At 43.9% G+C, this 144,179-nt stretch overlaps 1 protein-coding gene across 1 annotated transcript; it reads right to left on the reverse strand.

The window, feature by feature from the left end:
• Positions 1 to 56,793: 56,793 nt before the first annotated feature.
• ZCCHC2 (zinc finger CCHC-type containing 2) lies at positions 56,794 to 101,032 on the reverse strand. The gene is made up of 14 exons (XM_080926112.1): positions 100,047 to 101,032; positions 88,250 to 88,361; positions 86,933 to 87,009; positions 85,096 to 85,167; positions 78,795 to 78,907; positions 74,556 to 74,650; positions 72,431 to 72,514; positions 70,885 to 70,942; positions 68,975 to 69,107; positions 67,693 to 67,757; positions 67,212 to 67,306; positions 63,202 to 63,330; positions 59,555 to 61,036; positions 56,794 to 58,647 (listed from the first exon to the last, which is right to left on the reverse strand). The coding sequence occupies exons 1-14, from the start codon at positions 100,968 to 100,970 to the stop codon at positions 58,580 to 58,582; spliced, it is 3,507 nt and encodes a 1,168-aa protein (XP_080782238.1). The 5' UTR covers positions 100,971 to 101,032; the 3' UTR covers positions 56,794 to 58,579.
• Between the last annotated feature and the right edge of the window lie 43,147 nt (positions 101,033 to 144,179).

Here is a 144,179-nt window from a genome sequence, read left to right on the forward strand (position 1 = left end):
AGATGCAACAATAAAATGACTCCTAATGATGCTCTGCTGTCCTCATAGATCAGTGACTTAGTCAACCACCATCAGAGAAGTTTTCCCCTGCAACAGATGGGAACAGATACTGAGACCTATAGACAGACATTCTGTAAAGAGTAAGAGACCTTGGAACACTTAGTCCTAAACCTGATGATCTATGAAGCCCCTCCCCTCAGAGCTCAGGGAACCTCATGTAAGAGGGGGCAGAAAGAGAGTAAAAGCCAGAGGGAACGGCGCCGAGGAAACAAGCCCCTGAAAATCAACATGAGCAAGGCTCCTATAAACTCACAAAGACTGAGGCCGAGTGCCCAGGGCACTAGGTCCTCTGCATACATAGTATGGCTTCCAGTTTCGTGTTCTAATGGAATTGCTGTATGAATGAGTTCTTTCCCTCTGTCTTGTCCAACTTTAATGTGATGGTTTTCGCTTTAAATTATTGTATTGTATTTTTTCTTGTTCTGTTGTGATCCCCCAGAAGCCTGTTCTTTTCTAACAAGAGACAGAAAGGGAGGGGATCTGGATGGGACAGGAGGTGGGGAGGAACTGGGAGGAGTACGAGGAAGGGAAACGGTAATCAGGATATATCATGTCAGGAAAGACTGGGCACTCTGCCTCGGTCTCTGAGTTCATGTGAGCTTTGATCCTGATGATTTGCAGGGCCTTGTTTCCTTGGTGTCTACTCTCTCTTTCTGCTTCCTCTCACAGGGGGTTCCCTGAGCTCTGAGGGGAGGGGCTTCATAGATCATCAGGTTTAGGGGAGAGATTTGAAGGAGACATCCCTTCAGTTGTGGGGGGGGGGGTCTCTGAAGTCACCAAACTCTCAAGATGAATGCCAAACCAAGAAGTTAGTTGTGAAACTTATTAAAAAGAATAAAAGTTCACCAATAAAAGTAAAGCAAAACAGGTCTAATTCTTCCAGAGAGCAAATCCCATGAATCAAGGAAATAAATGGGGCTAGAGACTGTGCTCAGCTGGGGCAGCACTTGGCTAGCATGGACCAGGCCCTGAGCCCCATATCCAGCACCATAGGAACTCAATGTAAGGAGAGAAAGACTGAAGGCAGAGTAGAGAGCTTAGAGACAGAACCACATATACAGCAGAGTTGGCATCACAACCAAGGGTAAAAGTGTATCCAGTCACAGCTCTTAGGAAATTCATCTCACGATACAGAGGAACAAGACCCGAGAAGGACATGGTAAAGAAAGAGCAAAATCCTATCACTCCAGAGATAGAGGCAGGACCATCAAGAGTTCAAGTCTATCCTGGATTATGGGAGACCTTGTTGCAAAAACAAACAGATGTTGGTTTATATAACAACTTGAATCGTTCAGTGTTGTATAAATTTTTAAGCCAAATTTGAGGCTTTTATTCTGCCTTTATCATTTAGTTCCTAGATAAAAGACATATAATTTTTATTATTTATGAGTTTTACTTACTATGTTTCATTTGGGGTGCTCCTAATTCAAATTGGCTATCCCTCACGGCCATGTTCTCTTGACCCCTAGCCCATGGCGACTTTTTCTTCCTCCCCAAGTCTCTCTCTCTCTCTCTCTTTCTCTGTCTCTGTCTCTGTCTCTGTCTCTTTGTTTCTCTGTGTCTCTGTCTCTGTCTCTGTCTGTCTCTGTCTCTTTGTCTCTCTGTCCCTCTTTCTGTATCTGTCTCTGTTTCTTTGTCTCTCTGTGTCTCTGTCTCTGTGTCTGTCTCTTTGTCTCTCTGTGTCTCTGTCTCTGTCTGTGTCTGTATCTCTTTATCTCTCTGTGTCTCTGTCTCTCTGTGTCTCTGTCTCTCTTTCTCTCTGTCTCTCTCTGTCTCTGTCTCTGTCTCTTTCTGTCCTCCCAGGCCCAGGAAACTTTTAACACTGCCTATGCCTCTTCTGCCCAGCTATTGGCTGTTGGCATCTTTATTTGCCAATCAAAAATAACTTGGGAGCAAGGTCACATAGCTCAATCGAGTCTACATGCAGACTCTCTCATCCTGGGGCAGCCAGGTCTTGGGGGCCTGAATTTAGCATTATAATGCAGACCAAAAGACCAAACCTCAACAGTTTAGAGAATGGGAGATGCCATAGCTGGTAAACTGTTTGCCAAGAAAGTAGGGCTTCCTGGTAGCCATATAAAGAAATGGGTAAGGCAGAATGCTGTCACAGGGACACAAAGAGACAGGAGGATCCCTGGGGCTCACTGAGCAGCCAGCCTGGCTAACCAATAAACTCTGGGTTCTGTAAGAGACCCTGCTTCAAAATAATGAAATGTGACTGAGGCAGACACAAATGTATTCACACATGTACCCCATCACATACAAATATGTATACACATACACACACTGAACATTTTAACAATACCTTAAAATATGTGACAATAATAATTCTATAGGAGATATGATATATGTTACTATATTAAATATATTAATGTTAAATAATATACTAAATATTTAAAGTCTTAAATAATTTAAATAACACCACAATGATATAAAGAAAGAAATGCTGCATAAGACCATGAAGTTCCTAACAGGAAATCCTGATTATCTATATGAGCTTTGCATCCCTTAGCTGTCCAGATTTTTGTGTCAAAGCCACAGAAAAAAATTTTGGATGGTGGCTATGAATGTTATTGATAGTATTCAAGAGAAGAGACATCCCACTTTGCTTCATTTGGAAGTCTGGGGTGAAGTGAGGTGCTCAAGAGTAGGAAGTGGGTTGGGACAGGGCCTCCTCATTAGACTCCAGTCTGTCTCTCTTCTTCTTGTGTTCTTCCTAGGTGGGTAGTCCAGGATTTCTTACTGTGGGGAGACCACATGAATGGATGCGGCAATTTTCTTTAGGCAGCATGTAAGATCTACAATAGATACACTGGGGATAGGCACATGGAAGGTCATGCCAGTGACCTTCCAGTTTAGCTCTTAAATAGCATTGTCCACAGATTTGCAGCACCAGTGGGTGCAGAGATGATGTTTTGGATAACCAGACAGGTATTATGCCATAGCTTCCCAGAGGAGCCATCCACAGTATTCTGGGTGACAGTAATGGCATGAATCATGGCCAGGAAACCCTCCCTGATACAAAAATTGTCACTGATGACATGGATTTGGGCTATAAAAAGTGATGCAGGAGGCATTGCTGATAATTATGAATAAGTAGTCATGAATTTATGGTTCATGTTCATCGCAAACATGGGGGCATCAGCAGAAGGGGGTAGAGATGATGACTCTTTGACTCTGCTTTTCAAATGGTCTCTGGTCTTTTCCATGGTGTCCAGTAGATTCCAAAACCTACTTGGCACCAACATTACCCCATTTAATGTTGGCATAATCTTACTCCTGGAAGATGGAGATAGTCTTCCCATTGACAAGTTTTCCATTCTCCACATTAACTGTGTTGTTGGACTTACTGTAAGTATAATCATACTGAAACATTTTGACCTTGCATTTGAAGTCAATGAACAGATCACAGATGGCAACAATATCCACTTTGACAGAGTTGAAGGCAGCCTAGTGCTGAAGGCATTCAATATGATCAAATCCATTCACTCTAAACCTTCACCATTGTGTCTTAGGGACTAGGCTGGCACTGCATGAAAAGATGTTGCTGTATCTGTAATGGAAGGAATACAGAGACAAAAAACACACATATTTTTAGTGAAATCAAAGAAGAAAATTTCTCTAATTTAAAGGAGGTACCTATCAAGGTACAAGAAGCATACAAAATACAAATTAGGATCAGAAAAGAAACTCCTCATGATACACAATAATCAAAACATTGTTATAAAAAATATGGATATTAACACTGCAAAGGAAAGAGACCTCTTAGAATAACACTCAAATACTCAATGGAGGCTCTAAAAGTCAGAAGGGTCTGGACAAATGTTCTACATATTCAATGAAACCACAAATATCATCCCAGCAAACTATGCACAGCACGTCTATCAGTCACAATAGACACAAAAAGGCTAAATATTTTACAGTAAAACTAACTTTCAACAGTGGCCACCTACCAATCCAGCTTTACAGAAGGTACTAGTAAGAAACATTCAGTCTGAAGAGCTTAATTACACTCAAGAGAATGTACTAAATAAATAAATAAATAAATAAATAAACAAATCACAGACCAGCAAATCAAAAGAGTGGAGAAAACAGTAACAGCAAAATATCAGGAATCAATAAACATTGCCCATTAATAACTATTAATATTAATCGCCAGGAGCTTAGCCCCAGCCAGGGTCCTATCTGAAGCAGCTGATGGGAAACAGCAGAGGCAGGAAGCAAAACTTAGTCTTGCAAAAGATTAGGTTGTTTTCTATAATAATATTTACCTGTCTTTATTCTAAGTTACTCTGAAGCCAGAGTTGTAGGCCTGTAGACCTTAATACTTGTAGTAAAATAGCAGGGGACATAGTAAAGGATTAATTGCTAGGGCTTTTTTCTTTCTTGCCCAGAAGACTTGCCTTTCTTTGTCAGGCAAGAAGAAGGTTTGGAGTAATAAACTTTTATTGAACCAGGAAACATCTGACAAAAGGAAAAACTTTTACACAAGCAAATATACATAAACCCACATACATTCATATACACATTTTTGCACATGCACTCATATATCTTCATGCACTTCAGTTGAACACAGCTATGTACTTATAATTACATACTTACACACACACACACACACACACACACACACACACACACACACACACACAGCCATACTTTCATATGCATATGGAGCAAATGCTCAAATGCCAGAGCAGAAAGAACTCACTCATTCTTAGATGGCTCCTGGCAACTAATGGTCTCAGTTACCTAATAAAATAAAATGGGCCAACAGATTGGATTAGAAAACAAGATCCATTTTTCTGCTGAATCCTAAAAACACACTTCACTATCAAGGAGAGACTTCACTCAGGGTAAATTGATAGAAATGGGTAAAACAAACAAGAAGATGTGTCTATTTTAATATCTGGCAAAATAGACATCAAACAAAAACTAATCAGAAGAGATAGGGAAGTGTAGTATATACTCATTTAAAAAATTCACCAAGAGGAATTTGCAATCCTGAACATTTACACAATAAGCACTTGAGCATCCAAGTTCATTAAAAGAAACACTACTACAGATAAAAATCACATATTGGCCCTCACACAGTAATAGTGGGTGTCTTAAATACTCCACTCTTACCAATATACAGGTCATCAAAATAAAAATTAAGAGAAATACTGGAATTAAAATGTTAAGTGGACCTAGAAGACATCTACATTCTATTCCATTCAAACACAAAAGAATATGCATTCTTCTCAGTAGCTCTTGAAACTTTCACCCAAAGCGACCACATATTTGGACAAAAAGCAAGTATTAACAGATACATGAAAACTGAAGTAATACCCTGCATGTTATTAGACCATCATGGATTAAAGCCACTTATCAATACAACGGTAACAGCCAGAAGTTCAAAAACTTATGGAAACTAAACTACTCACTTCTGAATTTTTTTTTAAAAAGGCTCAAGGCAGAAATCAAGAAGGAAATAAAAAAGCTTTTAGGATTGAATGAGAATGAAAACAATGTACTCAGCTCTGAAAGGCAAGTTCATAGTACAAAGTGCCTTTAACAAGAGATTTTTAGGCCCAGAGAGAGCTGGTCTCCCAGGAGTGCTGACACACCTAAGATCACAGTTGAGACCACCACTACTGCTCCAATATCTGGCCCAAGTGGGACTGGTGCAGAGCCCACAGGACACAGAAACCTTGAATCAGCCAGGAACCAAATACTTTCAGTTTCCATCTGTGCCCTGGAGCTGACTCTGTGCCACAGCTTTCCACATCCAAATCCCACCTAGAGAAAGCTTGTCTCTCAGAAGTGCTGACACACATGAGATCACAGGCTTACAGGAGGGACAAGCTACAGTGAGAGACAGAAAGACCAGCTAACACCAGAGATAGATAACCAGATAGTGAGAGGCAAGCACAAGAACATAAGCAATAGAAACCAAGACTACATGGCATCATTATAACCCAGTTCTCCCACCACAGCAAGCCTTAAATACCTCAAAACACTGGCAAAGCAAGATTCTAGTTTAAAATCACATCTCATGATGATGATAAAGGACTTTAAGAAGAACATAAATGACTCCCTTAAAGAAATATAGAAAAACATAACCAAACAGGTGAAGGAATTGAACAAAACTATCCAAAATCTAAAAATAGAAATAAAAACAATAAATAAATCACAAAGGGAGACAACCCTGGTGATAGAAAACCTAGGAAAGAGATCAGGAGTCACAAATGCAAACATCACCAAGAGAATACTAGAGATTCTCAGGTATAGAGAAGAAGAGAGAATCGCAGGTATAGAAGATATCATAGAAGACATTGACCCAACAGTCAAAGAAAATACAAAAAGGCAAAATGCTCCTAACTTAAAACATTCAAGAACTCCAGGACACAATGAAAAGACTGAATCTAATAATAATAGATATAGAAGAGAGTGAAGATTCCCAACTCAAAGGGACAGCAAATATCTTCAACAAAATTATAGAAAAAAAAAATCCCCAACCTAAAGGAAGAGATGCCCATGAATATACAAGAAGTCTACAGAACACCAGATGGGACCAGAAAAGAAATTCTTTCTGTCACATAATAATTAAAACACCAAATGCACAGAACACACAAAGAATAGTGAAAGCAGTAAGGGTCAAGTGACATGTAAAAGAAGACTCATCAGAATTACACCAGACTTCTCAACAGACTCTAAAAGCCAGAAGATTTTGGGCAGATGTCATATAGTCCCTAAGAGAACAAAATGCAAACCTAAACTACTATACACAGCAAAACTCTCAATTACCACAGATGGAGAAACTAAGATATTTCATGACAAAACCAAATTTACACAATATCTTTTCACAAATCCAGTCCTACAGAGGATAATAGATGAAAAATTAGAATATAAGGAGGGAAATGACATCCCCACAAAAGCAAAGAACTAATCTTACAACAGCCCCCAGAGAAGAGCCCACACAAACATAATTCCATCTCTAACAACAAAAACAGCAAAAATTCCCCAATAAAAAGATACAGACTAGCAGACTAGATACCTAAAGATGACTCAGTATTTTGCTGCATACAGGAAACCTCCATGTATACATTACACCTCCATGACAAACACAGACATTACCTCAAAGTAAAAGTCTGAAAAAAATTTCAGGCAAATATCCCAAAGAAATAAGGTGAAGTAGCCATTCTAGTATCCAATAAAATAGACTTTTAATCAAAAGTTATCAAAAAAGATGGGGAAGGATGCTGCATGCATATTACAGGAAAAAATCCAACAAGAGGAACTCTCAGTCTTGAACATCTTATGCCACAAATACAAGGACACCCACATTTGTTTAAGAAATTTTACTAAAGCTTAAAGCACACGTTATACCTCACACAATAATAGTGGGAGACTTCAACACCCCACTCTCATCAATGAATAGATCATGGAAACAAAAACTAAATAGAGACACAGTGAAATTAACAAAAGTTATGAACCAAATGGATTTAACAGACATCTATAGAACATTCCATCCTAAAACAAAAGAATGTACCTTCTTCTCAGTACCTCATGGTACCTTCTCCAAAACTGACCATATAATTGGACAAAAAAAAAAAAAAGCCTCAACCAATACAAGAAGATTGTAATAATCCCATGTATCCTATCAGATAAACACAGACTAAGGTTGTTCTTCTTCAACAACAAAAACAACAGAAAATCAAATACAAATGGAAGCTGAAAAGCTATCTATTCAATGATAACTTGGTCAGTGAAGAAATAATGAAAAACTTTTTAGAATTTGATGAAAATGAAGGCACAATATACCCAAACTTATGGGATACAATGAAAGCAGTGGTAAGAGGAAAACTCATAGCTCTGAGTACCTCCAAAAAGAAACTGGAGAAAGCATACACTAGCAACTTGAGAGAACACCTGAAAGCTCTAGAACAAAATAAAGCGTATACACCCAAGAAGGATAGATGGCAGGAAATAATCAAATTCAGAGCTAAAATCAACCAAGTAGAAACAAAAAGAACTATACAAAGAATCAACAAAACCAGGAGCTGGTTCTTTCAGAAAATCAACAAGATAGATAAATCCTTAGTCAGACTAACCAGAGGGAACAGACACAGTATTCATATTAACAAAATGAGAAATGAAAAGGGAAATATAACAACAGAAACTCAGGAAATTAAAAAAATATATATCAGATCCTACTACAAAAGCCTATACTTAACAAAACTGAAAAATCTGGATGAAATGGACAATTTTCTAGACAAATACCAGGTACCAAAGTTAAATCAGGATCAGATAAACTATCTAAACAGCCCAATAACCTCTAATGAAATAGAAGAGGTCATTAAAAGTCTCCCATCCAAAAAAATCCCCAGGACCAGATGGTTTTAATGCAGAATTCTACCAGATTTTCAAAGAAGACCTAATACCAATACTCTCCAAACTATTCCACAAAAGAGAAAGAAGGGACACTACCCAGTACAGTCTATGAAGCCACAGTTATAGTGATACCTAAACCACACAAAGACCCATCAAAGAAAGAGAACTTCAGACCAATTTCCTTCATGAACATGGATGCAAAAATACTTAATAAAATTCTTACAAGCCAAATCCAAGAGCACATCAAACAATCATTCACCATGATTAAGTAGGCTTTACCCGAGGGATAAGTACTTTTTGCAAAGTAGCAGTATGCAAAATTCATACACAAACTAGTAGCCTTCCTATACACAAATAACAGACAGACCGAACAAAATGAAACCCTCCACAGTATTCTCAAAAAATAAAAGTTTTGAAATAATTCTAACCAGAAAGTGAAAGACTTGTAAAATAAAAACTTTAAGATATTAACAAACGAAGTTGAAAAAGCCATTGGTAGATGGAAAGATTCCCCCATGCTCATGAATTTAACAGTAATAACAGCCATCCTGAAAAAAAGTCAATCTATAGATTCAATGTTATCCCCATCAAAATTCCAACACAATTCTATACAAAAATTTAAACAAATTTTAGCCTCATATGGAAGTAGAAAAACCATGACAGCTAAAACAATCTTGGATAATAAAAGAACTGCTGGAGGCATCAACAGATCCAATTTCAAGTTGTACTACAGTAATAAAAACAGCATGCTGTTGCCATAACAACAGATTCTTAGGTTAAAGAAATTGAATTTAAGTCCCAGATATGCACCTATAGATACCCCCCCCCCTTTTTTTTACAAAGAAGCCAAAAATACAATCTGGAAAAAAGACAATATCTTTGACCATGATGCTGGTCACACCGGATGTCTGCATGTTGAAGAATTTAAATAGATCCATACTTATTACCTTGTACGAAACTCATGGATCAAGGTCTTCAAGAGAAGGCCAGTTACCTGGAATCTGATAGTAGAGAGTGAGGAGCACTGTTGAACTCGCTGGTGCAGGAAAGGACTTTTCTGAACAGACACTGTTAGCACAGGCACTAAGACCAGCAGTTACTAAGTGGGATCTCACGAAACTGAAAAGCTTCTATATGACCAAGAGCGACATCATTTGTGCAAGGTAGCAGCCAGTAGAATGAAAAAAGATATTTACCAATTATATATCAAATAGAGGGGTATTATCTAAAATATATAAAGAACTAAAACAAAACAACAACAATAACAACAACAACAAAAGCCATGAACATCAAGAAAACAAATGATCCAGTAAAAAGTAATCAGAGTTCTCGGATGAGACACTAATAGCTTGAGAGATACTTAGAGAGTCTAGATCCTCAGATATTGTATATCTTCTCTTATAATTGAAGGTTACTACTTAAGCTTTTGATATATGTGCTACAACCTGTACAACCACAGAAGGTGCTTATTAAGAAAGAACCAGGGGCAAAGAGTGAATCTCCCCAAGGAAGAGGAAATAGAAGTAAAGTCATGTTATGTAGAGATAAAGGGGAAATTAGAATGGGGGATTAAATAGGGAAGGGAGGAGAAGAGGGTGAAGTGTGACTGTGGGAGGGACAGCTAATACTAAAGGGCACTTAGAAAACCATACAGAAACCTACTACAGCAGAAGCTTCCTAAAATATATACATATGTGAAAGGAACCTAAATGGAGTCAACAAATGATAGGGGAGAGAATACCCCAACAAACATCTTACACCACCAACTAAAACTTCTAGTTCCAGGAATGAGTTCCATCTTGAATCTTTGACCAAAGGGGACAATGGAACTCTTTAGATGTCGAGAGATAATGCCACTGAAGAGATGGCTCAGTGGTTAAAAGCGCTGACTGCCTTTCTAGAGGTCCTGAGTTCAAACCCCAGCAACCACATGGTGGCTCACAACCATCTCTGATGCCCTCTTCTGGTGTGCCAGAAACAGCACACTCATACACATAATTAAATTAACAAATATTTTAAAAAAAGAAAGGCTATCAGCTGCTCCCCACAACTTGATGGTAAGGCCTTATTGCTGAAGGTCATATTTATGTCATCAAACATGGACAGGTTGAGTTGGTACTTAACTAGAAGCTTCATTGAATATTGAATAACATTTATTGAATATTGAATAAGCTTCTTCTGGAAAAACTCTGTACATTATTGGAGAAGGGTATTCATCAGTACCATCAAACTACAAACCCTGTCACCTGCAACAGTGATCTGATTGCAAGACAGGCTGGTGCAGTGGTGCTGAAGTTACTAAAGTAACTAACCACAACTTTTATAACTTATTTAAAGCCTCACCTGACACAAACTAAGAAGACATACCTGACAGTGCTAAAGTGACCAAGAGCCTGAGACTAGATATGTCATGGGCCTAGAGAAAAACCTACTGCTACTGTTCTGCTTAAGGAACATAACACTGACATAATGACATTTGGCTACACCCATAGATGGGTGAGTGACTCACTCAGCCACTGTCAGAAATTCCTTTTTGTAGATGGGAACTAATGCAGAGAACTAGACAATGTACAAAGAGCGATTGGCTTTTGAGCACTCAGTCTAAATAAAATGCACTCATCAAGCCCCCTCCCCAATAAAAGCTCAGGGATCTTTTTGGAAGAGAATACAGAAAGAGTGTAAGAGCCAGAAAGGATGGATAATTCTAAGCAAACAGCATCTTTCAGACACAACAGGACTGATACAGACATGAACTCACAAGCTCTGCACTAATTTAAGCCAGATAGATTCCAGTACTGAGAGAAGGAAGTAGACTCTGGACTTCTTAACTAAGAAGCTATCTATGATTGATACCTACTGGAAAATGAATATGTGTTTCCTCCAATGAAGTCTCTCTGGGTGTATAAAGCATCTTTCAGGGCAGGCCCCATGCCCAAGAATGGTTGGCTAAAAGACCATGAACTCACTGATGTTCTTGAGGACTTTATGTTTGATTCTGCGTTGTTTTGACTATTTGCTTGCTTGTTTAGATTTTCACATTTCTTTTGGCATCTGGGGGCTTGTGTTTCTTGTTTTCTTTTGTTTTTGGTTCTTGGCTTCTTTTGTTCATTTGGGTTTTTTGAGAAAGAGGAAGACAAAGGGAGAAAAGAAATAAAGGGTACATAGGGAGTTGGGGAAGGTCTGGGGAGAATTGGGGTTAGGGAAACATGACCAAAATATATCACATAAAAATATTTTCAATAAAAATACTTTTAAAAGAGTATTGGATCTAAGAATTTCAGTGAAAAAGTATGAACTTGGAATGGTTCAATGTATTAGAATTAAACACCAACAAAATCTAGACACTGAACCCTCAATGGCAGATTGTCCTATCAGAAAGTGAATGCTTTGAGCTTCCTAGAGTTTGGGCATGGCCTTATGTATACAGGTACACTGAACATCAGCAAATAAGAGGTGAAATTTGTAAAGAGTGTTGTGAATGCAGTGTGCTTTTAGTGCAGGCTCTCCAGAAGCACTATGGGAAGTTCATAGTGAGATGCCCTCTGATCTCAGATAAAGCCCCTAATAAAGAGGTAAGACCATTCAACACTGTCCACACAGACCAATCAGGACCAGTTCAGAAGAAGCTCCTGATAGCACCTGCAAGAAATTGGTGTTTCATAAATGTATCATATAGCAAAAACTATCAGATTCAAATTGGGATACAGAAGAGGTAAATCTCAAAAGGAAAGGTGGCTAGATCTCGGGACATCAAAAGTAAAGCTTTCTATTTAACAAGGTCCTCTAACAGAAGAGCTTACGAGATGCCTTACAGTATTGGGACCAGGGACAAATATAAAATACCCAAGGATCACTTACAAACCAGGGAGAAAAGCAACCAAAAGTATGAATAAAAATTCAGTGTAAAAGTGGAGTGTCTAATAAATACTAGATGAGACTCAAACTCATTTTAATCAGAGTAACACAACTCACATTAAAAATGAGATACCACTTTACAAGTACGTGACTAGTAAGAAATAAATAGTTGCATAGTATAGAGGATAGAATGTTTTGCACCATGAATGGGCAGAAGCCACTCCTGCTGTTGCCCTGAGGGAGAGTTTGGAAGTTGTGGGAGCATGCACAGGTATATCTATGGTCCACCATTTGCTGACTCTCAGCGACACCTAAATAATCTTTATAATACACAGCCTGAGGTGCTGGTGAGCATGTGCATCAACTGAGACCATAAATATGTGCTACCAAGTTGCTTTTTGTTTTTAACGTTTTTGTGGAGAGAGGTCCCATGTAGCCCAGGCTGGCCTCAATTCACTATGTTGTAGAGGAGGATCTTCAACTCCAGATTCTACATCTACCCCAGAAGTGCTATGATTATAGGTGTGTGTGATCTTATCTGGCAAGGTTTGCTCTTTAGTCCCAGCCTAGGCTTATAGTTGGGATGGTACAGCACTTGCCTAGCATGAAGTTGCCCTGGGCTTGATTACAAGTAAGGCATACACTAGGGATAGTGGGGCAACCTATGACCACAGAACTGAGAGACAGCAGGAGGATCAGGAGTTCAAAGCCATTCTCATCTACATAACAGCTTTGGAGCTCAGTTAAGACTGGGGTTGGTGGAGAAGAAAATAAGAAAGAAGGCAGGTGGCAGTTATGCTGACAGGGATGCTGGTGAATGTCATGGCTGATGAAACTCATGGTTTATGGTCTGTCAACACAAGGAAGACTCTCCTGCTGCTCATGGTTTTTTCAACTTAGCTTTTAGAATCACAGTATCATCAGAGAGATTCTTATGGTCATAAGCAGAAGGTGTACTTACAAAACCATCTTCCAAAATTATTGTTCCTTAGCTCCCCATCCAAGTGTATTCTCTTTTTCCATTAGTGCCATGCTGACAGATGTTATCTCATGAAACAAAAGTGCCCAGTGGAACAAGTAACACTGAGGGTGTGCTTCTTCATCACACAAGAAGCTGGTAATGGCTCTCCTGGGCTTGTTGCTTAAACTGCCCATTAAAAAGTCAGCGGCCCTCCTGACTGGCTTCCTTGACACATCCTGTTCTCCGTGTTACTGCTGTATGCTGATTACTCCATTAAATACAAAATACTCAGTTACTCTACAGGGCTGCAGACTTCATAATACTAAAGTAGAATTTCTTTCATCTAATTTATATACAGGTTCCTCACATGTATGCTTATTTATACCTTAAAAAGTTATTCATGCAAGAACCAAATATAAAAGTAAAACTCTTCAAGTGTGTGTGTGTGTGTGTGTGTATAAAAGAGTGCTCATTCTTACCTTTAAAGAGCTATTCATGCAGAAACCATTTGTTCTTTTAGGGTTTCTTCTGGCCCCACTCTCGTCTTGTTCCTCTGAGTTGGTTAGCACACAGAGTTGCCCATGAAGGGATTATCACTGTGAGTATAATGAGTCTGGGTGGGTGGAGCAGTATCAGAGTCAGTGACTGGGCCTACACTAAGTAGGTATGTGGGCAGAATCCAGGGAACATTTACAGAGAGTGAATAAAGGAGATATGCGAGATTATTGCTCTATCAAACAATACTCTGCCTTTGACCTTGGGCTGTATACCCAGTGATAGTGAAAACTCATTACAGTTTCCACCCAACAAAGCTGTTCTCATGAAGAACAAGAAATCTCTAGAACAAGAACCCCCTACCAACACTATCATCAACACCAACACACCACTTTTTTATTTTAATCTTATTTATTTATTTTTACTTATTCACTTTACATACTGATTATGCCCCCCCTTTCTGGTTGCCCCTCCCACAATCCTTCCTTCCTCACCTCCCTGAGTATCCCCCACCCTTGAACATCAAAGCTCTGTGAAACTAGGTACATCTTCTCCCACTGAGGCCAGAAAAGGCACCCTAGCTAGAAGAACATATCCCACGTATGAGATGTGTTTTGGGAATAGCCTCTGCTCCAAATATTTGGGAACCACATAGAGAGCAAGCTGCACATCTGCTACATATGTATGAGGAGGCCTAGGTCCAGCCCATGTAGGTTCTTTGGTTGATGTTTCAATAGGAACTCCAACCCACCCACAAAACTTTTGACCCAACATTTATCCTGTCTACAAGAACTGCAGGGATAGAGGATGGAACAGAGACAAGGAGATGGCCAAACAGTAAGTGGCCTAACTTGAGACCCATCCCATGGGCAAGTACCAATCCCTGATACTGTTAACGATACTCTGTTATGCTTGCAGAGAGGAGTCTAGCATAGCTCTTCTCTGAGAGGCATCTAACTCAAACCGATGCAGACACCCATGCATAGTCAAACAGTGGATGGAGCTTGGTGACTGTTATGGAAGAATAGGAGGAAGGATTGCAGGCCGGAAGGGATGGGAACTCCATAGAAAGACTAAAAGAGTCAACTAACCTGGACCCCTGGGGTTCTCAGAGTCTGAACTATCAACCAAAGAACATACCACTTTTAACCACAGCAATTCGCCAGAGTTCATCTTAGTTTCACAGAATGAGAGACAGAAAACAAACTCAACAAGGTCCAGTTCCTGCAACAAGAATTTTCCCTGGGGAAAACGTCTTGGGTTAAATCATGGAACCCTAAGAAAATCTTAAGAGCAGGGAGAAAAGAGGAGCCCTCACTCTGATGGGTCGGTAATCATCAGAGACAGGACTCCCCCCACCTCTGTCCTAGCCCTGACTTAATATGTCTAACGCCACTGTCATTAAAGGCAGACATACACAAACTTTTCTTAATAAGAACATTCCTTAGAGAAAAGAAAAAAAAAAAAAAAAAAAAAAAAAGAAAACAAGCTTGTCTTTCCTTTCCACCGCACATCATTGGAGCTTGAAATCTCCCAGGAAACCACACTAAAGCCACTTTTGTCCAGGTCATGATAAGGCTTAACTACAGACAAGCAAGGACAAGAAACAAAATCGGATCCACAAAAGATCTGGGTAGGTAGAAACAGAATCCTGTGTTTTGTTCTCAGTCCCCGGTCCTGAGCCACACCCACATTCTTGAAGCCCTTGGGAAATCCTTGTGGTGAAGACCTTTAAGAACAATGTTCAATCTGTCTTAGAGCCTCGCTCTGGTGTCCAAGAATACCCACTGTCAGGAAATTTGGCTTTGTGAGTAAATTCGGACTCCCCCCACACCCATTTCCTTCAACTCTGATCTCTAGGGGGAATGGACCACACCCAGTGAACACTTGAATGTTGTTCCCAAAATAGCCACTGTCCATCCTCGGCCAGCCCCTCTGCTCCAGAATCAGTGGTCCCAACTCCCTTTATCTCTTCTCTTGGGCCTTACTCTCTGGACCACCCATGCCTCATCCTTAACCTGTGTGCTAGTCTGTTGCTATTAAGGTGACCAACTAACTGTTCCAGTTTGACATAGACTTTCTGGTTCAGATGTCAGAGGACTTACAGTGCTAAAGTAAGTGGGCTATGGTGGCCCTGCTGGCTGTTTCTAGAAAAGAAATGCTGTACTGGATGATTGGCCACCAGTGTCAGGAGGGACTTTTTCAGTGAATAGCATGGTACTAGTCTGGAAGCAAGGAGACACTCTTGATAGCATGTTTGTGGCTCTGTTTTCAACTTAGACTTCCATCTACAGGGGATCTCACACAGCCCACACATCCTCTGATGTCATCAGAGAGAGTTAGGAAGAAGGAGCAAGACCAGAAAAGATATGAAATACTCGAGGGGGGTGGAAAAATGGGCCAGCAAGGGGTAAGGGAGTTCCAGAAAACAGAAAAGAGCCTGATGAAAACACAAGAAAGTGAGTAAGGGGATGGCAAGGATGGTGGAGTGCTTGTCTGGCATGCACACATCTCTGGGTTTGATTCTCGGCACCACATAAACCAGGTGCAGTGGCACACACCAGTAATCCCAGCACTCAGGATCCAGAGGTAGGTCATCCTCACCTAGGTAGGAAGTGAGAGACCAGTCTGGGCTATAGAAGTACCCAGAGAGGGACTGGGGAGATAAGCTTAGAAACATATGCAGAGAAAGGGAGGAAATGACAGTTGATTAAGGAACAAATCCTTGCAAGAGTGGACAACACAGATACTGTGAAGAGAAGCAGAGGATCTACCCAAGGGTCGGCAGCTAAAACCAACCCTAAGCACCTCCGCTTGCATGTCTGTTCATCCATAAGAAGAATGGACCCTGGATTTCAAGGACTAAAAATAAAATAATAAAATAAAATAAAGGACAGATTTAAGGGTTCAGAAAGCATGAAATGAAAGGTCCCTTCTGGTTCATCTACCAAGTTCATTCTTTCTAAATGTAAAGCACACTGCATGTCATCAAAGAAAAGACCTGCTTCCTAAGGAACTGGAAGAGAGTGTACCTCTGTACCACGGCATGATTCATTTTCTCCCAGTCTTCCCGGTACGGTGATGGAATATTGTTTGCTTTCTTCAAATTGCATGCTGAAATTCCACTGCCATTGTGGCCGAGTTAGGACTCAGAGCTTGGGTGCTGATGAGGGCACTGAGAATTCATTAATGCATTTCTTACAGGAGTGAGTTTCTTTAAGAGTAGTTTGTTCTAGGGGATGGGTAAATGGTTCATCAGGTAAAACCACATGCTATGCAAATATGAGGACCCGAGTTCAAATCTCTAGCATCATGTAAAGAGCCAGGCATGACCGTACAAGCCTCTAACCTTGGTGCTGTTGGATTTGCTGGCTGGCAGCCTGGCACCAGGTTCAGGGAGGAGCCTGCCCCAAGGGAGTAAGATAGAGCGTGCTAAAACAGGAGACCTTACCGATGCTTCTTCAAGCCTCTGCAGTCATGCAAGGGTACGAGTTCACAACACATGCACGCACACACACAACAGTAACAAGTTCAAGATGAAAGTGAAAAGAACCCTCATATTTTGCCTCTTCTCCTCATTACTTCTACCATGCGAGGAAGCAACATGAGGCCCAACCTTGGACTTCCTAGCCTCAAGAACCACACACCTAAGTAAATTATTTCTTCTTGTGAATTATCCACTCTCGAGTATTTTATCATAGTTTCAGAAAGTGGACTGAGGGGCTGGAGAGATGGCTCAGTGGTTAAGAACACTGACTGCTCTTCCAGACTTCAAGAGGTCCTGAGTTCAATTCCCAGCAACCACATGGTGGCTCACAACCATCTGTAATGGGATCCGATTTCCCCTTTTGGTGTGTCTGAAGACAGCTACAGTGTAATCATATACATAAAATAAATAAGTGTGTTTTTTTAAAAGAAAGAAAGTAGACTGAAACATCATGGAATGAGAAAGATTTTGTCACAAATTATGGCAGGTGTCATCCTAGCATCCAGGAAGTCAAGAGTATTTAAGAGTTCAGCTACACACCTCAGTAAAGAAATAGCAACAAATGAATATTTGTCACATACCAAAAGTGTCAACTAGTGTCTGTAACCATGAAACTTTCTAAACCTACCCCAGTTCCCGAATAATGACACAGAGACTATGTTTATTTATAAGCTTTTGGCTTTATAGCAAGCCACTTTATTTTCCACCATCTTGTAACTCAGTTATCCCATTTATACTAACCTAAGTTCTGCCGCACGGCTGGTTAGTTACCTCTTCTTACTTCCAGGCCTGCCTCATCCTCTAGGTCCCAATTGTCTGAATCTCCTGTATCTGCCTCCTTCCCAGAGTGTCTCTCTCTGTCTCTGTCTCTGTCTCTCTCTCACTCTCCAGAAGTCATACCTTACTAGTCTACTTTTTGCTATAGGTTATAGGTTTTTTATTTTAGCCAACCAGAACTGTTTGCAACATACTAAGTCAAAAGATGCTTAAGAACTTCAACATCCAGCCTGTAATCAGATCTTTGCTGGTTCAGAAATCAGCATTTGAATAATTCACAGATCATCTTTACACAATGCACCAAAATACTTCTCTAACAAGTGTCCTCACTTATCTCAAAGACCCATCTAAGGCTCAGGATGAGCATGCAGCTCCATTGGTAGAGTGCTTGCCTGCCGCGAACAAAATCCTGAGCTCATCACAAACCAGGTGTGCTAGCATATGCCTGCGATCCTAGCACTCTGGAGTTGGAGGCAGGAGGATTGCGACCATCTTTTGCTACTGCATTGAGTTTTAAGGCCAGTTTTGAATACATGAGATCTTTGTCTCAAAAAAAAAAAAAAAATTAAATAAGGCTCAGAGGTATTAAGAAACTGTCCCATGATCGAGGGTAAAGGAGGATTTCAGAGCCAGTCTTTTGGCCTTAGAGCCAGTGTTTTAAACCCCTATCATACTTTCTATGAACTGGCTTCTTGACACATGGAACCCAGATGTTCTAGAGTCTAAAATCTAAACAATTTGGAAAGTATTTCATTAAACACCCCACAAGTTTTGGTTACAGGTCCAGCTGAAAATCTACAAGAATCACCCTAACTCTTTGCTTTGTCATACATGTGTCAGGGATGTAGGTGCCTATACATGTGAAGGCCAGAGGTGGATGCCAGATGTCATTCTTGAATATTCTCCATCTCTACATTCCCTTGAAGCCAGAGCTTGCAGATTAGACTTCTGTAGCTAGCCAGCTTTCTCCAGGATTTCCTTTCCTCCTACGTGCCTGAATTGTAAGCAGGTCACCTGTAAAAGTAACTTTTATTTGCCTAATCTTAATTGTCATATCTGAGGCTGACTGCTAATTCAATTCATTCTTCCTAGTTCTTTTTGAACTATAGCTGGCTGGTTCAATTTAGCTGTTCTGGTTCAGACTGCTCTCCAAGGTGCCTGGTTCAATCTGGCTTCTCCCAGCTTCTCACTGAATTGCTGTGCTTGGCCTGAAACTAACTGTGGCAATGTGATAATCTCCTGGCTACTCCTTATTTTCTGGCTTTTCCTGCCTCCGCTGTCCTGCACAGAGCTGCATGAACTCACCAATGAGCTCAACTCCACTGACTCGCAGCTCTTAGCTGAACTCAGCTGAACTGCACTCATTGGACTGTGCTCCAATTAGATGTCACCTTCAAACACGGTTGCTTCCTTCTACAAAAAAAGCCTTATCTCCATTGTTTGGGATTAAAGGTTTGCACTAAGGGTGTGTCAGTATTCCAGCCAGAGGGATTAAAGCTATGTGATATGCCTGCATTCGAGCTGGATCACACAGACCTAAGAAGATCTTTGGATGTTATCCCTAGCCAGAACAACCATGTTGCTGAATTAAAATTCCTCTAGAGTCACCCAGTATCCATATAACATATATGTAGGTTCTAGGTGTCTGAAGTCTGCTACTCATGCATTCAAGGCAAGTAATTTCAGTTCTGATCCCTCTGGAAAACCCTAGGATGTTCTTTCTTGAAACAAAAATGCTTATGAGCTGGACCCCTTGATTGCTGGCTCCTCTGTAGAGGCTCCATTGGGTCCGCCCTGGGACTTGATGTCTTGTGTCTTCTGACTTGGCTCCCTGTCCGCTCCTCCTTTACACCTAGGGTGGAGGCCTATTCTCTCTGCTACTATTCATATCTGTATTTGTTCAGGGGCTTCCTTCCTGTCTCCCCTTTCACTTCAAGATCATCCCTGTTCAGTGGCTTTGGCTTGGATGTCACACTCCAAGCATAACTCAAAATCCAAACCACAGGAAGATAATGCCAAACAGAAGTTTGTTCCTCATTTTTCTTTATCGGGGACTTGGTCCTCAGAGGACAAAGGCTCAGACAAAAGCCAGTGCTTCTCAAGTTGTCCACAGGGGATTAAATGACAGATAAAAAAGAAATTGGCCTTTCCGTTTCTTGGAAGCAAGTAAACAGCGTGTTACTATTTTATCTGTTTTCCTCTTCGTTGGTTGTGTTTTAAGGACGACAGAGTGATGAAGGAAGGTACAGTTTGAACTGCTGTTTTCATTGGTGCTTTCAGCTGAGCCAGAGAACCTCTGGTTGTTACTTCTTAGTAAACATAAGGATTAAGTATTAAATATGCCCTGAAAAGGCAGAGTGGGTTAGGATAAGGGTTCATCATTGGATCAGCTTCGCTGGGCATATTGGCTCATGCACTCAGGGGCATAAGCAGGCATATCTGTGAGTTCAAAGACAGCCTGGTCTACATAGTGAGTTCTAGAACACCCAGAGCTACATAGTGGGACTTTGCTTCAAAGTCTCGACACACCCCTAGTAGGGTGCCCTTACTCGACAGTCCCCCCACACAAGTATTACACTTTGAACAAAAAAGAAAAACACTGACAGAAACAAATCAGTGTGGGGAAAGTTGAGATACTGCTAGGCCTACATATTTTAGGACTGGTTAAGCTACAAGGGTTATAATTACTAGATGTAAGGGGGAGGGGTAGAGCTGATCACCCACCTACTGTGTTCACTCTTACACTTAATTCTTTAAGGGGATTCAGATAGGCCAGAGGTCCCCAAAGTCAGCGACCACCTGACCAGCAACAGCAGCATTACATGAGGCACTGTTCAAAATGCCATTCCTGTTTTAACACACCCTCCAAAGGACTCTGTCAAGTGCCAAAGTTTGGGCACCCCTGGCAGAGGCTCGCTCAGAAAGGCACCAACTGTTCCTCTCTGTCTGCCTCCTTCTCACCTTGCTATGTTTTGTTCTTCTCCTGGAGAACATCTTTGTTTATTCTCTGTATTTTCTAAACTCCGAGGCCTTAACATACCAGGTGAAGAAGAGTCTAGAGAAACCTTTCTTTTCTCCAGATCTCTGTCTGTCTGTCTGACTGTCTCTGTCGCTCCTCCCCGCCTGCCCCAAGCTTATATATAGGTAATTGTGAGCCACCTGGTGTTTGTGCTGGGAACAGAACTCAGGACCTACTATGAGAGCAGTACCCATTCTTATCTACCCAACTATTTCCCCCACCCCCATTCCTGATTCCGCTTTCTAAAGAATTTACTTGATGAGTTATGTTTTAAAGTGTTTTTTAAAAGAATACTTACCACTTTAACATTTTTAACAGATCTTTGATATTGAGTATTTTGCATGGCTATACCGGTCACCTTCACAGGCCTCCCATACTAAAACTTTGCATGAAACAATTGCGCCCCCTTCAGTTCATGTTGATCAGTGCATCTATTGTCATGCCCCTGTTGTAGGACAGGAGTCTTCAGAAAATCAGTATTAGTTGCTTCTCTTACGTTCATATGACATTTGCTATTTTAGGTACATCATGCCTGCGAGATCTATAGGTCTTTTGTGTCTCTGCTGTCCCTGGCCCCAAGCTTACAGGTACCTGATATATGTGCTAGGAACCAAACTCAGAACCTACTGTACTGTAGAATGTTTTCTAGTCTAAGTACCTGTCTGGCCCTGGTCCTGATACCTTGCTTTTTTTCCCATGCTGCAGGCTCAGATATATATCTCTCACCTCCAGTTTCACCACCAGTGGGCCTTTAGCTGGGAACAATGGCTTGAGTCAACCCTGAGCACGCTCCTGGGCTGCACCATCCTGCTATGTGTTGGGCCAGGCTTGGAGCCGGTGTCCTGTTCATCTGCAGCTTTGGGTTCTTTGCAAGGCAGCAGCAGTGGCAGCAAGCTTCAGAATGTCAGCTCTCTGAGGCTTACACAGCTCTGGCTTGGGGCCCAGTGTGACAGTGACAGGGGACACAGAGGATGGTGCTTCCAGGATTCACTCTAGCCGTTCTGGGATTCCACATAAGGGATACTTGCTTTCTAAAGGATATTTCCTCATGGATGCTGAATTTGACTTTCAAATTATTTAGTGGTAGTAAGAGGACCCATGGGGACAGTGAGGCAGCTTAGGGGGTTAAGTCCTTTGTTTCCTAGCCTGATGACCCCAGTTCCATCCCTGGGACACAAAGGGAAAAGGAAATAAACCAACTCCCCACAAGTTGTCTTCGGATCGCTACGAGTGACCACCAGCACTTGGATAAACAGCTAAACGTGGTTTTTAAATATTCCTAATAGGTGAATGAAAATGCCTCTTACCAAATGAAACCTGCTGTCCTGTAAAGAAGAGACCCCTTCATTTGGCACTGTCACCCATCAAGAGGGTTTGGTTTAGCTTTGAGCTGTGGCTGGAGGCTGGCTCCGGTCCCTTAGCTCATGAACAGTTGTGCCGTTTCCTTCAGCAGCACCAGCTTCTGCAGAGGCAGGAGGAAGTGAAAAACTAGGCGGGGAGAGTGCTTGGGTCTTTGATGAAGTCAGTGGAATGTGAAGGATTTAGACTGAAAAATCTCGGCTGCAATTCCTTCTCTGATACCTGTAGGGTTTGCTGTGTGGATCTGCAGGGCTGGTTCTCAGTTCTTAAAACGTGTCTCATTCTTGCCTTCACTTGGCTGACCGCTGTGCTTCACACCACACGGGAGGACGGGAGGCTCCTTGTATGACTGACGCTTGTAACTGACATCTGCTGTCGTCATGCCAACTTCCATTTGCATCTGAGTGAAAGGGGAAACAGGCGACCTTTAAGCCCCACCCTGCTGCTGCTGGCAGGGAGAGGAAATGTTTGGAAGAGTTGATTTGGCAAGCATCATTCGCTGGGCATATTACATCACATAAGACAGGTTTTTTTTTTTTTTTTAAGTTGTATTTTTGGAACCCATTTCTCCACACGAAGCTTGGAAGAGCAAAAAGTGGTGAGAACTATTTAGGGTCTGTGTTTTGCAGACCAGCAGCTCTCAGCGGCAACGAGCAAGCAGAACTGATCTGGTAGTTACAGAACGGTGTAGGCAGCCGGAAGGTGGTGTGCTACGGTGAAGGGAGGGTCTTTTCTCCTAATGATCTTATATCTGTTATTCGTGAGGCTTATATATATAACAATAGTGACCACACTTTGAGGACACACAGCTCCCAAAGAATGGGTGCTCTTTACAGGAACAACTGGATCACTTTTTTTTTTTTTTTTTTGCAAGCTTAGCAGATGTGTCAGAAATGGACATATCACACTTGGCACGGGGAACAGAGTAAGGCAGGCTCCTTGAGGAGGTGTGTCTGGTTGATATGTGGCATCCCAGGAGGAAGGCTTATGAGGTCACACCTCAACACACCCAAGATAGGTGACATTCAGCACTATTTGCCCTTTGAAATGGCTAATTTTGTGTCAACTTGATACAGGCTAGAAGTCATCTGAGAGGAGGGAACTCCAATTGAGAAAATGCCTCCCTAAGACTGGGCTGCAGGGGAGCCGGTAGAGCATTTTTTAATGAGTGATTGATATTTGAGGGCCCAGCCCGTTGTGTCTGGGACCACCTCTGAGATGCTGGTCCTGTAAGAAAGTGGCTGAGCAAACCACAGGGAGCAAGCTAGGGAGCAGCAACCTCCATGGCCTCTACATCAGCTCCTGCCTCCAGAATCCTGTCCTGCTTGAGTTTCTGCTCTGATTTCCTTTTAGCAGTGGACTAAGGATGTTAAAGAATAAGTTAAATAAATCCTTTTCTTTTGATGAGGCAAACGAGCCCTTCAGTTCATGGTGTTTCTTCTCAGCAACAGTAGCCCTAAGACGGCAGGGAGGATGTGTAGATCATGATGCACAGATTGTGGTCAGAAGACAACTGACAGGAGCTAGTTTTCTCCTTCCATTACGCAGGACCAAACTCAGGTTGCCCTTACCCCGAAGCCATGGGTGCTAGCCCAAAAGCACAAATTTAAATACAATGTAAAACAGTTTGTTAGGGTCTGGGGATAGTTTAGTGGTAAATTACATACTTAGCATGCACAGACTCAAACTCCAGTGTGCACACACACACATACACCACACACACACACACACACACACACACACACATACACACACACATACACACACACACACACACACACACACACACACACACACCACATCACATACACTCTTCTTTACAGTAATTACCTATGGAGAGAAAAGAGAGTATGTGTCAGGCTGAAAGGAAGTGGTCTCTTAGAAAAGAAATCTGGAAACATGGAGCATCAAGTCCCTTATGCCCTTCCAGCAAGCAGTTTTACTTTGGGAGACTATACCTCAAAACAGAAATGCCTGTATTTAAAATAACAATGGCAGCGATATTTATAAGATGAACAACTTTTCGAGCAAGAACATCCTACCCAAGAAGCATTCCTCTGCACCTCATGTGCACACTTATGTGCATTCTCATGTGCATCCTCAAGTGCACACTCAAGTGCATGCTCATGTGCATCCAAATGCTCTTTAAGAAATGCTTCCCAGGCTTCTGTCTCTAAGAGTGTCTTCTGTTGGAGCCACGGGGCGCTTGTCTTCCTAGAAAAGCTTGTACAAAAGCCAGCTGCAAACGAAAAGGGGATCCCGTGTGCAGCCACCTCCATTCCATAAGAGGGTGGAGCCTGGAAGGACCCGGGGAGGGAAAGGCAGACAACCCCAAGCAGGGTACCTTGCCCCAGAGCTGTGGTTCTTCCCTAAGATCAGAAGCTCGAATTTCTCTGGTTCATTGTGACCTGAATAGACAAATCCCCCCCCCCCCAAGCTGCTAGCAGGGCCTGTCACAAGAATGACAGTGGCAGAGAGGCAGACAGCCTTGTTCCCCAGGGCTGTGTCTGTTTCCAGGTGTCCCAAGGGCTTCTCTCAGTGTCAGCGAGGACGCAGAAGAGAAGTTTGGGTTCCAGGGTTGAAGGAAAGGTGGGGTCTGATCTCCCACAGAGCCCTGGTGCTTGCAAGGTCAGAACCCCAGTTCTGGCTGGGTGTGGTGGCAAATGCTGTGAGCCCAGCGTTTAGGGAACTGAGGGAAGAAGACAGATGAGAATCCACACCAGTTTATGCTGCATAGAGTCTGAGGCTCTTCTGGCCTGTATAGCTAGACCTTGCCTCAAAAACAATAAACAAACAAAATAAACAAACAAAACAATTCATTTAGTTTAGGATGTGCCGGTGATGCTGTTGACAAGGAGCACCCTGAACAGAAAAGAAGGCGGAAGAGGGGTAAGAAAGCCAGAGTCACAGCCTATAGCTGGGGTAGGAGCATGGAACCCCGGGCAGAAGTAGCTTGGGTCAGCTGGTACTGAGGGGAACAGCACCTGTGTCTGGAAACCCCAAAGAAAACCGAGAGTATAAACATGGCTAGGCTACTACAAAGCAGGTCAACTGGAGAGCAGCTGCCATTTCTTACCTTGGTGATGAAATGAAAACCTAACTTAGCCTGGGAGACGAAAGGGACCACAAGGGCTGCTGTCTGCAGTATGCTAGGACAAGGGTCCTTGCTTACGCAGTGGTCATTTTCAAAGTTGCAGAAAGGGCAAATTGGCCTTTTTCCAAACACCTCATTTTTCTGTTTTCTGGATGCTCGTGTGTGTGTGTGTGTGTGTGTGTGTGTGTTTATATGTATATGTGTGAGCCTGTGTGTGCATGTGCTAATGTGTATATGTTTTTGTGTGTGTGCATGTGTATGTATGCACATGTTCATATGTGCATGTGCTTATGTGTGTGCATGTGTGTATGTACCTGTTTATGTTGTATACATGTGAAGGACAGCAGTTAGTATAGTATAGTATAGGGTGTCTTCTATCACTGTTTGCTGTAGTTTTTGAGGCACAGTCTCTCATTGAATCTGGAGCTCAGTAATTGAGCTAGACTGGCAAGCCCCAGGCACCCGCCTGCCCCTGTCTTCCCAACAAACCACTACGTGCTGCTTTTTATGTGGCTAGGGATCCGAATTCAAGCACTTCACCTACTGAGCGTCTCCTAGCCCATCCATCTTTCTCTTTCTGGTTTCCTTTCCCATGTTCATGGCTTCACTTCTCCATTAGCTCACATTTGAGTACCTCTCCTGTCTTTCTTCTTCCTCCTCACATCTCTGCTCTGTCTCCTGGCTGTCAGTGCAGAGAACCCCTAGTCATAAATATACAGTTATGGTGCTCAGAGCCTAAGGATGTCCTGGCAAAACACAAACCAGAGAGAGAGAGAAACCCACCACGCCCCAATCCTCACCCCGGCTCTCAGACCCCACAGCTGCACTCTCAGGCTGCTACTGCCCAACAGCTGCTTCTGATCTCTCTCCACTCTCTACTCCAGACAATATCTTCCAATATCAAAGACACAGCCACACTGCCAGCTGTCAAAACAAGCTCTCATCTTTTCATATACGGGACGATTACTGCTGAAAACAGATTATGCAAGCATACACACGCCAAGGGAAGGAAGGGAGATTGCTGGGCTGCCCCCTCTAAAATCCATCCTCTCCACTGAAGCAGTGATTGAAATGACCTCTTTAGAGTCGTTCGAGCAGCCACTGGAAAAGCACATCCTCCCGGACAAGCTCCCATCAAAGGCAAACAGAAAAGGGGATAAAGGAGTTTGATCTCTGGGTGAAGTGTTTGAGACAAAAGATTGGCAGAGCCTAAAGTTAATTATTCACTTCCCTCCCTCCTTCCTTCCCCCTCCTCCTCTTCCTCCCTTCTTCTTTCCAACATAACAATACACAATAAACACAGAACAAAGCAAAGTGAAATGTCTAACAAGATGGGGATGAAGCATCTAGGGGCCTGAGGATTAAGTAGGGTGACCTTAGGCATTTACAAGTTCTTCTCTCCTGGAAAAAAAATAACACACACACACACACACACACACACAGATACACACACATACATACACACACAGATACACACACATACACATACACATACACACAGATACACACAGATACACACACATACATACACACACAGATACACACACATACACATACACATACACACAGATACACACACACACACACACACACACACACACATTAAAATTGAGCTGGACATCAAACTAGAGGTTCTGTGAGTCATGCCCCCACAACCCTAAGTAAACCAGCTAAATTATTTTCTGCCTCTGTTTGCCTAGTTATTGGGTAAGGATCCTAAAATTGTTTGGAGGTTTGTTTTGAGGACAGATGGGGCCACAGTTAGAGGGCAGGGTGAGACCCGAGAGAGCTCTCATGGAAGGTGTGTCACCGTGTGTAAGAGTCAGTCCTTTTCAACTTGCTGAAGTACCCAGGTTTATTTTTAAATGTCATCGGATTTCCTACAACACAATGACAGTCTGTAGTGTGTGAAGATTCAGCCCCACTCACAATGGCTATGATTAAAGCCCCTGGCCCCCAGTTTAGCAACAGCAGCAGTATCAAGGTGGAAAGCCCACAGCCCTGCCAACAGGGTTGGCAGTTAAGACCTGGGACTTGGATCTTTGAAGCCTAGTTGATAACCATAACAGCCGATATTCTGAACGAGTTTGTTAACCCAGATGCACAGGGAGGCAAAAGCATTCATCCAGGAGACAGGAAGGTGGGAACTGGTGGGCAGTCCCCAGAGACCTTGCCCAGGCTGTATCATCATTAAAGTCTAACAAAAAGGCCCTGTCACACTACTCAGAGGTTGCAGAGACAGGTGGTCCTTCAGTGAAAAAAACCTCCTAGAACTGCTCATCATCCCTGTGGGCAACCCCACTATGCAGGAAGCCCAGGACCAAAGTGCTGCAGAGAAAGGACATAGCATTTACAGCAGATGTAGTCTGGAAAGGAGGCCTCCAGGGGCCTCAGGTCTCCATTTTTAAGTCGTTGGGAAGGGTAGGTATAAAGAGACCTGAGTTTCCCAGGAGCTCAAGTTGTACAGTCTGGTGTTTTGACACAAAACCAAGGTGCTAAATGATACCTATTCTTAATGGCGAGGTGCTCCAGAATCTACAGAGGGGGTCATAGACATTAACAATGAGGAAGAACAAGAGGAAAGCAAGATGGAGTCACTGACACCAACTGCCTGTTGCCATAGTAATGGATAATTGTCATTGGAGCTCTGGTTCACTTAGATACTTCCTTTCTTCTCCGTTAACAGGCCTACAAAAGCACTTGTATTTGGGGATGTTGGTTCCTGTAGAGAGTAGAAAAGAGCTAAGGCATCCCTGCTAAGGCCATTCTATATGAGTTGGGGCAAGGCAGTAATACCATATCCATCTTGGACCAGGCTTTGGACATATATTAGATGTCTACAGAAGAGGACCCATGAGAGCTTCCCAGACAGGGCTTGCTCATTAGCAGGCAAGGTGACCTATTTATGTGCAGGAAGCAATATGCACCTAAGGTGGGATGGTCCAGCACACAGTCAGGCCATATCCTGACATCAGATTAGCTTGGTACTCTTTCCCTACCCACCCCGAGTGGGAACTCACTGCTGTGTATGAACTGGGACCTCTGTTGTCACCTACTAGAATCTGTGGCCCTTAAGCAGTGGTGAAAGTTCACAGTGGGAGGCAGGTGTTGACATCAAAGACGTAAAAGATACAAACTTTTTTTATGAGGTAGCAAATCCTTGGTAACATTGTTTTCTGTGATTACCCCTGGGGTAGGCCAAAGACCTGCTGAGCTGTGGAGTCAGGATGGTGAACAGGACAGAAGAAAATCAATGTGTTTTGGTTGTCATAGCAATATTTGATGAGCTAGTCCAAGAGCAAGCCAGGTGGGATGAACCCATTTATAAGCAGAAATAGAAAGAAAAGGCCAAAGAGAAGTCAGAGCTGTGGCTTTTAACGAGCTTGGGAAAGTCTCCTGCTTCTGTATTTAAAATGCTAAGAAAGGAGATCAAAATGAGTTCTGATTGGGCCCAGGCTCATCAATGGCTGGGGCACTTACCCACCCCATGCAGAGCCCTGATGCCACCCTAACTCTGAATATGAAAAGAAGGAAAGGTGTGCATAAAAAATAATGTTGAAGGGCAAAGGCTCAGAAGGTTTAGCAAGGCATATTAAGTGGGCACTGATAATTAAGCCTTTGCAGCAAGATCAGATGAAAAAAAGGCTTTCTGGGCTGGCTTAGCTGGTAGAGTTCTTGCGCAGCATGCTTGGAATCCTAGATTGTATCTCCAGCACCACAACTACTTGGTGTGGTAGCATAAGCCTGTAGCCACAGCACCAGTTAGGAGGGTCAGGAGTTCAAGGTCATATTCAGTCACATTAGGGAGTTTGAGGCCAGTGTGGTATAAGGATCTTTAAAAATAAACAACTTGGCTGGGTGTTGGAGGAGCACACCTTTAATTCCAGCACTTGGAAGCAAAGACAGGTGGATCTATGAGTTCAAGACCATTCTGGTCTACAGAGCAAGTTCTAGGATAGCCAGGGCTACACAGAGAAACCCTGTCTCTAAAACCAATCAACAAGAGCGAGAGAACAGAAAATAAACAACCACCCTCCAGCAGCTGTTCCCTATAGCCCAGGGTATCTCACTACAGTGAGAGAAGATGATATTCAAGACAGAAAGAGTAGAATCTACATGAAGAAAAGTTTGCTTTTTTAAAAATTCATATTTATGTGTTTGAGAATGTGTCTAGGTGCCTATAGAGGCCAGAAGAGGTCCTCTGATCCCTTGGAGCTTGAGTTACCGGAGATTGTGAACTACCTAATGTAGACACTGGGAATCAAACTCTGTTCCTCTAGAACAGCAAGCACTCTGAACTACTGAGCCATCTTTCCAGCTTCTAGGATTCCTGACCAGAAGCAAACACATAAGAAACTTACTAAATTTCTGCAAAAGTTATTGTTAGAGGAATTATGAAGTTTGACCTCACCCTTCTCAAAGTTTGGACTGAGGCAGACTTAGCATGAAGCTTTGGATACAACATTCAGGAAAAAAGTTCACAAACCTAGAATGTGCTAAAGAGAAACCCGTCCCCAGGAAAGACTTGCAGACTTCCAAGGGCTTGTAGAAAACAAATGGGTGGGGGCTGGGGGTGAGGTGGGGTGGGGCTAAGGCAGACAGGTCACAGAGGACCTTGGCAGGAATATGATTATTCTAGATGCAACTGTGCCCTGGTCCCTTAACTGAAACATTGGAATCCAAGTAACCCGAGTTTCACCAAGTCCACCATGCTGCAGGAAGTGAAAAGCTAATGCCTGCCACCAGCCAGAGAAGGAACTTGCACCCCATCCCCACCCCAGAACCCAGGAAGAGATTCTGCAGAGTTCTGACAACTTATTAGACCACCGTGTAGGGCAGACTATCCCAGAAGATGGTGAGCCAATTAATGGTAGGGCTGCCTGGCTTAGCACTACTTAGCTTTCAGCTGTATTTAAATGCAAGCTCCGTTCTATTACCCCAGACCCATGGTTCGGGATCAACCTTAGTGCTACAACACCAGCTGCAGCTTCATCTCTGTCCTGCCCATGCCTCTTGTGTATCCCAGAGACTACGACTCTTTCCACACGTTCCCTTCCTATCTCATTGCTATGTCCCAGCCCCCAACTCAGGAGGATACCTCTGCTCAACCACAGGCCATGCCATGCCTGCCGGAAGACCAGGCAGGCTGCCCATGGATCTGGTTCTGCTGCAACCTCTTCTTCCCCTTGTCCATGTCTCCTGTGGATCCCTCAGAATCAATGATACAGGAGGGTTGGGTTATTTTATTGATTGATTGATTGATTGATTGATTGAGAAAATTAATGAGCTAGACAAACCCTTCTCCAAACTAACCAAATGGTAAAAAGAGAATATCTAAATAAAGTCAGAAACAAAAAGGGAGACAGAACAACAGACACTGAAGAAATTAAGAGACTCATGAGGACATATCTTTAGAACTTGTAGCTCCACAGAACTGGAAAGTCTAAAAGAAATAGATAATTTTTCTCAATAGGTACCTGTGATGGTTTGTATATACTTGGGCCAGAAAATGGCACTATTAGGAGGTATGACCTTGTTGGAGTAGGTGTGTCACTGTTGATGTGGTCTTTAATGCCCTAGTCCTAGTTGCCTGGAAGTGAGTATTCTGCTAGCAGCCTTCAGATAAAGATGTAGAACCCTCAGCTTTGTCTGACTGTGTTTGCTTAGATGCAACCATGCTCCCACCTTGAAGATAATGGACTGAACCTCTGAACCTGTAAGCCAGCCCCAATTAAATGTTGTCCTTTATAAGATTTGCCTTGGTCACTGTGTCTGATCGCAGCAGTAAAACCCTAAGACAGTACCACTTATCAAAGTTAAATCAAGATCACATAAACAATTAAGAAGACCTGTAACCCCAGGGCCAGATGATTTTACTGCAGAATTCGACCAGACTTTCAAAGAAAAGTTAACACCAATACTCTTCAGAGTATTCCACAAAACAGAAACAAAAGGTGAGAGAGATACCACAGGCTGATTTTATGACAGACTTCAAATTAGTAGTTAAGGAGACTAGGCCTAAGTCCAGGCAAGCAAGTCAATTACTAATAGAAAACAAAACAAAACACCCCACATTCCAGTCTTCACACCTCGATAATGGTTCTGGAATGCCTACAGATAGAGTAAGATAAAACTCATCTACCCCAGAATTCCTCAGCAACATTTTCCAGCCTTCACACCTTTTTAATGGTTTCAGAATGCCTAGAGATAAAATAAAATAATGATACCGCTCATCTACTCCAGAATCTCAATGTGCTTTAAACTGAGCCTTCAAGCTTACTCAGTTGTCTCTACATTTTGAAATGAGAAACCCCGGCATGCTGGACTTCTGCAGAATAAAATGCTTTTTGCCTCTGCATACTATTTGAGTCTGGAATATTATCCTTTGGCAAACAATGGATCCTTATATTTGGGGGCTTGTCTGGAGACCCCCCATATAGTGTAGTAGTTTTGTTTGTTTGCTTGTGTTTGGTTTTGATCTCCCATTAGTAAGTCAGGGTGCCCAGTTATCTTCTGTCTTGCCCATATTTGTGTTTATGTTTCGGGTTTAATCTGGAGGCCTAGAGAGACAGAACAGATGGGATGCATATATAGTGGAAGACACTTCTGATCCCTTACCAGAAGCAGGAAAACTTGCTAGTTCTCATCTGATTTCTGTGGGCCTCCTGTGAAAAGGAAGAAGACTGTCTGAGATAGCCTTTTCGTTTTGTTTTCTTTTTTTCTGGGAATGTCCTTCCATGTCTGCCCGTGTGTGTTGTTTGTGCTTTTTGTCCTCTCTTACAAATTTTTCTTTGATTTCTAGGATGGCACAGATCACACCACTGGGCTTGGTCCTGACCCATTTTAAGAACTTTTGCTAAGTTGCAGAAGAGTCTGGTCTAGTTGTTTGTCCCAGCACACTAACCTTTTTCCAGGAATAAATGGCCCACCTAAAAGTAGGATGGCCAGAGAAGGGATTTTCATCTCTCTACCATTTACAGGGTAAAGGCTGTAATTTATGAGGCCTGGAGCCATCCAGACTCCATACCATATACCATTACATAGCAATACCTGGTTGAGAAGCCCCCTGTTTGGATGAGACCTTTTTTGTTACTGGAACTTCCTGCTCCTCACCTGTCTTCTTCTAAAGGAAGGTTGGCCTCATCTCCCTGCCTTGCTCCCTGTTCTGTTCCTAGGATGACCTCTGTTCCCCTCCCCATGTTACAGATTCTGCCACCATTGCCCCTGCCCAAGCTTCACAGTCAGAGGGAGGAGCAGTCCCTGACTCTACTTGGAGTTCACTTCACACTCGGGCCATACTGCCCAAAGGGCTGACTCTATTATGGCCCTACTTCTCCAGAGTACAGGACCCCAAGATGCTCAGGGTAGACAGTTCATGACATATGTGCCATTTCCAGTAATGATCTTTATAACTGGAAATTGCAGAACCTGCAGTTTCCAGAAAGACCATCAGCTCTCACAGGTTTTCTAGATTCAGTCATCCTGACACACTTGTCCACTTGGGATGACTGTTAGCAGTTGCTCCAAGTCCTCTTCACAACAGAGGAGAGAGAGAAAGGGAGAGAGAGAGAGAAAGAGAGAGAGAGAAAAGATTGTGGGAGCCCCCCAGAAATGGTTCTGGGAGCAACTAGATTGCCCACTCAAGTCCAGGCTGATATCAATACAGCCTTTCCTTCGTCTTGACCTGACTGAGATTTTAACACTGCTGAATTTATCTAAGGTGAGCCAGGTGATGTAGGGAATGAACGAGAGCCCCAGGGAATATCTAAAAATACAATCACTGTGAGTATGGCTTTTGTTAACCAAGCTGTCTCTGACATCTGCCAGAAGCTTCAGTGCCTGCATGGCTTTGCCAGTCAACAACTGAATGAGTTAGTAGCCATAGCTGAGAAGGTTTTCAACAACCAGGAGACCCCAAGGATCAACAGACCAGAAGAATGGTGAAAGTGCTACTTGCTGCCACAAGCCAGGGCTGTCCCAATAAGAGAGAGTTGAAAAACTTAGCTCATAGAAGGGTCAAGGGTAAGCCCACCCATACTAAAGGAAAAACTCATCTTCCATTAGAGAGAGACAAATGTGCCCATTGCAAGGGAAAAGACATTGGAAAAATTAGTGCCCTAAAAATAATCAAAGAGAGGGCCCAAAGGTTCTTGAATTAGAACTAGATGGCTCAAGCCCCTTCCATGAGACTTGGGTTACCCTCAAAGAGGAGGGGAAACCCATAGACTTTCTGGTGGGCATGGAGGCATGGGTGCTAGGGGCAACCACCATTAATAGACCACTATCCATTGACCATTTAAAGAAAGGTGAACTAGGGAGTGTGGTGGGTAACTCACTCATTTATGGTTATTTATGGAAGTCCATACACCCTGCTGGGAAGAGACCTCCTTACCAAAATGGAGGCCCAAATCCATTTTGGCCCAGAGGGAATGGAAGTGCTGAATATGAATACCCCATCCATGTCCTGACCTTGGCCCTGGGAGTACAAACTGTTCCCTCAACCAGCACTATCTCCAACCCTGTCACTCCAGAGGCGCCTAGCAGATGTCCCAAAGGTCCGGGTGGGAAAAAAAAATCCAATGGGACTTGCTTGACATCAGAGCCCGGTTCTAATTCAGTTAAAAGCTGGAGCTACCCAGCCTGAATAAGGCAATATCCAATGCCCAGAGAAGCCAGAACAGGGAACACCCCTCACATTTATTGGCTCTGGGAGGTAGGGATTCTGATTCCTTGCCAATCAGCATGGGACATTTCCCTCCTTCTAATTATGATCGGCCTATGCAAAATTTAAGGGAGGTAAAGTGGGTGGAAGAAATCCAGCTCACAGTTCCAAACCCATATACCCTGCTGGGAAGCCTCCCTCCCAAGCACATAACATACATTGCACTTAGCCTGAGGGATGCCTTCTTCAGCTTGCCCTGGCACCCAATAGCCAGCCTCGATTTGCCTTTGAATGTCAAGACTTGTAGAGAAGTTTCAACTGACAATTAATTGAATAGTCCTGCCTCGAGGATTCAAGAATTCACCCACTATCTTCAACAAGGCACTGCACAACAATTTGGGTAAGTACCAGCAAGTCCATCCCCAAGTAATGGTGCTCCAGTATGTAGATGACATCCTGACTTGGAGACATGCCAGGAGGCCCACAAGACCTGCTACAGGAGCTGAGTCAATTTGCCTACTGAGTGTCTGCTATGAAAAGCCAGCTTTGTCAACATGAGGTCAACTATTTGGGGTATATACTTAAAGGGGGTCAGCACATGCATTGGATGCCTGGAAGCAAACCAACCTTAGCATACTGGTTCTATCAACCTGAAGGCAAGTATGGGGATTTCTGGAATCTGCTGGGTTCTGTAGACTTTGGGTGCCAGGGTTCACTGAGATAGCTAATCTGTTATATGAAGCCACCAGAGGCCAAGAAGACAAAATAGAATGGACCTCTGAGATGGACATGGCTTTTAAAACTCTAAGAAGAACCTTATTGGGGGTGCTGGCCCTGGCCCTCCAAGACATTCATAAACCTTTCTACCTGTGGGACATAAAACTGTACCAGGAAGTTTGATAAGGTAGAGAAACTGGAGACATGAAGACATGCTGGGCACACAGCTGAGGCTTGAGCTCCCTGACAGACTTCTGACTTGGAACATTTGCCATCCTTCTCACATAAAAGAGATGTGACCACAGTTACATAGGCCCAAAACAAAGTTCCCCATGCTAATGAGGTACCTAGCAGCCCGATGGGCTTAGCCAATAATCCTCCCTTCTCAGACATTCCTCCCTGAAATAGGAATTTAATGTCAGGCACACCCTGAGAAATCGGTTTTACTTATCCACTTTCTGCCAAGCCAATAAACTGTTTAGAACCATGGACTGCCTCTTTTCACTGAGATCCACTGTAGAAAGTCATGAAGAAGCCCTTTGCCTACAAAGCCGCAGCCTAATCTCCCATAGAAGGCCTCTTTGTGCTCCCAGCCACAACTGCCACCAAGCCAAATCCCGTCAAGCTGAGGACAATCATCCCCACTGGAACAAGCTGGAGCTCCCCTTTTGCCTCTACCAGGCTAGATGCTGTCCCCAGCCTGTGGGCTCCAGCCCTGTTCTCTGCTCTTCTGAAACTCCCAGCAGTACCTGGATGTCCAGGAGCCTGAGAACCCCATGTCCCTGGCCTCAACTCAGGCACAGGGATCCTCAAGACAGCTCCAGCTTTCCCATACCTTAAACTGTGCTTTCAGACCCCCAGAACAACACGTCAGTGCTTTCCTGAAGCCCAGCACCTGCCCCTGCGATGGTGTGGAATAAGCACAGTCAAAGTCCCTGTGTTCTGCCTCCACAAGCAGCCCTGCCCAGTGGTGGAGCAGATGCTGGCCAAATAACCGTACCCTACCTGTATGTGGATGAGAGAAAGGGAATAGCAAAGGGGGTGCTCACCCAAACTTTGGAACTTTGGAAAAGGCCTGTGGCTTATTTACCTAAGAAGCTGAAACCGGTGGTCCAAGGATAGCCAACCTACCTCCAGATCATAGCTGCCACTACCTTGCTAGTCAAGGATTCTGACAAACAACAAAAACCCATAGAACTTGTTATCACCAACCTCCCATGCTGTTGAGGGGACCCTCAAGAATCCATCCAGTTGGCGTCTGTCCAATGCCAGACTGGTGTACTTTCAGGCTCTAGTTTTGAATCCCCCTCACATAAGATATAATCACCATCGGCCCTAAACCCAGCCACTGTACTACCTGACCCATCCTTATAAGTTCGGCATGATTGCTCTATAGTTCTGGGACGCGTCCAGAAAATCAGGCCAGAATTGACTGACATCTGCTGGCCAGATGTGGACTGTATCTACTTCATGGATGAGAGAAGTTTCATCAAGAATGGAATCAGACACCCCTGAGTATACTGCTGAAGACAAATGAGATCAGGCACGATGCCAAAGAGTTTACAGAAGAGATGAATGGTTGCTGACCCCTGAAGGCTGCACCAACCATTCTACCTAAGGAGTTTGTTAAGCAACTCATCCATCAGATTTATCAAATTTCACACCTGGGTCACTGAAAACTGAAGAAATTGCTACAAGGGGCAAAATACAAAATATCTGATTTAGGACATTTGTTTGATCAGGTAATCACATACTGTCTGACCTTCCAGGCCATGGATTCTTCAGGCCCCAATCCAAGAGCCGCTCCAGGAGCCAGAATCAGCGGTCAATGGCCAGGGGCTAATTGGGAAATAGATTATACAGAAATAAAATCAGGAACATATGGATATAAGTATTATCTAGTTTTTATAGATACCTTTACAGGATGGGTAGAAGCCTATCCTACAAAGAAGGCCACTGGCAAAGAAACTCCTAGAAGACATCATACCCAGGTAGAGTTTGCCTATTCTGCTTAGGTCTGACTAGCATTCATCTCTCAAGTAACTCAATCTCTAGCACAAGTTCTGGGGACCAATTGGAAATGACATTGTTCATACAGACCCCAGAGTTCAGGGCAAGTAGAGAGGAAGAATCAGACATTAAAAGAGGCCTTGACCAAATTAACCCTCGAAACTGGTAGAGACTCGATGTCCCTCCTACCTTATTCCTTATATAGGACTAGGAACACCCCATATATTTTAGGTCTTACCCCCTTTGAGATCCTATATGGAAGGCTGACCAAGTTAGTTCAGTCAGTTCACGGGGTCTCAAGTAGGGGGGAGGGAGAATTAAAATAGAAAAATACAATTAGAAACATTATAACATGTCTTCAGCCAGAGCTGAAGCTGAAGAGGGCTTATTTTTCCCCAGTCTGCTTTTATACCATTCTATGTACATGCAAAGAATAGGGTCAGTCCATAGATCAAAGAACAAAGTAGTCAAAGAAGGTAGTATGCAAAGTCCCATGGAAGCTGTGTCTAGGGGCCTTATCAGGATGACCAAGATAAAAGGAATACCACACATTCCTCTGCTATCTTTACCTTGAGCCTACTTCCTTGTCCTAGCCCAATATCAAATGCCTGCCAAATTCCTAGAAGGAAGCACCAAGAGCTCTCCACAGAAGGCCCCCTCCCCTTCTGCCTAACCTCCAGTCTGATGTCTTAGCTGAGTATGACCAACATTAAATTTTTTAAATCCTTGGAAGCCCTCTGTAGGGTCCAGAAGAAACTGTGGCCTGCTGTCCACCAGGCTTGTGAGTTTGATCCTCCCCCTAACTCCCATTGCTTTGAACCAGGTATTGGAAGTCTGGATTAAGATACATAACTGCAAGATTCTGGAACAGCACTGTTAAAGATCCTACACACACTGTGATGCTGACCACACCAATGGCTGTTAAGGTAGACTCCCACGTCAAGCCTGTCAGGAGAGAGACAGTACAGCAGTTGAGATCCCAGATGAAGAGACTTTCAGAAGAACCACCACAAGAACAGAAGCATGGAAGGTCACCACACATCCTGTCAATCTACCGAAATTGTGACTCCAGTACTCCTGATCCTGCTCGTTTGCTGCTTATAATTTGCTGCACCAACCACTAGCCCCCACTAGCCCCTGGATCTAACCTGGCAGACAATTAATGCTGCAATAGGCCAACTCTACCTCCCACTTGGCTACCCCAGGTAACCTGGTTTCCTGATCTTCATGTAGACCTGAACTTCCCAATCCCACCCCAGGTTCAAGCCTTCACATCCCTATAATGGCTCTGCAATGTCTAGAGATAGAAGAAGATAAAGCTCATCTAAAAAGGAATTCCAATTGCTTAAAATCAAGCTTACTTGGGTGTCTCTCCATTTTGGAATAAGGGACTCCCAACATGCTGGACTTCTACAGAATAAAATGTTCCTTGCCTCTGCATACTATTTGAGTCTGGGGTATCATTCTTTGGCAAACAATGTGCCCTTACAAGGGAATACTGCCAACTCATCCTATGAGGCCACAGTCACCCTGACACCTAAACCACACAGAGACTAAATTAAAAAAGAGAAGTTCAGATCACTTTTCCTTTTGAATATAGATGTAAAACTACCCAGTAAAATACTCATAAAACCAAATCCAAGAGCACATCAAAAATGACTTTTACCATGATCAGGTAGGCTTCAATCCAGAGATGTAGTGATGGTTCATCAAACAAAATTAGAAAATGTAATCCATCATATAAATAAGATGAAAAAAAAAGAAGAATATGATCCACTCATTAGATGCTGAAAAGCATTTGACAAAATGTAGCACCCCTTCAGTATAGAAGTACTGGAGAAATTAGGAATACAAGGCACATACCCAAACATAATAACAGCAATTCTCAGTATATCTATAGCCAACAGTAAATCAAATGGAGAGAAACTCAAAACAATTCTATGAAAATCAGGAACAAGACAAGGCGTATGATTTCTCCCCATCTATTCAGTTTAATTCTTGAAGTCCTAACTAGAGGAAGACAACTGAAGGAGATCAAGGAAATACAAACTGGAAAGGAAGAAGTAATAAACAAAACAAAACAAAACACTATTTACTGATGATATGATAGTGTACATAAGTGGCTCCCAAAATTCCACCAGGATGTCCTACGGCCGATGAACACTTCTGGCAAAGTGGCTGGATACAAGATTAACTAAAAAGAAAAAAAAATCAGCAGCTCTTCTGTATACAGGTGACAAGAGGGCTGAGAAAAAAATCAGAGAAATGGCACCCTTTAAAAGAGCTTCAAATAATATAAAAAGCATTTTGGGTGACTTGAACCAAGCAAGTGAAAGATTTCTATGATTAAAAACTTCAAGAGTTTGAAGAAAAAAATAAACTGAAGATGGAAAGATCTCCCAAGCTCGTGGTTTCATAGGATTAACATACTGAAAATGGAAAATGGTCCTTCTACCAAAAGCAGTCTACAGACTCAATGTAATTCCCATCAAAGTCGCAATACAATTTTTTACAGACCTTGAAGGACAATTCTCAACTTAACATGTAAAAACAAAATCCCCATGATAATCAAAATAATTCTGAAGGATAAAAACCTCTGGAGGTGTCACCATCCCTGATTTCAAGCTGTGCTACAGAGATATAGTGATTAAAAATTCCATGGCACCGGCATAAAAACAGACACATTGATCAAGGAAATCAAATCAAAGACCCAGATATAGATCCACATACTGATGGATGTCTGATTTTTGATAGAGAAGCCAGAAATAGACCATAGAAAAAGAAAGCATTTTCAATGAATGGTATTGGTCTAACTGGACGTCTGCACATAAAACAATACAAGTAGATCTATATTTATCACCCTGCACAAAACTCAAGTTCAAGTGGATCAAAGACCTCGATATAAAACCAGATACACTGAACCTGATAGAAGAGAAAGTAGGGAACAGCACTCAGCATATTTCCATAGGTTCCTGAATAGAACACCAGTAGCTTAGGCCCTAAAATCCACAATTAATTAATGGGACTTCACGAAACTCAAAAGCTTCTGCAAGGCAAAGAACACTGTCAAAAGGACAAAATGGAAGCATACAGAATGAGATTTTTTTTTTTTTTTACCCACTCCACATCTGACAGAGGTCTAATATCCAAACTATATAAAGAAATCAAGAAATTAGATACTGAAAATACCAAATAATCCAACTAAAAATGGGGTATAGATCTAAACAGAATTCTCAACAGAGGAATCAGAAATGGCTGAGAAACACTTAAAGCAATGTTCAACATCCTTAGCCACCATGGAAATGCAAGTCAAAAGTACTTTGAGATTCCATCTTACAACTGTCTGAGTGTCTAAGATCATTAACACAGCAGCAGCTCATGCTGGCACGGATATGGAGCAAGGGGACACTTCTTCATTGATAGTGGAAATACAAATTTGTACAATCACTATGGAGATCAATATGGCAGTTCCTCAGGAAATTGGGACTTGATCTACCACAAAAACCCAGCTATACCACTCCTGGACATATACCCAAAGGATAATATATCTTACCATGGTTATCTTGCTTAATTATGGTTATAGCAGTTTTATTCATAATAGCCAGAAACTGGAAACAACCTAGATGTCCCTCAACTGAAAAAGGGACAGGTACATTACACAATGGATTCTTATTCACCTGTTAAAAAAAAAAAAAAAAAACACCATGAAGCTTGCAGGCAAATGAATGCAACTAGAAAAAGAATTATGCTGGGTGAACTAACCTAGACCCAGAAAGACAAACATGGCATGTACTCAGTTATAAGTAGGTATTAACTGCTAATAAATGAAAACCAAGTTACTGTCCATAGACCCAAAGTGGTAAAGTAAAGGGGAGAGCTCTAGGGAAGGAGCCCGGAGTTCCATAAAAATGAGATAGAACATTTTTTTGTAGGTGGACAGGGGTGGGGTGGAGTGGGTGGGGTGAGCACAGGAAAGGGAAGAATTAGGTAGGGGCAGGGATGGAGGAGAATGTGAGGAAAGATCTGGAATTGGGGAGCACTGGGGAGCTGTAGTGGAAACCTAGATTTGTGGAATATTCCTGGAATCTATGTAGGTGACCGTAGTGAAGACTCGAGTAATTCAGGATATGGGGTCCGAACTGGCCATCTCTTGTAGCCAGGCCAGGCTTCCAGGGGTGGGACTTGGTTACATTCTTTTGAGTTGTTGGATAAGGCAGTCCCAGAGAGACCCCTAAACAACTTAAGTCAATGCTAGGACAGAAAGTCGCTCTCTGAAAACTGACAGCATGGGCCCATTACCAAAGACAACATCTACAGCCCATTGCACGTAGAGAGACCGAGCTGGTGTCTGCATGGAGCCTTTACCCCTAGCTTCTAGTCTCTTTGGCTGAGAAGGTATTACACAAAGAGAAACCTGAAAACTAGCCCAAATCCCAAAACCCTTGACCGACATACAATCTTTCCTACCTGCAAGATTTGCTGGAATAATGGTGCACTAGAACTTGTGGGCATGGCCAACCAATGTTTGGTTTAACTTGAGGTTCAATCTACAAGAGGGAGCCCATACCCTTCACTGCCTAGATAGCCAGGAGACCTAGAATAGAACCAAACATAACAGACAAAAAACCCAACCCAAACCTAAGATCCTTAATAGTATTCTGCTATACTCATAGATTGGTGCCCTGAGCAGTCATCAGAGGGCTTCTCTTTAGAGGCAGAAGGGAATGGGTGCAGAGACCCATAGCCAGACCTTATGTAGAGAGAATCTAAATTGAAGGGTCTCTATCAGGTCTCTTACGTGGAGATCAGGGAACCCCCAGGAAGAGGGGGATGAAGGATGGTAGAAGCCTGGGGGAATAGAGAACACCAGAACACGGCCCACTGAGTCAACTAAGCAGGGTTCACATGAGCTCACACAGGCTCACTGACACTGAAGCTGCAAGAAGGAAGGAGCAAGCATGGGGCTGCACCAGGCCCTCTGCTTAGATGCTGCCTGTTAGCTTGGTTTCTATGGGACTCAATAGTAGGAGCAGATGTTTCTCCGAGTCTTTTCCCTGTTCTGGGGACTCTTCCTTCTGCTGGGTTGCCTTGTCCAGCCTGGATATGAGGACATTTGCCTTGTCTTATTGAATCTTATTTTGTCCTGTTTGGCTGTGGTCTCTTAGAGACCCTCTTCCTTCTGAAGGGGAAATGGAGGGGAAGTGTGTCTGGGGGAGAGGGGAGATGGTGATGGGAGATGGAAGGAATAGAAATAGGGCAAACTGAGGTAGGGGTGTACTGTGTGAGAGCATCTAATTTCAATAAAATAAAACAAATCCCATGTCAGTACTTTGAAGACCCACCTGGAGGATCACTGGCCTTATGCCCATCTTTTCCCAATGTGGCTACACTGGATACATCCCCTTTCTCCACTTCTGGTGTTCTATGGCTCTTCAAAGGGTGAACTGGGGACAGGAGGCCAACTCCAGCTTGTTAGGGATGCCAGAGCTCTGTATCTAACACTAGCAATTTCTACCATGCTACCCAGAGCACAGCCTATCCCAGAGCCCGTCAGATGGGAAGGTGGTGGTCTCTGTCCCCAGATATTGGGTGTATGACTAGAAGATAGGTAACACAGCCTGTGGTGCACTGGTTGTTGAGATAATAGAATCCATTCATGGTCCCCTGGGAGAAAACTACATAATGAAGGACTCACAGATGCAGTGCCTGAGGGGGACTTGGGGGACTCCCCAGGGTAAGAGATGGGTGTGCCTCTGTATGGGAAGAATGACATGGCTTAATGACCTAAGGGGCTGTGGATGCACTTTCTTCAGGACACAAGAAGAGGAGGCTCCGTCTCTTCAGCAGTGCCTGGTGTTGGGTTCACAACATTTACCCTCGTGCACTCCTTCCTTTACCCTCTCCCATGGGATACCCAAGAGGACAGCATGGAGGGTGACAGTGTTTCAGGTCAGGTCCCTGAATGATTACACTACTCAAAGTCCTTTTGTTCCCCTGTAACTCCCACCCTTCCCCCACGCTGGACTCAAGGGAGCAATACCTGGTATTGAATCACTGAGTTCTGGGGGTTCTTAGTTAACAGGGTGCCTAGTCTACGCTGACATACACAGCAACCGCTCAAAAATTCCAATGACTGAACTTTTTAAATTTATAGAGCCAAAAGTGTTTAAAGGTTACAGCCAGGACCCCCTCCATGATTGGCTTTCTCTGCGCTTTGTCTTTTGTGAGTGCACGTGTGTGTGTGTGTGTGTGTGTGTGAGAGAGAGAGAGAGAGTGTGTGAAATAAAATCATTTCCTCTAACATACTCGGAACTGAACAACAAAAAGCGACCTAAGAGGCTAATTCAAAGTTGGATGATGACTTGGGTGGACATTTCTCCAGAGGTCTACAGTAACTGTGAGTGTATGAGAAGCCACCTGACAGTCCTGACCGCCAGGGACATGCAAATCAAAGCACAATGCATAGTCCCGAATACAGTCACTATCCAAAAAACAAGCAATAATAAAGAACAAAAACTGGCAAAGATGCAAAGAAACTGGAGCTCTGGGAACTGCTGGTGCTGAACTTGTAGAGAAGAGCATGGGGGGGGGGCAGTTGCTGTAGGGGCAGCAATCCCACCTCCTCCAAGAAGCCCCTCACATCAAAGGGAAGCTCTTGAAAACATTTACAGCTCAACATTCACAATAGTTTACTGCGAGTTGAAAGGCAGAAACAGCTGGAATATTCTCTGACGGATGCCCACTGTGAGACAGACGTGCAACGGGGTCTAACGCAGTCTCAGAAACGAGACTGTGACATGTGCTACAGCATTAAGTGTGCCCTGAGGATATCTGTTTAGCCTGCTATATGGGACAAGCTAGTTTCCGAACAGCAAATGCCGTATGATTCTACTAGCCCACGCTATCCGAAGTAGTGAAATTCAGACACAGCAAAGAGATGGTAGGGCTGGTAAGATGCCATAGCAGGTAAAGGGGCTTACCACGCTTACCACGCAAGCCTGGCAACCCGATTTAGGTCCTGGGACCTGTGTCTGGTGGAAGGAGAGAACAGACTCATCAAGTTGTTCTCTGGCCCCCAGAGATGTGCCGAGGGTCGTGGGACATGCTCCACTGTAATGATAAATAAAATAAAATTTAAAAATAGAACAAGCACAGTGGTGCACTCCTTGAATCCTTGAACTCAGGAGGCTGAGACAGGGGGATCTCTGTGAGTTTTGAGGGCAACCTAGTCTACGTAGTTAGCATACACCAGCTGAGGCTGTATAGTGAGACCCCGTTTCAAGAAAACAAACCAATAAAAACGTAGCAGACAGTGGTGGCCAGTGGCTGAGGTCAGGAGAGAGAAGTAGGTTGATGGACAGATGCAGAGTTCCAGACTTGCAAGATCAAAGACACCCTGGAGAACCGCAGTGTCAGTGTGCTTCATTATTAAAAAAAAACAACAAAACAAAACAAAACAAAAAACACTCCCAGTGGTTAAGGCCAAGTGGCGATTAGATTTATTTTGCCAGTTAGTGTTTTGACGTAAAAGAAAACATGTGCATCAGGAAAACATGACAAAGTATAGAGGAGGCATCTCCCGTAAATCAAGAGCTTGACAGGGATAACACTTCTTTCACATGGTCAAAGTGGATTTCCTTTACAAAGCATCTCCAGGACCTAGGGGAAGATCTTAGTGCATTGCTTACCTAGCATGCGTGAAGCCCTGGGCTCTCCCATCACAGCATAAAACAGGCACAGTGACGCACCCTGAAATTCTAGCAGTGGGAGGCTAGGGTGCACCATACTGTAGGAACGTTATACCTTAATAAAAGAAAAATACCTTACCCCCCCCCAAAAAAAAAGAAGAAGAAGAAAAGAAAAAAAGCATAGGAAAGGGGCACTTCCTGCCTCCGTGTACAAGGAAAAATATCATCAAGGCCTGTTGGGGAACAGTTCAGAACAGCAGGAGACACTCCCCCCCCACCATAGAGTGCAGGGAATAGTTATCCCTAGGAGAGAAAATTTTAGCATTTTAACATGTAACTGTATTAAAAATACTGATTATGAGAATGCCGTGTTTATGTTACATTTAAAAATGAAGCCATCTGCTTTTCCTTTGAGAAAGTGTCTCCTGCCTTTCTTTTCTATACTCTCTTACAGGGTTTTGCAGGTCCTTTCTTGCCTCAAGAAGGAAAAGGTACCTCACAGATCTACAGAGCCCCATAACTCACCTCTTCAGGGGTGTGATCCTCAAAGCCCAACAGGAAAGGACACCACTTCTTTTCTATATGTTTATCATTTTGAACTATGCATGTGCACATGGAGTCTGTATACCCCAGTGCCGATGTCCACAGAGCCCAGAGGCTTTGCGTCCTCTGGATCAGAGTTACAGGAAGTTGTGAGCCTCCTGATATGGGGGACAAGAGCTGGACTCCAGTTCTCCAGAAGAGCAATGCACACATGCTTTTCCAGACATCCAGCTGTGCTTCCCTAACACTGGGACTAAAGGCACCACCACCACACTAGGCCACGCAGTATGCACACGTAAGCCATCTCTCCTTCCCACTCACTGTTTCTCTTGATAAAAGAAAGAAGAAAAGCTGGGTTTACTCAGTTGGTTAAGTCCTGGTCAGGAAAGCACAAGGTTTTGATTCTCAGCACTCCTATAAAAACAGGGTGTGGCCCCCACACCTGTACGAGTGCTGGAGAGTTGGCTCTCTGAAGCTCCAGGGTCAGTGGGAGACTCTGCCTCCAGTAAAATAAAGTGAGAGGCCTGAGAGGGGGTTCAGCGGTTTAGAGCACTGTCTGCTCTTCCAGATGATAAGGATTTGATTCCTTACAGCCCTCACAACTGTCCATCACATTCTGACCTCCACGGGCATCGCATGAATATGGTGCACAGACTGCACACAGGAAAAATACTTGCACACATAAAACACTGGGTTGCTTTTGTTTTGTCTTTTAAAGGAGCATCGAAGAGACAGCCGAGCGAGTAAAAGTGCTTGCTGCAAAAGTCTGGTAAACTATGCTCAGTCCCTGGTGCCCACCGTTGATGGAAAGATACTGGGAAAGTTGTCATCTGGCCTCCACCTGTGCACTGTGACACAAATATGACCATTCTCATACTCATACATTCTACACGGACACACACACACACTCAACAATAATAAGTTATTTTCTTTGTTCTTTTTTATTTCAAATTGACCTGACTTTTACATACTGTGAACTTGAGAACACACACACACACACACACACACACACACACACACACACACACACACACGAAGCAGGGGTTGAAGGTGTCATGGAAGGAAGGTTTACTCATGAGGTGTCGTGGAAGGAAGGTTTACTACATGCTTACCTCTTTTGCAGACTTTTCCCTGGTCCAAATGTCCCACTTTTTGATGAAACCAAACCAAACCTGCAGCAAATGAAGTCAGGCTCCTGGGCAGCTACAGAAAGTGAAGGCATCCAGAGGGAAAGGAGTTTCCCTGGCTCTGGGAACCTGCCTGATACTCTTGGGCTCAAGACCTTCCAGATGAGGCACCGGGCAACCAGATGAAGGAGGCAGACCCAGGAGCAACGTCATGAGCGTGCTATGTCAGAAACAAACATGGTTGCATCTTTCCAGAGTGTAAGTTTGTAAGTAGTCTAGATTTCCCCTGATGGCCAGCAAACATAGGCTCCTTTACCCAATTTTCATTACTAATATGAACTCTCAGGTCACACAGAACACACACAGCAATTCTGTTTACATCTGTATGTACACATGCTGGTTGCATAACGGCTAACGGAGGATCAACAGAGTGTGGCAAGACACTCCCCCAACATGCCATCTTGCTGGCTGGTGTGTCTTGCCCCATTGTGCTGCTGTCACCTTTGATGCCATTGGAACCCAGCCCATTCAGGCTCCCAGTGTGCACTGAGACTAGCGCGCTATGAACCAAACCTCATTAAGTGCGACAGTTTTTTCCTTAAACTCACTATCATAAACTCATATCATGTGTTCCACCATGCATGCAAGCCTGTTTCTGTGGTTGTAGTGTCTTACACGCCCACATGAAAGGCACAGGTTCTAACTGACCCACAGCCTGGCCAATACTCTGTGCAGCCACGTCTACCCTGGTGTACCTGAGTGTGGCTTTCTCACGCCCCCAGTGGCCAATGCTGTCACCTTTGCACTGACCTGCATGTCGTCCGTACGGCTCTTCCTTGATGGCCAGTACAGATCGTTTGCCCATTTCTACTTTGGCTTATCCTTCCTTCACTTTCTCTGTTTCTTCTCTCTCTGCCTTCCTCTTTGCCCCTCTCCTTTTCTTTTTTTGGACAGCGTTTGCCAAGGTTGGCTTCAAACAGTGAGCTCCCGCCCCTGCCTCCTGGGTGCTGGGCTATATGTGTATACCAACATGCTTAGGAAGTGTCCATTTTTTTTTTTAATCACAAAGTTTTGAGGGCGCTTTGTATACTCTACACTTAGGTTCTTTATGGATGTCTGATATGTCAGCTTTTCTCCCAAGGTGACAACCTAAGGAGTTTTGTGATCAAGCCTAATCTATTTCTTCACTATTCTGTGAATGTGTTTCCAATGTGCTATGAAAGATGTCAACCCTAAGTCACAAAGGATTTCTTCTGTGACGTTTCAAGGTCTTGCTCCTCCTTTCCGATCTTGAAACCACCATGAGCTGATTTTTTTTTTTTTTTTTTTTTTTTTTTTTTGGTTACAGTGCGGTGATTCCACTCCTGTGGAATAATTTTCTATCCACAGATGAGTAGTCTCAGACTATCCCACCAAGGTCTGCCAAGATCTGCCTGTGCCTTCCAGAAAAGAAACATCTCGGTGAGCATATCGGATAAGCCCTACAGCCCTTCATGAAGCCAGTACTGATGGCTTGCACATTTGGTTTTTTAAGACAGAACCCATCTGCAAGTCCAGTCAAGTGTATCGACAATAAGGTGAAGGGAAACTTGAAGGAGAAGTTCTCATGGACTCCCCATTCCTGAACCCTCGGAGTCACTAAAGGTAAGCATTGGCTGCAGCCCTGCCGGACAGTTCCTGGCTGCCCCTATAGGCAGGAAGCCCCGGGCATCTTTCCCCAAGTGAGCTCTGCCAGCTCTGGGCCAAGGACTTGGTAACCTTTGAGGACTCTCACTTTTGGCAAGCTGCTGCATGCATAAGGTAGCCCTGGGGGAAGCAGCTCATATTTCCTTCGATAAGAATTAAAATAAAGAGAGAAAAAAAAAAATCCCTGGCTGCTTTCTGTTCTGTGGTGGTCCCTACATTTCTGTTTCATTAGAGGCAAAAAAACAAAACAAAACAACGACAAAAAAAAAAAAAAAAAAAAAAAAAAAAAACAAAGAAAGAGAGAGAGAGAGAGAGAGAGAGAGAAACTCAATTTAAAAAATCAGCATAAAGATGTTTGGCTTACCAAAGATAGCAAATTAGCATATGAAAAGATGCGTAACTTTGTTTACCAGTGGGGAAGCAAAAAAACAAAACAAAACAAAAAAAACCAAAAAAACAATGAAGACAAGGGCATGCTATTACAAACCTACTAGCATGCTGACATCAACTACTGCTACCAAGGATTCAAAGCAACGGGAACTCTCAGACATTACCTGTGTGCACACCGAAGGGTTCAGCACTTTGGAAGATGGTTTAGTGGCTTTTAGGACTAAACTGATCACCTAAGCCAGCGGTCAAGACCCCGGCCTGCCACGGCTCCACTTTGACTTTCTTCTCAGTGCAAGTGCTACAAATACAGTAGGAGCCACACCGAGTTTCTAACTGGCCAGGTTAAAGTGAAGTACGAAGGTCTCTGGTCATGCTGGGCAGCGGTAGCCACCCGTCCACCAATAAACCGCTGATTCTCCGAAGCGTACACCGCGGTGCTAAGCTGTGACGTTTGGTAGGCTTCCGGTGAGTTTATCATGATGTAAGCTTATGGGAAGTGGAGGAACGTCTCTGCATATGATGCTCTAGAAAGGCAAGACTATTTAGTCAATGAAAAGTGAGCAGGTGAAGGACAACTTTCCTATTAGAAATGATCACGGAGTACTCCATGATTTTATGACAGCAGTACCCACTATAAACCTGCCTGCCAATTCCACAGGGCTTTATGAGTAAACACTAATCATACAGATTTCGATAAGGAAAGTATTAATATTGCTTTATCAGTTTTTAAAAAAAGAGATTTGTTTATTTCATGTGAGTACACTGTGGCTGTCTTCAGACACACCAGAAGAGGGCGTCAGATCCCACTACAGATGGTTGTGAACCACTGTGTGGCTGCTGGGAATTGAACTCAGGACTTCCAGAAGAGTAGACAGTGCTCTAACCACTGAGCCATCTCTCCAGTCTGCCTTATCAGTCTTAAGGAGAGCTTGTCCTGTGGTTTCACATTCCCCAGAATCAGATTGTCAGCTCCCTGTTTAATGACTTGCTTGCAGTTCTCATCCTCTTGGGCAGGAAACCAGTTCCATCTACTCAGCTTTCCTACCTCCATAATCCAGACTGAGTTTGGTGGGCTGCCTGGTGTGAACACATAGACTATCTACACATAGATAACCCACGGCTTGTTTGACTGATATGATTGACAGAGGCAAGTTCTGGGTCTTATGAACAGCCCCCCACCCCCTTAGCAAGGCATTCTGGGGGATAAAGGAAAAAGGAAGGCATTTGTTGAGAGAATAAGACGTTGGGAAGCTGGAAGGCCTGAGAGAGGCTGAAGACTTCATCACAAACTGCATGGAATCCGCAGTTCTCTACCTTAACCTTAGACCTAGTTCCCCACACTGATAAAGAGAAAATAAAAAACATTCTTAAAGTGTGCTGTGTGATTGGTGACACCAGTGGACCCTGGGAGTAAGGATGGGTGGGGTGGGTCTGTATTTGCTGCCTCTGGACAGCTGACGCTGCGTAGTAGTTTCAGGACTGGCACCTCTACTCTGGTGCCACCTCCCTCACTTCACCAGGAACAAAAGAGGTCATCAGGTCATTTTCTTCCACCTGCACTAAGGCCATCAGCTGCCCCCACCCCCTTGTGTGCACAGTGGCTTCCAGGTTTCCTCCAGCTCTGCCTAGTGCCTTTCTCAGTGTTCTTCTCTCTTTGCTCTGGTGACTTCATGGAACACCATACCCCCACGGTGCACAGTGGTGCTATTTCATTCTTGAACCATGTGTGTGTGTGTGTGTGTGTGTGTGTGTGTGTGTGTGTGAATGTACGTACGTACGTATGTATGTATGTATTTATTCAGTGTCTGATTTTCTTATGGTCAATATTCTTTGATGACCCTGCTTTCTGAAAATTTCCTTCCAGTAGGCATAAAAATAATAATAGTAAAATAATAATAACTTCTTAACGTGTGTGTGTGTTGGGGGTGGGAGGAGGTTGTGAGGGTTGTACTGCAGAAGACCCAAGCAACACACTTTGAAAGGGAGACCTGGGCTGGAGAGATGGCTCAGTGGTTAAGAGCACTGACTGCTCTTCCAGAGGTCCTGAGTTCAATTCCCAGCACCCACATGGTGGCTCACAACCATCTGTAATGGGATCTGATGCCCTCTTCTGGTGTGTCTGCCAGTTACAGTGTACTTACATACATTAAATAAATAAATCTTTTTTTTTTTTTTTTTTTTAAAAAGGAGACCTAACAGCTGCTACTCAAGTGTCACAAACTCAGCAGAACAAAGGAACCCATTTCTTTCAAAGCTACAAGGTCTCCTGCCACTCCACCCCAGGGTTGGAGTCAAAGCCTGTCCTCGGACGGGCATCTGGTCCTGTCCCTGAAGCTTCTCATCTTCCTCACCCAGCACTTGTCAGGGCATCTCGAAATCTAGCACTGATTAGTCGATTCTTGGTTAACTTCTGAAACTCTCCAGTAGGGAACCCTCCCTTCCCCATTCAATTAAAACATGGCCCTTGTGACCCTCTCCCGGTTCAGTGCTCAGCCTCTAGTCCCAGAGAACCTGGGCCATCTGCTGTAGCGCTGACTGTGCCCGCCACAGGATGGAGGGTCCCTGTCACTGTCTGCTCCTGCTCCAGAACTCCAGAACACCAAGTGAAGGCTCCTGCCAGGGACTCAACAGCCGGGTTTACAGACAACGGGAAATTCTTCTTGTAGACAGGTTGTCACTGTGTAGCTCAGTCAGGCTGTAAACTCAATCCACCCGCATCAGGATTTCGTTTTCACCTACTGAAAGAGTTTGCAGTGCCCGAGCTTGAAGAATTGCAGCCTTCTGACGTTGGTGCTTGTGTTACAGACCCACGGGTGGCCCCATACCCTTAGCACATGACTCAGGCTGACAGTGCTAAGGTAGCTGTCAAATTCTCTTCCCAAATGAAAACCACACATACAGTCTGTCCTGCCATCTACTGGCTGTCCTTCCTAACAGCAGGTTCCCCCCGCCCCCAGTTCTTCCTTCCTCAACCCCCCCCCCCCCCCCCGCATCCGTCCATTCCCACAGCCATGTGCACTATTCCAAAGCAGTGCAGTCATGGAGCCAAAAATAAGTCCAGGAGTAAGAACTACAAAGGGCCACAAAGAGCTGAAGGGAGGAGTCGGCTTCACACCTCACAGCCCAGGCCTGGCGCTCTTCCCACCAGGCTCTCGGATCAGCCCTACAGCACTCACTGGAGACAGAGGGGGAGTTCGGCAGCAGGCATCGCGCTGGTCTAGCTGCAGGAGGCCGGATCTATTTCCAGCATTAGAGGAAGGGAGGAAAAGCCAAGTGTGGCGGGTCACACTATCGTGAGGCCAAGACGAGACCCAGAAAGGACAAACTGTACCAGACAGTGGTACTTAAGATGGCCTGACCCCTGAGAAGATCTGTCAATGTTTTAGTGATTAGTCTATAACATGGACACAGATGAGCGGAACCGCACGCCTGCCGTCACCCGACTGCTCTTTGCTTATAGGTGTTTAGTGACTCTGTTTCTGTAAAATGGAGGCACAGTTCCTGCCTGGAAGTATGCGGCTGATAGTCTGACCTATACTGAGTATTCAGGTTTTCTGAGCACACATGGAGAGCCTATGGTGTGTGGAGACTTCGTGTTTAAAGTGCTTTGCCAGACCGACTCCTTACAACTAGTCTGCAGAGTGAGCGCTGACCACTCCCATCGGTCACTGGGCTGGGCAGCCTGCCAGGGTCACGTGTAGTATGGGTGGCCACCCAGAACACAGCCATGACTATTGCCACCCCTAGCACAAGCTGATGCTGTATCTGTACTCAGGGCACAGTTAAGTTTCCTACAGTAAATAGAATCTAACTCCAACTAGCCAGAACAAAGATGCTGCTTAACTCTTTCTCAGAAGGGGAAACAAAATAGGTATCAGAGGTGAGTGGAAGGAGGGTCTGGGTGAGTGGGGGGATGGGAAAGAGAGCATGGTGGTGGGGGAGAATCAGGTATAGGGAGAGCAGGGGAGAGAGAATGGAAATCAGCCATGGGCAGCAGGGCATCTCTAGGATGTGCCAGAGACCTGGGACGGGGTCGGGGGCAGGAAGTCTATGGGGTGGCTCTAGCTGACACTCTTAGCAGTGAGAGATACGGAGCTTTAAGTGGCCATCTCCTGCAGCCAGGCAAGACTCCCAGTGGAGAGATAAAGACAGCAACCCACCCACAAAACCTCTGATCCAAAATGTGTCCTACTTTACAAGATGTGTAGGGACAAAGATGGAGCAGAGACAGAGGGAATGGCCAATGAGTGGCCCAACTTGAGACCCATCCGTGGGCAAGAACCAATCCCTGAAACTATTAATGATACTCTGTTACGCTTGCAGACAGGAACCCAGCATAAATGTCCCCTGAGAGGCTCCACCCAGAGTCCCACAGCTGAACATTAGATGGAGCTTGGGAAGTCCTGGGGAAGACTTGGGGAAGGACAGGGACTCCACAGGAAAACCAACAGTCAACTAACCTGGACCCATGGGAACTCCCAGAGACTGAACCACCAACCAAAGAGTGTACGAGCATGGGCTACACCTAGCACCATTCTCCACACACACACACACACACACACACACACATATACACACACATACAAACACACACACACACACACATATACACACATATACACACAAACACACACACACACATATACACACATACACACACACACACACACACACACACACACACACACACATACACAGAGTAGATATGCAGCCTCAGTTTTCATGCAGGTTCCCCAACAACTGGAGAAAGGGCTGTCCCTGAATCTGCTGCCTGCCTGTTGCTCCATTCCCCTAACCGGGCCACCTTGTCAGCCTCAGCGGGAGAGGAGGCATGTAGTCCCGCGGTACGGTGACTTGTGATGTGCCAGGGGAGGAGAGAGGAGCTGTTTGAAGAGGGGCTCTAAAAGGAGAGGGGGTGTAAAGTGAATATAACTGTTGTTTCAACAGTAGGCCACCTGGGGGCACTCTTGCCACTTAGCAGCCTTTGGGGAGGGGAGGAGCCTTTGGGAAGGGGAGGAGCTGCGTCCCCAATTCAGATGGTTGGACTGTGTCCTTCCTGCTTGTGCCCACTGCTCCACTTTTAAATGTTTTGCTTCTTCAAAACAGGGTCTCGCTGTGTATCCGTGGCTGGCCTGGGACCCACATGCAGACCAGAGTGGTCTTGAACCCATTCCTCCAGTCCCTGCCCCCGGGGTGCTGAGATTGCAAATGTGTCACCACCACGGACCCTACTTCGACACGTTCTTAAGTCTTGGGATATTCAGGTAATGCTTAAGACACACAGGATAATCCCAACCTCTGCAAAGTTAACCTGTCTTCTGTTAGAGGAGCTCTGTGCGCACTTCAAACTTGCACTGTGGGTGAGCTTTGCCTTTGTAGCAATTTAAGACGAATGCTTGAAGCTTGGCTGCCCAAGTTCTAAGGCGTATTTGTGGACGTTTCCCCATCCCACGCCTTCCAATTCTTCAGCACACGACCTGTATGGCAGGTCTGCCCACTGCCTGGTCCAGCCCTTTTAAAGGAAGCTTTCTACAGATTGATGCCACCTTGTTTTGGTTCAGTGCCGCGGTGTCGGCTGGAGGTGGTGTACAGAGGTCAGGGGCCTGGCCTTCATCGCTGATGTGTTTGTGGCACTTGCTGTCCCTGGACCACTGTGGCGGGGGCGGGGGGAGCACTGCCAGCAACACCTTGACACAAACACATGACTCAGAGGGGCATCTGCTCGAGTCACTTTATGGCCAGACGCCTCATTTAGGCCTTGGGCACAGGGTAACTTTTCTCCAAATTAGGTCAGTAGGAAATGGCATCCGCTTGCTTGCACTGCTTTCGTGCCCCACCAGGTGGCGCTGCTTTCCAGTGAGTAATTTCTTCCTGGTGAGAGATGCCCAGTAGCTCACAACTGGAGCTCCCAAGAGGAAAAAGGAAAAAAAAAAAAAAAACACTGCCAAAGCACCCCACCCAACCCCACTTCAGCCTCCCCTACACCCCTCAATGCACACTGCAAACACTCAAACGGGATTTGGGTATAAAGAGCTTCTGGAGACTTGGTACACAGGACTTCACAGAAGAGCTCGATCTACATGGTGGCTCCATGCACCACCGCCCGCCACCCTCCAGTTTTTTTTTTGTTTGTTTGTTTGTTTGTTTGTTTGTTTCAATAAGGTGGCATTTGGAAACTATACACAAATTTCTGAAATTTGGGGAAAAATTAATAGGCATAGTAGCTGTGGTTTGCACACAGTAACAAGAAGTACTGATGCTCTGGGAATTCAAGCCATGTAAACGATAGGGGCAGCCCAGAAAGGACAGGCTGACTAGCATGACCTGCTCTCTGCTCAGTCACAGCTACGGCTCCTCTCTGGGACCCCACAGCCCTTCCCATGGCAGTTGTCCTTGCTCCTGAACAGACGAGCTGCAGGCCATTTTATTCTCCTCTCCAGCGTCTCAAAACACTGCTCTGAAAAACCAATGGATGTGTTGTGTGCGCACATGCATTTGCATTACCTTGAGAGGAAGTTGGCACAGGATCATGGGGCTGGATTACTGTCACAGATTGCCTCTATGTGGCTGCACTGTCTTGACCTTGTGCTTTCACCACTACACAGAACTGAACAGACGTCTCTCCAGCGTGACTGAGTGCAGCCCGGAAGTAACATGCTGTTCAAACCTGAAATCTTTTTAAAGTTGGGACCTTTTCAGAAAAGTAAATTTTTAGTACTTACATAAAACATTTAAATGTTGAACTCACCTACACTAAGGGAACTTATTTTATGGGGTAATGATGTAGCAACTAAGATGTACACCCTGGCTATGTATAAACTGCCCATACTTGGGAAGGAGGTTTTCTAGCCTCCTGTGTATAGAAACAGAATTGCTACCAAGCTCCTCTCATTTAGTTCTTCCAAACACTGTTTACAAGGGGGGAAAAACACCTCACTTCACACGTCTCTTCTGTCTCTTCCTTTCAACTGGCTTGACTCAGTCTGTTTTTAGTCTAGACAAATGGACCTTAGCTACAGGCAACAACAGTCCAGGCCCTCTCTACAACCTCAACTTCCAGGCTTTCTTTCCTCACATTTTCTCAGACACCAAAGACAACTTTCCAATCTCCCCTATCCTCACCCCATTTTACTGGTTGCAAATCCACCCTCTTAAAACACACCCTTCATTATTAATCTCCATCTCCTTTCTTCCCAACCACATACAACTCTGTCCAATTTCCTGCCACAGGCTTCCCCTGCCCCATGCAATTACCACGAACCTTCATTGTGAGACTGGTCTCACCTCTCCCACAGGCCTACAAACCCCTCTGGAGTCACATCCTGTTCTTCATTGACAGCATCTTGGGAGAATGTCAGTATAGCATTTCAGGGCCCCTGGCGTACTTCAGGAATGTGTGTGTCTCATTTGGAAAGAGATATGTTAAGTCCTAGAAAGCTCAACCATCTGCATCTTACAAGGATGACACATGCCTAGTCACATTCCCTAACAAGTTCTTACACGAAAACCAAAACAGCAAAACATGTTTCTGGCGTTCTTGATTCTAAGTTGAAAAGGAGAAGCAAGCCACCCAGATGTCCACTGACTGACAATGGATCCATTTATTGATACTCATCCTTAAGAGACACAAACCAGACGAGCGGACACAGCCCCGGAGGACTAGGTGTGAAGAGACTCCCTGTCGCACCACAAAAAAAGCAGAGTGAGAGAGGTGAGCAAAGTGGAGCTGAGGAGGGCGGGCTGCTTTGTGTTTGCTCCCATCGGGGACTCTACCCTCCAGAAACCATGCGTCCAAATAAACGTTTCTTCTATCAGTTGCCTTGGCCGTGGTGTTTATCACAGCAGTAGAAAAGTAACTAACCTGGTGTCCAATACCCACCACACACTCGGACAGTGGTCAGTAGTCGAACAGCCTCGTGTCTGCCTTTCACCACGTCCTGCCTACGTGACTGCCAGGGGTGAAGGCACCGTGGAAGACTCGGACAGCACAACACGGTGGCCTCTGATGCTTTACAAGTGACTGGCAGTGTGAAGACTGACTTGGGACTGGGTGAGTGGCAGGAGGAGCAAACAGTAAGAACATGGTACTGAACCATGGTAACGATGTGCCTCTCAGCCAACAGAAACCGGATAAATTAGGTCCTCCCTGCTGTTGGGAAGGGGGCACTTAAACCAGAAGTCTAGTTTGTAGGGACAGGACTATGCCCTGTTCACAATGGCCTTGCATCTACTGTTTCCCCTTCCTTTGGAGGCTGCATAGACGACCTACACTAGGGAAAAGTGGTAAATCACGGTGGAAGGCACTGCCCATGATAAGAGAGAAACAAACTGATTCTTTAAAAGAAAAATGACCATGAAAACCCACTTTTATAAAATTTGTAATAAGGCACAATTTTTAGGTTGTTTTTCATTTTTTTATTGCTGTTAATTCAAGGAAAAAGATTGCATAAAATCCAATCTGTTCTAGAAATATAAGTAGCCTTCCAGTACATAACATTTCAAATATCAAAGTATATGGTAAACATACGGATAAGGAGAAGGTAACATACCTCCTATGTACAGTACAGTATTTGAAATCATAAAGTACACCTGGCCAGTGAGTCACAACGCACCTGTACAAGGCTTATCAATACTCTTCCCCTGAACAACTCAACTGCAGCTTAGCAATTTAATAATGTGGTCCAAAAATACCCAGATCAAATAAAATATATTTAATCAAAATAATTTCCTTTACTTGAACTTTTCTTTCTAAATTAAAGCTTTCATCTGCCTGCTACACTCCCGTCTCTCCGCAGCTCCTGCCCCTCAAAAGTTTCAGAATGTACACTGGTGCTACAGAGACAACACTACTTTTGAAACGTTGCACTGGCTTCTTTTTGCTTCAAGTTTTTTCTTTGTCTCACAATGTCAGGTTTCAGAACCCGGACCCAACATTTCAGCGCCTCTGCTGCACACCAACTCTATTCCCCACACACAGGCCAGTCACTTCTACTCTGGACCGAGGAATGGAGAGCCCTGCTTCCCCGTAAGCTTGCACTGGATGGTGGGACTTGTTCACTGCCATTTAACATGGCAGGCACTGAAGATACACCAGACCTCCCAGATAACCTCAGTGCACTTCAGGAATCAAAAATTACCTGGAAGCAATTTAGTACATAGATTGGCTTCATAACAAAACAAAACAATGACAAACCTAAAAAAGCCAGCAGCATTAAATGTAGTGCCATGACACTGCCATGATTCTCGACACACGCCACACAGTCTGTCACATTACATCAAGCATAGTGGTAAACAGCTATAAAAGTGACTTGGCTTATGAAACTCTTAGGGAGCAGGTGCCTGACTTCTGTAGAAACCCACAGCTTCTATTCAGATGCAACAAAGCACACACGGTGTAACAGTGTAACAGTGCCAGAGCTGGTGTCTCGACAGGACATCTTCACTCTGCAGTGTCTGGGCAGGCCAAGGTGGTAGACAACAGGAAGCCCTGGATGTTGGCTGGCATCACAGACACAAGCGCACGGAGAACAACATTCACACGGGTGTGTTCCATTTGTGTCTCTCAGAAGTGTAATGGAAGGTAACGCTGTTGTTGCTCAAGGAAAGCCTGCTTGCCCTCTCCCCGTGTGTGGCTTCCCAAGTCTGACCTCCTCTCTCCCACTTGTTCTCATGTTATTTGGACAGGTGCTGCATATATGCATTTATGTGACACTTTTATGACATATATACACAGTTCTTGGAAATCTGACGTCTAAAGTTTACGGTGAAACATGTTGCCCTTGGTTTAGACACAGAGCAGGTTACAGAGGTGTGACAAGGACGCTGCCGAGCACCCTTGCAGGCCAGGGAGAGGGTGGCTGGAAGGAAAGTAGGGCTCAGGGTGAAAGTGAGGAAAGCCAGCAAGAAGAAAACGACATGACTGTTACCAGTGTTGTAGAAACAGAGAAGGTCAGACACACCGTTTAAAGATTCAGTAAACATTGCACACAGCAAGTATTCAGTGTAAAAAAAAAAGCACACATCAATGTTTTCCGTGAAATTGAAGTTACGAGAGTCATACATGTAAGTAAGCCGGCTGTTGGACCAGGAGACCAGAGGCTCGGGAGCATTGTGTTCTTTCTTATTCAGGACACAGGTAAGAGAGAAATGAAAACTCCCAACTGCATAGAAATTGAGGAAATGTACAGACAAAGAAACAAAATACCTTTCCTTTCCTCCCCTCCACACCCCATGACTCCCCACACTTGAGTGCATTAAGTAGACAAGCTTTACTCGTTCAGTCTGCAGAATCCAACGTATCATTAGAAGGGGGGAGGGGAGGTGCGTATCTCAGTCTGTAAGTGCCTAAAACAGGAAAGACAGAACGGCTAAGTCACCGCTTATGACTGCACGCATCACAAACCACTACACAGATTGCAAATGAGCATGCTTTCAAAGGCCTTTCTCTCCTCAGCATTAACTCCAGTCCAAAACGGCAAGAAAGTTAGTTACTCTCTCAAAAGCAAGGGAAAGCCTGGGCTGTAACTATGACCTAAAGCTAATTAACTGCATTTTCCTTTGAGGACGCCTAATTAACAAATTCCTGTTTAAGACATTCCCAGGTAAGATCTGGCAAGACAAAGAGCAAATGCAAAAGAACTGAATCTGGCCCCTCACCCAGTAAGTAAAGTGCATTTTTTTCTTCTGCTGTTAGCGATCTTCAAATTCACTGGATTTCTAACTCCCAAACTGTTCACAAAGCCTTGTTGCTGTAAAGATTAAACTGCCTCTTTGACTTCTGCCTCATGTGTACAGAATCAAAGGGCAGCAGGGGCTCAGAAGTGAAGCAGCTGTGCAGAGACTCGAACAGTCCACACGCTGTGCCGGCCGGGCAACTAGCTCCCATGCCAGTTGTCAGTATTTAAGCAGTCTGCTTCCTCTATGAAAGAGGGCTGGACTCAGCCTACACAGCCCTGCAAGCAAGGACTGACATTACAGAATGTTCACTCCATGCTGTCCGACAAACTAAACTTCCTCAGACCTTACTCTGTGACCTGGTGACCTGGGTCTATGCTGGGCTTCTCTGGCTTCGTTTTGGACCTTCCTTGTGTTCCGTGACCTGGGTCTACACTGAGTTTCTCTGGCTGCATTTTGTCACTGAAAATACAACCTCTGTAAACAAACACACATAGGGATCTTTCTGCTAAGACAGTATCACATAAGAAGAAACTGGGAACTCAAAAACAAGTCCTCTGGGAGTGAGTGGGATTACCTTGCTGATGGGCCTCCATGGATGACTGCTTACAGTCTTGTGCATAGTGTCCGCTTACACCACAATTGTAACATGAGACATTCCCATTCTTCTTGGGCCCAGAACCACTGGTGTTGGCAACTACATTAGGTGCTGGATATACGGGATACAATCTCTCAAATCCTGCCATCTGCTGCATGCCATAGCTGGCTTGGCTCCCCATGACTGGGTCATGCACCAGTCCATTTGCATATGGAGTCTGAGGCAGAAAAAAAGGAAGTTGGTTTCCATTGCTCTGATGTGCTTGGTTGAGGTAGCTGCCATTGCAAATGGATGGCAGAGTGAAGAATGACGGGAGTCGGTACATTGGTCCAGGCATTGGATTGGGATAATAGTAACTATTTAGCTGAAGGTTTCCATTGGTCCCGCAGCTGCACCTTCGCCCACAAGAACCACAGGGACCCATCTGCTGTGGTGGCACTATGGTTCCATTAGCATTCGTGTTCCCCACAGCACTGATGTAAGACGTGCTGTCGCTCTGTGCAGTACTGTGTGTCAAGGCGGGGCTGGGGCTTGGGGCAGGGCCTGGGGTGTGGGTCGGAACAGCAGGAGGAACTGTGGATGGGGCTGGACTGATGCCTGTACTTGCTGGCTGGGCAGACGTGGCTGTGTTGAGCACACTGGAATTCTGGGTGGGTAGCACACTGGCAGCAAGGGGTGAGCCTGGAAAAGTGTAGGAAGCTGGTGGCTGTGCAGCTGAGAGGCCAGCTGCCGGGAGAACTACCTTCACATTAGTCGGCTGAGGGACTGTCCCTGTGTTTCCCTCAATCTGAGGCACTATTTGATTTAGTCCTACCACTTGGGATGTAGATTTTGTAATGGGATCCGTGGTAGCCACAGGAGATCCTGGGAAACTACCCGAGTTACGGACAGGAATAAAGGCAGTGTTTGGTGATCCGATGCTCAGACTTGCGGTTGCTTGTTGTGGAATATTAACTGTGCAATTCTCAGAAGATCCCTGTGGTGGCTGTAATTTTAGACTCTGTAATGTCAGCTGCAAAGCAGGAGCACTGCTGTGTGGGAGGAAGGTTGATGGGATAGGTAAAGGGGAAGCTAACAACTCCAGGTGTTTCTCTGATTCCCCAGAAGCTGCTGGGCCTAGGATTCCAACAGGGGCGGAATTTGTGGATTCCATCACTGTAGAAATAGCCACGGGATTAGGGACAAGCATCCCTATAGTTTTTCCATCTGCAGATTTGGGTGACGGAATGACAACTTCCGACTTCGGGGCACCATTGTGCATGACACAGTGTAGAGTTGGCATGAAGGGGATATGCGGGTACTTGTGTGAGGTCAACGGAGCTTCCAAAAGATTCCCGTTCTCAGTTCCCAGTGAGACTGTGCCAGCAGGCGGCTTGACAGGGGCATTCTGGGCGACAGAGTCATAGCCTGCAAACCTAGCTGATGACGGTTTCCCAGAATCTTCAGAATTGCTGTCTGTATCTACAGAAAACATGGAAACACAGACAAACCCAGGGTGAATTCCTATTTTTCATGTTAGAACTAAAAGCTAGGTATTTTTAAGATTAATTCTCAAGTCTGGAATGCTCCTTCTATCACACTGACTGCCCAAGATGACTTCTGATCTCTGGCTTGCAGTAAGCTTTCTCTCTAAAGCATGGAGCCGCAAGCAAAACAACAATAGCAAAAGGGTACTGGAGTATTAAAAGGTATGCATGCAGCACTGTATTACCGAGATAAGCATTAAATAAACGATTTTAGGCAATCTACTTAACTCTGTAGCATCAACCTGATTTTAAATTTATCTCATAAGAAGTTTGATCAGAAGATCATTGAACTCAAATGTGTGAGTTAGTGTTTGTACAGTATGTACAACAGGGAATGTGTGGAGTTACTTGTGTTCGTCCTGCGGGCTGGGACACAGGCAGAGTAAGAAAGCACTGTAACTTCTCCCCAGCGCACAGCAGACAGGAAACGCAGCACCACACCACGGTGCACACACAAACCTCTCCAGCTTCCATCAGGACAGAGGAGCCAAGGGACAATCTGACGCAGTGTTTAAAATGGCGAGTGCTGCCCTGCAGTCTCCACAGCCCACAGCTGAATGTGGTGCCTACTGTAAAAGTCTTTCTGCTCATGTATTAAGTTGGATTACTTGAGGCATGCCAGAGTGTGTGTATTCATGAAGGCAAGACTGGTTATGCACAGCTGGCAAAGTAAACACTTTTCAAATGAGAGTATTAAAAGTTAACAACCCCAAGGACGGGGTATCTAGTGTACTAACTCAACTGTCTCAGAGGGAGCTTCACTGAAGGAGGAGTGAATGTAGAGCAGACACGGCCCTGAGGGAGAAGCCATCATACCGCTCATACTCAACTGTATAGAAGAGAGGCTCCTACATTAACAGCCTCTGTACCACCCACCAATGCAGAGTTAAGAACAAAAATCAAGTCCAAAAAGAAAAAAGAATGTTTCAGATGGCCAGTTACATTTCCGTATGAATTTAAACTTTTTAAGTCTTAAGTTGCAATAGATAGTCCCACGATTTTGAAGCCTTATTGGGATCAGATAGAGGGATGTTTTTTGTACTTGGCTTTGGAAAGCATAAAGTCTCACAGCATCATTACAACAGATGACAATAAAGCAGCACGATTCCGAAAGCCTTTGTATTGACTCAAAACTTGGAAAATATCCAAAGCTCTCGATCCAAGGATCATCTCTGTCTTTAGGAAAGCCTACATGAATAAAGGACACCATCAGCTACACAGGTCTATCACGTAGAGACCTGAGCACAAGACAGGGATGCTAACGAGCCCCCTGCACACCCGACAGGTGAGAGCCACTCACTCAGGCACATCCATGGCACCAAGTACAAGGTACACCACTGCACACACGGAAGCCTGCCCGTTTAGATACGCTATTACGATGCTCTCAACACCCCAGAGCTCTGAGTTACTTTCACTTCGTTCTCGAGAAGTCCCCGTACAAACTGCAGTGTGGCCTCAGAGTGGCAGCACAGACCACTGCAGGTTATTTGATGGGACTATGAAACAACCACAAGGTAACAACTGACTTCAACTGTTTCCAAGGACAGTGGTAGTGCCCTGAGACATGCCAAAGTGACACAGAAGCTGAGGTCCCAGTGAGCTGGAAACAGTGCAAGAAACCACATTTTGGCCAAAATACTGTGGTATAAGAATTTTAACATAGAAACTTCAATCAGCGAGGTTCATTCACAGCACGGTGTGAGCCATCAGTGGTCACTGGCTCGTATGAAGGACAGCATCCTCATTAGACATGGGCTTTTCAAGGGGCTCTTACTGTCAGACCAGAATGGTGAGGAAATTAATTAAAGGCCTGGAGCAACCAGAGGAATGTTTAAGAGAAACAGAATCTAGTAAGAAAGGAGATCCTTATGACCTTTTTACCCTACTCCACTCAGTAGAGCAACAGTATTCCAGACAAAGAGTCACTAGCAAGAACTTTAAGTCTGGACTTCTTCAAAACCTGTCACCATTACCCGAACGAGCTGAGTAGATACTGTACCCACCCTGCCAGGCTCTCCCTGCTGGCCTCTGATTAGGTCTGTTCAGGAGAAGACAGCTTTGTCCCCCCAACCTCTTTCTACCCCCTCTCCTTTAGCAAACCTCTGTCCTTCTCTTCTTCACTTTCCAAACTCTCTCTTCCATCATGCCGTGGACTAGACGGAGAGCTGTAACTCTCTGAAGATGTTTCTCCACATGTGTCATGTCCAGATCCAATGTCCAAATTCATATCTAGAAATAACAACTCTACAGTTATGTTAAATAGTTATGTTAATTTTCAAATGGAATCATCAGAAATTAGTTGTAGCTATAAATGATTTGTTTTCCTACAACACTTAAAACTGTCTTTGACTTACATTGAAATTCATAAGTAGCTTTAATACACATTTAAAGCAGAGACACAGAAGAACAAGTTATTTTACAAAATCAAAGTTAGTTTCTTACATACAGGGTCAGGTCAGTATTACCATTCTGAACTACCATGTAGGTCTACAGAATTTGTTTCCTTAAGAGCTTGCTAGAGAAATCCCCCAAGAGTAGGTGGTCTTTCATAACACTTGCTCTGTTAAAACCACTAGCCACGCCACAGTATTTAGTACAACACGTTTCTCATCAAGCAGATAAGGTAGCCCTTTAATTTCTACCCAGATGTCACTCCTATGTCAAGACAAGATAGGAATGACGGCGAAACATACAAGGACCAATTAGCTATACCTATTCCCATTGTAGGCACACTAGGTCAGAGTATTCTTGTGTCTAGTATGGGTCACCGTACACCAGTCCAGACAGAGCCAGTCCCATCTTCTTCATTTCTGTAAGCCAATCGCTAGCACAGCTTTTGTTACACAGACAGGGCCCAATACATGCTGACTGTACAGATCCATATATACAACTCTAGCAAACTCCTAAGATGTATGGACAAGCCAACCATTTCCATGACAACACAGTAGAACAATAAAAGGTAACGACTGTTAATTACTCTGGCAAAATACGTACCAGAGAAGACATATTAGTGGAATAAGCAATTTTGTTGACTTAGCAAGTGCTTTATGTCAGGAATACACTTCTGACAGTGTAAGGATTGTTACTAATGATCTGGCTACTAATTAAGTAAAAATCTTAAATATTACTAAACCATCAGAGTGTCTGATTTCCTTTTAAACTTCTTAGTGCGACCATGAGCAGGAAAAAAATAGTGGGAAGAAACATGAGCATCATAAAGTGAATGTTAAGTTCTTTGTAAAGTTTATTTTTTAATTTTGGGGTGTGTATGTGTATATGTGTGCACATGCCTGTGAGCACATATGCAGAGGCCAGAGTGCTGTATGTCTTCTCTCCCTTTCTACCTATGCCTCTGAGAGTCTCTCCCAGAACCCAGGGCACGAATTTCAGCAATCCCTGGGCCTCCATCTCCAGGGTTAAAGCCCCTTTAAGATAATATCCAGCTCCCTTTGTGGGTACTGCTGTAAGAACTCATGTCCTCATGAATGTTCAACCTTAAGTGCCCTTAACCACTAAAGCATCTGTCCAGACCCCAAAGCTTATGCTCTTAATGGGTCCTGTATAGCAACATCCACATCTCTTTAGAATGGAGTTTATAAAGTGAGTTTTTTCTTTAATAAAAGGACAGGATTTTACTGAGTAGTCTAGTCTGACCTTGTGTTGAAATATTAATCTTCCTACTTCAAGTTCCCAAGCCCCTAGCACAGACCGCTTCCTGAAGGCAGGGAAACACAGAGGAACAGTGAGACATTCTTATTTTGTCCCCTTTTGTATTTCTTAGCTATATGAGTATGTTACTAGTCAAAGGAGAAGTTAAAATTTAAAATAAGATTTTAAAAATTAAAAGTGGCTCAGCAGTTAAGAGCACTGACTGGCCTTCCAGAGGACCAGGGTTCAAATCCCAGCACTCCTATAGCAGCTCACAACTGTCTGTAACTCCAAGATCTGACACTTTCATACAGATATACATGAAGGCAAAATATCAATGTACATAAAAGTGAATAAATTAAAAAAGGATCTTCTTTTAAAAAGGTAAATGATACCTTTTTACCTATATAAGATGGAATACCTCATTTACAGAGATGAAGGACACACTAATCAGAATGACCAAACATCTCAGGCTAATATAGCGTCTACATTTTATGGGAGGAGCTGGTTCATAAAGGAAGAAAATAATTATATCCAGTTTATTCAATGCTTAAAGGCTATTCTTTATTGGCATTTTAATGTTTCAGAGAAAAATAAATGAATTTGTTTTCTTGGCTTGGGGTTGCATGTGTCAGAATGGCATAAGGTATCAATGAGACAGAGGTCTAATGTATACATTACTCCTACTCCTGCCCAATAAACATAAAGAGTTGATTAGACCTAGATACACATATACACATTTATCTACATGTGTATATCTAGCTATTGATACATAGACACTAAAACAAAAACCAAAATGTGATAAAAACAACCCATCTTCCCCTTACGCAGGATGAGGTTTGGCTTAACTCAAAAACCCAAATTATCATTAACGTTGAAAATTAAAGAAATAAAGGGGAAAAGGAACTGGAGTTTGTATGTTACAAAGCTTGTAATAGCCCCAAAATGTGCCTGTGTTTCTAACTTAGTGCAACAAGGAACAGGAACTAAGTTATTGAGCATCTCTTCACTTAGCAGCTAAGATGGGCATTATTCCCGGCTTCAGAGAGGACGGGTATCAGACATCTAAGAAACAAGGGACACAGAACCAGAGCATGCACGGCTCTGACCAAGGCCGGCGTGCTGCTTCCTGGGTACTAAGACTGGAGACGATGAGAATAGCTGCAGGCTCCTTCAAGGAGCAGTAGTTCTAGAATTGTGTGATACCGACTGGAGGCCGTGGGCCTCATGGAGGGTGGTGGACAAGGGAAGGACTCAGTGAACTATGCACTTTGAAGACAAATGTGGAAGCAACATGGAAAATGAGATTAGGACCAGAAGCACGAGGCCCGGCAGGAGTGGTTTCCAGTCAGCCTCCAGCAGCCAGGGCTTTGCTGCAGTGGCATCACCATTTGGAACAGGACACGAGAGAGCTGCGACATGCTTTTGGACCACATCCTTATACAGGCAAGATGGGTTTCCCAGGTCCTCTGTCCCCTTCAGAGTGGTCTGATGAGAATGGCCTCCACAGGTTTGAATATTTAGTCCCCGGTTAGTGGAACCATTTGGGAAGGATTAAGAGGTGTGGCCTTATTAGCGTAGGTGTTTTATGTGGTTGGGGTAGAGAAAGAGCTTTGAAGTTTCAAAAAGCCCACACCATTCCAAGTTAGCCCTCTGCCATGTGCCTGTGGATCACAACATAAACTCAGCTCCTGCTCTTGCACATTACTGTTACACATTTGCCCTCTGAAACAGTAAGCCCCAAATTAAATAATTTTCTTTATAAGCTGCCTTGGTCATAGTGTTCCATCGTAGCAATAGAAAAGTCACTCCCAGTTTAGCTAATACAATAAACTAGCATGATCTGTAATTCAGAACAAAATCACTTTCTTTCTCTAGTGTCTATGAACATCTAATTTAAGAAACACACTTTTGTCGTATCACAATTTAATGCACTATCAGGACAGTAAGATTTAAATTTAAAAAATCGTTTCCCACATAAAATAAAGTATGTTGTTTAAAAAAAAATCATTTCTGGCATCAGTGGGTTAGTGTAGGCATATACAGAGAATATTTTCCTAGAGGTCTACATGGCTCTTTACTTTTCCTATATGTACAATTAATACTGCAAACAAATAAACACACAAAAAGCTACTGATGAACTAGAGGTGGTAGGTAAATGGAACCTAGTTTAACAAAGCTCATAAAGAACAGTCCTCAAGTGACAAAAATGTCAGTATCATTCTGAAACTGAGTCTGACTAGATATGTTTAGATTCCGTTGAGGGTGGTCCAGAGCTATAGACAAGACCACTGTGATGTCAAAACCAGACAGCTCTGCACTGAGGCTGCCATTTTACCGTCAGAGCCGTCTGATTGGAAACTGCTGTACACGACAGGGAAGGGGACATAAGAGCTCAGTGTCCACTGAGCAGATGTTACACTGACACACCTAAGGAGCGCTGGAGCCAAGACCCTCCTTACCTTTCACAGTACTGCCGTGAGCGTGTTGGGGAGCAGAGAGTCTAATCCCATTTATTCTACTGTTCAATCTGTTCTCAGTTTTCTTTATTTTCTCCCTAAGCCAAAGAGGTAGAGATTATCAACACTTTTGTAAGGTCCTCTATCAATACATTAAAGACAGCACAGCAGAACTTAAGCCCTCCAGATATTTTTTATAATGAGAATCAATTACAAGCAAGGAAACCTAGTATCACCTTTCAGTGTGCTTCTGAGCTGTGCCCCCACACTCAATACATCCTCCTAACTGCTTGACTTCTGTCGCTTGCATGTGACACTTTCAATTATAAATGTTAATCCCAAAACTAAGAAGTAAAACCATTGGAATATGTGTATATTATATATATATGTACATATACACTAAATACATCCACAGCCCCCAAATAATGCATGTTTATCTTTCCCAAATTTTATTACTTTACTGCAAACATTAAATTGAACCTACTTTTCTACTTGTGGCTTCCCTTTCTTCTTATTTCCTGAAGATGAGTTCCGTGTTTCAGCAGAGTGCTAGTGGAGATAAGAAAACAGACAGACCTCAGCTACAGCACAGATTGCTACAGGTCCCCACCCTATTCTAATACCAAACACTAAAACAGCATCTTCTCCACTATAGACTAACACATTTTGATCTCCAGCCTACTTTTAAAGTTTCCTACAGCAGCACCAAAGCATGTATATTCCATGACAAACAGTTAACATTAATCATGAGAAAATTTTCTGTTTTTCTGACTCTAGTAAGGTCTCATTTGCACTTTCAGTTTCCAGAGTCAATCAGTTTAAACACACTAAGAATAAGTTCACAAGGAAACATGCCCCATGTCTTAAACTTTTGGGCAGTATGGTGCGACCTTGGCTTGTTCCATCTTCCTGGGAGACATCCAGGCCATATTCACTTCTTCCCTGAGAACAGCGTAGCACGTGAACACAATCATATACATTAGGACACTATCTTATTACATCAGTTACTGTGGCTAACCTCATATTGGGCCCAACGTACAAAAGCTATCATAGCTTTGCATGTATGTTCAGGAAAAAATAGAGACAGGATTTGATACCACTTAGGTTTTCAGGTACTCTGCTAAGTTCTGGAAATGTTATCTCTGTGGGCAAGGGAGAGACTGCTGTCCAAAACAGACTTGTGACAGTGACTGCATGTGCTATAGGCCCTCACCTGACAATGACAACTTACAACATCGCAACATAAACCTCTGGTCCATAAAAACACACTTGCATCTGTGTATTGGTTAGAAACAATAAAGTTCACAAATCAATCTTCTAGACAGAACACACTGACAACACGAGTTTTCTGCCCCACTATGCGGTAGCACATCATACCACATGCAGCACAGCATTCTCCACCCAGCTCTGTGGTTCACTTATTACAGGCCTGACTAAGCACTATAAGGAACGGTCGGTTTAAAAAAATCCTATCATATCAAGATAGTGAGACCCCCTCCCTGGCCCATGCCAAAAGAAGGAACAATTTAATAAACCTTTACAACTAGAATAAGAGTGTAGGTATCTTATTGTACTGTTCTTACAAATGACCAAAGCTATGTCGATAGACCTTTGCAGACCTCAGAAGAACTCAGTCCTGTGTAAGAATAAAGCTTTCTGCTGAAATGTCTCCTTACTTCTGACCCAGCGCTGACACATTCATTCTTAGAAAGCACACAAAGCAAAAATGTTTTACCACATGGTACCAAAGCCAACCCGTCACATACTTGGTCGGCAGAGGACACACAGTGTCCTGAGTGTTGGATGGCCGCACAGCCTTGGTTCCTCCAATCCACAGTTCCATTTTGTTCTGCATACTGCACGGCAAGCCCGTCCAATGGAGAACAGCTTGTAGTGACACTGCTCATGAAAGAGAAACTCATGACAACAATGTCAAGTCTGTCCCTGTGACTTAGCCTATTTTATCATCTCTATTACAAAGCCTCTTCATCTCTGGGGTTGTTTATATTTGTTTTGAGTATCTGGTGATAGGTGCATAGAAATATGTATACTCTAAGAAATAAGGAAATGGACAGTTTATCATTAATGCCTGTCCTTAGAGAGCAGTAGCAAGTGTACACTTGCCATCAGTGTCTGGTGACTGAGTGTCCCTAACAGGGGCTGCAGAGACTGGACTAGCAACAACTGCTAGGCGAGGACTGTACAAACAGGCACATGAAGGGTCCGTCTAATGTGACTGGAAACCCCTTATGGCCTAAATGATCCAGAGAACAAAGCTGTAGGGTATAGACTTTGGGTGTTTAACCTGTTAATACAGGAAGACCGAGGATTCTGCAGAGTCACTGAAAGAACCAAGTGTAATGTAAAGTCTTCAACTGAAAAGCCAGTGTAAGAATTCAATGGATGGGAAACTGAGGAAAAGAACTGGTAACAAGTTTGGTCTGAAGAAAATACACTGAAGAAAAAGATGGAACAAAAGAATGTAAGAGACAAGAGAGATGTGTGAGCAGCTCACACATAAGGACCTCGGGGACTCTTACAAGATGGCTCAGAGCACAGAAACTAGAGGAGTGTTTGAAGACATAGGCTAATAAAAATATATAAAGTTAAAAATTTTAGAAGCACAAGTAATGCAAAACAGCTCCAAAGTCCATCAGACAACTGAGAAAAACTCAAAAGCTGTAGGAGGAAAAGCTACCAACACAACAGCACTAAGACTGAATCAGCCACATGATGGCTTCCGCCAAGAGCAGTCTAAAGTGAGAGGGTATCTCAGAGAGGAGGAACCAGGGCTGCCATAAGCAAAGAAGTTCTAAGCTCATCTACAGAGAGGGAAAACAGTTGCCCATAAAATCAGCAAGGGCCCTGAATAAAAAGCAGAAAGCCTGTGGCATTTCAGTGCAGGTACTAGTCAACTAGAAATCCCATAAGCAATTTCATCTTCCAGAGACATCAGGGGTCAGAAATGAAAACTATACAACCAGAAGACAGCCAGTTATAGCTTCAAAGACTTAGCAGAAAATAAATGTCAACCAAGAATCATGAGGGTTAAGCTCAGTGTTAGAGGGCTTTGGTTTGTGAGCACCCATGCACAATCTATAGTAATATGAAGTACATACACGCACCCACACCCACCCTAACTGCATCTAACATATACAGATATATGTGCATTAATTTAACAGGAAAATCATCATAGGTGGACTCGTGAAGAGACTTACATGAGCGCTGGAGAACAGTGCCACAAATTTAAAAACATGAAAAGAATGAAAATAAAGAATAACTGCAACTCGGGGGGGGGGGGGAGCAATAAAGTTACAGTGATTGAAGTTCCTCAGAGTACTGGAGAAATGGCACAAGCACAAATTTATACTACACTTTAAGAGGTGAAAGACACACTGCGATTTTGGAGGTAACTACCGGAAGAACAAAATTCAGTGTATAACTATGAAGGCTGCCACAAGAACTTCCCCAAAAGGCAGCAAGGACGGGGATGAAAGGGGAAAAGCACATATAACAACTGAAAAAACAAACAAACAACAACAACAACAAAAAAGAACCAGAAAAACTCAGAGCAAAATGGCAGAATCTAGACAACACATCTTTAAGAAGCTTGACTAAATGCTAAATGAATTTAAGGTGTACAAAGGCATTTACACTTTACAAGTTAGATACCTACTTCACAGCGGGACTTTTCCCAGCATGCTTCTTGTGGATTATGGTGTGCTGTAACACATCTAGGGTGGAGAAAAGAGAGTGAATTAATTTTGACACTACATGCTCTACGAAGCACTGGAAGGATGCGTGCACTGACTGACTCAGCTGCAGGGGTGCCTGCAGTGCTCTGACCCACTTCCCAGCATACAAGGCTTCTACTTGTTTCTGTGAGACAGGGTCCACTACATATATACACGTGTACACACACACACACACACACACACACACACACACACACACACACACAGTCCAGGCTAGCCTCAAATCCAACTCCTGCCTCAGCTTCCTGGGTGCCAGGATTACAGGTATGCATCACCACAACAAGCTTACAGAAGATACCACAACAAATCTTCAGTTACATAAGACACTACTGAACTGCTTCAAACGTACACACCAATCTTACTCAAAATTATGTAAATTTCATGCGAGCCTGTAACTTCAAGCTGAATTTACTTCAGGTAAGACTATTTCCATTAAAATGTTCAATAATGTTAAGTCTACAAGATAACTCTCAAGTTACTTTAAAAAAAATGATGTATGAAATATGACCAAAGGTCACCCTCAACAGAAGTTAACTATTACCTAACTTGTCTGAACACTCTACTGAAGGCTTCATTTTAGCTACCTGTGTGAAGACATTTATAAACTCATGAAGGGCTGTGGTGGGTTGAATAAGCTGCAAACAGCTTTATTTTAACTGCTGCCCAGCAGACACATCACCACTTAGTTGAAACATTCAGGCAACTCCCTAGTATTTGTCACTACAAACCACGGTACAGCCAGCACAGGGTCCATGATCTCCGGCTTCACTGTACCATGCCATGTTTACACCTCATCTATACCGTCTGAGCTCCGCCAACATCCTGGGCATCAGACTTGAACACGGCTCACTGGTCTGACGAACGTGCAGTGGTGCCTCGGTCCTCTCCTTCAGTTTGCCCACTTCCTGGGAGGCTGTGTGCTTAGCCGCTCGACGGTTGCATCATCCAAACATTTCCTATCCATGCACTTTGCTCACATGCTGGAATAAATTCTCCACTGATGCACACCATCACATAATGATTTCACTGACTGATCCACTGGAGAACAATGTGTCTTCTTCCTGTCATCACCCTGCTAGTATTTCATCTGTAAACTGTCTTCTAAGTATCCAGTCTCTGGTCATGTATTAAGTTCTTGCTTAGTCAAATATATGGTCATGGTCCATCTTATTGAACAAAACCTTCTCTCCTCAGGTTTACCCATAAAACGTTAAACTTTACATTTTACAAATAGTTGCTATTTCCTTAAAAGCTTTGTACATATATAGTGGGGGTTGGTTAATATACACTTCATATAGAAAGCCAATTGTGCCAACACCATCAGTGAGCAAACCTCTTCTCTGCCCGCTGTTCTGTTTGGTAATGCCATCTCTGACATTCCAATACCCGTGTGTACCTGGGCTCTCTTTCCTTTTCTGACCTTGTGCCAGTGTGTGTGCAGACTTAGTCTAGCGACTCTACATTTACCTTCTTCTTGACTTGAAGCTTCTGAGCTGTCTTCTTTTAAGTGTTCTAATATCTTAGAAGTCTTCAGAGAGGACTGTAAGTTATCTGCAGGAAATAATTCAATACTACTAACTCTGGGAAAATTATTATAGTGAGATAAAGAAAATCAGTATAATGGTTATCCCTCTGCCCCAAGGAGAGGGAAGAGTTAGTAGTGAGAGACTTTCTCCAAGGAAGGACCATCAAGAGTGCACAGGACTATCTGACTGGAGTCCTGGAGCCAGCGGTTCCCTCAGGCACCCCATACCAGCGAGCCCCAGCATGGTCAGGAAGGATGAAATGGGGAGTACCTCTACTATCTACTGTTACTTGTAATGCCTGTAACAGCACTGTGGTGATGTCCAACTGCTCTAAACCCCACACTCCTGTTGTTACAGCAGTGACTGTCAGTACACTGACCCACTGAACATGAGAACAGCAGTGAGTTCTAGACAAGGCGTCTGAAGCTACCCCAGAGTACAGCACTGTTTGCTCAATAGTTACTTATCTGTCAGCATATGGGACAGTGCTCTCTGCCCCAGGGGAACACAAGATAAGAGTCATTTTTTAAAGTGTGCAAATGAACCCTGACAACATTGTGTTATTTCAGCAGAACAGCTCACACACGTTGACTGCTGACATGTTTCCCCTCAAGCCAAAATGTAGATATTCAGCAGTATTTTACGTGTTCACTCTTCAGATAAAAGCTGGCCAGGCTCCTTAGCATTGCTTGGGAATTTAAAACCTGGCTAAGTCCTCAGAGTCTCTGCCTTAAGTATATGTCTATGTCCCGTGTGGTAGTATTCCTGAGCATGTTGATAATCTGGGCTAGAAGCTTAACTTTGTTTCAACTCCTTTCTGAAATGAGCCAGGTATTACTGGTAGACTATTAAAAATGCTCACTTTAACCTGGGAAGAAGTCTCCAGAGCTCTAGAATAACCATGACTTTAGTAAGTCCTGCCAGTATTCAGACACGAATGCTGTACTTTTGATCCTACCTGCAACATTTAAGGCACATACACAGACACGTGTGCCACTCCGTGGTTCTACTTTCAACGCTAACACACCTGAATATTCAACTGGGATTTTCATCTCTTTTTCTCATACCTCACTGAGGAGGCATGCATTTTCTTTTTCTTTTAGGTATAGAAAAATGACAACTGAAATCAAAAGGAAATATTTAAAGAAAAACTTCCTCAAAATATTGGCTGTGCTTAAAGTGAGTAGAAATCACCTATGAAATATATCAGTGTTACTGGCCAAATAGAAGCTAGGGTGAAGAGAATGGTGTGATACTGAACATGAGACAGAAGTGACGAACACTGAAAACAGGTACAAACAACACATACAAATAAGACTCGCACAATGTCCTGAGGATGCCATGTTCAGTCTGGCATTAACCAGTGTGATCTGCAGGGGCATGACAGCAACGGACACAGAGACAGTGAGCTACCGGGGCTCCAGGACGAGCTGAGCTTTCAAGCAGCTGCAGCCTAAGGAGCCCAAGGGAAGCTCCAGGGCTTTCTATAAACACCCAGGTTTCTTACCACACTTCTCAAGTTTTTATCAGAAGATTAACAATAAAGCTTACCCACAGAATATCTGGGGTGAGGTAGAGTCTATGTAAACAGCAGACTTTTATAGATGGCAGCCCATGAACAAAACAAAGCCTATCTTAAAATGACAGAAAGGATGGGCGGGACAAGAGGAGAGCATCCTTGCCTGGCATAGGCTGGTCTTTAGATGCTGCTGTGCAGAGGAGACGAACAAGGTCAGCACTGGGGTCCTATAGGAGGAAGGGACACTGCACATCCTGCCCCAGCACGGCAGCCTCTCAGCTCTGCACACCTGCTCTGTCTACCGGGTTCTGTTGCCCTCCCTGTATCACTGTCTTTTAAGGTGCAGTGTAAAGTTCATTAAAGAAGCCAAATATTTAATTACATGTCTCTATTCCTTAACTGTTACATAATTTTTTTACATTTGAACAACAGGATGGCACAGAAAGACACAAAACCAAACAACAAAGAAACCCCATAAAAAACAAAACACAAACCAAAACAAACCAAACAACTGCCAAATCTCCACAGAGGAAAGAGGCCAACTCACTGAAACTGTGTTGAGATTCCGATGATATTGATCGAAAAAAGCTGCGTACTTTGTGGCTCTGAAGGAAAGCCTGGGGTGAGGTTGAAAACAGCTGCCTGTGTAAGAAAGAAAGTCGCGTCACCTGCAGTTCCCACATCTGTAGTCACAGTTCAGATCTAAAAACCAACATGAGTGAGTGCACACTCAAGCAGAAAACTCAAGCCGAGGTGAGGACGAGGGGTGTAAGCCAAACCTTTCCCCAAAGAAAGAATTCTTTTCTAATGTATTTCTGTAGGAGTGGGAAAACTTTAACAAAACCCGTTGGCAAGAATCTACTACAAAGCTTTATTTATTTATTTTTATGGGGAAGTTTAAACTTAAAACAAGTGTCCTTTCAGTTGTTTGCTTAGATGGTTCACAAACTGCCTCTCCTCAGAGAAGACCGGAAAACCTTCCCCATCCTCACTCTTCATCATAGGCTGTTCTGTCATGGGACCTCCTCCCGCTGGGAGAGGCTGAAGTTTGAAACGTTTAAGAGTATGGAAAATGGGGAACACAGTGGTGCTTCCCACCACAACTTAAGGCATGTGAAGTGGGCACCACGCCGTGATCCAAACTTATAAAGATTCTACAGGAAGAGCTGGGCATGGAACTTCCTACCCTACTCAGTTGGGACAGAACTTTACCACCAAGCTGTGTCCCTGACCTCCTCTTTACTTACTTTCCTAATTCTTATATTGAGACAGGGTCAATAATAGTGCAGAAGTGCCCTGAGCTCCCGTGGCCCATGCTTGCCTGGGCAACTGTAGATCTGGGCCGCTAGCCCAGCTTTACTTAGATTTTCTTTTCAATGTCCAACTCCTAGAATTAAACCAGCAAACAAAAGCCCTGTTCTAAGTCCTTTTTTGGAAACAGGGTCTCATGTTGTCCATCTTGTCTTGAACTCCTGAGTTCAAGTCGTCTTCCATCTCAGGGCCCCGGGGCTGAGGACGACAGGTCATACCATCATTCCAGCTTTTATAAACAACTTTGAAATAAGAAATGACATAACATCCCAAGTTTTCTTTTCCTACATAGCTACTGAGCTATCCCTGACGGTTAACCAACAATCTGGAAATTACCTTCCAATCTTAAAAGGGATAGATGAGACACAAAACAACGCCTGAGCTAACATCTGAAATTTTATTTTAACTGTCACAGCTAAGCAACGCAAAAGACAAATTGTTAATGTTAATTCATATTTTATTCAAAGAGTTAAGAAATTCACATATACCTAAACATATATATGAACCCATACATAAGCTAAGCTCTACAGAATGACAGAAAGGAAGCAATCCTAAGCCATGAGACAACCACCCACCTTTTAAAATCAGCCAGTTCTTAAAACTAGGCCTCCAAGCTCACCCAGCTGTGGAAGGTCCTGCTTATGGCAGGCAGTGCTCTGAATATGACAATCTTACTTTTTCAGGCAATGTGCCAATTTCAAATAATCCCTCCTTAGCAATTAACCATAAACCTTAAATGTTTTAGGTACGAAAATGGTGTATGTTTCAACACTAGAGAAGCACTGGTTACCAAGCAGTGGGCAGGTTATGGCGTCCCTCATGACGGTTTACAGATGAACTTGCTGGAGCTGCCTATACTCTCAGTACTTACAAAGTCGAAGCATAAGGAACAGCTGCAAGTCTGAGGCCACTATGGCCTTTACGACAAGCTCCAGACCAGCCAGAACTATATGACTGTTTCACAACACAAAACAGGGAATTAAATGTTTAATTTGGGAGGTAACTGAACTGCGTATCTGTAATTATGGGCAAAGAAAATATTAAAACATCAACAAAAATTATCTGGGCAAGAGGGATCTGTTCTTTCTCTTCTGAATAGTCACACGGCCTTCACTGAACAACTGGCACTGTCACAGAAACCACATACTACCCAAAGAAAGAGTCACTGTCCACCAAGCACTATGGATTACTGAGCTACGCTCACGAAGCTGCATCCCCCTTCACGGTGAAGCACAACAGTGGAGCTTCTGTCTACTACTAGTTTATAGATGGTCTGGCTGGGTTCAGAGCACACTCTGAGGCCAGTGTGGACAGGAACAGTGCTACTGACCTTCTGGTCCATGTAAGGCTCATATTCTGTTGCCATTCACATACCAGAGCTGTCATCTGGGTGCTGCACGCTCACTCCCAGGCAGGCCTGAGGCTCATGCTGCCAGATATGCCCTAGCCCCACTGCCCAGCTGGATGCACTTCTCTGGGTACTGGGTCAGTCATAGAAGCCCTTTGTGAACCACCAGCACTTCCTGGAGCCTGGTGCACTCAGAATCCCCTGTCCATCTCAGTACTGGAGAATAAGAACCCACATTTCTTTCACGAGGTCCCCCAGACGTACAAGCTCTCAAGAATTCAATTGTTCTGCAACTTTGTCTACCTGCTCTTACCCAGAATGCTCTCTGGTCTACTCCCATTCCTTTCTCTTCCTACATTCTTCCACTGTGTCCTCTGAGCCCCCACAGATTAGTAGCTAAGGCTCCAGCTTTCTTCAGAGCTGCTCTGGTGGAAGGTGCTTGTCTCCTAGCACTCACACGCCTGTAAGCCCTTCCCTTCCCTTTAGCCCTCTCCCTCCGTTTTCCTAGTCTGTACCCATCAAGTCGCCTGCCAACTCTGAGATGCACCTTCACATTCAAGTGTGAAGGCAGCCGGTGTCCCTCCCACCGTGTACTGTGTCACTGGGTGATATGGTATCTGCAAGGGCAGCCATTCTGGGCTCCATCGCCTTCCAGTCCCACTTTGGATTTCGATGATACAATGGCAATGCATCATTCCAGATTTCTCCCTATCTCTATTGCAGAGCAACCCTGCCTTCCTCATCCTGGGCCACACTGATCCTAAGAACACAGCTCCTCCTCAGGAAGCCTGGAGAGTTCTGTTCATGTTCTAAAGGCAAACCAGGAGTCTCACTTATGACTGAGCCACACAGTCATACTTTCACTTAGCTCTTTTTAATGACTAAGTTTCCAGTAAAATATCAGTTGCTTCCTTGACAACTTGGAGGGGAAAAGCTGGGATGTCCAGCATGACAAGCAACTGTTCCACCCCAGGATATAAGTCTTAGCAGATTCCCACGGCACCCACAGTCCGATTCGCTTACCCCACCCTTCCCAACTCAGCTTAGATGCTCACTTTTCTAAAACCAAACAACTTTCCCCAAGCCCCTTCCTTGCCTCACCCTACTGTTTTACTGCAGAAGCTTCCATTCAAGGCAAATGCAGCCACTCCACTTCTTTACACTTGGACTGAACTGCCAAAAGGATTTCTTTTTGATGAGCGCAACAGGGGAACTGATGTCATTGTGAACATGCTGACCTGAACTTTAGGTCGGCTTATTCTGGGCAGCTCCTCAGTTCCCTTCACTCAGCTATTCCCTTAGCCTTTGTACGTGCTGGGTTTTGTTTTGTTTTAAAGACATGCCTTACTATGTGGACCACAGTGGCCTCCACTTCAGAGTTCTGTGGGTCCCAGTGCTGGGATTAAGGGCCACCACACTTGGCCTACAGAACGGTAAGCCCTTCCTTGCCAGCACTGGTTCCTTCACCTTCGATCCCTCCTGTCTTGTATCATTGGGGATGACATAGAGACAGCTTTCCAGTTCCCATCACAAAACAGGTTACCTTGTTTATACGAACAGGCCCGAATTTGAGAGGAAGGGGATACTGTACCACCCATTACCTGCACCACCCAATCCCTGCACAGGCAGGGCAAACACAAGGTAGGGTTTAGACACACAGAACACCATATTTAACCATCGAAGCAATACGCACATTCCCAAGGGTACAGCAACTTCACAAGGGTAAAGACCTGATCTTAAACAGCACTGGGCTCCAAGAAAGCAGACGCTACTTCCAAGTAATAAGCGTTGGGGAAGGTCTGTTTGCTGTCTCCCTCCCTCTTCCCCCTCCCTCCCAGCAACCTCCCAGCAACCTCCTCTCACTGTGCTTCTTAGTCTCTCTCAAGCCTAGCTACTGGACAAGGACATCCTTAATAAAATTTCATAGAAAAACAAAACCAAAAAACCCGAGGTTTAAGTCATGATCCTTCCTGGTTAAAAGGAACCAACACTGTGTTGTTAAGAAGCAGGAATGAGTGACAGAGCTTCTGTCTTCTGTGAGCTGAGAGCTACCCAGTACCAGAGCCCCTCTCACAACCTCCTTCAACCGTCTGTGCTAGCACCCGGGCCAGGTTCTGTGGCTGTTACCTTAGGATGGGCTCCAGGTCAGGGTGGCGCCTCTCTTCTCTCCTTAGAGAACCCTGATTCAGGGCTTTTAAGATGGTCTTGTCAAAACTCTCAGAAGAGAATTCCTTTGGAAGCTGCAAGAGAAAAAAACCACAATACCCAATGCTAAGATTTTACCTGCTGAACAAATATAAACCACTGTAAATGCCTTCTCCTCATTAACCATCTCAAAGCCATCTTTCCAAGGCACCAAGCTGAAGTTACACAGGTCTGTCAGTAGGAAGCACACCTCCCAGGACTAGCCAAAGCATACTGGAAACCCAAGTACTCAGCATGCCTACAGTGTGTAGCATACAAACCTCACACGCAATCCCCCTCCCCATTTGAGGTGGCATTTCTACAATGCTTCCAGGAAAACTCAGCGTTCTCCATAGGACTGCTGACATTTAAACCCGGGATTCTATTCTGAAAAGTGTTCTCTATGCCTCTCTCGCCACCAGTTTTGTGCATCCTTCCTGCTCCTCACACTTTAATATTAGGTAGACAAGTAAAGGTCATATGCCAAACAGAGAACCACGCTAAGAAAGCTGGGTCAACTCCTTGCAATTTTATTTACACCAAAAACACACTTCAGAGCTGAGGAGATGGTTCACTGGTAGAAGCATTTGTTGTTCAAGGCTTAAGCAATCCCTCAAGTCCAGGTAAAAGTGGGCATGGAGAAGGAATTCTTCAAAGGTGCCTCTGATTTCTTCTACATGTGTGCAATGCACTGCACACCTTATGCCCATATTAAAAACAAACAAACAAAGCATTCCTCAAGAGTTTTTTTCTCGAAATGATGGATGTGTCCCATAAGCAATGTGCTAGAATTTATAAGAAACTATCATGTGGCCAAGAAAAAAAACCTTAAACAAAACTCTTACTGTACTATTTAACATGTTTAATTAATAAAATTCCTAAAAATGGATTCTAAAACTAACCTTTTCAAGAATTCAGTCTTGACTTTTATGATTAACTTCTGAATTACTGCCACTTTCACTAAAATCCAGAATCAAGAGCAGAATCACATAACCTATTTTTTATAAACACAATCTACATGATTTGATCTGCCCCCAGAGCAAAGGTGTGGCACTCCTGTCAAGCACAGTGAGCACGGCTCAGGGATGTTTGGTCAGTGTCTGCTAACCTGTCTGGGGAGATCAAAGGCCATGGCATCCACACCCTCACTGTGGAATCATGCCCTCCAACCATCAGCTGGAGAAACAATTCTGAATTGACACATTTTCCAAATGGATACTACTCATTTCAACAATGACACTTTGACAATAGCATTTTAATAGATTTTTGACACTGGGTATTTTTACTAGTTTTGAGCATGGTTTTCTTTATTTAGTATGTATAGTACGTGCACATATAATATAGATGTATGAACGTGTGTATGCTAGTACATGGACAAGCACATGGAGGACAGAAGGTGTTTTCCACCTCCCCTCCCTGAATCCAGAGTTCACAGACTGGCTAGAGCTGGCGAGTGATTTCAGGGGACCCACCTGTCTCTCAACACTGCAGTAGGCCTACAGACATGGCTGACCACACTCAGCTTTTACATGGATGTTCTTGCTAATGTGGCAGACATGTTTACAAGTAAACTACCTCCTCAGTACCATAATTTCTATGGAGTATGTATATATGCCGACAAAGAAAACCAGAGATATTTGGCAGAGATATTTATTTCAAGTTTCAAACCACTGATAGTTGCTTTATGTAATGGAACTATACCACGCAAAGTGCCACCAAATCAACGAACAAGGCTACATTACTGGGTTGAGAGCGGACAAGCAGTCATTTGTATGCAGTCTAGATTATTTCCATGTTGTTTTTCTCTTCATTTTCCAGGGCCCACTTAGCTGGAAGGGAAGTTTATTTGTAAAAATAAAGCTCTACAGTAGTCTCTTTAGCCTGTTCAACATGGGATTTTTCTTCTCTTTTCATCTCAGTTGTAACAGATCCAGCCTCCCATGTCCTCTGTACAATCTCAGAGAAATGGAAGGTTTTTGTACCTAGATAGAACTTTCTCTTTAAAAACAATGCTAAGGCCTTATGTGGAACCATTTATATTTATTTAATCTTTCTTATTAATAGAAAGGCTGCAGGGATAAATTGTTGATTTACAACGGGAAATTGCAACCTTTACCTTAAGGAGTCTCCCAAGACTGTCAGCAGCACTGACAGTTGTCAGAGGGGGAGTGTCCTTTTTTGTAACCATCTTTATCTCCTGTTGCATGGCTTTTGATCTTGCCTAGAGGTCTGGACACCATCACTGATTATCATTCATCAAGTGACAGTCTTTCCCAGCCTCATCATCCACCCTCTCCTATGCACTGACAACTTGCAAAGACTCAGAAGCTTTGTTACAACTAGCTCATGACCCTGACACCCAAGGAACTTGAGGAACACAATAATGGTTCACATGAGTAGACCAGGCTTCTCTCCATGTTCATGAGAGCCCATATCCCTTTCTCTAATTCAGGAAGTAGGACACCATGAGGCAGGCCCTCATGGAAGAAGTCCTTCACTCTGAAAAGGGAACAATCAATTTAAATTGTGCTATAAATCCCAAAGCTGTCAGACTTTAATAGACTACAACTATGATGTCAAGGTCCCGAAGAAAGCCAGGTTACCACCTCTCTACATCTGGAGGCACTATTGGCCATGAAGGCCATAAAGAGACCACTGAAATACTGTCACCTGAACCACAGGATTCTGGTTTGGTTTCCTAGCCACAGAGTAAGTCAGATCCAATGTAGCCTTGCCAATCTTACACATTAGCTCTGGGGTCTCTGTAGGGCAGACTCTACATGCATGGAGTAGGTTCCTTTTCTTGATTAGAAGCATCTGGGTCTGGTGATTGGAAAGCCTCAGTCTAGGAAGTGCAGAGCACAGCTCCAGAAGCAGCTCACAGAACGCACACTACAAGTGCATCTACTGTTAAGACAGTGAGCTTTTGGAGCATACGCTTTAGGACTTGCACTATGTTCCAGAGAAGTTAGTATCTGTACTGTCTCCTATATTGTCACTTATAAAACTCCCTACAACATACAGTTCATCCTACTCAAGAAGTCAGCACACATCCAACTCTTACTTGGTTCCCACAGAGCTGCTGTGGTCATATGATAAACAAACTGAAAGGGGCAGAACACGGAGGGTAGAAGCTGTTGTTCTTGCAAAGAGAGAACGCAGCAACCCCAACCTCAAACCTACGCTCATGAAAAGCCTCACTGCAGTTGGACAACCACCCAGCACAGCACCACTAAACAGGAGCTCAGGACAGCTCTGCCTTTCTACAATGTCAAGATGCCGGCAGTCAGCTGAAGAATGGTTGCCAAGACAATCCGTTTTTAGGAAGACAGTGTGGATTACTCCAGGTAACAGTAGAGGTCATGCACTTAAGACAAGTGCTTCAGTCACCCTGACTAAGCTGAGGGTTAATTCCCACGGCCCTGAAGAATGAGAAGGCATCTGGGGCTTTGTTGTTAAGCACTTAGCTTTTATGTCATGTCAGGACAGCACTGCTGAGGCTGAGGGGGACCCCAAGGAGGGAGAGTGCTAGACAGCAGGCAGAGCCTTGCAGTGGGCTCTGTGTTGTGAGGACAGTCATCACACACAAGTTGGCATCAAGTACCTGGCTTTGACAGGTGGCAGCATCTGACTCCACTAAGAACTTCAGCCCTGAAGGAGCTGAAAGGGTCTGCAACCCCATGGGAAGAACAAATGATGACTAACCAAACCCACCACAGCTCCCAGGGACTAAAACGCCAACCAATGGGTTTGCAGGAGAGACCCATGGCCCCAGGTGCATATGCAGCAGAGGACAGCATTTTCTGACATCAATGAGCGCTTTAATCCAGCGAAGGCTCATTTTTCCCAGTGTAGGGGAACGCCAAGGTGCTGAGGTGGGAGATGAGGGCTGGGAGAGGGAGCACTTTCATGGAGGCAATTGGGAGGGCGATGGGGGATGGGACTGGGGGAAGGGGTAACATCTGAAATGTAAATGCAGAGAATATCCGATTAAGAAAAAAAAAAAAGACTTTCAGGACTCAACAGGGATGACTGAGCTTAGCCAAAATGCCCAACAGTGGAGAAAGAGAACTCAAAGTGTCTACCTCCAATAGACAGGGCCTCAAGTGGAAAAATGGGGTTAACAACCCAGAGTCAACATTTATGACCCAGCATTGTTCCTGTCTAAAAGAATTGCAGGAACAATAAAAGACAAAGAACTTCAGCCCTCTCTGTACCTCTGGAGCTCATTCTCCATCACTAGAATTATGTCCCAAAGAAGACGGAACAAAAAAGGAAACAAGTGCATCCTGGTTCACATCCAAATGGTGGGCAATCACACCTGCTTATCTAACTCACATTAAGTGCTGGCAAATGTGTGCGATCAAGACACAGGAAGCTAGTGATGAGCAGAAGAGAATCAAAAATGTGTGCAAAGAAAAGAGGCAGACCCAGTCACTTGCCCAACCAGGAAGGCAGCGAGGGGCTAGCTCCCTGCTGCAGCGTGATCTGGCTCTCAGCCCCAGGCAGGGACACCTTTGACTGTTCCCGTGAGTCATGCGGAAAGAGGTCAGAGCTTATGGTGTCAGCCCTTCTACCGCTGTCTTCTTTCTCATTACACTGTCTAGGACTGATAGGAGGGTCACAGGCCTTGGTGACTAGACATAAAAGAAGCTCACCCCATCTTTACAAGCAGGAGTTAAGTATGTGAGTAGGTTAGGGAGTTCTCAGCCCCTAATGGAGAGACTCCAGAAACCAATAGAAACCCCCCCCCCAAAGAATTTTGCTATACCTAGAGCAGTGCCCTATTCAATCATCATCAAATGAGTGACCAAGACCTTGGAACACACAGCTCTGAAGGGACGTCTCCATCAAACCCTCCCTCAGAACTCAGGGAACCCTGTGGAAGAGGAGGCAGAAAGAGCGTAAGAGCCAGAGGAGATGGAGGACACCAGCAGATCAAGTTCTAAATCAAGTGAGCAAAACTGGTCCGATCTCACAGAGACTGAAGCAGCAAGCAGGGCCTGTGTGCACTGTATGGCTTTCAGTTTATTTACTGGACTCCTGAGCATGAGAACAAGTGGGTCTCTGATTCTTGAGCCTTCTCTTGGGTTGCCTTGTCCAATTTCGATACGGTAGTTTTATCTTATTTTTGTTAATGACTGTTATCTATTAGAAGCCTGTTTTCTAATGAGAGACCCAAAAAAAAAAAAAGTCAATCTGGATGGATATAGGGACAGGAAGTGGTGAGAAACTGGGGAAGCTCTATGATATACGAGAAAAAAAAAATCTATTTTTAATAAAAGGGGAGGGGGGAGAGAGAGAATGAATGAGAATATTCAGTTTAATACAAGCCACAGCAAAAAGAAACTATTCAATTGGCTTAATCTATACCAACTAACAAATCCAGCAAACTAACATTTTGATGACATGTCAGAGAACCAGCCTCCAGAACTCTGTGTGAGGCTGATGGACTGGTAAAAATCAACCCCTTGCAGAGTTAAGAATCAACAGGCACACAAATGATCTGAATAGGCACCTCGGTGAATACCAGCCAAATCTTCAAATCAGATAATGATACTTTCACACAAAGCTTGGTAGCTGAGTTAGGACTACTTCCTGTTTCTGGGTTTATCTCCCCGTCAACAATAAACTGGAAGTATTTGTTTACTGAGTAATAGTAATTCACTGGCCACACAGACGTAGTTTTGCCTTTTACAAGGTCTTTTGTTTTTTTTTTTTTTTCACTTACATCTGATTAGTAGACTTTATTCAAGGGAACAGGTTAGGATGGGCAGAAAACAAACCTGCAGAAGGTAACTCTTCCATCTTTGAAGTCCCAATAGCATTAAGACTCTGTTGGAGGTAGAGTGGGAGAAGGATGAACCCCAAAGAAGAAATGGAGCAAAGGTTCAAGAAGATCCCACAGAGGAGAGATTCACTGTATTAGGTAACACAGGAAAATGAGCCTCATCTCCTCGTGCTGCAGATGCTGTCTAGGGGGAAGAGCCCTTATAAAAATACCTACCAACAAGAAACACCTCTGCAGGGGGCTAAAAACAAAGACCCATTTTTAAGGCGAATTCTTCTGCCAGTTAGGCTGGTAACAAGGTAGAAAGACACACAGTGTAACATTTGCTACACCTCATATTCATTCTGAGTTAACCTATGTGTGTCTTAATTTTACTGGTGATTCTTTTGACATTGAAACTTTAGGAATCTCTATAGCATATACAAATCTTAACAACAAAATCTGTAATTTTACCTTCAGTAGAAATTCCTGTAGCTCTTGGTGGGTTTTTGTTACTGTTGTGACTGAAAGGTCAGACCAATTTACCTGATTTAAGAAAACACACATATTGTATGGTTATTGCTTAAGCAGGAACGGGCTGGGGAAAAAAGCCAGGTGTAAAACAAAAGGCCTTAAATTTAAGATTAGCAATTAGAGATAAAAAGTTTATCTAGCATTCTCATAGTCTCTGACAGTCTACTCAAAAAAGTTCTCCAGTAATTCTTTTTAAATTGGTTTTTTAAAAAGCAGTATTAAAATGTAACTGTTTTGGTAATTTTCAGTAACTAATTTTTCAGAAACATCTTTCTTTTTTGGTTAGGTACAAAAATGACACTATAACAGGGAAGTCCAAAAGACCTGAGCCCTGTCTCTTGATGCTCACTAAGTGTACAGCTTCTCAAAAGACTTCGCTTTGATTTCAGATGTTTTAAGTCCTAGCAAGATGCTTGGGCAAGCATGATTATCTCCATTTTCAGATGAAGAAAATGAGGTAAGTGTGACCCAAAAGGAACAGGATCTAGGACTGCAATCAGCTGTGCTGTTCTGCCTCCTGGACCCTGAGAATTCTGTGGACTTTAATTCTCACTGTACAGCTGGAAAATAGGTGACTGTTCCAGACATGCTAATATCTAAGTCTTATCAATTAGTCATATCACTTTTAATGTGATCTTTAAATACATAAAAAATGCTATGTAGCAACCCTCTTATTGACTGGTACATTTCTTAAGTGAAAAGTATCTACCTGGGCAGGTGGGTACAGGAGGAGACATGACAACTGAAGTCTGAGGTCAGTCACATGTCAGAGTCACATAAAACCAAACGAATATGTAAGAATTTCTACCAGTCTTTACTTCAAAGATGGAGACTGGGGCCCGGAACAAGAGTAGCTGGGTGTTATGAAGGCACTCCAGAGAGGGAGCAACTAAGCCAGATGTTAGCTGTGCTGTGGTCCAGGGTAAGGAGAAAAGTCTCAGAGAAAAGCTGTGAGTTCCAACAACTAAAGGAGAAGCCAGCATGCTGAGTTTCAAGGACAAAGAGCCAAATATCCCAAAAGTGAGACACAGAAATTGGAAACAGAAATCACAATGTCAAGGATTTTTCTCCTTCAAAGTAGAAGTTTTGAAATTCATTCACCAAATATACTGAGCAAGGCAGACACTCCAGGATGACAGGGATGAAGATGCCCATTCCCATAGATGCTCTGTTCAAGGATCTGTGGAAGCTATTGTGGTAGCGATGTGCAAAGGACTGAGAAAGCACTGTCAGAGGGGACCAGTCTTCAGGAAAGTGAGACAGCTGAACACTGTCAACAGTGCCCTGGGAGGAGATGCAGCGGTGCTGTGAGAACCCTGGCCTCACTGCACGAAGCCTCATATGGGATGCAACCGCACAGGGCTCAGCGGTGAAGCTGCAGCAGTGGCAAGCAGGTGCCAAATAAAGAACCAGACCCACAGCCAACAAGAAGACAAAGCCACACAGCAGGGATGAAAAACCTCATGAGCAGCAAGAATAGCAGAGCAGTCAGGAAAGTAATGCCAGGACAGGGAAGGCCGGTGGTCTGCAGACACTTGTGAAAAAGATGCATCTTACACCATACATTCTCAATAGTCTCCCCGAGTTCAAGGCTCTCACTTGTTTTTAAAAACTGCCATCTAGTTACCAATCATCTATCTATCACCTATTATCTATGTATCATCAATCTACCTATCACCCCCCCTCCCGTTCATCTTTAAAGCAGTAAGCCAGGTAGCAGCCCTTGTACAGATCACTTATTGTGGAGGATGCAGCAATTGGGGTGAGAACAGCTTACTTTGAAAGTGTACTCCCAGTACTTGTCAGCCCTTTTTCTCTGGACTCCTTTCAACATTATCTTCTCAATGTGGACGGCTGAAAGAAAAAAAAAAAAAACATGCTGACTTGTATCAGAGGTCACACACATATTTAGTTACCTAAAGTAGTCCTATAACCTGACAGATGCAGTGACCAAGCTACATAATCTTTACGACTGGCCTTACCTCATGAGAACTGACCCACAGAACATGCCACTCAACCACGACTGTCTCCTACACATGCCAAGACGCTGAATGCTCAAGCCAAGCAACCAACACCAAAACAATCAACAGATATTTTAGTGGAGATTGTTTTCTAAGGGATAATAATGAAAATTCTTATTCAAATTAGCAGAATACAGCACTTTGGAATGGACTAAATATGTACAGCCTGTTTAATTATTTGTGTATATAATAGGACTAAGTTAGAAAGTGTCTAGTTTTTTGTTTTTTATCTGTAAATATGTGAGTGTTTTGCCTGCATGTCTAGTGCCCAGAGGCCAGAAGGGGATTTTGTATCTCCTGGAATGGGTAAAATGTTGTATAAACTGATCACCATAAGAAACCATAAAGTCTCACTCTGAAGGAACTGAATGCAGTTTACAATAGGGATGAAACAAATAATTCCTCTTTAAAACTGCATGGCTACTGGGAAACGGATGTGAACAATTTTTTCACCCTGACGGTGGAAACTTTGTTGGTTTTCTCTCTGTAATAGGAAATACTGAATGCTACAGATGGAATGCTACACTAAGTACTTTAGTGACAGGATGAAGTCTTTACCCTCCAGACACACACAGAGGTTTAAGAGACAGCCAAACAGACAACTGTCCATGACACAGGATAGACACACATGAGAGGACAGTACAGGGCTGCAGAGCAAGGGGATCACAGAACACAGAACTTAGAACATTTGGAGCATTGCTTTTGGGCAAAAGCCGGGACCAACAAGATTTCTCTAAAACTAAGAGTTAAGAATTAAACAGTATTGGGGTTATCAATGTAGCTCAGCAAACACAGTGCTTACCTAGCATGTATGAGCCCTAAACTGTCTCCCTAGCATCACACAAACTAGGCCTGGTGGCACAGGTCCGTAATCCTAGCACTTGGGAGATGGAGGCAGAAAGATCAGAAGTTTGATGTCAGATTTAGTTATATAGTGAATCTGGGCTAGCCTGGGCTATATGAGACACTATCTCAACTAACCAATCAACCACGCACCCACCCAACCCCATCACCAGCAGCAACAACTTTAAACCCCTATGTTAATCAATGTGAATACAACAAATTCAGCATACCTTCTCGCTGAGCTCGGTGAGGGGCCACAGTGAGTCCATCTTGAGGTATTTGGGCTTGTTCTACTAAACCAGTCTCATTACTCTGTATATAGTCACCACAAGCAGAGTCGTTCTACAAAAGAAAATGTGTTAGTCTATATTAGAGTAGAAATTTGCACAAGAGCCAAGCCCTACAGTCTGAATAATGACTATGCTAGTTACAAGCAATTAATCATTAAGGGTAAAAAGACACAAGTGTCAGAGTCATAAGTAGCAGTATCAATGTTTACTTTTATTTAAAAGTGATCTTTTCACATATTGACTTTCCCAGCTAACATGACGCACAGAAATTCAATTTTGCTAATCAGAGTTGCCAGTGGTGTTCATTCCACACCATGAACCAGAATCAAATGGACATATACAATAAATAGTATATTTTATGGTAATTTCCCAAGGTACTGTGTATGTTAGTCATTACATAACGTTTATTTACTGATTAGTTTTTTTGACAGTCTAACAGGGTGAGCCATTAGAAAAAAGTATGACCAACAGCACCATCAACACATCACAAATCTTTGTAAGAAACACTATTTATGGATGGCTTACTATCCAAGTCGGACTCTGACTGAAGCTATGCAGCCTGTCACTAGTTACCTATGGGTGTGTGCCTCAAAGACTGGATTTTATAAATAATGAAAGCACACCAAGCTGAGAGCGCTCCAGGATGAAAGCAGCACTATGGGTAGGTTGTTATGATAAGACTGTAACAGAAAACAGCCCTTTCCCTTCTGACCCAGAGCCTCAAACACCACTCGTGTTAGCAGCATTTGTTTCAAGAACCAAACACACACCAACTTTTTAACTGTGTCAAGAGATGACACAAAGAGAGGGCCTGAAACTTGTCAGGGATCTCATGTAAGGTATTTTCTCCTGCTGCTTAATGACCCAAACTGGTCTGACAGTGAGTGTGGGATTCCAGAGGACAGCTCTATTTATGTGAAAAGTACATTAAATACTCGTGAGAACCAAGTCTTACTTCTACCTTCTAGAAAGCCACGGTAATAGGAGTGTTTACAAAGAACCTTGTCTGAGGAGAGCACAGATCTCCTTAGGGCCCAGCAGCTAAAAATCCGGCCTCACAGTCGTTGCCAACTTGCAATGTTATCAATGTCTAAAAGCAAGTTCATGTGTCCCAACTCACATCATCTCTTCCCTTACAGCCCACACCTGTCTGAGAGATTCTGCTAATTAAAAATTCAATACTGTTCTAGATCTTTTTAAAAAATGAACAGTGATGTACTACTGCTGGCGTATGGCTCAGCAGCAGAGTGCCTGCTTAGCATGTTCGAGGTCCCATTTTTCATCCCCAGTGCCATAAGAAACAAAGAAAGTTTTCCTGTCCTCTTAAGCAGCCGTTATTTAAAAGAAGCGTAGTAAACAGTTTCAGTCACCTCTTTCCCTTCTTATTCCTCAGAAATGTATTTTTAATGACAATGTGTATGTGTGGGTACCCGTATGTGGGCATGGGAATGGGGCCTGAAGAGGCCAGAGGTGTAAGATATCCCTGGGGCAGGAGTTCCAGGTGACGCAGGTCCTCTGAAGGAGCAGAATGCACTCTTAACCACTGAACCATCTCACCAGCCCACTTCTTTTCTTTATATCAGATTTTTTTTACATTGCCAAAATATGGCTTAAGTTAAAAACTAATCCCTTTCAAATATAAACAAATGAAAAATATGCAACAATAAATTTCCATAAGGAAACTGAAGTCAAAGCCACAATGAGACTGCTGTACATCCACCGTGATGGATGTGGTATGACCAGTACCACTGTGCTCTAACAGCAGGGGGACAGCAAGTTTCTTAGAGCAGTCAATTAGCCACACTGGCTCCACAGCATTCGAGCCAAACAAGCACGGGAAAGCAGTTTGCTTCACAACTGAAACCACGTCTGTAGCTATTTTTAAGAACCAGATTTTTGGGCATGGCAGCAAGGTCCTGTAATCCTAGCTGCACAGGAAGCTGAAGCACAGTGCTTAGTTCAAGGCCAGTCTGAGCAACTTAGCAAGTCTGCCTCAAGATGAAGTTCAAACAGCTGAAGAGTGTTTAGCTCAGCGCTAGAGGGCTTATGCAGCAAGCTGTTTAATAAAGTAGAACCCAAGCCCATCAACCCATGAAATTCTGCAAATAGTTTCTTATCCCCAAGTTGAGGCAGGAACCAATACTGTGAAAATCTTTCAGATTAAATTTAGAAGCTGTTTCTAAAGTTCACGATGAGCTATGGGGAAACATAATTGTGATGCTTATTAGCACCAAGAGTGAAAGGCTGTTGGTTAGGCTGCCTCTGTCTTCACAAGTCACACATGACATTCAGCCAAGGAAAGACGTCACGGGATCTGAGAAGTACCACTGATGTCACCACACATATAGGAATAACAATCACATCCCCCATGAAGCTCTGCTTCCCACCTTTGTGGAAGAAATAAGCCAAGGAGAAGTTGAGAAATACTGCCTTTCTGTTCAACCCATCAGCTACTGCACAAGACAGGAGGTTAGCCTAATCTTAACTCAACCAAAGGCATCTTCAGAATTACCCCACAGACCTGATACAAGAAAGTTCCAAACTAAGAAAAACATGTCTTGTATATGAATTGAGCTGCAACAAAAAGGTGGACACATCTCAGAACTTCTGCTATGACTATGGACTCTCTTTCTGATGGCTTATTAACTAGAAATTAGGTCTCAGATGACTGAGCAGACAGATGACAGAACTAGCTATGGCATCACTTGGGCACACATAGCAGCTGTTGGAGAGAGTACCGGCCGGGGCTAATTTATGGAGTACATATCCTCTGCCACACTGCTTCTTCCTATGCACATTCTTTTCAACGTGATACTTGGGATAATGATGGCAAACTATGCAGGCCTGAACAGAGGGAATAGGTGGCAGGAGAACTGTCACTATCATTCTCTATAAAGTTTGGGGGAACTCTTTAATTACTAATTAAAAAGTTAAAACTGTTGGTACCACTCCCTTTTGGGGGGACTGAACCATTAAAAAATCTCCAGAACAACCATGCCAACACAGAGGCTTCCTGGAGAGAGGAAGTGGAGGATGCAGGAAGAGGGCAGCAGCTTTTACCCAAGAACTGACCTTCCCCTGCCCTCCTGTAACTCTTCATGCTTCTGCTGAGACAATCTAAACAGTGCCACCTGTTAAGGTGAAAATCTACATCGGACACAAAATGACAAGGATACAGGAAACAAACAGGTAGTAAAGTTCCTTTCTATACAAGGAAGGTGGAAAGGGGACCAGGAACTGCTTCATTCCCATGCTTGTCCATCCCCACGCACGCTGTCTTGGAGGTGACAAGAACAATACAGAAGGACCTAGCTGTGCACACACACCACCCTAGCCCACAGCTAGACTCTAGCGCCTTTCCTTTTACAGCCTTAGAGGGACAGACAAAAGACGTCCGTCCTCTCAGAAGACTTCTAAGGGCCTTGACAGTGACAGCCAGGCAGTTAAGTAGTGCACATTCTGTTAGCATTTGACACTGAGGTGAACCTGTGAGGGCAGCCACTTACCTGTCCAAAGGAAACAAACCATTTCCAAAAGCAACAATTTTCATCTCACCGCTGCATCATGCAGCCTCCTTTTAGAATGGCCTTTTTTCTCAAACAATACTCTAACACCACAGCCTTGAGTCACCCATAACTACTTTCCCCTCCACGACCACTTCAAACAAAAATCAATTTTACTCTAGGAAACTATCCCCATTTACACAGTCTTACTTATAAGAATAAAAAGTTCACCTGACTTTACAGAGTGCTCATTTCAGCGCCCAAAGTTAAATTTTTAACTTCCTAAACAAAAGGAAGGTGTTCTCCATTTCCCATCTCACTCCCTCTATCTCTCATACAAATCACAAGCTGGAGACCAAATCCTGGAGGAGACTCTCCCTATAAGTCAATTATCCAAACAATAAGACAGTGGTCCATAATTCTGACCTCTGTACCCACCTGTGCACATCCATCCATCCTGTGAGGCTTAAGTAAGTAAGACCAGAAAAAAGAAATTACTGCTCAATGCATTCAGTCTTTAAGCAGTACTTACAGAGCTGCATTTGAAAGCCTAGGTTTAAGAAATTATGACTGAGCAAGTATGGTATATGCGATGAGGACAAAAATAAATAAATAAAAATAATGTAAAGACCTAGCAAGGAAGTCAATTATGTATGTTCAAATAGTAGTAAGAATTCTAAAAGTACCCAAACTCCTAAGGAATGTATGTATGAGTGGGAATCTGAGGTGATAGAGTCGTGCAAGACTGATCATCACAGGAGGGGCTGACATGACCTGTGCTGAGGAAAAAAAACAAGCACCTAGGACTTTGTGAGTTATTAAAGTTATTATTATAAAGTTGAGTTATTAAAGCCCAGGGCCCATCAGTCACTGAAAAAAACTATAATACAACTAAGGATTGGTTTAGAAAGATGTGTCTGGTGGCAGTGTCCAAAAAATGAGATGGACAAGCTGAAACAAGAGGCATAGTAGGGCATTACTGTATATCTATAGAATCAATATCCACAAGAACATGCCACCAGACCTTCATGACTCAAGGGCAGAGTCAGGATAAATAGGGAAGACAATTAAGGTAATCAATCACACCATGGTGATTGAAGTTTAATGCTATCATGAAAAGAAATGGGTACCTCTGTAATTAAAAAGGAAATCAGTGTTTTTATACAGATTAAGTTAAAAGTGATAGTTGACATTTAGGAGACACAGCACAGACTCAGTTATTTCATTGGCTCCCATGCAAACTGGTGACAAGCCAGGCCTTTAATCTGACTCTCAAAGTTCTATGTAGCATCTTCATCCAGCACAATCTCGTGCTAACCATCCTTTGAGTAAGCCATGAGCTCATGCATTGTTCTCACTGCGCATGCATCTTCAGGATAGTTGCATAAAACATGAGGAGGGCAGCTCCATCTTATCCTGGGCACTGGGAAGCTAAAGGTGAACTAGAGAGATGGCTCAGTGGTAAGAACACTGGCTGCTCTTGTAAAGGACTGGGGTTTGGTTCCTAGCACCCACATGGAAGCTCAAAACTACATGTAACTCCAGTTCCAGGGGATCTGAAGGCCTCTTCTGGTCTCTAAGGGTATCTGGCACACATGATACACATACATACATGCAGGTGAAACAGAGATATAAAATAAAACTTCAGATAAACTACTCCTTGGATGAGCACAAAACAATGCTAATGAGCCACTTGGCAGAGAACCAAAGGTCAAATATTCCCTGGAGCACAAGAACAAAAGGAACTGACCCAAGGCTGGGCCTCTATTACCTATAACAAACACCCTACAGGCCACTACCTATAACAAACACCCCACAGGCCACTACCTATAACAAACACCCCACAGACCACTACCTATAACAGACACCCCACAGGCCCACTACCTATAACAAACCCGACAGGCCACTACCTATAACAAACACCCAACAGGCCACTACCTGTAACAAACACCCTACAGGCCACTACCTATAACAAACACCCCACAGGCCACTCCCTATAACAAACACCCTACAGGCCACTACCTATAACAAACCCGACAGGCCACTACCTATAACAAACACCCAACAGGGCCACTTCCTATAACAAACACCCAACAGGGCCACTTCCTATAACAAACACCCAACAGGCCACTACCTATAACAAACACCCCACAGGCCACTACCTATAACAAACACCCAACAGGCCACTACCTATAACAAACACCCCACAGGCCACTACCTGTAACAAACACCCTACAGGCCACTACCTTTAACAAACATCCAACAGGCCATTACCTAAAATACAAACAACCCACAGGCCACTACCTATAAGTAACACCCCACAGGCCACTACCTATAACAAACACCCCACAGGCCACTACCTATAACAGACACCCAACAGGCCACTACCTATAACAAACACCCCACAGGCCACTCACTACCTCTAACAAACACCCCATAGGCCACTACCTATAACAAACACCACACAGGCCACTTCCTATAACAAACACCCAAAGGCCCACTTCCTATAACAAACACCCTACAGGCCACTTCCTATAACAAACACCCAAAGGCCCACTTCCTATAACAAACACCCCACAGGCCACTCCCTATAACAAACACCCTACAGGCCACTACCTATAACAAACACCCAACAGGCCACTTCCTATAACACACACCCTACAGGTCACTTCCAATAACAGACACCCCACAGGCCACTACCTATAACAAACATCCCACAGGCCACTACCTATAACAAACACCCAACAGGCCACTACCTAAAACAAACACCCCACAGGCCACTGTGACCTATAACAAACACCCAACAGGCCCACTTCCTATAACAAACACCCCACAGGTCCACTGCCTATAACAAACACCCCACAGGCCACTTCCTATAACAAACACCCCACAGGTCACTTCCTATAACAAACACCCTACAAGCCACTTCCCTTTCACATGGTTCACAGACAAACCAGGATTACCCCATGAGCAGAGAATCCTCTAGATCAGTGTTCCACATGAAACACTAGTGTACTCAGGGAGTACTAGCCTCTTGTTTCTATTTTGTTGTTTGTGATAAAGCTCTGGATAAAGCCCTGGCTGGTCTCAAACTCTCTACGTCAACCTTTCAAATACTAAGATTACAAGCATTACAAACATGAGTTACAATGACTGGCAAAAAAAACCAACCAACCAACAAACAACAACAACAACCCTTAACATTTCTTAAAGAATGGAAAACATTAAACAAGCTAAAACAATATCCAGCAGGTTCAATGCAGAAATGCTAAATACATGGATCCCAACCTGTGCTCTTAACTAAAGAATTATGTAACTTGACCAAACTATAACATTGCTTTTTAGTACAGTCATGTTTGACTGCATATAAATTTAAATTATTTCCTAATTAAATGTGAAAAGTGAATAAATAACTACAGCTGCACTGAAGTTAATGATAAATTAAATTAAAAATATGTATTTTCCTTCATTTATAGTCCCAAATCCAATACTAAAAGAAATTATTTGTAACTGAAGAGGATTTCTTCTTTGAGGGTTTTAAAAGATTTTTTTTACAATGTAAATATTACAAAAATAACTTCTAAATATCTCTCAAATACTATAAAACCAAAAAGCCCCAAACACAGAAAGACCCAGGCCACTTTTCTGAAAAGAAAGTGTCATGACTGAGTGTTAAAGAAAACGGCACTAGCCTGAGAACGTGCCCAAAATAGTCTGACTTCTTTTGCAATTTGCTCTTAGTGCAATCACCACAACCTAGAAGAAGTCATTCACCCTTCTTTTATAGATGACACTAAAGCTCAGATTCAGGTTGGCTGGTTGATATCTCCGGGCTGGAAGTGCAAACCCCTCCCTGATACATGCTGTTACAGATGATGCTCCCTCACTCTAAGCCTCCCCCATCCATCTCAAGTAAAAAAGGCAGTGCAGGACGTGGTGGGAAGAGACCTGTCTTACTTGGCTGGAGGAGCACTTGCTTTCCTTCTACACCTCCTGGACCCCAGGAGAAAACCTCTACACAGGAAATCATGTACTTTAGTTTGGTAATCATCTGCTAACTAAAATAATTACCTGATTGTAAAAAGTCTCTTCCAACAGTGTTTTATATATGCTTCTGTTGCTCACTGCAGCCAAACAAATGGAGCATTTCACCTGGAGGACATGGCTATTGCTGCTCCCACCTCCATCTGGAGATGCTGCGCTACATCTGTTTCCCTTAGACCACCTAGGAGGCAGACCTGACTCAAATGCTAATGAAGACCTCAGGCAAGACCCACCAACACTTCACCATAAGATATGTTCTATCAGTGGCCTAAGAAAACAGATGCAGTATATATTACTAATGAATTTTAGAAATGATTTCTAGCTAACAGAAACAGCTCATACTTAGCACTCCATACTTTGGAGGCAGAGGAAGGATCCCCCAGTTTGAGGCAAGCCTGGGTTACACTGTGAAACTGTCTCAGAAACAAAACACTATTCCTTTCCCTGTCATCTTACATATTTTAGCACCTAATACAACAACAAAATTCTGGTATCCAAACTTCTAGGTAGCTGCTCTCTCTATGGATTCTGATACAGATACATTCAGATTTTCTTGGGGGAGTAAAATTTAAACTAAAACCCATTGTAAAATTTTCTTTCTCAAGCTCCACCACAAATATGAACGCACAGCCAACCTGCATATTTACAGAAAAAGGGACAATTTCACAACCCCCACAAAAGTTACTCTTTTTAGTAGGTAAAAGACTTGTGGCCACTTAATTTTGATAAGTTCAAGTATGGCTTATGAGTTTAAATGACACTAAGACACAGGATCTTTTATTCAAATATTAATACTAGTTGTCAGGTTAAACAACAAAGCTTCAAGCGTTAAGAACAACCAAAAGGGCTACCACACAATACCAGGTACTGTAGAATCCCATGATAACCAGTGTGGTCTGTTTCTTACACCTCTGCATTGCTAGTTAGGGGAAACCCTTCTAAAAGTGGTCAGAGAATGTTTGTGAATAGTGTCCGTGGCCATGGTCATTCAAACACAGGAATGAAGCTAGTACATAAGCCACAGAGGTTTTTTGTTCCTACGTGTTTATGGTTTATCTTATTAATAACAGAAAGAGAACTGTGTTTGACATTTGGTGTCTGCAGTTATTTTTCACAAAAAAACTACACACATTTCCTAGGACACCACTGAGTGTTCCCACTACTGTCCCTTGGGCCTATTTGAGGAACCATACGCAATCATAATGGTGTACTGCAGCTGGGAAGAAAGTGAGATTCCTGTGCAAGTCTCCTAAAAGGAGTGCCCATACTCCAGTTTTAATACAATCTAATAGTTCACAATCACCCAAATCCCATTTTATAAGCTATAAACTGTCACTTCTAAGAGTAAAACCACATTTTTCCCCGTTTTTCTGACGTGGACTAGTAAGCACACTCTCTGGATAGCTGGTAGACTTGTCACCAACTACTAACACTGTCCATGGTTAAGACACTTCGTGCTGGACTACACCCTCAGGGCACACAATAAAGCTGACATTAAAGTACACGTTCTACCCATAAATGTTATTAATTTAAAAAATTAAAGAAATCCACTTATAGTTATTAGGTACAATTCTAAAGCTAAGTACAGTATTCTGAACCAGTATACCTTAGCAAAACAGAGTTCGTCTTTTTATTCATCCGCTGAGGGTTAATATGCTTCCCTTGGTCATAAACACTAATAAAGACAAATATGGTTCCTAAGCAATGAGAGGCTGCATAACTGTGGCCAAAGTTACTTCCGGGCCAACTTCAATGCAGCCCCATGAATTCCCCTTTATCAGGACTAAGCGTCCACCGGCCTTGGGCCCACGTGCTTCTCCACCTCCACTTCAGCCTTCACCCAGGCAGGGGCCGGGCCGGGCAAGGACTGAACGGCGCTGGTCACGTGGGCTGCGCGGCCGCCATCTTGCCAAGAGGGGGAGGGGCAGCCCCGACTGGCTGCTGTGGGCCACGACCACACGCGACCCCAGCGCCCTCGGGTGCACCTCGCGCCTCCACGTGCGTCCGGCAAGCGCCCCCGCCCCTCCCAGGAGAATCCCGCCAGCACCCTGCCTTAAATGCGCTTAGGTCACCCAGGGCCGAGCAACAGCTGGGCAGGACCGCGGGAATCCGCGCTTTAAAAAGCCCACCTGCACCAGCAGCCTCTGGAATGACAGCCTGGGAGCACCAAGAGCCGCTCAAACACCGAGTCCGAAACAGCGTCAGCTGGAGGACTTGGGGACCTACGATAACCCGCATACACACACACACACCTTCAATAGGTGGGACCTAAGTTCATCAGACATAAACGGTTTGTTCATCAACACCAAACAACTGCTGGAGAAATACGCGCAAAGCAATAGCCCCAGTGTCGCGCTGTATTAGCACGTTAATCCCTGTAGCATTTATTCCCTACTCCCACTTCCTGAGAAGTGGTGATGTGCTGAAATTAGTGGCAGGATGCCCAGTCTCCTTTGTCCACTCCTCCCAGCACTCACTGGTGGCCAGAAAAGGCCATGCACTGCAGTCAAGATAAAAATCTCATTACTCTGATTAGCACCTACCTATCCTCTGCTCTACAATACCACATTCAAAGCAACGTGAAGGGAAAGGAGACCCTCACAGTTAAAATTCTGCAGTGAGCGCTGTACTTGTGTCGCTATACTATACTATGAACCGAAGGATGTAAATTGCTCCGTTGTGGGACATTTTCATCAGACCAAATTCAAGGTTATCTTATATTGTCACAAAAAAACATGCTCCCGAACTCATGCTCTTTAAATTTAACAGCTCTGTAGTATACATTTTTAGATTTAGTGAGTAGGCTGAAGGGTGAATTAAGCTTTTACCATCATTTTACACACACACACACACACGTGTGTGTGTGTGTGTGTGTGTGTGTGTGTGTGTGTTGGTAGTAGAGACACTAAGAGATCGTATTATTTTTACTATCATCAAGAAAATGCAAGGTATTAGTTTTACTACATCTGGGTTTCGTTAAGATTTATAAAATAAAATATGAACTTGTGACTTCACAAATGTCTCACACAAAAAATGAAGTACTCAGCCATTATCTCTAAGGCCCTTTGAGAGTGATCCTAAGCGCCCTGGGTTCTTGGGTAATGAGTCTATGCAACCATTAGTGAAACATATGCTCAATTTTAGTTCTGCCATATTGAATGACTGCTGATACATGTTAACTTTCAAGCGAGGAGGGAGGGAAATCCCCCCACTTACAGTGGAAGAATGACATCCAAATTAGATCTGATCCACAAAAATAAGATCCTAATCTACAGTTTTTACTGCAATTGAAACATATCCCCATTAAATCACCGTTCTTCAGTGGTTTATTGGACCTAATTAAATTGCTTTCAACACTGTAAAAATTCTTTGTTTGCGACAAGTGGATTCCTATGTACTAAATGTGGTGTTTTAATAACTCTTTTAGACAACGTTTATGCCTACAGTTAAGACCTAAGAGATCACCAGACCCCAAATCTGAAGTAGATATCAAGCCCCTCAGGAAGCTTTTTGGTAGTCTACTAAAGGTTTAGCCAGGCCATCCCAGGTCTTTTACCCAGATGACCGATTTTAGTACTTAGTTCAGCCAATTCATAGGTCTCCATAGAATATTACCCCCCCCCCCCAGTGAATACAAAGTTCTCCAACTAAAAGCCAAAAGACCTAATTCAAAACCTTAACTAGCACACTAAGTATGAAAAGTCCCTTATGCCACAGGCAGTAACCTGGGAGTGCCAAGGAGAAGGGGGTTTTAAACAAGATGAGACTAGAAAACAGCCCACTTAGGGCTAGACAGACGGTGGTTGACAGACCCCCGCCCCCAATGCGCTTGGCTTTTCCCCTTGCACCTAGCGCCCAAATACCAAAGCCCAAAAAGTCCCACGAGCCTCTTCATCCGAGGTCTAGCTAGGGTCAGTGAGCTCCACGTCTTCCGTAACAACTCGGGCACGTTAGAGGAGAATTCTAGAGCATTCTGTTATGGCGGGTGGCTCTATGTGCATGTGGGTGACTGGAACTGAGCCCCCCCCCCCAAAAAAAAATGATGATTACTACCCCGGCCCGAGAGCTGCAGGGTGATTATTCCAAGGCACCTGCATGAGGCTGGGGTCGGAACTAAATTCCGAGGTCCCCGATGGGGAGGCCGGAGCGGCGACTGCACAGCCACTCCTTCGCACCTCAGAGCACCTTACCTGGGCCCTGGAGCCCGCAAAGTTGCTCGGCTCCACCTCCGCGTCCTCCGGCTCCACCCGGAGTGCGCTGCGGAGCCTCTCCAGGTGCTCCCTCAGGGTGACCCGCTGGTGGAAGGAGAAAGCCGGGTGCAGCGAAGCCATGGTGAAGAGCAGCAGCAGTTCCTCCTGGGCCCTGAAGCCGAGCCCGCCTCCAGTCCCGAGCTTGGCGCGGCCGCCGCCTTCCGGCCCGGGGCCGTCCTTCTCCGCGTCCTGCTCGCCATTGCCACCCGGCTCGTCCTCCGCGCTGCCCCGCGAGCCCTCGGCTCGAGTCGCGCGCAGGCTCCTGAGCACCGCGTCCACCTGGGGCAGGAGGCGGTGCAGGCGCCCGGCGGCCTCCCTGTTCTCCGAGCCCAGCAGCGCTAGGTAAACGATGAGGCGCGAGCGCACGGCGGGCTCTCGGAAGTCGGCCAGCGACCCTGCGTCCGAGAGGCCGTTGGCCTTAGCCTCCGAGTCGCGCAGGTAGTGGTAGTCCTTGCGCGCCAAGTCCTCCAGGCACGAGCCGAGAAAGCGCAGCTCCAGCGGGTTGCACAGGTCCAGCAGCCCGCACATGAACTCCAGGCGCTGCGCCGAGCCCAGCACCAGCCCGAACCACTCGTACACCCGCTCCTGTTCGCTCAGCGCCGCCGCGTGCCCGCCGCCGCCCGGCATGCCCGCGCCTGCCGTCGGCCCGCTAGCAACAGGCGGCTCGAGCCCCCTGGGAGGCGAAGACGGCGGCTGCGGCGGGGGGCCCCGCGGCAGGCCGGTGGGCGGCGGCGGAGGGCGGCAGTCGCGGCGACGGCGCAGCGGCGCCTTTGCGCCCGGCCGCGCGTCCGCCTCGGGCTCCTCCGCGTCGGGCGGCGGCTCGCTGGGGTGCGTCGACTTCGGTGGCAGCTTCATCCTCAGCATCCTCAGCTAAGGCGGTGCGGACATGCGAGCGAGGGAGCGGGGGCGGCGGGAGGAGCCGAGCGCCCGGGCGGCGGCACGGCCGTCAAGAACGTTGCCCCTCCATGCCGCCGGGGCGGGCCGGGGGCGGGTCTCGCCGACCGGGGAGGGGGGGGCGGTGGCCGGCCAGCAGCTTCGTCCCGGCCGGAGGCGGGGCGCGCCCGCGGCGGCTCCTCCCCTGGGCTCCGTGCCCGCTGGGGAGTCCGGTGCGGGAGGAGCAAGTCGACCAGCGTGTCCTCCTTCCGCCTTCTCCGCGTCCGCACGGGGCTGGCGGTGACGGCCTGAGCGGTTCCCTCTCGAGCCGGCGCAGGCAGAGCGGCTTGACTAGGAGGAGGAGGAGCAGCGGGGCTGGGCGGAGACGCTGGCGGGCTCCGCGCACCGCACCCCAGCCAATCAACGTTCAGAGCTGGCGTGACGTGATCTCCTCGTTCGTCCCCCACTCCCCTACCGGGAGCCGCCCTCCCCGAGAAGCCACGCCCACCTCCTGCTTGGCTGCAAGGCTCTGGCAGGTCGCGCGCGGTCCTAATGCTTGATGGGTTCCAGCAGAGTGAGGACGTGGGGTTAGGACTTTGGGACCCCCGCGAGGTGAGCTCCGCCGGGAGCGGCAGAAGTGGGCGAGGTTCATCTGGTAGGAGGGAAATCGAGTTACTTTTTGAGAGATCTGGCCCTGCCGAGGCTGCAGACCGTCTTCGAGTCAGCCACCGCCCTGGATCACGCCGAATGGGTTTCCCAGCCTCCGCCGCCTAGTGGACTCAGTGAAAGTCAGCCACGGGAGATTAATTACCACATTCTAAAACTTCACCTGGACCGTTGGTGTGGACGCTGGGATGCAGATCCATCCGGGAGTTAGGTCGGGACGTGGAGTGGTCTGGGGCGGCGAGTGCCCATGCTCAGGCTGGTTGCAAGGTGCTGCTTTGGACCGGCAATCCAGCCGTGGGGACCCTGTTGCTGGGGCGTGCTTTGCCTGATGGTTGCTTCTGGCTTGCAAGGTTAAGTTTAAGAACACCCTCTTGCCCCAAATCTATGGTTTGTGGAATCACTTATTGGTTACGTTTTAGTTCCTATCCGAGAACATTTGGAACTCTTTTTAAACAATTTAATAAGTTACTCTCTTGGCAGGGTTTTAGGTTTTTAAGTGATATTACATTTTTAAGGTTTGGATATCCCCCCCCCCCACATGACTCTCTTTCAGTGATATGTATAGCCCAACTATAAAAATAATTTTAAAACTCAAACAGAAAACCCAAGGGGTGATGATTCCTCTCCGAGCCTTCAGGACCATTATGTGCTGTCTCACTTGTGCTGGACCTTGACTGCCCTTCAAGAGTTCTTGACCTGCTGTTTGTCAGTCCATGGTTGTAAATAAATCATAGATTTTGTGCCCGGGAGTGGGGCGGGAGAAATCAGGATTTTTTTTTATTTTATTTTAGGGTTAATAAAAGTTTTTTAACACCCTACATTAAGAACTCATACTACATAACCTTAGTAGGAGCGTGAGAAAATTAAATTCCACACTAACGCTGTCTGAGAGTGTTTGGTCATCTACAGAGAGTATGTGGAATCTCCTTGATCTCACGACTCTGCGGCTTGATCATTTAGGATAAGGCTGGTTGGAACCCGAAATCAGCTGCAGTGATAAAACTGAGAGGTGGAGTATTACTCAGTACATTTTAGGTTGACAGAAATAAGTGAAAGCTAGTCTACCGTGTAGTTTCCTGTTTGCTGTGCTTCTTGGGTACGGCTTAAATGAAGTAAGCCTCAGCCGTAACGATCCTGGAGTCCACTGTTCCTGCCGGCTCCCTTGGGCACATTTCTGAAGCTTAGGAAGAAATGCTTTAAGCACCATAGTGCGAGGGAACTTCTCCGTTCCGAACTCTACTTCCGTGCCTTACTGTAATGAGCAAATACTCTACCTCCAAATCGAATTTTTACATGTGACCCTGGCTTTTAATTTTTACATCTTTAATTTTCCATTGCATCAAACAGTTCTTTAATATAGACTCACAACACCCAATCCACATTTTCACCAGAATTAAATTTGCAACTGGTAATAATGACTTTCATCTCTCTAGCTTCGCCAGCATTAGAAAACACAGTTGATAGCAAACACATAAGTAACACGTACTATACTTTAATTCAGGCTCCAGGAGCTTGATGATTTTTGTCCCCACAGGGTGTTTTTCAGGACCCTCTCTCCAGCAAATCGCTCACAGGTCTACGTGGGTTTTTTCCACCCTGTGATTAGTGACAGAACACAGGGAGCCAGGGTGAAGGATGGTTGCAGTGCTAGCTCTCAAGAGAGAGCCCAGGGCAACATGGGAGTGTTTAACTGGGGAAAACCACGCTCACGATTCTGATGACTCTTTAGAAATACGGCCTCCCGCCTGGTTGCAAAAGCCTGCTCTAAATTTTGTGTTCTCTGTGTTAATCAAATCACATGAGTGTGGGGTTTGTATCCAAATTTTTCATGCTGGGATTGTGATGGCTGATGAACCAGTCATGAAAATAATTCTTAGAACTGATGGAGGGGCAGATCCTCCCTTATGTCATGATGGCACGCATCTGCCTGCCAGGGGGCCAGATGAGAAGAGATCTGAGGGAAAGCTGCTGTTCTTGTGCATGCCCCCTTTCTGCCACTGCCTCCTTCCCTGAAGTCTTAACCTGGCTTTACCCTTCTACCTCCTGAAGACCAGCAGCTGAACCGCTGAGACTTTTAGCTCTGTGGACTGAGAAGGTACTAGGTTCTCAGCCTCTCTAGCATGCAGACAACCATAGTTCTACCTATCCCACACTTCATAAGCCAATCTAATAACTTTTCTTGTAATACATTCTATTGGCTCTGTTCCTCTGGAGAACCCTGACTAATAGAGTTAGCTCAAGGTATGAGTGTGTCTCGTCTTTAGATGATCTTGGTAGAGACTTAGTAAACCGTGAAAGATGCTATTATTTTTAACATCCAGACATGTATTTTTCTATGACAAGAAAACTGGTTTCAAGGGAAGGTGGCACTTTGAATTTGATGCTAGTAATGACTGAAAGGACTTTTAAGTCCTACCTTTTACAGTTAGGTTACAGCAAGTCATTTTACCCAAACCCCAAATGCTTAAGTAGTTCAGAATAGACTGATACACTTAACATTATCTTCTCGGTCAAAAGAATGTATTTAGAATCTAGAGAGATAGTTTAACAGTTAAAAATGTATGCTGCTCCTGCAGAAGACCTGAATTTAGGAGTTCAGTTCCCATGACCCCCACATCAGATGGATGTCACTGCCTGTGACTCCAGCTCCAGGGCATCCATGGGCAGTACACTTGGGTGCATGGACAAATGTGTACCCTACATTATGGGCATTTAAAAGGTTCTGTGTTCAAGTCTTGTATTAGCCGAGATGTTATCCGAAACAGCCAGGCTGACCCATCTCTAAAGTTTGTTCTGTAAGTCATTAATATTGACTTTCTAACGTTTTCCTGTTTCTTCCACTGAATACCTTCCTTTTTCTTCCTCCTCCTCCTTTTCCTTCCTTTTTGAGACTAAGTCTCACTATGTCAGCTAGGCTGGCCTGGAGTTCACAAGGAGTAGGACTGTGAGTGTGAACCATGAAGCACACTTGGCGGGATTATGTCAGCTAACGGGCCACGTCTTTCAACTTCATATTTTACCAGCTGCTAATCCACTCATCCCTTAGCACACAGTGGATGTCCACAAACAGTTATGAAATAAGCAAATGACTGGACAGTAAAACAGAAGCTTAAGGGCGTTCAAGTTCATGTGTGGCAGAAGAGACAAAATGTGTCCACCAGCATGTTCAGGCCAGACCTGATGGGCTCCCTTACTCCCCTTGCTGAAGTTCCACATCCACTCTTGATCAGTCTCTGGTCCGAAAGAGTGAAGTCAGCTTCTTCAGAGTTCGGAGGACCCACAGAAAAGACATAAAGGGCCGTTGCCAAGGAGGAAGGGAAGCGTGGCTCCCAAGGGTGCAAATTCATATGTCAACATCATTGTATTTTAGTCTGCCCTTTTAAATCATTAAGTGTCACAAGTACATTTCGAAAACAGTTTTCTGTTCAGTTGGGTCATACAGAGCATTATATATGGATGTTAGTTTTAAAAGTATATATAAAGGTTGAGCAAAAGGTCTTGGAAATAACACAGGCAAGTTATTTGTTGAGGTACAACTTCAGGAAAAATTATATATATTAAACTTTAACAGATAAGTTTTTGCCCGGGTTTCTAAAAATACAAGGCAGTTGAGAAAGAAACAAGCAGAAGTCACAGCTACTGTCCCCGTGACAGTATTTTCATGGATAGCTTGGGACTCTCTGCCCCGAATGTAGTAGGAGACTCTTGCTGGAAACCTAGCCTTGGGCTGCTTTCGAAGTCTCCCTGGAGATTTGACTCTGTCAGAAAGATTCCTGGGGCCTAGCATGACCAGGATGACTATGTTCTCAAATACCATATATTGATTTTCTTTTTTTGAAAATTTGAAATCACGGTCTTTAGAGACTGTTGAAAAATAAATTTTATACTAAAATGGTTTGGTATGGGAAGTCCTTGAACTTGTATTAGACTTGTACTAGAAATTTACTTCTATTACAAAGCTAAAATTCTACTTAATTTGAAATGAAGGACAGATGAACTCCAGTTTTTCAAGTCTGGGAAAATTTCAGTGTACAACAATACAGTCATATTAGTGGATTTAAAAAACTCTTGTCCATGGGGAGAGTGGGTGTGTACTTCTGAGAGAGTGCTGCTAAAGAAGGTGACATTCTGTGACTATCAGGTGTAATCATGGTTCTGGCCTGCTTACTATTGGATACAAAGCTACTAGGAAACAGGATACAGTTTCCCCTCACCTCAGCTGAGAACAGAGACAACAGAAGCTGGAGAGGCAGCTCAGCAGTTAAGAGCATTTCTTACCAAAGACCTAGGTTCAGTTTTTATCACCCGCATGGCAGCTTAGCACCTGCCGTAACTGATCAAAATACCTCTGCAGGTACCAGACACACGGAGCACAGACAAACATACAAGCAAAACATTCGTGTAAGAAAAGTAAATAAATCCAAAAACCATTTTAACATAAAAAAAATGTATTTTATTAGGATAAACCTAATGGATGCTTTCAAAGCCATGATGCCACAGCTAATATTAGGAATAATGGAGCACAATACTTACCTTTGCCGTGCCAAGAATGCTACTAGCAATACACACTTGTATACTTGTCAGACTATGTATAATGAATATAACCATGTGGAAATAGGGTTCACCCAGACACTCTTTTTCCTTCCCTCCCTCCTTCCTTCCTTCTTCCTCCCTTCCTATCTTTTCATCCTTCTTTCTAACAAGATTTTCTACATGTCCTTGGCTGTCCTAGAACTCACTCTCTAGCCCAAGCTGGCCTCCAGCTCTCAGAGAGCCACCTGCTGCCTCCTTCCAAGTGCCAGGATCAAAGGTGTGCCCCGTCACCACCTGGCTAACTCAGACTTTGGGGCATTATTTGTGAATATTTAAAATTATTTAAAATTATTCATATTATCAAAGCAAACACAAGGAGGGCACTGTTCTAGATAAAAGGAGCCTCAAGAGATAAAACAAGTAAATGTAATGCCTGAGTTTATTGATTCTTTGAATTACAAACCTAAAAGACATTTAGGAGATAGTTAGATAGTTTGAACATGGGCTTATTGGACACTTTTTGCCTCGGTGCTGACTTTCCCGGGTGAAATAATGACATTGTGACGTCTAAGTAAAAACCCCACCTTCAGTAGGCATTTGTAGTAACACACGAGTTTGAAATGCTCTGGTACCTATAATTTCTCTTTAGATAGCTTAGGAAAAAATATTGAAAAAGGCAAAGTAAATGTCATAACACACTCAAAATCTAAGAATGGTGAACAATGTACCGTTTTGGTTTTCTGCTGGTATGAATTTTCCTCAAAATAAAATGGAAAAACTAGAGTTCCCAAGTACACACATCCACAGGACTCATGAAGATGGTGGAGCTGTGCACCATGCACATGGTGCTAGTCAGTCACTGTCATCCGTGTGACCGTAATGACGCTGAAGTCTTCCTACCGCTGAGTCATTGCATAGCCACATGACAACGCATTCCTCACTAATTTGTGACAACTCTGCTGTAAGAAGCCCACGGTGCTGCCAGCTCTGTGAAGGTACAGCACATGCAACTGTGTACAGTGTGCTCAGTGCTCCATGATGGAAAATGATTGCTACTGGTACTTGTACACCGTGCATTGTCCTGGCCGGGGAGCACCCTCCTTAGAAACAGAGCGCTGTGGCACACTGGCTTCTAACGCTTTGGCTTAATTCTGCTTCCAAAAGCTGCTTCCAGACCTGGGAGTCCCAACCCCCAGCTGGCTTCAGTTGACAAGAAAGAGTTGCCATACAGCCAGTGGCTGGGCAGAAAGATGGAGGCAGGGCTTTTAGATTGCACAGGCAAGGAACTGGAGTAGGAGGGGGGGAGACCAGCCATGATGGAGAAGCAGAGGGATTACACATAAGAGCAGCAGGAGAGACCCAAACCAGCCATGTAAGAATTGGGAAAGTGATCCCAGGGGTCACTCCCCCGACTGGGTCTGGGGTAGCAGAGATGAAATGTTGATTTAACAAGTTGACTCAGGAAAGTTGGAGAGGAGACTGTGTGCTAGCCATGGGGAGATTTAGAAATGATCAGCCATTGAGCTAGTCAAGACATATCAAAATAAGCTGGCGAGAGCAAAAATCCAGAGAGCTCTTGGGGCAGGTGCATCATGCCTACAACCCGCCAGAGCCAAAGCAGTTTAACTGATTCACCTCCACAGCAGACATGTGTTTATTGTGTGTCTCGGCTGTGCCAAAAAGCCATCTATCTGACTGAGTGTATTCCATGGTATTCAAGCATGAACATCAGCTGGTCTTGCATTAGTCAAAATGTATCTTTGTTGTCGAGTGACAGCCACAGTATGAAATATGCAAGTGCATTTAATACATGTAAAGTCGCTTAATTAACTGTTTTTGTAGATGGGACAAAACATTATTCAAAGTCCCTTCCAAACAAAGATAAAAGATTTTTAAGGGGGCTTAAAAACTTGATGTAGAACTGCTTTTCTAAATGTGTTACCTCAAGTGTATTGACCTTTCAAAACTGTATGGAGTAAAGTTGGCCAGAACCAAATAAATGGTCATGACTTGCAGACCCACAAGGTGTCCCAAGAATCAGTTTGTCAGTGCGTTATGGAGGAAACCTGAGACAGCCAAGTCTGAGCAAGGTCACCCCCAGCAGAAACCTTAAGGGATGCTGCAGAAAATCACATTACACAAAGGCATGGTGGAGTGCCCAGAGGATGCCTTCCTGCCTGGGCTATTAGAATTAAATTGCCTTCATTACTTGATCGTTTTATCTGTCTTCTTCCAAAAGAGATCCAGAAGGCTGCTTGTCATCCGAAGCTGGGGAAATGGACAGCATACACGCATGGCAAGGCTGATGACACGCTCCTCAGTCTGCACAGCTCCCCGTCCCATCCGTGACAGAACTTCCTGCCACAGGATCACCCAGTCTGCGCTGGAGAAGAGTTCCTTCTTTCTGTTTGTCTTTTACTTTCATTAAAAAGTCTCTGTCTAATTTTCATACTGTAATCCTAATTCAGAATCAGCCTCACCTAAGACTCCTTGTGTGTTACTTTGGGGAATGGAAGCAGGCTTGTCACTTACCTTCACAACAAGGCTATCCCTATGTTGGAACTGAATAGCATTCTGTTTTACCAGATCCTTAAAGGTAAGTTGGTTCCCACTCCCCCTTGAGTATTACCAGCTGGGGTAAGTGAAGGAGTCTATAATCATGACTCAGCCTGCTGTTTGTGTTCTTTGAAATTTAAATGTACACATCGTATCAATGTAAGTAATATTGATCCCAAAGAATACCATAATAATACTACCAGCTGGGACTGCAGTTTATTTGTGAGAATACTTCTGTAGCAGGCAGGGAGACCTAGTTTAATTCCCAGGGTTGTATAAAATCTAGCATAGTGATGCTCGCCTGTAACCCTAGTACTTGGGAGGCAGGAGGATGAAATTTTTAAGGTTATCCTCAGCTACATTGCAAGTTTGAGGCCAGCCAAGGATATATGAACCTCTTCCCTTTTCTTGAGACAGGGTGTCTTGGTTAGGGTTTTACTGCTGTGAACAGACACCATGACCAAAACAGCTCTTATGAAGGATAACATGTAACTGGGGCTGGTTTACTGGTTCTGAGGTTCAGTCCATTATCATCAAGGCTGGAAGAATGGCACTGGAGAAGCTGAGAGTTCTACATCTTGTTCCAAAGACAAACAGTAAAAAACTGGCTCCCACATGGATAGAAGTAGGATCTCAAAGCCCACCCCCACAGTGACACACTTCCTCCAACAAGGCCACACCTACTCCAATAAGGTATCACCTCCTAATAGTGCCACTACCTGGGCCAAGCATATTTAAACTACCACACGGGCTCATACTCTGTGGCCCTGGCTAGGCTGGAACTCAGTGTGTAGAACAGGTTGACCTTAAATACACAGAGATCTACTTGCCTCTGCCTCCCAAGTGCTGAGACCACACCAACCCTGAAACCCTATTTTATAAAAATAGTTGGAAGAATTTTTTAAATGTACAGTTTTAAATGTTACTTATCAATTTTTTAGAAATTGTGGCAAATATTTACGCAAAGAAAGTACATAGTAGATTTATTTAAGACCTAAGTAAATCTGATTACTTTTAATTGAGATTATAATTACTTTACTTCCCCCTCTCTTTCCTTCCTCCAAACCCTCTTATATGCCAGACTTGCTCTCTTTCAGATTCATGATCATTTTTCATTAAGTGTTATTACATGCATATATATTAATTATATTTACAAATATATATGGTCTTCTCGCTCTGGCCTATATGTTACTTGTATATATAAGGGCCTATGAGAAGCCTCGCTGGGGAGAAAGCACTTGCTCCACAAACCAGATGACAGGAACTTTGAACCTGTGATAGAAGGAGAAAACTAACTCCTGAGAGTTGCCTTTTGACCTCCATACCTCACAATAATAATAAACAAATAATGTACCCTTAAAATAAAATTGATTTTTAAATTATACTAAAATAATTGAAGTCGGCCAATTTATTTATTAAGTAGAAAGATACATTGTACATTTTCTTTTTTGTAACATTTATTTATTCTTTTTTATGTTATGAGTACACTGTTGCTGTCTTCAGACACACCAGAAGAGGGCATTGGATCCCATTACAGATGATTGTGAGCCACCATGTGGTTGCTGGGAATTGAACTCAGGACCTTTGGAAGAACAGTCAGTGCTCTTAACCCGCTGAGCCATCTCCCTAGCCCCACATTGTACATTTTCAAGTGGTTATAATGAGCTGGAACTAAGCAAACATAAATTAGATTGTACTGTTTATGTATTTGTTTCAGAGTTTAGTGCTACCTGTGATGCTTGTTTTATAGTCTAATTCTACTTAAAACATTAACAGATATTTATTTTGTTAGTAAACCTCAAGTCAAGATTTATTTTTCTATAGGCTATAGTGATATTTTAAATTTTCCATCACTCTTTGCAATGTTGATAGAATTCTCCTTCTAAGTCTCAAAGGTCTTATTATTTTTGGAAAATTTTTTCTGTGTTTTTGTGAGGTAGATGTAAGATGAAGAGATTTTTATTTATACAAGTCTGCTGCTCCTCAAATTTAACTACAAATATAAGATTAGCAAGCTTGTGATGGTGTCCTGGTGTCCTGGTGGCCATTGAGATTTGGGTAGCCTGCAGGACCACTTTGTTCTATGAAAAGACTGGGAAATGATGTCAGAGAATTAGAGGTGACTAAAGGACATTGACCATATAGTCATTCGCTGACCTCTGACCTCTGAGTCTGTGACGATGCTGATGACTCAGGCAAGCCAGTCACATGTAGGAGATGGTCACATGGTGCTAAATTAAGACTCATCGCATGATCAGCTCTTCCAGAGCCCACCCCAGCACACTCTCTGCCTCAGCCAGTCCTTTGGCTGCAAGGTCTCACGAGCATTTAAGGTCAAGGGATGTTGTTAGTTCCCTGTTGGCAACAGCTCTGATAAAAGCTACGCCTCTGGTAGTCTCCCCTGGATGGCTCCTGGCTCCTGGACATCTATGGAGCAGATCTATGCATAGATCAAAGGACTCAGGCTCAGAGCAGCTCTGAGGATGAGAGTTACACTGATAGTCTGTTTTCTTCACCGACCCTCTCTGGCTGCTGTGTTTTCTACTTTGGTGGCTTAAAGAAGTCACAGAAAGGAAGGAAATGACAGCCAAGGCGGAAAATCATTTCCCCATAGGAAAACAGGACTTCCTTAGCAGAGCAACCGCAATGGTGTGAACGAGCCCCTGCTAAGTTGAGCAGTGTCAGTTTACAAGAGCGAGTTTGTATGGCACCCATTCATCTTCGTAGCGCTCTTCTGACACAGCATTGGGACAGATAAGGAAATGGGGGCGTGGGGTGAGGCCATTTCCCCGTCTCTTGCTAGACAGTACCCCAGACATTCAATCTCATGCTAGACAGTACCCCAGACATTCAGTCTCATGCTAGACAGTACCCCAGGCATTCAGTCTCATGCTAGACAGTACCCCAGGCATTTGGACTCTAGCTGGCAACCCCAAAGCCAAGCTTCAGTTACTATGCAGTCGAAGTGTGTGATACTTTGAATGAACCAAAAGAGTTTAATGCTAACCCTGTTTTTCCCAACTATTAAAGCCATATGTATTCATTACTAAACATTTAACTAATACGGCAAAAAAACAAATTAGGCACAATTTCTCTGCATCAAGTTTAACCACGAATTTCATGGTACTGGGGATGGAATTTGGGGACTCCTTCAGGGTAGGAAAGTGCTCCAGCACTGAGTTGTACCCCTCCCACAAGTCCTTGCCAGTGTTTATCTTGACTGAGTTTTGGAGCAGGCTCTGGGCCCTTGTGCTTGTGGTAATATTTTTCATTGAGACACATCACTGCTTTTTTAATGTTTATTTCTTATGTGTGTGCATGCACACGTGCATGCCATTGCCTGCCTACGAAGGTTAGAGGTCAACTTGTGAGAGTTGACTATTTTCCTCTCTCTTTGTGGGTTCACTGAACAAGCCCCTGAGGCCAGCTAACTTCTCAGTGCTCATGAATTCATGGTCATTGGAGGAGACTTTATAACCACTAACTTTTTAAACCAGCATAATTGCTAGCAATAATCTATAACTATTTGTTTTTATACCCTCAGATTAGTCTAGTCCTCACCCCTCATCAATGAAACTCCTCTTTGCAACAGAGATCACAATAAAAATCACAACCAATCAAAATGCAGTTGTGAAGTTTACTCCCCTTGGATACATCTACAAAAGACTTCTGTACCTCAAGTTCAGGGAACATTGCAGATGATGGGACAGAAAGATTGTAGGTGTCAGAAGATTAGAGAGCTTACCGGGAGGTTCTGTTTCCCAGTAACATTAGAAACTACACCCATAAAGTCTCACCAGCATGTCTGCCTAAATGTGAGCGGAACCAGGATGACTCCAATGACCATGGCTGAAGTGGACAGGAGAAAGCCCGTGGAGTCTCCAGGCAGCTGAGAATGCTGGGAGTGGCCGTGGTCTTCTGTAGAATATGGGTTTGTAGGAGAGTGAGAGGGCTTGGAGGGAGAAAAGGCAAGGGGAAACTTTTTAATCTCAAAGATCTTTTAAAAATAAAAACAAGGGGCTGGAGCAATGGCTTAGTGGTTAAGAGCACTCACTGCTCTTCCAGAGGTCCTGAGTTCAATTCCCAGCCAACCAGATGGTGGCTCATAAACATCTGTAATGGGATCTGATGCCCTCTCCTGGCGTGTCAGAAGAGAACGACAGTGTGCTTACACACATACAATAAATAGGTAAATTAAAAATAATAATAAAGTATTCAGAGGTCGCCTCACCCAGGGATTCACCACATATGCAGCCACCAAATCCAAGCACTATTGCTGATGACAAGAAGTACTTACTGGCAGGAACCAGATAGAGATGCCTCATCAGGGGCTCTGCCAGAGTCATATAGGTACAGCTGAGCATGCTTGCAGCTAACCATAGAACTGAACACGGGGACCCCAATGAAGGTGCTAAAGAAAGGACTGAAGGAGCTGAAAGGGGTTGCAACCTCATGGGAAGAACAACATTATCAACCAAACAAACCCTCCAAAACTCCTATAAAATAAGACACCAACCTTTGAGCACACATTGAGAGACCTGTTGATCCAGTTGCATATGTAGCTGAAGATATCAGTGTCTGGCATCAATGTGAGAAGAGGCATTTGGTCCAGGGAGAGGCACGTTTTCCCAGTGTAGGGGAATGCCAAGGCAATGGGGTGGAGAGGGTGATTAGGAGGGAGTGGACCTTTGTGAAGGCAAATGGAGGGGGAGGGGTTATGGGAGTGGGGTGGGGCGGGGAGGGGGATGCCATCTCAAATGTAAATACAGTGCATCTGATTAAAAAATAATAAATAAATAAAATGAGAATAAAATAAAAATAAAAACAAAGCCAACACCAAGAAAGATGACCTGAGTTTAGAACCAGATACAAAGAGACCCTATTCTACAAGGTGTTCCCTGGCTCCATATACACTCATGCTGTGGAAGTGTGACCATGCACAAACATGGACACACAAAATAAATAGAATGTCACAAAGGGTTAAAAGGAAAGTGAAACCAAATCACAAGGCGAGCTCCTTAGGACTCATACCCCAGTCTTGGCTTCCACATTAGCACACACGTGTATAGCTGCACACATGAATACACACAAATATGTACACACACACACACACACACACACACACACACACACAAGTTTAGAAATATATCCTTCCCAGTTTTCATAATCTAGTTAAGGTTGTTTCTGCTTCATGCAAAGTGTGAGCCCTCATTGGTGAGAACACCTATGGTAGTCACACATCTTAGACATCCACAGACAGCTGCTAGGGTCTGGGTTGAATATCCACGGAGCCTGCTTTCATTCAAAAGCCAGAATGCCTTCAGGAGAGAGAGAAAGTTCTAGTAAAAACACTTGGCATGTGTTCTGCATCTGTGAACAGTGCTCTTTTCTTCAAGATTAGGAGCCTCCCAACAGGAAAGAAGGTCTCTGTGTTTTAGGGAGAGTACTTAGAAGAATGTGTCTAAGCTTTTTATTATGTAAAGTATGCAGATAGTTATTTGTGTAAAGGCATTGTATACAGACAAACTGATCCATGTACACGTAAAGCACCTTTACCCTGTGCAACCACACTTGCCGAACTTACGTATCTTCTACAAAGGGAGAAAGCGTGCACCTCTCCAGTCATGGGCTTTCACAACTGTGACCATTCGTCACCACCATCTCCCAGAAGCACGTATTTTCTGACTATTATGGTATATAGCATTATAACTGGGCATAGTTTCTTAGGCTGGGTATCTGTTTAGAGTAGATTGCTTTACTTGTTTTAGAGAATAGATAATATTTTCCATGTCATCTTTTGGAATACATTTTTCTCCTTTTGCCCTAACATCTCTTGGTGAGGTATACTGCTAATTTTATGTTATATATGTATATGTGTTAATATTATGCGATAGAAATGCTATTTTATGCTATGTGGCTCCACCACATTTATCTATTTCAGAAACTTAATTTTTAGCAACTAGAGAACGTGTTTATCTAACTTACCAAGAATAGGCGCTCCAGGCTCTTGATTTATTCATTGTCTGGGATAGTTTCTAGCTCATCTCTGTTTTAAACATAAGCCATCCTTGCAGACACACTTTGACTCACTTCTCATGCAGGGTCTCCACACTGGACATTCCACCCAGTCTCCTTTCCTTAATTTATGTAAAATTGGTAAAATTCACATATGTAAAACTTTGAAAAGGATCTTTCCTTCTGTAGCCCAGGCTGGCCTCTAATGTGCAACAGTCTTTGTGTTTCGGTCTCCCAGATGCTAGAAAATATGTCCTGAGTGCCCACTTTGGTTAGGTTGCAGAAGTTATATCAAAGTTGACTGTACCAATTGCTTTTCTGCACTTGCAGATGAACTTTGTTACTTGGGGGTGTAGTTGCACCCTCATAAAATAAAGTAGAGTGACTTATGTAAAATTAAAAAAAAAAGCTCAAGGGAAAGTTGACTGGACATGATGCTTTACATTTACAAATTTTCTCTTTTGTAAAGATTTATTTATTTCATATGTATGAGTACACGGTTGCTGTCTTCAGACGCACCAGAAGAGGGCATCAGATTCCATTACAGATGGTTGTGAGCCACCATGTGGTTGCTGGGAATTGAACTCAGGACCTCTGGAAGAGCAGTCAGTGCTCTTAACTGCTGAGCCATCTCTCCAACCCACAAATTTTCTTTAAATAGGCAAATAAAGGTAGTTCCAATTTTTAGTTATATTATTTCATCATTCTACACATAAAACAGCAGTAAAGACATGGGACTAACCTTTGAAGTTATTCAAAAGTCAGATACCTTTTTAAATCTGCATAATCATTCTTTGTTGGCACCTTTGTCCAAGTACTGTTATTTTTCTGTTTTTCAAAGAATTTTCTTTGTCTTTTGGTGTGTGTGTGTGTGTGTGTGTGTGTGTGTGTGTGTGTGTGAGAGAGAGAGAGAGAGAGAGAGAGAGAGACAGACAGATAGACAGACAGACAGACAGGGGTTGTTTTTACACATGGGTATGTAGCGGTACAAGACACTTTCTGTCTACTCTCTTGACATGTTCTGTCGCTGGGCCTGTAGCTGGGCTGGCAGTCAATATATCCCACCAATCTTCCTGTCTTTCTTTCCCCAGCACAGAGCTGTAGGTACAGGTACATCTATCTGTCTGTCTGTCTAAACAGCAAAGTACCGGAGTGCCCTGGATTAGAATTAAGGCACCAGTAGAAGGAGCCATGTCCTTGGGATAGACATAAGACTTTTAACCCCTCATTCACATTCTCTTCCTTCAGCAAAATGAGTGATGGGGGAGAAACTTAGCTGAATAGTTGTTGGGGTCTTGTAGTTTTCAAACTATGTGGAATTTACATTACAAACACATGAGGCTGACTCCTCAGAGGTCAGGAAATGGAACATCTGAATTTGATATACCCATAGTCACTTGCAAATCTTAGCTTCTCTGCTCCAGAGGCTCTGTGAATGCTTGGAAGATCTCCTTCCTTTCATTAGCTCTGAGTCTGACATTCTGAGACGTTGGGTCCTGCTATTTCCAGAAGGAAATCACCTGTGTCTCCTTAATATGCCAGTCCGTGGAGCATTTCTTCTGAGCTACGGCAACATTTGCCACCCAGTTCAGCTACTGTGCTTCCTCTTGATTGTGTGTAAATCTCCTCTATTTCAGACTATGTATTATGCCTCTACATTAAATAGACATATTGATTAAAGCTTGTTTTTTTTTTTTTAATTTAGACACGGCCGTGTGAAATTTCTTTGCACAAATTAATTATGCAAATTGCTTTTAACAAAATACTTCTTTTGGACAAATATATATATATAACTGATGTTGCTAGGGACATTAACATTGAATGTCCGTTTTAGGCGATATACTGCTGGGTCCCTCGTGTAAAGTTATGACCCTTCTCCATCTTGTGACCAGAACATTCCTCAGCTCAGGGAGTCCTCAGCACTTTGTTCCAGCAGAGCGGAAGCACCCAATGTGGATTTTTTAAATTCACTAGTGTGCTGGGAATCCTTGGTGATCTCTGTTCACTCTGTGGGATTTCCCAGGAACAAGCCAGTGTAGTCATGCACGGATACGTAATCTAATAAAGTAAATGGATTTCGCTTGATCTAAAATAGACAGGGTACTGGGCTTTCAATATTTGAAAGCTCCTGTTTGGGGACATCTGCCTTGAAATAACTGGTTTATTTTAATCAGGTTAAAAAGAGAGAAGAACAGTGACAGAAATGGGAGGCACCGGGAAAGGGAAAGAGAATATCCCGAGAAACAGAACTGAAACTTTATTCATCAGAGGACAGGAAAGGAAACCGAAACTAAGCCAACAGCACAATGAAAACAAACTTCCGATCCAGGTAGGAGTTTAAGTGCCAGCATTATCAGAAAGTCAAAGTTCCCCGAGTGATTAAAGTGTTCGGAAATGAACACGCGGCCTGACTTTGTTACTCATCTGAAAGAGGAGCATTAACAGCCCACGTCAGCTTCATGAACCGCAGGGCATCAAGGCAGTGGGAGGGCCTTAGGTCCCTTCCAGCCACCAGAATTGCCACTGGAGCGCATGAAAACTGAATCCCTGGAGCGGCTAGAGGGGGAAATGCTGGGGGGAACAGGACAGGACAGGTCAATGGCACATATGCAGCAATGGAGTGAGGACCAGAAAATCAGGATCAGGGAGGGGCACCAGGCATGGGAGCAGTGTCCTTAGAACAGCTCTAGAGACTGCTGATGACGCTTCTACATCAGCGGTCCTCAGCCTGTGGGTTCTGAGCCTTTCACAGGAGTCACCTAAGACCATCGGAAAACAGATATTTACACTATGATTCATCACAGCAACCAAATTATAGTTAAGAAGTTGCAGTGAAAAATTATTTTATGGTTGGGGGTCACCCCAACGTATTAAAGGGTCTCAGCATCAGGAAGTTGAGAACCACTGATTCAGAGGTCTTTATTCTCCTGGTGTCCCCCATCTCCTCTGGCTCTTACACTCTCTCTGCCTCCTCTTCCATGGAGTACACTGAGCCGAGGGAAGGGATTTACAGGAGAGCTCCCATTTAGAGCTCAGTGTTCCATGGTTTCAATCTTTGCACAATGTCTTCAGAGCCCAGTTTTATTTTATTCTATATTTTTAAGACGTATTTATTTCATGTATGTGAGTACACTGTAGCTGTCCTCAGACACACCAGAAGAGGGCATTGGATCCCATTACAGATGGTTGTGGGCCACCATGTGGTTGCTGGGAATTGAACTCAGGACCTCTGGAAGAGCAGTCAGTGTGCTCTTGACCACTCTAGCCCCAGAGATCAGTTTTAAATTGGATCTTTTATCTTCTTGGTTCTTTGGGTTGTTTGTTTGTATTTTGAGTTCTTTGTATATTCTGGATATTAATAATCTATATATATATATCTATATAATCTATATATACATATATCATCTATATATATCTATATCATCTATACATATCATCTATATATCTATATCATCTATACAAATCTATATCATCTCTCTCTCTATATATTATCTATATATATCTATACCATCTATCTACATACCTATATCATCTATCTATATATATATATCATCTATATATATATATCTATATCATCTCTCTATATATATCATCTATATACATCCATATCATCTATATATATATATATCATCTCTATATATCTATATCATCTATACATATCTACATTATCTATACATATCTATATCATCTATACATACATATATATATGTGTATATATATATATATATATATATATATATATATATATCATCTATATCTAGCTGGCAGATTCTCTCTCACTCTATGGCTTCCTCTCTACTTGACTGATTGTTTCCTTGGTAGTACAGAAGGCTTTAGATGTACAAGGACCCACTTGTCAATTGTTGGTCTTAATTCCTGGGCAGAAGGGTTCCTACTCAGAAACTCCTTTTCCACACCCATATTATGTAGGGTATGGCCTATATTTTCTTTTAGCAGTTTCAATTTTTAGGTGCCACGTGAGTTCTTTGTCTTTCGAGATAATTTTTGGGCAGGGTGATAGCTACAGCTTCAATCTTATTTTTCTACACATAAACATTCAGTTTTCTCAGCACAATTTGTCATAGATCTTGCCTTTTCTCCAGTGTAGATTTTTGGTATCTTTGTCAAATACCATCCAGCTGTAGCTATGTATAGCATGGTTGGGTCTTCTAAACCAATTTATAAAGATCAGTAGAATGTTGGTGTATACACCAATATTCTCAGAGATCATGGACACATTCCCAATCCCTATAACCTAAAGAAAATGAGATAGGTGTCAGCCTAACCAAAAAAGTGAGAGACATCTACAACGAAAGCTTTAAGTCTTTGAACAAATAGATTGAGCAAGACTCTAGAAAATGGAACATTCTTCATGCTTATGGGTTGGCTAAGTCTATTGCGATAATGGTGAATCTACCAAAATCAAAGTACAGATTCAATACAATCCAAACCCCACCCAGCCTGAGCTCCTGCCAACCACAAATTGCTTTTTTTGCTTTCAAGGGTTCCTCTATTCTTGATGGATTGTATTACTAGAATTCTATATGTGGTGACATCTTCAGTCTGGCTTCTTTCACCTAACATGTTTTTGAGGTTCACTCATGTTTCAAGTGTTGCATGGGGTACTGAAACACTGGAGTCCCATTATATTCCAGTGTTGTGCCCATATACTTCTCAGATTTAGTTGGGCTAAATCACAATAGGTCCATCACAAAGTGAAGTTTTTGAACTGTAAGTGAATTTTGTATTGCATATAATGTCATAGCTCAGCTGCACAGTGGGCCATTGGTCATCTGCTGTTACCATGACTGAGCATGGGACTGACTGAGAGCTGTGGCCTGCTGCCACTGCCCAGCAACTTAAGAGAAAATTTCCCTCCATATAAGCCTCAGAAGAAGAAAACCCCAAGTTTACAGAAGGCTTTCAAATGAATGCATGTGGCTTTCACACTAGAGATGAAAATCCTAAATCCGTGGCTAAAGTGGTTGTTCAGTAAAGTGATTGCCAGGTAGGCATGAAGTCCTAAATTCAGTCCCCCTTCCCCTATATAAAAGCCCAGTCATGGAGGTACATTTATAATCCTAGTAGTGGGGAAGCAGAGGAAGACAGAAGGATCCCTGGGCTTGCTGACCAGATGGTCTAACCAAATCAGCAGACTCTATTTTCACTGAGAGCTTGTCTTAAAAAATAAGGCGAATAGCAATTGAGGAAGACACTCAACATTGATGTCTAGGCTGCACACATATGTGAGGACACACACACATGCACACATACTCGTACAAGCACACACACATCCCTAATGTGTGTATACACCTACATGAACATGTATATGTGGGGCATGTAGGTCGCATTGGGAACCCTGATTCTCGGTTGAGACAATCGAAGCCCTGGGAATGATAAATGAGACGGCAGGAAACATCCCAAACTCTTGAGAATTAGAAATCTTAATGCTTCCATAAGCAGTGCACGACCCCTCAGGACATTGCCTATGCCCCAAGTCCCGCCTTTGCAGGAGGATGTGAAGTAGACCCCAGACAGATCGGCCACACCCCAAGTCCCTCTCCTGCAAGTAAACATGACCGCAGGTCACATAAGCTCTAGGCAGAGGGAGGACCACCCTCAAATATGTAGACAAGGTCTTCCCAAACCCTCAGGCCAAGCCAATAGGAAGTGTGGTTGGCAGACTCTGAACCATTTCAAAACCGTGTTTATACGGGAGCTTGGGGGAAAAGAAAGAGAGACACGTGTAAAAATCATTCCTCTGCCTGAGTTTCTTTGTTCTAAAGAGTTGATAACACCTCTGATTGGGAAGAGATTTTTCTCTCCCAAAGCTTCTTGCATTCCAGGCCCAAGCCTGAGCTTGTGTGTCCCACTGAATCCAACAGCAGAGCGCCAGTTTCCCAGGCCCAAGCCTGAGCTCACATGCGGCAGCCGGATCCAGCGGCAAAGGTGGCAGAGGCCGCCCTTACTCCAGCCAGAGAGCTGTGTGGGATTTCTGGCACCAGGTCCCACATATATACATATACAAAGTCATCAAACCATCATCAAGCTAGTAACTGACTGCACAGTCCACATTTGGTTTGTTCCTTTACCTTGTTGATGATCATGTAAGTTCTTTTACCCTTTGGTTATTGTCAGTAGTTCTCCTGTGAACATTTGTGTACAAGAACGGAAGCACCCATTTCAGTTATTTTAGGGTGTATTTCTGGGGAACTGGCTCTATTGCAACCCTATGTTGACATTTTGGAGAAACTGATAAATGGCTTTGTGTAGTGGCTGCATCATTTTTCCCATTCACACCAGCCGTGTTCACAGGGCTCCTTTTCTCCATGCCTTTGACAACACTTGTCACTTCCCATTTTAACAGCAACTATTCCAGTGGATATGAAGTGTGTCTTATTGTGGCTTTAAAAATATTTCCTGTATCTTTTGACACTACAATATAATTACACTAGTTTCTCTTCCCTCTCCTCTCCACAAGCTGTCCCATATATCACTCCTTGCTCTCTTTCAAACTCATGGTTTTTTTTTTTCATTGATTTCTCTCTCGCCCCTCTTAAATGCACAACTACCACTTGCTTAGTCTATATAATGCTATTTGGGTAATTGGTGAGATTTCCAGTACTAGGTGCAGTTCCCTCTTGTTGAGCAGGTCCTAAGTTCAATTAGTTGTTGGTTATCATCAAGGTGTGTGTGTGCCACTACTGGAAAATGATTTTTCTTTTGTAGATTGTTCTTTTGAGCTATTTCTCAGAGTCTAATATCAAATAGGAGGCCATAAAACTTACCCCCTCTGTTTTCTTCTGAGAGTTTCGTAGTTTCAGCACCTAGATTTGGATATTTGACCTATTTGAATTAATTTTTGTATAATAATATAAATTAGGAGCCCAACATCATTCTGCTGCATGTGGATATCCATTGGTGGGGCACACTATTCATCTGCAATTTGTTGTCTTGGTATTTTTGTTGATTAGTCATAGATATATGCTCTTGTTTCTGGACTCTCAAGTCTATTCATTGGCTCACATATCCTGTGTGTATGAGTATGTTGGGATTGCCTGCCTGCTACAGAGGCAGGATAGGAAGTACTTCAGTAGATTCTGTCCAGAGATCAAATGTATGGCTGCTTTCTGCAGCTGCAACAGAGTATCTCAGTCTGGGTCATTTATAATGTCAGGAGGTTTATTTTGGCCCTGTTTCATGAAGCCAGCAAAGCTCCACATTTAGAGGCCATTTCTAATGAGTGTCTCAGCTGCTGGAACTCACAACAGAAAGTGGGAGGGATCCCCTGACAATAGAGGAGGCGAGAGAATGCTGAGAAACCCAAACTTGATTTTGTAACAACTGAGTCCTCAAGGTAAGTAATCCAGTTTCACAAGAGACAGCACTGAGTCAGGCATTAGGCTTCTGGCTCCATGAGGTTAGCACTTCCCATGAAGCCTCCCTCCCATCAGTTCCAGTCACATTGAGCAATGAAGGCTCCAACCCAGGAGTGGGAAAAGCTCACACCTCAGCCCTCTTGTGATGCTTTGGTGGCAGAAGAATGCTGTTAACATTAGGCATGAGTCCTGCCTAGGGAATTTCTCGAGAACGTGAATGTTTAAACAGAAGCAGCTTAAGGCAGTTGTACTTGGCAGACCTTTCCAAGAAGCATAGCTTTTCTTCTTTCTTGCTGGATGAATTCCTTCTACAGATACAAGCTCAACATGTCAAGAGAAGGAAGGTTCATCAAGGACGTGGCAAGCTTGGAAATGGTGCTCTATGAGGTGGGGTGAGAGACATTAATTAGGATGGCCCACTTGACATTACCACAAGTCATCTTCCTTCCTCGGCCTCTGAGCACGAGAATGTGCCATTAGTTACTTCTCTGCTGCTGTGATAAAGCGCCATGACCCAAGGCGATTTAAAGAGGAAAGGGTTAATTTGGCTTACAGTTCCACAGAGATAGAGTTTATAATAACAGGAGAATAGGAGCAGGAAGCAGAGATCCAATTTCATCAGAATGGGAACAGGAGGTGAGGCGAGGCCATGAGGCCTCGAAGCAGCTCTCGAGTGATGTACTTCCTTCATCAAAGCTGTACTGCCAAAGGCTCCACAACTTCCCCAAACAATGTCACCAACTAGGGACCAAGTGTCCAAATCCATGAGCCAATGGAGGACGGTCCTCATTCAAACCACAGCAGTGGCCAAACTTCCAAAGACCAAATTCAGTTTAACTGTATGTGATAAAACTTTTAAAAATCATTTAATAATTTGCTTAAATAAAACCGTATTTACAGTCTGCGTATTTCCATTTAGATAATTTCAACACATTGTCTATATTTGTATTATTAATCCAGTTCACATTTAGACATTTAAGCATAATTATCTAACAATTTTCTGAGGACTTTCTATCTTGCTAGAAGGTATTTATTGCCTCCCAATAAATACGATATGATTGCTGTATATGAGCTGTTAGGTAGGCTGTGTCCCTGGTCCTTGATGGGTTTTATAGGTGATGTAGGTCGCAGAGTTGGTAAATGTTCTGATGGCTCTGCCTGCTCTGGTTCTACTGGCTTCAGATTTCTTGCTAATTAGATCCCTCGTCCTCCTTTGGCTCTAAATTCAGCCAAGACCCATGGGAGGCTTTTCCATATTGGATTTGAATAATATGCTAAGAGAACTCTCAAAAGAACTAGAAAAGAAGAAAACATCAGATCAGAAATATTGAACATGTAGCAGTGGATCCCAAAAGAGTGAAACTTCCTCATGCCCATAAGTCCATGAAAATCTTTTCCTAGACCCAGTTTTTTACACACTACACCAACATCCTTTTCTTGGGGTTCAGAAATAAACATTATAAATTCATTTCTAAATAAACCGACTTCTGTTTCTAGATCCCTAACCTCCACAGGGGTGTGGGGCATGATTGCTGACACCGGCCTATAGCCCATATGTCTAAATATTTAACAGTTATAAATCCAGTCAACAAACCGTTAAATAGTGTGATAGCATCCTTCCTTGATAAATACAACTTCATGTGACTTAGAGACAGGTCTAAGCTTGGCTTTCCTGCCCTTGTCCCCGATAGTCTTGATTTCGGGGGGGGGGGGAGGGGCTGTTCAGACTGTGCGGTGTGTGCTCCAGCCAGTACTCAAGATCTTTATTATTTCTTAAAAGTGCATGTGATCTATAGTAACTTCAGTGAAATTTTAAGTTTTAAATAAAAGATGAAAGGAAGAGAGAGAGGAGGAAGAGGAAGATGAGGAAGGAGTAAGAAAGAAGGAGGAAAAAAAGGAGAAAGAGGAGGATGAGGAAGCGAGGGAGGGAAGGGGAGATAATACAAACACATGTTTGTATGTGTGACTAAGCAATGTGACTCGCATACCCAAAGCTGAGCACATCTATGTTAGATTCCCCTGCTCAGAGGCCCCTCCAGCCTCTACCCTGGCCTCCCTCTCCTCATGTGTGTTCGAGTTCGCGTGCGCATGTGTGTGTTTGCGTGCGCACTTTGGAGCTTGCATTGAGGTCAGTTCTCTCTCCTTCTGCCCTGTGGGTCCCAGGGATTGAACTCACGCTGTCCCTTGGTAGTGAGCACTTTTCTGTGCTGAGCCATCTCACGGGCTCCATTAAATCTCCAAGTCATTTAGCAGTATTCCTTTGGAGACCAGCATGGATTGTGGCAGACACAAACTACAGGACATTGAAGGGGTCCATAGTCCATGGGGTCCTGCTTGCTATTGGATGAGTAAGCGCAATAAGTCCAGAGACTGGGGTTTTTACTGAAAAGGCCCCCAGCTCACTCCAGAGCTGAGAACTTTCCTTCAGGACTGTCCTTCTGAGTGGGTCTTACTGTTCTGACACTGTATAACCTTCTAGGCCTCTGGGACACACGGTTTGCTAGGGTGCAGGTGCAGATCTTGAGTTGAGACATGACAGATGCTGCGTGTGGCCTGCTGTGGATGGGGGAGTGGCAGGGCTTCTCTTCCTTTATGTCTGAGAGTCTTGTGAGGGGAAGCCAGAGGACCAGCCCTGGGTGGTTTCATGAACCTAGCAGGTGGGACATGGTCCATCTAATACTTAGAAGGCAATGTGAGCTTTCTACTTCAGTCAGCTCACTGGCCACCGTGGCATGAAGTCAGTCCAAAGACAGGAGTCACAAATCTGACAAAGAATGAATGACCCAGTATTTCGCTCCTCTGCCTTTCTTTGTAAGATGGGTCTCAATGTTCAACGTATAGCCAAGTCTATAATATTTTTTTCCCCATCCAGTTCAGCTAGAACGTCTGACTAGAACTCACAATGGGGAAATGGGTTCTTATTCCAGGTCCTGCCAGCCTCCCCAGCCCTCCCCCTCGAACAGAATAGCTGCATTCCTTGGGGGCAAGGGTGGGGGAACTAACTGATCTTGAGGTTCTTAGTGAACAGTGGGAGCCAGGGTGGAACTGCTGTTGTCAGAAGTGTTAGCAACAGGATCATTTCACGGCTGCCTGGGTATAACTGCTCAGTTTTGAGCCTTCCTTTCTCTGGTTCAGTCTCATGTGTGTCTCCCAGCAAACTCCTGGGATCCCCATAGCAGGAGACCATTCAACCGCTACTTAGCTCCTTAACTAGAAGAGATTGTGGCAACCAGCCTCCTTTTAGGGTCTCTGTGTTTGCACCCCCAATATTCTTCAACATGCGCTAAGTTTGAATCAGTCAGCCAGAATTTCTCCTGGAAAATAATCGGAGAAATCAAAGGGGTTGGAGTAAGTGTTGCAGCTCTGAGGGGAAGGTTTCCTCAGTCCTGGGCTCACTCTGACGGGTAGGGTAGGAAACAGTGCTATTTTTGCTGCTGGCTCCGTACAGCTTTTCACCTTTGAAATACACCAGGAGTTTGTTCTGGGGGACAGAATCCTGATGACTAATGACCCCCAGCTCAGGGATAGCTTGCAGGTGGTGGCTCCCTATGGCAGGGCTTTGGTTTCTGTTACAAACATCAGAAGCCACAGGTGGCATGGGAACCCACCAGGGCCAGCCCAGTTCACACCTCTGATGAAGCCCCAGAGGAGTGCTCACTGATACTTACAAAATTCCTGAGCGCCCTGTAGAACATCTGACTGGCATCTGGGAAGTGCAGGGTATGGAGAGGAATTCCTAAACCCACTCATCTGCTAGAAAGTTGAGCAATCAAAGATGAGGGGCGGAGCTACTGATCCCCCAGGGCAGGTTGATAGGTGTCCATCAGTACGGGAAACCTGTCACATCTCACAAAGAAGACTTTGGAGGGGACACCACAGTTTCTCCAGATTCTAGGAAGCTTGTCAGAGAGGAGGCCCAGGAGGTTTTCCTAGAATAGAATCGCGGATGAGGGCTTGTGGAAGGGGCTTGCTGTACACGGTGAGGGCTTGTGGAAGGGGCTTGCTGTACACAGCAGGAAAAGGGGCAAAGGCACACACAGGTTTTCTGGCCCAGAACCTGTGATGTCTACTCAGAAGCTTAGACGGGAAAAGAAAATTTAATTCAGGAATTGTGCTTCTGTATCTTGTCCCATGCACGTGTGTGTGCTCTCTCTTTCTCTTTCACACACAAACACACGTGTGTGCTCGTGCGCACACACATACATCAACATTGTGTCTTGAAATAGTGAAATAAACTCACAATAAAGGCTGAATACCTCATGAGATAGTACTCACACCGTTATTGAAATGATTTAGTGCTTTATTTATTTATTTATTTATTTTCTTTTAGTGGAAATGTTTTATATGAAGGAGAAAAGGGCAGATGCTAATACTACTCTTATCAGTACATTCATGCAATCATTTATCTACATATCTTTGAAGCAAACATAAAAATACTATTGATAATTCTTTCTCAAGATGGCGCAGAACAAGAACCTTCAAGTCTTGAACGTGTGTCTTTTCAAACCTGAATTTTCAGCTATGGACACTTAGAATAATAGTAATCACATTTATGACTGATGAACATTGCTCCACTGGTCACTAAGACACTGATCTTTCTTCCTCCCAAACCGCTCTGCCCAGGATCAGCTTCCCTGGCAGGGTGTTGTGAAGGAAGGCTGAAGTCAAGGGCTAAAACCACAGGCAGCTGTAGGAAGTATGGCTCCACAAACATGGGGTTCTAGCACCCCATGTCGGGCTCATGGAGTTTCAGAAATCAGTAAATCGGAACTAACATTTTAAAGTTATAGGCAAAGCTTTCTTGGTGATGGCAAGAGAGTGTCTTTTAAAATGAAAGAAAATTATAATTTTAGCTTGGTATGACTGCATACACAGTTAACCCCAGCCCTTGGGAGGCAAGAAGGCAAGTGTAATGAAAGTTTGAGGCTACCCTGAACTCTGAGCTCCTGAGCTGCAGAGCAAGACCCTGTCTAAAAGGAAGAAAGAAAGAAAAAAAGAAAGAAAGAAAGAAAGAGAAAGGAAGGAAGGAAGAAAGGAAGGAAGGAAGGAAAAAAGAAAGAAAGAAGAAAGAAAGAAAGAAAGGAGGAAGGAAGGAAGAATTCCATTTCTTCATATTTGCCTCTTTGTATACTGTTTTGTCTCTTAGAATGAGAAATAACTTGCACACTAAAATGTTCTCACCCAGTAGCTTTCTTAATCTCTGACCCATTGGGCACAGTGTCAGCTTGGAGAGGAGTTTTTATAGTTTTGTTCCAGAGCCCAGACGTATGCTTGCCACATATCAGATGCTCAAGATATGAGCTCCTTTTATTATTAGTTTTTAATTTAAAAACCTCTGCTGTTCTGAGATACAATATTGCTGTGGAGTTCTGGCTATATAGCTAAACCTGACCCTTGGGCGCTGGGATTACAGGTATGCATGTGGAATGGAGTTAAATAAACAATTAAGAGCTACAAACAAATGTGTTTGCTGTGTTCATAGTAATTACTCCCAAGACATGAATTTGCAAGTAGAATTCTAGAACAAAATCTTGTTTTTCCATATAAATAATTTTTCAAATAATTAGCACTCCTTTAAAATCAGGTATGATCTTTATAAGACATAGAGATAATTAAATATTTATTTTATTTTTATTCATGTTCATGTAAGTCTTCATGGAGGGGTGGACACGTATGTGCAAGTGCCCTTGGAGGTCAGAGACATCAAATTCTTCTAGAGCTAGAATTGCAGGCAGCCTGATGGGTCTGAGGAACTGAACTCTAGTCCTTTGCAAGAGCAATCTGTACTCTTTCTGTGGTGGTTTGAATATGTTTGGCCCAGGGAGTGGCACTATTAGGAGGTCTTGTTGGAGTAGGGATGGCCTTGGGAGGAAGTTTGTTACTGTGTAGGTGGCCTTTGAGACCCTCCTCCTAGCTGCTTGGAAGACAGTCTTCTCCTGGTGAAGATGAATTCTCAGATCCTCCAGTGCCATGCCTGCCCAGATGCTACCATGCTTCCTGCCATGATGCTAATGGACTGAACCCAGACCTATAAGCCAGCCCCGGTTAAATGCTTGTCTTTATCAGAGTTGCCTTAGTCATGGTATCTCTTGACACCAACGGAAACCCTAAGATACCTTCTCAACACTTCTATATGAATGCTGTAAACACCTCAGTATCAGCTTGTATGTTATTATTTAAACACCTAGTTTATATTTCATATGCCAGTTTTTAACACACAATAATTATTTCATGGCCAGTTATTACAGCACATGAAGGCATGACATTCTTTCATTTTATGCAATGAATTTCTATTACATTATTAATTATATAATAAAGACATATAATAATCACATATTATATAATTACATAATTACATATTAATAATGCATTTTTCAGTTTTATCAGGCAAATTTCTTTTGCAAACCAATTATGAACTAAGCATTGTTCTAAGCATCAGTGACCATGTCTAGTAATGGAAGTGATATCCAGGCCATATGCTACCCTTTTATTCCAATGACATATATTTTAAGTCTCTTCAAATTCTTGAATTCTACCTCCATGAAACACAACAACTCAGAATTAGAAATGTCTATGGGGGCTGGGGACATGGATTAGTGGATAATCTGTGCAAGCATGAGGACAGACGTTCAGATCTCTAGAATCCAAGTAAAAGCCAAGCAGATGTGGCAGCCACCGGCAATCCTAGCATTCAGGAGGCAGAGACGAAGCTCTGGGGCAAGCTGGCAAGGTAAACTACTTGGACTTGGCAGGTTCAGATTCAGCAAGCACACAGTGCCTCAGTAAATGAGGTAGATCCTGACGTAGGACGGCACTAACATCAACTTTAGGCCTCCACACACATACACCCATGCATGCATCACATGTGCTCTCACACCTATGCAAACACATACATACACATGCACGCATGCCACATTCATACACACAGGCAAAGTATTAGAAAGTTCTTGCATCTGTATTGACCATTTATAGCCTTTTTTTCCTTTTTTCCCTCTAAAGAATAGCACAGCATAACAGCTATGCACATTGCTATGGAACTGGCTATTAATAGAGATCTAGAGACGCTTTGTAGTTTATGAGAAGCTGAGTGTTGGTTCTATGCAAATACCATACTTTTTACATAAAGGACTAGAATATTCATAGATATTTGATATCCTCAGTGATTTTGACACCAGAGACCATCTGATATCAAGGAATGAAAGTTGAGGCTAAAGAGATTGGTAAGAAGTTATGAACACATGCTATGCTTACATAGGACCCAAGTCCTATTCCATACTCCCATGTCTGATGGCTTATAACCTCCTGTAGTTCCAGATCCTAGGGATCCAAAGCCTTCTTCTCAACTCTCTATCCACCTGCCTGCAAGTGCTTATAACTTCCAAACACATGTCAGCAGCAACAACAAAAATGGTGGTGGCAAATGCCCCTGAGAGGCGATCTCATCATGAAGATGTGTTCAGAAAAGAGGACATTTTTCCTATCTTTGCCATTTAGTTCAAATATTTGAAATCTTGTCAAAAATAGAACAGTAGCAATGTCTTAAGTTTAGTTGTAATGTAGAATCTGAAACTGCTCAAGTCTAATTTTCCTCTCTTGGTGACACTAATTCCTCACTTTGCAATGAATAGATATTTTATCCCTGCCCAAATGGAACTGCATATCATGAATGGATCATTGGTCAGAAAATTCCTCAGGTCTATGTATTGATCCACTTCCTCAGAAGCCATATCTGTTCTTTCACTACAAATCTTATCTGAAAAACTTCATCTCTGTACCAGCATTTAGAGAAAGGGCCTTTAGGAAGGTTAATTATTAAAAGAAAGCCTCTTTAAAAAGGGGGAAGCTGGAGAGATGGCTCAGTGGTTAAGAACACTGACTGCTCTTCCAGACTTCAAGAGGTCCTGAGTTCAAATCCCAGCAACCACATGGTGGCTCACAACCATCTGTAATGAGATCTGATGCCCTCTTCTGGTGTGTCTGAAGACAGCTACAGTGTCCTTATAATAAGTAAGTAAATAAATAAATCTTTAAAAAGAAAGAAAGAAAGCCTTAAGGTGGTCCTTCTTGCATCCAAACTGTTGTCCTTTATGATGAGAAAACCATGATGCCACCCCTGGCCAGCAATGTCCAGCTCCTCCAAAACTTTCAGCACTGTGCATGAGCTAGTGAACTACACTGTGGTAGGCTGGAGCAGAGCAGTTGTATCTGTTTTGGGGAGTATTCACTGTGCATGGATCCGCAGGTACACTCATGCAGCAGAAAGGCCTTTCAAAAGAAGGCCTTTCTGAGAAAGCACATGGAGATTCACCCTGTAAGACCCCCATCTCCGCCAGGAGCCCTTGGTTACTCATCGATGGGTATTCCGGTGAGTGACCCTTTGTCCCCTGTTCCTGACGCAAACAGGAGACAGTGAAGCACACTGTTGCTTCATGTGACCAACCTCAATGTGAGGTACCTTTTCAAGGCCACTAGCCCCCCCACCCCCCATCTCCACACACCTCCCAGCAATGGAAGCAAACCTCTGAGTTTGAAGAAGAAGAAATGTAGAAGTATGTTTTCCTCCGGGCTCCAAGTTTCCTGAAAGAACAGCTCAGATTCAAATATATTTATAATACTTAGACCCCATATAGCTAAGCTCATTTCCTGAATAGGTAATAATTTAAGGTAACCCACTTATACTAATCTACATTTTGCCACATGGCTGGTTAGCTCTGTTCAGGTACCAAATGTGTCTGTCCTCATCACATCTTTCCTGGTGACACTTCCTATACCCCATTCTATCCCAGAATTCTTTCTGCCTGCCAGATGTCATACCTTCTATTCTATCCCTTCCTATAGGCCAAAGTTTTTTTTAATTGACAGGTGATTTGTCCATTCAATACATAAGATATTCTCTATATCCTGCAGACCACACATTAGACTTACTATTATTAAGTAAGATAATAGGAGTCCTTGGACCATGCTCTAACCTGAGACAGTAATGAGCCTGAGGCAGCCCTGGTGATTCAGACAAGCCACTAGGTCTGATTAGTCCTATTTGTTCAGTATGAAACCCTATGGTGTTTGTACACTTAATTAATTTAGTTAAAAGCTTTTTTTGTTTAACTGCCAGCTCTGGCATGGCATCAGAATAGACAGTGTTACACAGTTCCCTCCCCTGGAGCAGAGACGGCAGGGCATGGGTCTTCCCAGTGCTGGTGGCTGCTGTAGGCACAAGGCTTGCTTGTGTGTGTGTGTGTGTGTGTGTGTGTGTGTGTGTGTGTGTGTGTGTGTATATATATATAATGTAAAAACTGTTCTTTACAGGATTTCTTAACTATGCAAAATATAAGAATGCGATATGAATTGTATGAGGAGCTTCTCAGACCTGAAAGAACAGAGGTAGCTGCACTAATGAGCCAGCTTTGTCAAAAAAAAAATATTAAGGAAGGAGATAAAGAGATGTAGGTGGTGGTGAGATACCTGGAGGGAGAGTGTATCAAGGAAAATGAATGGAGGAGTTAAGATATTCGTATGTGTGTGTGTGTGTGTGTGTGTGTGTGTGTGTATGTGTGTGTGTGTGTTTGTGGGGCGGGGACTTAACATAGCAACCAGACACTCTCCATGTCCCAGAGTGCCTCTCAGATGCCTTTGACCTCATAATGGGGCCTGGTTTTGAGCCTCCTTGTGGAAACTCAGTTCTGCAAACTTCCTTATAAAACACATACTTGCTGCATTGCCAGCAGATCCTAGATTGTGTCTGTATCCAAAGTCTTTATAAAAAAAGAAAAAACATATCAAAACAAAACAAAATTAAAACACCTTTAATTTTAAAAATGTATTATTCTAATTCCTGTGCTTTTATTTCTAGGTTCACTATAACCTGATATTTTTCATACAAGATTTTTTTCTTCAGTATCTTGTGTGATTTAAAAAAAAAAAACAAACAAATATAAAGCAGGAAAAATGCAGCCTCAGTAGTATAGCTGCACACATTCGCTGTTGTGAGTGTTCAAGGTGGAAAAGCAGAGCTGCTGAGAAAGACAACTGGGAGACGGTGATCATCCCTACACAGGAAGTGCTTTAAGTGCTTCCTTTTCTGTCGTTTTATTTTTAAATTGGGGATTTCAGATCCTGCCTTCTTGCTGTGTCTAAACTTGTTGAGTAATAAGGAGTTATGTTTTTCATCATAAGCTTTTTGGCTGTACTAGCATGCACAGTGACATATGAGGAAGTGTTAGGGTGGCACCACACCTATTTTTTTAGGCTTAAAAAACAAACAACAAAAACCTCAAGGCTGGGCAGTGGTGGCACATGCCTTTAATGCCAGCACTAGGAGGCAGAGACAGGCAAATCTCTGAGTTTGATGCCAATCTTGTCTTCAAAGTGAGTTCCAGGTCAGCCAGGGCTGTTAAACAGAGAAACACTTTCTCAAAACACCAACAATAAAAACAACAGCAATTGCTTCTCAGACTTTTGGCTAAGATCAAGTGTAGAAACAATGCCAAAACCCCAAACCAACCAAACCAAAACAAACCAAAACAAACCAAAACAGCAGGTCAACCCTTCTTTTGTGCTACTATAGTAACCACCTGTTGTTTGTTCATTTTTTAAAGAAGGTCTTTATTTTTAATGCATTTTTTTTTCATCTGAGTCTTGAGCACTGAATCCTCTTTCATCTGGAGTTGACATTGTAAAGTATATGATTTAGTTAATATTGAGAAGTTGTTATGCATGTCAATTTTTAAATGGTTTAGAGCTTCTACCACATGCTAATGAACATGTGAACTTTGCCAGAGCTGTCAAGCCAGGATAAGAAGGGTCAAGCACCTAGAACTGGATCTTTTAGTTTATGTTCCATTGGTACAAAATATCTCTCATGCAAACTGTAGCCCATTGGAAACATCTGACATATATACTAAGGAGTACTAATTTATCCTTAGGTGTTGAGCGCCTAACGTCTCACCGGCAAGAACGACTCGCGGCAACAGGATTCTTCTGTGAACAACCTTTATTTTACAGTACTCTTCAGCAGGGGACTACTGAGGAAGAAAAGTGCACTGCTTATATAAACCCAGGAGACTCATGCCGCTTCCTGATTGGTGCGCCCTCCAGTATCTCATTAGCATGCCCCAAGAGTGGGCTGTGACATGCATGGTACATGCGCACTACGTCCCTCGGGCTGGACAACAGCTCTGTTTGCAGAATCCTGAATCATCGGCGGGAAGCCGGCGCCATCATTGGGTGCAGCACAAACAGCTTCCAACATCTCCCCCTTTTTTCTTAAATAAAACATGGCCAATCAACCATCAGGCTCTTGTTGGACCTTTAGGGTTCAAGACCATGATCAGCAATAATTTTGGGTAAGGCACCTTCATGCATACAATGGGAATGAGCCCTGCAGGGTGCAAAGGCTACCTATGTGTAGGACATCCATTCCTGGTGCAATGCCTCAAAGGCTCAGGGTGCAAGGGCTATCCAGACACAGACCCATCATTTTTCCTTAAACATATCTTGTAATTTTGGGTAAGGCACCTTCCTGTGTGCAATGGGAATGAGCCCTGCAGGGTGCAAAGGCTGCCTATATGTAGGACACCCATTCCTGGTGCAATGCCTCAAAGGCTCAGGGTTCAAGGGCTATCCAGACACAGACCCATCACTTTTCCTTAAGCATACTAAGCCAAACAGAGGGAGAGGTGCCCATTTCAAGTACAGCAAGAGTTTGCGCTATGACCACTTTGTCATGTTGTTGTTGAGTACAGAGTTTGCACACCATCTAGAGCAGAAACACAGTTCCTCCGCACAAAAGCATGCCAAAAACTACCTGATAAGGCAAAAGTTCTATTATCCCCTAACCCTGCTATCTCAGTGTCTAAGAGCAAGTATGGTACATCAAAGGTTTTATTGGTGCCAAACAAACGAGGAAAGTTTTGCATTATAGCGAATGGGCATCGGATTTGGAAACACCGACAGAATCCCCCATCATGGTTCCGCTTGAATTGTCATGCAGGACAGGCTCATCAGAAGCAGGTGGAACAGCATCTTGTTCTGGTAGCACTCAACGTGTTAGACGTTCTGGGATCCAAATTGGGCTTTCTTCTCCCTGTGGAAACACACAAATAGCTCCCCTGGATTGTATTAAAATAGAATCCGGGCCTTTTCAATCACCAGTGAGGACATCTTTCCATTTTACTAACTCTTTAGGTGGAATGGGCCATTGTCCATGGCGCTTGGCAGCTAAATGGCCATGAGCATCCAAATTTAAAAACATTTAAGGTAAAAAGTATAGTAGAAATGGCCATTTTGGGTGTAGGGGCACTTCTTCAATCCCCCCTTTTTGTTTGTTTAAATAAACCTTTAGGGTGCAATGAGTGCGTTCAATGATGCCTTGACCCTGAGGATTATAAGGCAATCCTGTCAGATGTGAAACTCCCATATGATGGCAAAATTGCTTGAATTTTGCCGAAGTATAGGCAGGACCATTATCTGTTTTTAACAGTTTAGGTATGCCCCATGCACTCCACGCTTCAAGACAATGAGTAATAACATGAGAAGCCTTTTCTCCCGATAAAGGAGAAGCAAAAATGACTCCTGAACAGGTGTCAATGGACACATGTAAGAGATACTGAGATAATTGTTTAGAATAATTTGCAGCTTTAGTAAAATTTTTATACTGAATACTGGTCACACATAATCCTGAGAACTTCCATTGGCAGCCCAGCTGGGCAACCTGCCACAATATATCTATCTGTTATTGAACCAGATCAATTCTCTAAGGTATTATTATAAACAGTTCCTATATTAGGAGAAAAGGTAAAGAGGCCCTTAACTGCCCAACGTACTCCCTGAGATTGACAGCCAGTCCAAGAAGGCAGGGCTGAATCTCTTCTTCCTGTACAGAAGGGTGACCACTTAGGTTGGGCTGGAATAGACAAATTACCCTTTGGCTGGAAAATAGGCCAGGGACCGGCAATCCAGGTGGCATTAACCTCCCCAGGTTTTTCGTATAATTAGCAGTGACTCCGCAAGTTCGGACTGACTCTGCCAACTCTTTAACTTGCTTATGCTCGAGGGGGTGATGACCACGGGCACCATTAACATCCTCAAACACAGGAAACATTTGCCTGATGGCATGGCATGTCTCCGGTGAACAGAAGGAGAACTTGAACTTCCTCTCTGGATAACGTGGAGGAGCAGAGGCTACCGCGTTGGCTGCTTTAAGAGCTTTCAGTTTCGCCACAGGAGCCCTCCACCCTGGATGATATCGCTCCACCTCATATTTCGCTGCCTCCTTCTCTAAATCTTCCTCTTCAGACTAACAATTTATCCTCTAACTCCTTGTCTGCCAGCTCTAAAGCTTTTAGCTCTTTTAGCGGATACAGAGTATCCTCTCCAGGGAACTTGTACTTCCTTTCCCGGGGCTGAATTGTTTCCTCTCCTGGCAATCTTTACGGGGGCTCTCTCGGTGGTCCTTCCATCTTTCGGTTTTCTTTCACTTTTATTTTGTACTCCACTCCGTTTCTGACATGCTCTGGACGTGCCTCTCGGAGCCTACCTGTTTTAGTTTTTGTTCCTTGTGTGCTCCCAATTTCATTCCGCTCCGTTTCTGACATGCCCTCTTGGTGCTGTGTGATAACTTTCTGTATTGTTACAACAGTCACCATGAATGCAAGCAATAACCCTTCTACTGCTGGAGAGAATCCAAGGAGGGACATGCCTCTCGGAGCTAACCTATTCAATTTCACTCTGCTCCATTTCTGACATGCTCTCTTGGCAAAGAGGGACATGCCTCTCGGAGCTTACCTGTTTAATTTACCTTTTCGCAGTTCTGATCCACTTCAGCGGACTGAAGGTTCCCCTCAGCGCCAGCGATGTTAAAGCTTCCCGGGATTTTTGGCACCACTTGTCGCTAGCCTAATGTCTCACCGGCAAGAATGACGCACGGCAACAGGATTCTTCTGCAAACAACCTTTATTGTACAGTACTCTTGAGCAGGGGACTACCGAGGAAGAAAAGTGCACTGCTTATATATGCCCAGGAGACTCATGCCACTTCCTGATTCCTCCAGTATTTCATTAGCATGCCCCGAGAGTGGGCTGTGACTTGCATGGTACATGTGCACTATGTCCCTCGGGTTGGACAATTCTGTTTGCTGAATCATCGGCGGGAAGCCGGTGCCATCTTTGGGTGCAGCACAAATGGCTTCCAACACTTAGGGACCCTGAGGATGCCACCCCCTGCCAGGGTTTGATTTGTGTGCTGTGAGTGATTGATATAGTGTTGTCATTGTTAATAACTATCTGAATAATTTTATTTGTACATTTTTAATTAATTTGTTTTTTAGAGATCTTTCTTTCCCCCTGTAACAGTTCTAAGAACACCAGAGAAATACACATTTCAGTGAAAAATCTGTCATTTATGACCCATGGTTTATTTAGGAAAAAACAAAAGAAAATGAAAAAAACATAAAACATCTTTTTTAAAGCTTAAGTGAATGGATAATGTAATGTGAAAACTCGAGATACCCTCTGCCTCGTGTTGATGAGACTATGCGTAGTTTATAGAAATATTACAAGTCCAGTACTTTGTTCTGTTAGTTAGACACTCTTCAGTGTTCTCTTTGGATTGTTAAAGTAAATATGACACAGGCAGACTTTCCTTTACAAAGAGAAAGACCTACAATCTAAACATAAAATAATTCCACATTTAAAAGAAGAAGCTAGGCATCATGGCACAGAGATGCCAAGGCTTGTCTAGACTGCAGAGTGACTTCAAGGCTAGTTTGAGCAACCTAATGAGACTTTGCCTCAAAATAAGAGGTAGAAACATGGCTGGGGACATACATAGCTCAATGACACAGTGCTTGCCTGTCACCATCTCGGCTATAACATTACACACAAAAAGTAAGACACACTGAAGCCAGGCCATGGTGAAGAGAGAAAAGAGATAGCTAGCCTCAGAGGAGGCTAGTCTTCCTAGTACCGTCCCCTTGAACATCTAGCTTTAACCCTGTGAGAAAGTTGTTCTGTTGTTCAGCCATCCAGTCTGAGATGTCTTGCTTCAGCAGCTCTGGAAAATGAATATGAAACCTCTCACTGCAACCTCTCCCAGATGACCATTGGACCTTGTGTCCCTTGAGAGCCAACCTCTTTATCTATCTGGTAGATCAGGTTAAGCATGTGTGAGTCTCTTACTGCCTTTCAGGCTGAGCTGGCTAGCCCCTCTTAGGTCTTGAGTCCATATCTGAATAGTCTCAATGTACCAATCACCCCACAGATCTGCTTAGTTGATTGAGTGTGTCTAAAAATTTACTTTGTGTTCTATATCCTCAGTGCCCATCTCAGTAGTAGATAGTTAAAAAAGCAGGTAAACTCAGGCAGCACAATGATTAGTGTCTATCCTTTGCTTGTTTCTAGCAGCAACAACTCACTCCTAGTACAAATCTCTGTAACAGTCCTCTGAATCCAAGTGGACTTTCATCTGGACAATTTGTGTCCTAAGACCTTCTGGCCCGTATTCATGATTCCTGTGTATTATTAGTTTAGATATCATGCCAGCAACTTAGCACAATATGGAAACATGCTGTTTTTCCTCTAATACATATAAAGCAGTGAACCACAGTTTATCTTTCACTGGGCATAGTATGAAGGAAAATAAATTTAAGTTCCCATTAATATAACATGCCCATGCTTTAAAATATATATAATGCATTTCAATGACACTGTCCCTAAAATGTGCACCAGGCAAAGTTATGTGTGTCAGTAAATTCATTTATTAATTTTACAAATACCTACTAAAAGCTTCTTTTGGGACCAGAACAAGTTTAGTGCTAAGGGCACAACAATGAACTAGACAAATTCCTTTGGTATAAAACTTGATGGTGGTAGAAACACACATAGTATGCACTCACTGATAAGCAGATACTAGCCCCAGAAAGCTCTGAATACCTAAGAAACAATTTACAGACCTTATGAAGCCCAAAAAAGAAGGAAGGCAAAAATCCCCATTTTGCCTGAGTCCTTCTTACAAGGGAGAACAAAACAATCACGGGAGGAAATAAAAGGTCAAATAGAGGAACAGGGATTAAAGAAAAGATCATACAGAGACTGCCTCACCCAGGGATTCACCACATATGCAGCCACCAAATCCAAGCACTATTGCTGATGACAAGAAGTACTTACTGGTAGGAACCAGATAGAGATGCCTCCTCAGGGGGCTCTGCCAGAGTCATACAGATGCAGCTGAGCATGCTTGCAGCTAACCATAGGACTGAATACCAACACGCCATGAAGGTGCTCAAGAAAGGACTGAAGGAACTAAAAGGGGTTGCAACCTCATGGGAAGAACGACATTATCAACCAACCAAACCCTCCACAACTCCAATGAACTAGAACACCAACCATTGACCTCACATTGAGAGACCTATGGCTCCAGATACATATGTAGTTGAAGATACCAGTGTCTGGCATCAATGTGAGAAGAGGTCTTTGGTTCAGGGAGGGCATGTTTTCCCAATGTAGGGAATGCCAAGGAAATGGGGTGGAGAGGGGGATTAGGAGGGAGTGAACCTTTGTGAAGACAAGTGAAGGGGGAGGGGGGATGGGAGCAGGATGGGGGAAGGAAAAAAAAGAAAGGAAAAAAAAAGAAAAATAACTTAATGGTGCATCTGTTTTAAAACCGTCTCACAAAAAGCTTTAGTAGAATACATTAAATATGTTTCAATAAATTCTACAATTGAAGAGTAGTGAAAATATTTTTAAATTACAGTGTAATAAAGTTCAAAATTAGATACAAGCTAGAGTACTATTTGTGCAACTTGTTTCATTTTTTCTTCCTGCTAAAAAGAAACACATTTCCTTTGGTGAAAATATCTTTTTTCATAATACTCTTTATTATTTTTTCAGCTTTGTATTGGTTCTTCGTGGGTTTCACATCATGCACACCCACCTCATCTTTCTTCCCCCCCCCCCCCCAGGAGCTCTCCAGTGCTGTTCTGGCTAGGACACTCAGTGTCCCCCCCCCCCACACACACAAGCTCTCCAGTGTTGTCTTGGCTAGGACACTCAATGTGGGCATCAGAAAGCACTGGGACTTTCTACTGATCTTCTCTCTCATGCCCTTGGGGGTAGCTCTTTCGTACCCATGCCTCCAGAGCCAGCTCCATTGTGCTTCCCAGTCAAGGTGAGGGCCCCACTCTCCCAAGGGTGCTGCCTTAGTGAGGTGCGTGGCTCACTCTGCGGAGTGCTACCACCAGTGAGAGATGGGGCCAGCTTTCCAGAGAACTGCGTCTAGTGAGGGGCAAGGACAGTTCTGCGCAGACCCTTGACATCCACGTGGTCCTGGTGACTGCCTCAAACAAGGATGCCCCCATCTTCGATAGTGGTAATATGAGCCACGGACATCAGCCCCAACTCATGCAGCTGTGGAGCCACAGACTCAGACTTGGCTCTCAGTGCAGCTCTGGCCGGGACCTCACCATGACCTCAGGTGGCAGAGCTGGCCACTCACAGCAGGCTCCTCCTGTGCACCCTCGAGTCTCAGTCCAATCATCCGTAATGCTCAGGCTGCTCCACAGATGGGACTTTCCGTCTGACCGCCACATAAGCACACAGTGTGATGGCTCCTGCTGCAGGCTGACCATGCAGTTGGTGGCCCCTGAGTGACATCCTCTGTCCATGCTGCGTGTTGTGGCAGCAAGCGGGTGTCTGTGGCCCCCCTGTGCCATGTGCTGGAGGGCAGGTTTGTGGGTGGCCTGGCGGTGCACAGTATCTGTCTTCCTATTCCTGTGCTGTGCTGCCTCAGTTTGATTTCATTTGGTTTTTCCTGGGCATAAGGCAACTTTAGCCTTCAAGCCAGGCCTCAAACTAGGATGAACAAAAACCCTGCCATCTGCTTTGCTCCTGACTGATATAAGAACACCCCACCAACAAGGTGCTTGTCCATTGCCGGAGGTGAGGGGTTGGGGGGGGGACTGAGCACCACACAGACTGATTTCAGACACAGGAGGTGTGTGTGTGGGGGGGCGGGATGACTTGCTTCTTTTGTGTCATAGTTGAAAGTGGAAGTCACATTTCCTTCACATGCTAACCACCTCCTCACTCCTGTCTGTCCCATGACCAACCCACTGTAGGAACAGACACAGCACAGGTGCCCTGAGGTCCCTGTGGTTGGGACTCCCAGGCCTCCCGCTCTGTTTTCTTTGTAGCTAGGGGGAGCTTTGCCTGTCCTGAGTCATCTGTTGTTCCTTCTCTGATAGCCTGAGGCATATTTGCCAGGCAAGCGTGAGCCAGCCCATTTTATCTCCACACTCTGGCTATGCCTGGGTCTATTAACTTAGCCAGCGGCTACAGCACCGTTCGCTCCATATTTCACCCCCACCCTTCTCCCCATTTCTACATCTCCAACTAATCCAGGTAGTGCAAGGAAAGGTTATATTTATCTGTGAGACACGGGATAAGACAGTAAAAGATGAAAGACTTGTGTCTTGAACATACAGAGATTTTCAAAGTGGCTGCAATAATAAAATAAGAAGGAGTGACCTATCAAGTGCAGAATCACACGGAGCGGGAGAACACTCGACCCTCTGCTTTATGGGTAGTGCCCCTGCCCAGCGACCCCTCAACTCTGCTTCGGATCACGGTATCCGTTGTATGGTAGGTAGTGCTTTAGATGGTTTAGTTACAGCGGCAGTTTTTGCTACACGGCTTTGGCTCCAGGCAGGACGCATGCGCAAACCTACCCACGAGTTATTTATGGATCTGTGGATGAAAGACACACACACACACACACACACACACACACACACACACACACACATTAGCTTATTTTTAACATGCCTTACTAGCTCAGTGACAGGGCACTTCTATGCCTCACACATCTAGCATGTCCTTCCCTCCGGTACTCCTGGCTCAACAACTAATTCTACTTTAACTTTGCTGCTTTGTTACCTTCTGTGGAGACCATTGGTCTTTGCTGCCCAAGATGCTTCTGCGCAGCCCTTCATGGGTCACTTTCGGGTGACCTCCCCTGTGCAGTTCTAAACCTGTTTCATCTGTCTCTGCTGGGTCAGCATCCCTTCCACCTCTTGTATTTTATCCGGGCAACTCTAAGAGTCCCGCCCCGTCTCCCTTTGCCCGGCCATTGGCTGTACAGTAATCAGATCCAGCCTAGGGGCAGGCTTCCTTTAACCTGTGTGTAGGATGCTGCAAACAGGTTTTTGGGGTAACAGTTCTCAAGAGAACACCAGCCGCCACAATTAGTTGGATAGAAAAGGGAATTATTTCTGAAAGAAGACAGAGAAAGAGTGAATTGGAATCTTGAAAAAATTAAGCAGAGAGTGCAGAGAGGTTCTGGGGGGGGTCCCCTGTAGCCCTGAAGCTATACTTTGCCTCTGACTTTCGGGGAAAGTCTAGCACATTAATGGAGTCGGGACTGAGTGAGAGTTTGAATGACGAAGTTTAGAGCAGTGTGCATCACCCTCACATTCCTTTTCGCTGTGAGAATGAGGACAAGTTCAACACGTGTGCACAGCTTTTGAATTACCAGAGACTGCCTTGGTGAATTCTTTTTTCTTTAAATCGAAACCACTACCCAGATATGCAGGTCGCTCTTGTACAGAGGCCATGCTTAATGCTCTCAACAGTGCTCCGAGGTTAGTATGTGAGCTGTTGAAGTAAGCAAGTTCCAGACCGATAAATAAATAGGTAAATAAACAAACAAACAGATAATTCAGGAAGAACTGGAAGAGTAGGGGCTATCCTGAGCTCACCGTGTATTATCGAACAGGAAACGCTCTCAGCGGTTCAGAGACCAGCGCTCCTTGTGCACCCACGAGAAAGCCTGTGCAGAAGGCCGACGGTGAGCGGCAGCCTTCTGGTTTTGCCAGAATTAGCAGAGCACGTCAGTGGAAGATTTCCCAAAGGTTAGTATCCCGTTAGTGCAGAGAACGACTGAATTCAAGACGTTTTTATATCTCTTGAAACAGATGGTTATAATTTAAACTTCACGAAATATGGGTGGTGGCGGCGGCGGCGGGGGTGGGGAGAGGCAATCAAAAAACCTGAAAGTCCCAGTTTCTTGTTTTCCAGGCCAAAGCCTGCAGGATGATTGTATAAATAGTTCTAAGATTCTCATCTATTTTTCTTTCTTCCTGGAGATAATCTGCAGTGTCTGTCTGGACACATCAAATGGGTTAAACCAGATGGCACATCAAGAGCAGTTTTTCTAGAAGCCCAAGATCTCATCAGATACAACGGCGTGATCTCAAGCAGATGCGGGGAAGCAGTATAACAGCCTTGGAGTGAATGGGGGGGGGTAGATAAATTATGGGAAACATTTAATTTTGAAAGCAACAGTTGAGGGCAAGACTAGAAAAATCATGTGTGTATTGAATCTGCCACAACTCTTACACAGCATTGCCCTGAGCCTGTCTTCTCAAGGGCCTAAACAGCTTTCATGGCCAGGACTGTTAGTTGCAAAGTTTTCCTTACTGAAGTCAGAAAGATAAAAAAGCAGCTGTGTCCAGGAAGGTACAGGTGCAGATACAGGTGCAGGTGAAGTTGCAGGTGCAGGCACAGTAGAGGTGTAGGTGCAGGTACAGTAGAGGTACAGGTGCAGGTGCAGGTGCAGGTACAGTAGAGGTACAGGTGCAGGTACAGTGAAGGTGCAGGTGCAGGTCATACTGCCAACACATCGCAGAACACAAGAGTTGTGGGGTCATGGAGCTGGCATCAAGATTTCAGAGAAAGGTTGGGAAGCTATGCAGAGTGCTTAGGTGTTGAAGTCCTGGTGAGGCAGCCTCTGACAGGAGATACATGATAGAGTTATGGGCATTAAGCTAAAGTGACAGTTGGGGCCTCAGGAAGGTAGAAGTTCCAGCAATGGTGAATTATCCAGGGAAACATTTAAATAAATGCAAAGCAAGCCCTAGAGAGTAGCCCAGTGAAATCAGGATGTTTAGCCTGAGTCTCTTTCATCAGGTATCTGGGAAGTTTGTAACACTTCTTCCCACCCACACGCACCCCATCCTCATATTTAATCAGGGACACATAGTTGAGTTTGTCTTTCAAGTTCTTGAATTTTCTTTTGGGGGTGGGAGGGAGGGCAAGGCTGACCTCAAACCCGATGTAGCCAATGCTAGCCTTGAACTGAAATACTTAAGTCCCTCCTACCCAGTCTCCTCGTTGCTAGAATGTGCCACTACTCATAATTGGACTTGAAGTTCTGATCAATGCTGCAATAGTTAACCTGAGAACTCTTAGAGACAAAATGATGCTTTCTACATTGTGAGATAGACAGGGACCATAAGGTCAGGGCTGGGTGCAATAGTTTGGAGGCTGAAGGCCTCTGTGGTAGTCAATCGTGATAGTGAAATATGATCACCACAGAAGCACACCTCCGAGTCTTTCTATGCAGATGTTCCCAGAAAGCTTTACCTGAAGAAGACGATATGCCTAGATCATGGATGGTTCATTCCAGGTGTGAGGCCCTGGGCTGAATGAAAAGAGACAGGGAGCGGAGCACCCGCGCTCATCTCATTCTGCTTCCTGACCACAGATTCAGTGTGATATCACTTTACCCTCCACTTAGTCGTTGATGTCAAGGTGACACATGATTGGACTGTAGAGGGGTAGGCAGAAAAGATGTAGGAAAATGGAAGAGGAGGCAGTAGGCAGAGATTCTGGGAGAAATGAAGATGGAGGCAGATGTATGTGTTTCTCGGCGCATCTCTTCATAAATAAGGTTGTTATGAATGTTTTATAAGGGACGGAGTTGTACAAGATCATTTGACTTATTTGGGTTGGCAAATTATGCCTGTTGGATCAGAGTAGTTTGGTGTGTTCCTGGATGTGACTACTTAATTGAATTCAAAGGGTATAGTGGTGGAATGCATAAAGCCTGCCACAGAGTTGGGATGTGTGCGTGCAAGGCTTGGCAACAACACCTAGCGAGTAAAAACAACACGCTGAGGTGGTCATATCCTCCCAGGACAGAAGCAGCAGGGGTGGTGGAGTGAACACGGCCTGAGTTCTTAGAGGTGGCATAGAGTGCCAAGTTAGTGATCCCCGCGGTA

This window comes from Micromys minutus (assembly GCF_963924665.1).
Source record: "Micromys minutus genome assembly, chromosome: 12".
Classification (NCBI taxonomy): domain Eukaryota; kingdom Metazoa; phylum Chordata; class Mammalia; order Rodentia; family Muridae; genus Micromys; species Micromys minutus.

What these genes read in the sequence shown, in the direction of transcription:
- ZCCHC2 (XM_080926112.1), bottom strand. Translation starts at nt 100,970, where the DNA reads ATGCTGAGGATGAAGCTGCCACCGAAGTCGACGCACCCCAGCGAGCCG. An exon ending in TACAGGAATTTCTACTGAAG is followed by an intron (nt 78,908 to 85,095) that starts GTAAAATTACAG and finishes TTTCTCTTGCAG; the next exon opens with CTTCCAAAGGAATTCTCTTC. An exon ending in CATGGAGGCCCATCAGCAAG is followed by an intron (nt 58,648 to 59,554) that starts GTAATCCCACTC and finishes TTCCTGTTTTAG; the next exon opens with GCACTTACAGACTGAGATAC.